General features: G+C 38.1%; 1 protein-coding gene across 1 annotated transcript; it reads right to left on the bottom strand.

The window, feature by feature from the left end:
- Positions 1-29,387: 29,387 nt before the first annotated feature.
- On the bottom strand, positions 29,388-115,650 carry grik3 (glutamate ionotropic receptor kainate type subunit 3). Its single transcript, XM_068323942.1, has 16 exons — positions 115,536-115,650; positions 67,738-67,911; positions 67,324-67,581; positions 67,035-67,216; positions 63,220-63,273; positions 60,524-60,694; positions 58,131-58,274; positions 56,016-56,123; positions 53,808-53,921; positions 50,721-50,924; positions 42,912-43,135; positions 37,837-37,955; positions 33,630-33,847; positions 31,287-31,512; positions 30,798-31,048; positions 29,388-29,727 (listed from the first exon to the last, which is right to left on the bottom strand). Exons 1-16 carry the CDS (start codon positions 115,648-115,650, stop codon positions 29,533-29,535), a joined length of 2,757 nt encoding a protein of 918 aa, XP_068180043.1. The 3' UTR covers positions 29,388-29,532.
- Positions 115,651-144,179: the final 28,529 nt, after the last annotated feature.

Here is a 144,179-nt window from a genome sequence, read left to right as displayed (position 1 = left end):
AAGTCAAAATTTCATGAATAACATATAATTTGATTGACCAATATATTATTTAAAAAAACATAATATTCTACCTGAAAAGAGTTTGATTGAAATAAATTCCAAAAATGACAGTGTCTGTGTTTGCTTCTCGGTGGTTGATTGGCTAAGCTGTCTGTCTCTGGATGTGATTTGCTCGGAGGTGGTGACCATATTCAAACAACTTTACCTTGGTGCTACACAGATTATTATTATGAAACAGTCCATTAGTTTAAGAAGCTCATTGCTTATCTTGGCTCTGAACACTGTTTACTGAAGGACTTGAGTTATCCACGAGACACGACTGTTACTTTGGGTTACCATTGTCATTCTCTACCCATGTTTGACAGTTGGTCCTGGACAATTTGTGCTTGGCATCCTTGAATATGTTTCTCCTAATGAGGTTGATAGAATGACCATTCATCCACAGGGGGGCCTCTTGATGCACTGCAGTTTGAATGTTAATCACCCCAGTTATTTTGGCAAATTGACAGAGCTCCATTCACTGCTTGCTCTGTGAATGTTTTCCCTCTAAAAGCCAGGCTTGTGTGTCCTAGCTCTTCTTGTGGGACCAGACAGAGGGAGTCCCCAGTGACCCTGTTTTACAGTCCTCAGCTTACCTCGCCCCCAATTTTTTTTAAACGCACAGAGCACCGTCACCCTCATCCGCTCTGCCGCTGCTCCGGGGGATGGTGCTGTGGCCCGCTGACAAGGTCCCATCTGGACTCCTTCCATCATCGTGTCAACGTTCACTGAGAGTTCAGTCTTCTGAATAAAAACGTCTTGTTTATACTTACGACTCAGTGGTCACCACTCAGACTTGTATATTTACAAACCATTTAGTTAGTTTAGTTAACCACACAGGCTCATTTGAGCTATGGGCCAAAATATGAAAATTCTTACCTTACTTTTTTAAATGACATTTCTTGGAAGAGTAGCGGTGTCATATTATCAACATAGATACTGTAGTTTTACTTAATCTACATACTAATATGAAAAATGGCTACAAAAACAGAATTATATATCAAATAAAACCTTGTGAATTAGTTACATTAAACAAACTAATTTCTAGGTCCAAAAAAATCTACAGATGTTCCAGCAGGAAGATTTATTCTCATAGTATTCTGTTTGACACCTCTACCATGTACTTAGTCCCAAGCCTATTACAATATTGACTGTCTTTTTGGATTGAAATACATTACAGGTAGACCTCACCCTACGTTGTTATTTGGTTCCAGGAAACATGACGTAAGTCAAAAAACTTAAGTCGTTCCCTTAGCTAACCTGAAAATAACCATTCCCAGTTCTGTACTGTACCATTTTTATGAATTAATTTTCAGTAATGTATGAATAATGTAAGCTTATAACAATCTATTTTATTTTTTAATTAAGTTCAGAAAAAAAATCTAAATTCACAAATACATTTTGGCAACATTTACCACAGTTACTTTGTTCATGAATGAATGAATGATAAAATTAAAACCTTTTTTAGAGCAACAAAACTTACAGGAATTTTATTTGCAAGTCAAGTAAAATAACGGAAATTTCATTTTTATTTTTCCATGTACTTTTTAAAAAAAAAACCAATATATAGTAGAGAACAACGTAACTCAACGTGATGCAACTTGAGGTATAAATGTACTCATAAAACACAAACCCAAGACAGAAGTCAACAAGTACAATTCAACAGCTGTAGAATACTGAATGTTCACACTCTGGTGAACTCCGTCCAAATCCCAAGACATGGTCATGGATTTTGACCCAGTGAGCAGTGAAAAATCTGGACAAAAAATTATATATTACTTGAATAGTAGGGCATTTAAATGACCCAGTACTGACCAGCCCAGAAGTTCAAGGCATTCTGGGCATTCATCACAGAGCACACAACCTGCTTATTCAGATCCACACCATTAGTTTACAACTACAAGTCATTGCTCAGCTGTGGTTAAACTCTCAGTGGTCCTAATGGCCGGCAGCAGAGCACCCTTGAAACGTGATGAATTGCAGCAAGTGTAACATTCCCAGTTGGGCATCTGGTAGTTAATGGCTTCCTTTCTTGTCAGAGGCATTTCTGTGACTCCAAATTGAGCCACATACCAGGGGGACATTGGTTGTGTTTGGAAGTGATACACTATCTTCTGGAGAAACACATATCACTGGGTTGATATTCTTTACAGATTAAACCAATGAAGTATTTTTCCCTCGCTTCACGTGAATCTGTTGTAATGGGCATCTTCTGCAGCACATCAGTGTAACAGGAGGGGGATTGTGGCATCTGCCGTTGACAGTGATGAAACAACCGTTTAACACGAGGTGACAACCAACACGTGTAGAATCATCACTTTCTGAAGGTGTGGAAGTGGCACTGTCATATTCTTAATCATAATATCAACCCCGCTCTGCGGCCAGATTAAATAGCCCATTAAACTGACTCTCATGAAAGTGCAGGCAGACACCTTCATAGGTAGATGTCGTTCTAAAGATATCCCTGTAGTATTCAAATGAAATCCTTCATAAGTGTAATTTCATTTGTCAAAGTGTGTAGCTTTCCCAATTCCCAAGTCCGTGGCGATGCAGAAGCTAATGTTAAAAGATAGATACTGAACTATTGGTTTTACCTAATATCTTATGCTAATTCACACTAATTTACACTCATTTTAAATCATTAAACTCTAATTTAAAAGCTAATTTAAATCAATCAAATTTAAACCTGATGCCAAATCTACCCAATGTCTGCTAAGCGTTGTCATCCTCTTAGGTCATTAATGATTGACAGAAAATACTTAATTTATCATATACTTAGTTACTTATTGGTACATTGTGTTTCTTGTACAGTTTTTTGTCTGTATTTTATGCTTGGATACAGCTGTGAAATAAAAATAAATAAATAAACATGTTGCTGCTGTATAATGTGATTTAAAAGGACCCGTTTTGACAGAAAGGTTAATGATACATTCACAAACACTGATGTTAACAACTGAGATGTTACTCTCCCCACACAGTGGAAGGCAGCATGCTGACTGTAAACAGGGTTAGACCTTGGGAAATGACCAAGATTTATTGCCTGACAGTATGTGTCTTCTTAACCCAGCCTGAGATATACAAGTGTCAAAAGGCAGGGTAGATAACATGCTTTAATCACTGCTGTTTACACTCCATCCCACCTCACCAGGAATGTTATACCGCTGACATAACAGAGGAGGTTATCAACCAAATTATAAGAGTTCATTCAGTACCTTACGTGGGTGGAATATCCATGGATATCCACATTGCACAAGTCAATATGAGGCTTGGAGAAAATAAATTTTGGTTGTGTAATACACAATGTTTCCCAAGTTAAAATAAATTGAAAAATAATTTTTGTAGCATACAATTACAGGTATATGGATATGATATAGTAATACTCCATCACAGTGTTCCCCAACCCCTGGACCTGGTCTGTGGGTCAGTTGGTACCGGGCCACACAGAAAGAATACATAACTTACATTATTTCCATTGTATTTATTATTTGATTCTGAACAATGTTTTTCTTTGGAAAATGACCGTCACAACTGTTTCTGCGTCACTCTCAACGCAACACGCTTGCCTCGATCACATGGCTACCTAAAGGGGTCACTTCGGCAATCGAAACTCTCCATCTAGAAAAACGAACAAAAAATAAACATTGACATGACGTTACAAGGACACTGCTGATATAGCTGCATACACATTGGACTTCCGTTTATTATTACATTTAGAAAAAAGTTTTTATGCTAGTCATTACATTTTTTCTGCCAAAACTTTAGGGCGAGTCCGTGAAATTATTGTCTGATGTACGTGGCACAAAAAAAAGATTGGGACCACTGCTCTGTCACACATTTTGTATTAATCCAAAATATAAGGAAACATAAACTGCAAATTACCTATTCACTTAATTCTTGACAAAGACAAGGATTTCGCTATGCTAAATGGTGCCATATTATAGTTTTAGCATGAAAAAAAGCGTCTTAGTTTTTAAGCATTTATTACCCCAAAAATAAAAGGAAGAATTTTAATCCCAAACCAGCCCTTCAGGCAGTAGTGATTCCTGGTTAATTTATTGCATCATATTTTTTAAGCGTACAGATCCCCCCCCAATACACTAATCTGTATTCAGCGGTCTGAAAACATAGACTCTGATTCCAGCTATGGAGGTAATTTTCTCCTACTGCAAACATGCTTTCATGTGTCCATCACAACACGTTCCTGCTGTCTGCGCAACATTCTCACTGTGCTGTGTCCAGGATAATTTATTGAATATTTAACTGCATTCAAATCCCTTGCAAATGCCAAACTAATTTATGTCTTCCTTGGAGGATCTTTTTAAGTAGCAAAAGGAAATAAGATATCAAAATGAAAACAAAGCAACAGACTATGTTTTGTATATTTACTATGCACATAACCCAGGGAGCTTAATCACTGTGTGTCCAGTTGTGTCATTTGGATATATTTTGATCATTTCGAGCAATAATCTTATTTAAATTCTGCCAGTCAAATAATACTTAATCTTTCTTTTAACTTCATTCAACTTTACTGTTAATTGTAATTTTTGTTTCTTTTGATACATCAGGAAACAAAATTATGGAAGCTTTGCAACGTTTTAATTGAATTGTAAATAAGAAAATACAACTGTTCACTCCACCTGAGAAGTGTGTGAAATCAAAACTAAATATAGACAATTTCCTTGATTGAGTTCTGTATTTTTTTAATTTTATTTATTTATTTATTTATTGCTAAATGTTTTGTTTCAAAATTTCTGGTTTTTGTTTTTTTTTTACAGTGCAAATCATCAGAAAATGTTTTACACCGCACACAAGTTTTTATAGGTTTGCCTTGCAGTTACAAGCAGTGTGGAGAAAGTGGAAAGTTTCTGCTGAGGTACCACAATCAGCCCCTGGGTATCTTTTCAAAAAAGCAGTTAAGAGCAGCAAAAAACAAACAAACAGAGAAACTGAAAGAATGAGGCTCAAACAGTAAAGTTGTGAAATTAGCTGAGAACAGTCAAAAGGTTCATTTGGAATCATCTAATCGCCAAAAAGTGCAGTTTCTTTGTTGTGTCATGGTCAAGTGTGTTTCACCCTTATTTGGTAAGATAACTGCTTTACATGTGTGTGCCAGCCAAATGTTATTTTAACATTATGCTGCGGTTATTTTCATGTAAATTACAATCCAAACGTTTTATTGTAGGTTATGAATGTCAGAAATTGATAGAGGCATTGTTGATACTTAAAGTTTGTCACTATTTTTTCCATGTTACCAAGGAAACCAGAATGTGTAATACTGATTCCTGCATCAGTGTGATTTTGGTGCAGCTCATTAGCTGATGGAAGTGGTGTTCAAAATGAAAATGAGTCTAAAGAGAAAATAAATAATTGATTTAATTGTTCTGGTTTTACAGTGTAAGTTGGTTTTGCCCTGCAGTAATGAACAACTTAGAGAAGGACGAAAGTTTCAGCTGAGGGGGTCACATTCAATCTCATTTCCTCTTGTATGGTGAGAAAATACAGAGAAAGGGTGAACTAAGCTCTAGCAGCAAAATAAACATCTTGTAGTTTGATCATTACCAGTGTGCATACTGGTTTTTTACCCCAGGAGTGGGTTATATTGGCTGCAGAACCCGGTAGGATGTCACACACCATGTGTATCAAAATAAGATTAAAAAAAAAAAAAGATCTGGTAATGGACAAAAAAAGTAAGCAAACAATAAGATTGATAAGTGTCAGAGTCTCCTTCCAGAGCTCTCATTTTGCAGACTGACACCCAAAGTAATATGAAGGAATTACCCAGCAAGTCGGTGGACTTTTCTCTTGCACAAACAACACAATTCATGAAAATGTAGGTCTTTGAATAATATCACATTTGCCTTGTACTTTTTAGATAACACCCCTGTTTTGAGGCTTAGTCTTCTGCTTTCCCAACTTTGGGCGTTGCTACATATTATGATGTGAAACCCCCACCTGTAGATCATTGATAATACTGTTTATTGTATCATACATGTGCAATTAGTGTATCAAGAATCTTGGGCTGGGAGGTCCAAAACTCCAATTGTAAATTTGAAAAGCAACTAATTCCACAGTTTTTCTGAAACCTTTATTGCTAAGCCTTTTTTTTTCTCTGTAGGTCAAGTAAAAAAAACAAACTTGAACCTAAAATATGATTCAAGACCCATGACCCAATCATGTCTTGCACATTAAATACTTGTAAATGATCTTGAATCCGGTATTATTAAGTGATGCTCACTTTTAGGAAAGATTCACTGAACAGCACATACAGTAGGTAAAGCTGAAGAAATGAAGGGTAAAATCTTTTTCTGTGTACGCGTTCCCACTCGGGCACTGAGACCTTTAAGGCAAGTCTGCCAGTGGGAGGAGAGACAGGCTATGCTCTTCATGCTAGAGCTCACCTGGGAGACTGACAAGACCTTGCTTTATGGGTCTGCAGTTCCCTTCATGTACAACATTTGAGTTAATAGAAGTCTTCATCCCTGACCAACCTCATCAGGAGCTTACTGCCAAGGAAGTTATTGGGCTAAAAATGGCCGTACAGCTGCAGGAGGGTGACTAGGAGGAGGAGGAGGGCTGAGGCAAGGGGAGGGAATATCACCATAAGGGTAGATGAGATACGGATATCGCAAACTTATAATCAGAGCTCAGTTCCCATGCAGCGCATAGCGGGGGTGTGACTGTCTGGACTTGCATGTTGCAGATGACAAAATTACCCACAAAATGAGGCTGTTTTCCATCTTTGTAAAAGAAGGACCTTGTCTGACTGCCTACTCAGTGCATGGTGATGTTTGTGCCTTTCTGTAACACTATACGGGGAAATTTACATTAGAAGGGATTTGATGACATCAGTGGGCAATCTGATCCGAGGGGGACCCAGACAAATATCAAAAATCCTAATTTGAATTTGTTAAATTGGCCTGTAGGTGGTGCACTGTACAGTAAAGTAAGGTTACGCAAGTAAGGTTAAATTGAGTTTATAGTTGCAAAATATGTCAGTAGGTTGGATATTTGAGGTTGCGCCTTTCCCACGTTTTTCATTGTCACTGAACAGAAATCTCCCCTCAAAAAATTAAACCGTAATCTTTATAGAAGATCATCTGGGTCATATACGACAGATCAAGTGAAATGCCTGATTTGAGGTTAGAACAATGTGTTTTTAAAGCACAAAAAAAAAAAAAATTCCAAACAAGAATTATGCATCACCCTAACCAAAAATAAAAGCCCCCATCCTATATTGTACGTGTTGTCTAGGACACGATTGCTTAAATGAGCTTTCAGATTGATGCATTATGAGAAGGACAAGAGTGGCGCCAAAACCGTGCCGTCAGTGCCACTTAGAAGGGGGAATGCTCCAGATAAACATATGGTGCATTCAATCATGATAAGCCTTGGGGGACAGCAATGAGTGATACAGTGAGGCGTTCCATTAAGGAACGGCTGCTTGTATTTGTACTTAATTATTGCAAATAGATGCTGTCCTATTCTAGTCCATTGTTTCACAAGTGCTCTCTCTCTCTCTCTCCACTGATGTCCATTTGACAAAACAATAGTTAGCACTTTTTAATTGGATTAATTTGCTCTCTTTCTTTTCTGTTTCTTTTCTTTGAGTGGAAAGTGTGTGTACCACTCGATTACGATGTATATGTGGGGTGATCCAGTACATCATGCTTTTCTGTGTTTCAGAGACACTCATGAGACAGGCAGACATTTTATACAAAAATACGGTAATGTCTTTCCCCACAAATCTCTCAAATCAAAAATCAGAATTTGAGACTTGGTGTAACATCTAAGAGTAATCATTCTTTTGTCGGCAGGGACAGATGACTTATTTTTGTCAAGTGTGCCTGAAGCAGCATTCAGTAGTTTTTTTTGTTTTTTTGTTGTTATTTTGTTTTTGTTTTTTTCTGTCTGCTGGGTTTCAAACTGTTTTGAACCGAAGACACGTGCCCAGAGTTTTGATGTACGATACAGTTGTTCACCCATGCTGCAGACCACACTCTTTACCAAGTTAATGTTCCAACCCTCAATAAAACTGGTTCACAGAGAAGGTAAACATTTTTACATTCACCCTGACCGGAAAGAATTGACATAAGGAATAGTGATATTGAGATTGTGCATCAAATTTTTGGCACTCTGCTAAAATGGCTGGAGAAAACATTTAATTCTCCTCATGTTAAAAGTATTCTTCCATAGAGCCAGTTGCAATTTATCAGCGCGTAATAAATGACACCTGCCATGTTTTGCACAAAATAGGAAGTGATAACCTTTAACCATTCCAATAGTCACCCTTCTCCAGCGGTGTTTATGAGAAACCTTGTCAAGAAATTGTTTGATTGACAATGAAAACATGGCTTGGCTGTGTCACAGCTTTTGATTGGAGGAAAGAAAACAGAGTGAGTATAATCAGAGAGAGACACAAAACAAAACAGCAACCCTGTAAATCATTTGTAGTGACATCCAAAATACTTGGCACACACGTAAGCTGAAGACAGTGCTGGCCGTAAGCGGTGTCATTTTTAGCTGCTTTGGGAATCAGCTTGGCAAGCTTGACATATTGCCATTCCTCGGTATGTATAACACTCTCTCCAGCCAAATGAAATGTTCTCTCGAAATTGAGGTCATTTCTATTCAAATATTTGTTGTCATGACAATCCAGCAGGAGGTAGAAGTATTACCGGAATAACTGGGATGACAATGGGAGAATTCAGCCTAATGGTAACATTAGGATTCCCTCCCATGCATTCCATCCCATTTCCATAACTGATGACCCACTGGAAGTGTGTATCTACAGCACAGAAACTTATAGTGCAGTGGAGTAAGCTGTGGAAAGGATGAACAGTGCACTTTAGCTGCATTCATAGAAAATGCAGAGGGTGTTTCCAGCTGTGTGGGTATGCAGCTGTGCTTAGGAAACAATAAGGAAATAATGTTGTATTATTCTGCTACATTGCTTTATTCTGGTAAGTGTAAATTCAGTTTCCCCTCTTCCTTCTCTCTCTGTCTCCTGACCACTGATTAGGTCAGAGGTGCCTACTTTAAATGGGATTTACATCAACATCAACCAAAAGATGAAAATTATGCAGACAATTTGTGTCAAGTACTTTACAGCTGTAAATTTTACATGTACTAAGAATTTTACTTCCTTATACAGTGTAGTTTAATCGACCAACATTTCCCTCCTCATAGATGATAGATTAAATTGTTTGGTTATGGCAATTAAAATGACACTATATGGTAATTATTCTAATACTTTATACAAACAACTTTACACAATCAACAGCCGTCTGTCTGTAATCCACATTAAATCTGTATGTATTTGTACATGATGTGGCTAATTTATAGATAAGGATGGAATGGACAAAATGAGGTAATACCACTGAAAAGTGTAGGTGGTGGCAGTATGTATTATGCAATCAAGGGCTCCACAAATGTGAAGTGAAAAGGTGAAAAATTATCTGTCATATGTCAGGATGCATTTAATCACATTACAGACCATAGTGATGTGATGACCATGCACGTACTTAGAACCTATCAATTTTGGTTTACTAGGTGCATCAACATCGATGCAATGTATAAAACCAATATATGTACAGTATGCATATTTTAGGCATTGACGGATACGCTATTTGAAATAGATAAAAATTATTGTTGTACATATAGAGTGTGTATTTGTTTATCTCAACAATATGTATTGATGCTGATTGTGACAATAGCAACCCGTTTTCCAGGGTATTTCAATATTTAAGTTATCTTGTGAAAATAGAATGTCACTCCCTAATAAGTAAATCCTTAGGCTTGCAGGAAATATTCAACATCACAAAATATGCCAAATGCATGCAGTAGGAGTATCAAAGATTTCAGTACCTGCAACTATTATCAATTGTGGTCCAAGAAACATAATATATTCCTGTGAAGAAGTCAAGTCTACATTATGCTTGAGTAAATATACCTTTCTACCACCGTGACATTTGTATTAAACACAATGTCATTGAGCAGGTCAAGTCTCAAATATGAATCCAAAACTACAGATGAAGGCATTTTTGCTTCCAGCCCACAGATCAGTGAGATTCTGTAGAGAAATATGTTTACACATGAATGAAAAGCCCTGTGATTTGGAGGATTTGTAATGCAACATAATTTGGCTGAGAATCAGCCTCAGTGTTTTATTTGCTTAATCAAACTGCAAGAAAGGGTAATGCACACTACTAATTGGGTTGTGTCATTTAATTCAATAATAAACACAAGAGAAGGAAATAAACAAATTAGATTTCCTACTCATTTATGCAATTCATTCCAAATCATATTGTAAGTCCCAGCACATGGGAGGTTAGTGATATTACAGGCTTGCTCTTAAAATGCATGTAACAGCACACAGTACAGTAAACTAATATTATATGACATTATTTCTGAATAAATTTTAGCACAATTCAAAATGGCACCTTCAGGAATCAAATAGCTGACAGATTTTTTAAGATAATGTCTACAATTATAATATACTTCTCAAATTTATTTTCAAGCTGTTGAATAGAAGAGTTCATAGCAAAAGGCAAAATACAATCTCACACTTGTTGAACTTGTGCCATTTAATTTATTACAACACTTCTGCTCTGTTTTTGCTTTTCCAAGGGGTGAATGCAATTGGTGACTGATAAATAACCACCCTTATTTAAGGTTGCTCCTCATGATCCTATATCATTAGCATGAAGAAGGTCTAGTATCAAAAGTTGTGATTAAAGTTTTATAATTATGATACCACATAAATGTTACTCTTCCTATCGTCTATTGTCTACAATTTTAACACAACTTGAGAGTCGTGGTTTGAAAATGCACCAGTCAAGACGTCAAAGCCCAATATATTGCAGCTTGGTTCTCAAAAAGATGCTTTCATAAGAAATAGCAGAAACTTTGTCCAGTAACTGTGGGTTTTTATTTAGGTATAACAGTGCCTCATCCCGATCCATCTTTGTGGCACAACATATAGCTGTCAGGCGTGGTGTGTTTGAAACTGATGGCAGGAAAATGGGATTTGGGCAGCCGGGCACGTAGTCCCCAGAGAAACCCAGCGACATATGGCTGTTGCAATGAGCAGACTTGTTATTCTGCAGTAAAGGAGTCCCACTAGATCAGTTTAATAGTAACAACAGTATGGAATGAATCGACAGGAGTCATATTTCCACAGGTGCTGCATTTAAGGCCCACTAATGATTTTTGCAGCAATTTTAATTTCTCTATGTTTTGGGTGAGGTGACGACACACATGAAGAACTCCAGGGGAGCAGTTCACATTCATAGCTTAATTACACACAAAAATTCCGACAACAGGTTTCAGGTGAACAGGCCAACAGGCAATCCAAATAACATACAAACTCCAGCAAATAAGGAAGTAGTTGGAACCTAATTAGAGGCAGGAAGCAGGTGGCTGTAGCGACACAGGTGACTGGAAAGAGTGGATTGAGTGGGAGCAAACCCAGGATACAGAGGAGAGGAGGGAAAACTGTAACTGGGACCATGACACTCCATTGGTAAGTGCAATTCCTTCAAATTCCTTCTTGTGGCAGTTTAGGTCCTGAGGTCCTGTTGAGGTCTTCATGAAGTAGCTATAATGGTGCTAGAGGGTTAGTGCTTACCTTCCCAAGGCTAATAAGACTTTGATCACATTTAGTACATCCTGATCTGGCAGGTCAACAAGCGTGTAAAAACCAGTGTTCTCATTACAGCATGGAACATTGATTAAGATTAAAATTAAAATGCGCAACGGCAGAGTGAAGCCTAAGGACCATGCATAAGAACATCAGCAATGTTTCATGCACCACAGCCTGTGTTTGCTCCATGAAACTTTAGGTTCTGCTTTGCCAGATCACAAAGTTGTAATTCTCATTATTGGACAGAAATATAGAAAAAGAAAAATGTCCTGTACTTTCACTGTGCATCACACAGCGCACAAGGGTAAACTGTATGTTTATGCATCATCATCATGCTCAATAATAAATGCAATTTCAGCCATAAGCATATCAAAATTATGTCACTGAAACATTTGGGCAATTTAGAGAAAATGGTTGTTCAGACGTAACCAGAATGGACATGGAAAGTGAACAGGGTGCCGCAGAGAGAACAGTAAATGGCTTCTCGACTGTCTTGCGTCCACTGATAATGATCAGCCAGCATCAAGCAGCTCCCAGCAGATATCAGCACATAATCTCAGGTTTAGTACAGCCTCTTAATCACACCAGGCACAAAAATCCATTAGTCTCTGTCACTTTCTTCCAAACTCAGGAACCTAGATTCTAATCTGCCATTTGAATGTTATGCCGCTTCTCCTTCTGCTTTCGCCCTGGATTTTAAAAAAAAAAAAATTATTCCATCCCACAAGACCTCTCCAGAAACCACCCTACCATTCCCTTTGCTACATTTGTTGCATGGAGCGAATTTTCATCTGTGGCAGGGTAGCAATCTTACTGTACATCATTGCCCTGTTCTATCAGCTTTGTTCCTCCACAAAAACATATTTCCTCCTCATGCACGTGTCAAGAAGATAGAAGTGTAAAAGGTGATTGTGCACTTGGGGAAGTGACACCGTTTCCGCTTTTGTGACTTCAGCACACGAGATGATGATGATGAGACAGCCAGACTACATTGTGCTTGGATGTGTTGTAGCCTTACAGAGGAATTACATAGTGACAGTGTACCAAATCTGCCAAAAACATTTAAATATTGATCTAAAAAATGCATTTGGACATAAAAAATATTTTTTGTTTATGCTTCTGTGCATATTATTTTTGCTTATAGAAAAATCAATACAGCTTGAGTTATCAAAAGCAACATGTGTTGGAAGATTGTGCCAAAGGGGAAAGCGAGTGGCAGTGAAATCGATCCTGAGATATTGCCTTATTTAACAGGTGCCATAAATAGCAGCATTATGATGTTCACTATTGCCAAAGTTACAGACAGGACAAGGACGGTTCAGACTGCATGTTACTTTCACTTTTGTGCTGACTCCAGCTCCTCATCAAATCATCAATCTTACATGACTTCAGTTTCAGACGGGCACATTTGTGCTTTGTTGGTGTTTTTTTCAAATTTCTGCAAAGTTTGTTACACAAGGAACTAGTGCCAAAACTTGCCTAACTTTAAATGAGATTTTATTAGCAAAGCTGGGGTTCGTTGTCTGGTAACCCAAATCCAATGATATTGAAAAATGTATGTGCAAATAATTAAAAAAGGGAGACATTGTGAAAAGATTGTGAAACTTAATGTGTACAATGAGGGTGAATATAAGCATTGTACATATATCAGTCCATCCCTTGTAAAAGAGTGATGCATCATTTTGAAGAAGACTGGCATTGCTAAATAGATTAAATTGGGTAGATAAATACATAATCAAAGTGATTGATTTATGGATGCGGTGAAACGATAAAGGCATCACGGTAAATTGTGGAGGATAGATGATATGGGAGTCTGAATGATCGAACATAATAGCATGTTCTTAAATATTTTGTGGCACTAGTAGTATTGAATGGACGGACAATATGAAAAGATTGTGTGCATTTATTTTGAAATCCCATTTAATTCATCAGTATGCATCAGATTTATATTAGTACTGCTATTTTTTTCCAAACATAATTATCATATCTGTGATTGTGAGGCCATGCTCCAGCTGCATCTACTTTATCTATATTGCTACCCTCTGTGTACTGAAAGCGAGCCTCAGATGTAACCCCTTTCTAATCTGTCCACCACCTCCCTACTTGACTCTGCATGTGACCCAACTTGGCAGATCTACAGAGAAAACAGGGCTTAAAAGAAATGTTTTTCATGTTGTCCAATGTCACAGTAAGGTGCAACATTGAAGGAATAGTGAATTTTAATCGAAGAAACCTCTTTATTTTCTCTCTGGTATAGATGGAAATTTCCACAAAATATAAATATATACTAATAATAATATCGTAATACAATGACATCACTAATGGGTGCAATCTAATCAACGGTCTGGTGTGAACAGATTTATTGTGACTATAGTCGGTGTTTTTGTGTTCAAAGGTGTCACAGAAACTTGGTGGGAGTTGTCAGTGGGCGTGATGGGAGTTAGCATTAGTCACAGCAAATTGAATATCGCCTCTTTCCTCTAAAAGCACCTCACTGTCTGCTACACTGCACAAACAGCCTCATAATGGCAGATAGCGGTGAAGACCTGCTTCTGTACAAATGAAACTTCTTATCCTAGAAGCTGCAGAGTTGCAAGGTGCAAATATATGATACTGCAAAATCTACCTAGAAATCATGAAATGTAACTTCAGTGGCAAATGTTTTCTGTCTCAAGGCAAACTGCATTTCCGAGGAACAAGAATGCCTTCTCTATGCAGAATTCCATTTTGTACTTTTTGTATCACACAAAGCTGGACAGTGTGAGATTTTCCATCCACAGTTTATTGTCAGCATTTTATTACTCACACTATGACATATTTAACAGTGACAACTTTGACATCAAAATGCTGTACTTATACCAAATTGAAACAACTAAAGTAGACAATTTTTAATTTTATGTTAGTTATGTAGTAATATATGTATTTCCTTTTAATGTTTAGTTTGGAAATAAAATCAGCAGTAGCAATTTATTTGCTACTGCTGATATGTGTACCTACAGAAACCCTGCCCTCTGTGCAGGAAGGTAAAGGTGATTGGATTGAAGTGTGGAGGAAGATGGGGGTACAAAAGTCTTTGATTCTGTGCCTAAATTCTGCCAGAAAAGTAGTGGGGAGCCATCGACACAGACCTGATCCATCTGCTAGAAGGCTTGAAAGGCAGTGTCCAAAGGAAACTGGCGTGGATGTGAGAGAACATGTACACCTATGGAGTAGAGAGATTCGGGGGTTAAAAGCAAGAAGAAGCTAGATATTGCACTTTTGGTGAAAGAAAGAAGATGCCTCAGAAAACAGTGGAAGAAGGTCACAGAAACCAAGAGGAAAAGATTGGAGGCATTACAAGGTGGTACTAAGCAACACCTTGCAACAGTATAGAGAGCTGAATAACTGAGCAAACAATGCAAGAAGAGAGCGTGACTGAGGACTGCATTCTACAGAAATCCCCACAAGTTCATGAAAGATCTCTTTACCAGTGTTGTGGCCCAAAGGCCAAAACGTTGAAGGATACTTTGTTGACAACTCAGTGCAGAAGGCAGGGATGGATGGCTTCTCAGGACGTCTGGAAAACGCCAACATCATCTGGCACCAGATACAAAGAAACAAACAGCAAAGAAGGAGAACAAACATTGGCCACATCTTTTTAGATGTGGTCAATGTCTTTAAGTCAGTCCCTCATGAGGTGTTGTGGGCAGTTTTTGACTTCTTCCAAGTCCCAGAAAACATCAAAAGGCTGTTCAAAACCTGTTTCCAGGATTTTCATCAATGTCATGCCAAGAAGCAGTCACTGGCTGTGGCTAAGGTGAAAATCGACTTTTTGGGGGCTGCTAAATTGCCACGTGGTGCCTCCAGTGCGACACAAACCCAGGTCTGATCAAGCTGCGGTGGGCCAGCCTCGGATGAGGGTGTCTTGTGATAAAAGACTAAAACACCCAATGAGTTTGGTGTACACAACTGATGATGGGTCGACCTGGCGACACCAGGTGGTCACCCCCCCCCCACTTTTTTTTTTCCCAACCAGCCCCACCAAGAGAACATTAATAACAAGATGACTGAGTTGACCATCATGGGATAGTAACAGCAAGTCCCATTAAGAATTCCAATGAATGAATGAAGTTTATTTATTTTGGTTGTTCATATTCAAAAAAGAAAACAAAAACAAAAACATATTTCAAAAAACAAAAACAAAACATATTTCAATTGTATCAATAGTAATCAAAAAAGAACTGGGCTGGAGCAAAATGCTTATATAAGCCCACCCTGGTTAACACAACTTAATCACAACAGCAAAATCAACATTCTTTTGGTTTTTAACAACACTCGCATAAATTGAATAATTCACCACTAAACACTGACTTCACCTCAGAAAATTTACAAACATTTGTAACTATCAATTAAATAATATGTAATTTTTTTCTTGAATTTAGATAGAATTTTTATCAATTTAATTTCAACTTCCAAATTATTCAATGTGTATCTGCTTGCACAGATACGTATCTTTGCTGACATTTGTTCTTGCTTTCACAGATTCAAATTGTAGTAGACCTCGGAGGTTATATGTGCTTTTCCTTAGTTTGTAAAAGGATTGAATGGTTATAGGAATGTCTTTATTTACAATATGAAATACAATTTTTAACATATTTAACTTTATAATATCTACAAATTTCAACAATATACATATAAAAAAAAACCACATACAAAGTCACAGCATTTATAGGCCTACTTCTAGCAACCACATTAATTACACAGGATGAAATCCAACACAGATATCACACATAAAACTGGGACAGCATTCCTTTTGAAGACTTCATAATTAGGCCGAGAGACATTTTTCACTGGCAAGGAGTTTTATACCTGTTTTCTGACTTACCGTTACTTTATTCAAGCACGAATGAACCGTGGGCTAAATCCACAACAGGGAGGGAAAAAGGCCTTGTTGTCTTTGCTCATGATAGTCTGACACCTACAGAGATGTAAGAAGACTTCTCTAGGTTACAGGTACCATGCTGAAAATGTCAGACAAATAAATGAGCTTGTGTCTACTCCGACGGTTTGAAGGAGAGGGGGTCATCCATGCGATGATGATAAGAAACCGATAGCATGCAATATGGTGAGACTGGTGTAAGCTTGACAGTGACATGTTTCAGGGGATGTAAACTTCAGATCACAAGACATTTATACAAATTTTGCTCCAACATGAAAACCTGAAGGTCACTGTAACCTTTTATTGTAGCTAGCAAAATAACATCAGATTCCAGCTGAGTCTTTCCATTCTTGTAGACTGGTTATTTTTCCTGTGATTAATTGTCATCAAGGGTGTGGACTGGCCCTCATTTATCCTTCATCTGTCTGTCTGTATCCATCCATTAGTGTTGTGGCAGGAAATTATATAAAAATATCATTGAAATTGATGAATCACTGTTACATTATCTTGAAAATCTCAATTGCGGCATTTTAACCTTTTAAGTTATCCAGCATAATGCAGGTGACAGATTGACAACTTATAAAAATTCAGTGTGCCACGCATTGTCTCAGTCATAGCATCTTGGTCAATGGTGTTGATGAAATTTGATATGGGTGGCAGAGTGGGTAGCACTGTTGCCTCACACCAAGAATGCATCCTCCCACCACCAAAAACGTGCAGCTTAGGTGAACTAGTTGTTCAAATTGCCCATAGGTGTGAGTGTCAACCTGAGTGGTTGCCTTTTATGTGGTCCAAAGATAAGCTGGATACTTATTTGGGGTGTACCCTGCCTTCTGCCTGTAATTCTCTGGGATAGGATCCAGTAGACCAGTGAGAAGCGGCTGAAGTCGAGACACTTATGATCATCTTGTCTCCATGAAAATGGATGGATGGGTGGGTGAAATGGGATTTTGGGGTCTTGTGAAATCTGCGTGCGTAGGTTTAAGATAAGATCATACTGTTGGTCAAAGTATGTAATTAAAAGACGTTTATTTCATAAATAATGTATCTTATACACATATTACTTGCTTGACACCATGTAAGCTCAAAACAGAACACTTGCACCTTTTTTTCACATGGAGGTTTTACACCATGACGGCCCACTACAAAGGGTTTGTTTTTGAGCCCCCGACCATCTATACCACTTCTACTACATCTACTTAAGAAGGGCGCTTCTAGAGCTGATGCTACATGGCAGCTACCACATCATACTGAATATGGAGGTGAAGGGCCAATCCGTAATTGAAGCATTTGGAGTGAGAAGGAGCTGGATATGCTTGTCTGACTTTGATGTCTAAAGAAAAACACTAAGACCCATACATGCTGGCCTTAATGCACTTGTTCTCATGAATATAAAGGATTGGGGGAGGGGGTAATCGAGCTGAAAATATGCTGTATTTGATGTGTGGAATCTCTCACATGGCGCCGCTGTAGTAAAATGAATTAATTTCAGTGAAAACGAGAATGTATTTTTATACATCAAGTAATAAAAATTTTGTTTGATACAGCTTATCAGATATTTGGGATTAAAGTACCTTTACTTTAGACTCACAATTTTAAAGTTGCACTTTACAAGTGAGGACGGGAAGTTATTTATGACTTGCACATAGTGTGCTGGAACCTCAGAGACTTTTCACGCACTGTTTACATATTTATCCTGTGTGTGTGTGTGTGTGTGTGTGTGTGTGTGTGTGTGTGTGTGTGTGTGTGTGTGTGTGTGTGTGTGTGTGTGTGTGTGTGTGTGTGTGTGTGTGTGTGTGTGCGTCTCATTACTGTCTGTATATACTTAAAATGAATAAAAGAAAATAGTTACAGAAAAAAGCTTTTTTTTTAATTTCATTTTTTAAATTATATTTACTTGCATTTTAGCTTTGTTTTTCTTATGTCTGATTTGGCCAGATTTGCAGATGGCAAAATATTGCCTGTCCTATTTTTAGAGCCTTGTTATAAAAACTATGAATTCCGACTAAGTGATGACTCATGACTGATTTACTTGCAGAATTCTCCTTAACTGTTGCTGTTACTTTTAAAATCTACTACAGGTTCACCAATTAACGGCTGATAGTAACGTAATGCTGCATGTTCCATGGAATGCCTCTCATTATTTTGGAGTGGTTTGTTCAGTTACTGCAGAGTCACTGGTGGATAGAGCTTAACAGATGAGGTCTCTCTCTATGAGCAGCTGTTGCAGGTTATTGATGACCTCATTAGAATGCTGCCTGCGGCACAATGGCTGACTTTGAAGGACTTCCCATATGCAACGGAACAAACTGCCAATGAAACACGTGCCATTCACTTTGTGCCAAACAACAGTTCCTAACGGTTTTTTAGTAGAGGAGTCATTTTTGGGGTCCAAAATCCTCTCCTAGAACTGGCCTTTTATTTCAAGCTTTCACTTAAGCAATTGGAAAGGCTCCAGTAAGCTCCAGGAAGTCTACCTCATCATTTCACAAGTCTAAAATTATTTTTAATTTTAACTTGATCAATTTAAATTGAAGATGTCTCCAAGTCCATTGGTATGAATTGAATTATTCTTTTATCCACAACACTAAAGAAGGTAAACACACCTAATATAGAATTCAAGTTTCAGATTACTTATGCTCCGCTACAGGTGCTGTCTCTTTAGCTTTTCTGTCTTAGACACCGGATTTTATTAACTCAGGCCCATTAAACAATAATGCTCTGTAATTAAATATGACATTACTTTTGGCCGGACTCGTAAAAACAGGCAGGATGAGCCACAAATACAACACAATGAGGAGCTTACGTTGTTATTCTGACAATATTTTTGTTTGGAAACTAAAGAGGGTACATCCCAACATAAGTCGCCTGCCATAAAAACTGAATGGAAAGCACATGTTTTAATGATGTATTTTGCTGCAATGAATCTCTTTGTTCTGAAATGTATGTTGTCATGTGGCAAAGAATGATGTCAACATACCCACAGAAACAAGGAAATCCCCGTTAAGGTCTGGTCCTCCTTTTAATTATGTCCTGTGTGCTTTTTTTATTCTTTGAAATCGTGCTGTTTTGTGATCAGGACTTGCTGGAAGAAGAGATCTTGTATTTCAGTGGGAAAGTCCTGGCAAAACAAAATACAATTGGAAATTAAAATAAATAAATATAACACATCTTTTCTAGAGACTTAAAATCAACTGTGAATAGATGGATCCGAATATCATTTAAAAACTAATCATGCATAAATGAATAATAGTAAAGAAATCAAATTCATTGTCATCGAGTCTGTTAAATATTCAGGGTGACAGATGTTGCTTTTATCTGTTGTTGAAATAGGACCTTGATTTATTTATAAAAAAGTGTCAGTTTAAATACAGCAACACATGAAAAAAACAAGTATCTTGTTTTTCATAATCATTATGAGTTTTTTTTCAGGGCATATAAAAAAAAACTTTTCAAAATAGGATACCTTCACCCATTCATTTGCCCCTGTTTAGTCTCATATATACATAAATGCATGTGCAAAAAGACAGATGTAGGGTGTCTGTCAATGAATTTGAAGTGAATTAGCTTCAGAGCTTCAAAGCTACAGAAAGTCGTTTTGATAGGAAGGTGAGCAATCAAGACAGGCTCTTTGTCCCTCACCGTGAAACATGGGAGGTGGATTTACAGTTTCTGCATCTTGTGATAGCAACCTGGTGCAATGTGGACATTAACGCAATGAACCATGAGAAAAATATAACAAAACATTTCTGGTTGAAGCGGAAATAAAGTACACCATTCAATGATGATGACATGATGACGATGATAATGCACTAGCACCCAAGGTCTAATCCAACCCTATAGAAAAAGTATTTGTGCATAACGAGACTAAGCAGAGAATTTAGAGAAGACAGTTGAGAGATGAATTCATGCATACAGTCATTTGACAAATTGTTACATTTTTTTGCTGAATTTGTTAAAAAAGGATTGGGTTTGGGTTGAAAGAGAATTGTAAAAAAAGTACATAAGTATTTTCTTGCTGTAAAATGTACATGTGGTATCACGTTTTTTCCGCATTATCTCCCATTCAGCCACAACTCAGTCTTAAGAGTCCACAACAGATGTTATTCAACATAACCACCTCATAGTGGAGTCAACAAAACCCCCAGCCATCACTTGTTATGCTGCATGACTTACCAAGAGTCCATGCCAAGACCCTCCAACTGTCACTTCCTTGTTTAATATTAATGAGGAGTTTACGATCCACAAATCCAAGTCAGTAGCACTGAATAGGATGTTCTCTTTGTTGATGATAGTGGCTTCCTTCATTTGGTGAACGATGGATGGAAGAAGGTGACATAGTGGTTGTGGACTCCATCCGTAGTTTGTTTAAATTGGCCTTCACGGCCCATAAACTCTGCCCTACTCAGCCAGACACCCGCTACCATCTTCCCTGTGGACAGGACATATACTGTCCTCTTATAGAAGAGAAACATGATAGAGTCTGGCACTGTCTGGCTTTTTTTTTTTTTTATTGCGAAGCATTTTCGATTCTAAGGAGAAAAATAATTTATTTAGTTTCTGGTTTAATTACTTTCTTTTTGTAAAAGTGGAAGAAAAAGTGTATTCCTTCTAAATGAAATCCTTCACTGAATTTATCACTATGATCAAATCATCATACTGAATATGCCAAGCCAGGGCATCCGCTGCTATCCAATTCTGAAAATACTTTCAGACCACAATTGACAAGGCTGGGCAGACAAACCTGCTTGTGCCCATTCACCCGTAACATTCACGGAAAAGACAAATCATTAAATGTAAAAATTGCCTTTGTGTAATCTTTATTCATTGCCACTCTTTGTATGTTGTACAGATATTTTACATTTTACATGCTGTGTGCATTGGCAGCTTCCCAAGCTGCTGAAGAATGGAAATGTAGAATTTGATAGAGAATAGCAAATCATCTGCTGGTGAACTTCATCCCCCTCTGGAAATGAATGAAGCCTGGTCCTGGGCCAACATCAAAAGGCCTTGCTGTAGGCTGCATGACACCTTGGGATAAAACACTGACAGTACATCCTCAGGTACTGCGAGGAAAGCAGTTTGGAGTTTCTGTTTGATCATGAGAATCTCGCACAACAAATGCAAACCTTCAAAAAAAAAAAGAAAACATATACTCAGGAACCATTGTGTTTTACATTCAGCCATTCAGGATCATGTAGGCAGGGCTTTCAGAGCAGTACAGTCAATGCTGAAAGTTCACAAGGAAAGTGCAGTTGGCTAACTCAATTGTTACATTGCATTAAATGAAGCTTTGTTACGCTTAAATTACATAAATGTATCAGGGTGATTTAAGAAGAGAACAATGTTACCACCACTGCTGATGATGTTAAGCTAGGCAAAGCAACACCACTTGTAGCTTCACCACTGAAAGTAGCAGCAGCTCTTTTACCTCCAATGCCCCTCACTCTGAGCTTTGACAGCTGTGAAATTGGATGAAGCAACCTTTTAAGACAAGTTTCATCCAGTTGTAATCCATCATTTCCATTAAGGCAACAGCATCAATGACAATGACTCAAAGCTGATCCTGTTTAATCAAGAAACTGCATGGACGCAATAAGACGTTAGATGCTTTCAAAAGGATTCTCGGCTTTAGATGACTGGATAACATTTAGCAGTAATTTTTGAAGTAAATTCACTAAAACATTTATGCTGCTAACTTTGCATCCAGCTCAACACAATACTGTCACGGTTTGGTATTTGTGTCATGTTGCTCTGCTGTGCTGGAGACCTGGAGTGTGGCAGGAGGCGGGACCAAACTGGTGGGCGGAGCCTCATCTCCACTTTTGTTCCTCATCTCCAAACCTGTGTCTGATCAAGCCGATTAGCCTGAGGCTTCTTAAGCCAGCTTCTCTGTTGCACACAATAAGTTTTCAGATGTTGGCAAAAAAACAACAACCCTTTTGTTCATTTTAAAAGTCAACAACATGAAATCATTGCCTCATGCAGCCCAATTGTGTGAGTAAGATTCACAGTGCGCTTATATTTTATTCACACGTGACTTACTCTCTGAAGGAGTAATTGATTTCCATAGATGGACCTAATGGAATGGTCACTGAGCACACAATGCAGTATTAAAGTGCAAAGGCATAGTGCCTTCTTGAAAAACTTGATTCCACATTAAATGTTCGAGAGACTTTTTTTTATGCACATGGGAGAAAATTACCTTTCATCCAATTCTATATTTATATTCATGAAAAACCTCTATTTCAGTCATTATCAGGGTCAGAGACAGTGAACAGAAAGTACAAGTCACCAAGGTACTCCACCTTTCATGCTTTTTCACCTGAAGCCAAATAGATAATTCAACATGATGAAGATAAAGCACTGATACTGATGGCGTCAGTGATTTGCAAATAAAGGGGGGTCTTGAATAAACAACAGTTATCTCTGATTCCAACTTCTGACCCTATAGTGTCTCTGTGTACAAATATGACACACAGACTGCTGCTGAGCTCCAAATGGCAGGTATTATATGTATGAGTGTTCCCACGGAGGTACCACTTCATGAGACCATTAATGCTGGGTTATTATGTTTGATTATATTTACTGATATTTGGAATGGGCAGTGCTGTGGATTTTCTGTTAGTGTAATTTTAAATATGTTATTAAATTATTATTATTATATGAAATATTATATGAATGAATATTACAGAATGCACAAAAATATGAAATAAAAAATGTCATAGTGTAGATACCAATATGGTTTTAGTTTACTTTAGATTTTCATGTTATGTGATCACATTCACTTGTTTGCCTGTTTATCTGTTGGTGCAGAGAAAAAAAAAATAGCACCAGATTTGAGTTTAAGTGGATCTCGGGCCAAGAAATATTTTAGAATTTGAGGCAGATGAGTTGAATCAATTGGACTGCATGTAATCAACTGATTTAAGTGTGTGCACTGCCTACATTCAGCACCACCATTCTCCTGCATTCATATGTACGACTGCAGTGAGGGTGATATGATAGAAACAGAGCTATAGTGTAGCTGGAAGGTGTGTTACATTTTTACCCGTCAACCAGTTGTGTACGTAAAGGCAATCTGAATTCAATGCAGGCATTCAGATTGACTCCACATAACAATTAAAGCTGCTGTATGGAAAAAGAAATTATAAAAAAATACAATTAGTGACTCAAGTTAGAAAAAATAGTGACAATACAAAATGTAATGTGAAAAATGGAATTTAAGTAACTTTTAACAAAGTTATTCAGTGTTTTCATGAAATAGGATAAAGCCTCTTCTATTCCCACTTTGAAATCTGCCTGTCTTTTATTTTGCATCCTTAGTTGATTGGTAAAAACAGTGAGTTTGCTGATAGTCGGATTGTTCTACTTGTTGTTTACAGAATGCTAACTTCTACTTACTTAAGCTAGATTTAACTAAATAGAGCCCAAAATCTACCAGCGGAGTTTTCTAATGCCTCCCGATTTTGTGACTGTAACATAAAAGTAAACTATCCTCCACTATCCTCTGCTGTTTTTTTCAAAGGTGGTCTGCCTTCACTCCTCCAGAACACATTTTTACACTGCTATATACTTCACAGCAATATATCCTGGAGGGAATTCAGTTTTCTGAGATGATGACAATGCTTATAATAAGGTTCAGCGCACCTTGGCCCTATGATCAGTCCAAATCTTGCTGCTGAGATGGGTGTCTCACCTAGAATATCCAAAGAGATGGGCATAGGATGGCCTGAGCTTCCATTCACTCCCTGATGGGTCAATGATGCACAACCATTGTGCTGCAGCATATCACCCCGGAATGTCAAGCAGAACATCACCCACTGACGGCTTTGTCAAGGTCATGAGCACAAGTCTGGACATGGAATGTCAGAGTACAAATACCCGGCACAACCTTACCTGAGAAGCAAATCAAAGCAGCCTCCATAATGACAAAGACACCAGAGGCCAGTGCCTTTTTGTACTTTCTCCATATAGTACATGACGCAGTACATTAAAGTATTTCAGAATACATTTAAGGACATGAGATTGGAGTGTAATGGCATTGCGAAGACCAATTGTTACTCATTGGGCCTGCTATTTTCAACAAAAGGAATGCAATGCTCTAGATAAATGGTTCTACATTAGTCTGCAGCCACTAGCATTAAACCACTATAGACCCTCCATCATGTAAAAAGGAAGCGCCCCCTTTCTTCAAATCCACTCTAACATAATTGAGTGCAATATACAACTGCCTTTTAAATGGAATGATTTTTTTCCATTAAAATTCATTTAGAAATGCTGTTGTTTATTTTCAAAAGGGCTCGTTTCTTAAAATACTTATACTCATTGTACTCATTGATACTCATACTCAAGTACTCATTGACCTACTGTCTGAGATTGTTATCAAACATTATTGCACTATTATCATGTTTAGTTTTCAAAGTGAGCATATGCCCAATCTCTTAAAGCATGTCTACAAAGAAGATCATGGTGTTGTATCTGTTCTCCAAATTCTGTTTTATCTTCCCCTGAATTTTCTTGCGGACATCTTCTCTCCTCTTTGTTTCACTATGTTATTCTCTTCTGGATTTCTATGTGATCTGATTTCTGCATCATCTCCAAGCAAGTACACCCTTTTCTTTCTTCTTATCAATAACCTGTTGTCCATGCTCTGTGGAGCTCTCCCCTCTCTTGGGGGTATCATTTCCAAATTTTGCCTTAGTCTCTTTGGCTTTTTCTCACCTTTTTTTTAAATTTTTTATTTCACCTCACTGCCCGTGCTCCTTCCATTTCTGTTGTACTTTCACATCTCCTTCTTTTCATTTGGCTGCCTCCCATCGTCCCTCTGCTTCCCCCTTTTTCTCTCTCTTTTACATACTTCTGATGGGCTGCTGCTGGCTCTGGTCTGTCCGAAGGGATTAATTGATAGTGAGAGATAATAAATCTTCCCATTAGCACAAGGCCCCTGCCCATCTCTCATTATGCATGCGTGACTCCTCAACGCCATGGCCCGGGGTTTCCCCCGCTATTTTAACACGCAAGTCTGCCAGCCCAGTGCGTCCAAGGTCAGTCACTGACTGTCACATATGACTGGCTATCTGGTGTCATGACACATATATGAACACCATTTAATGCACATGTGCTTCTCTATGCGGTTTTTACACTTCTGTGTGTTTTACACAATCAACTTCAGCAGCCTAACCACGCAGCAGGTGTTGCATGCAAATGCTTTTGAATATGTGGCTAGACCAACATAAAAATTATAGTGTGCATCATCCCTTTTTCTTATCTGGTATAAAACAGCACATGGGGGGAGGGGGGGAGCCCAATCCATAGTTAGATTTAATGGTGCCACATAGTTCCTGTTATTGTGAAGTACTTCTTAGTAATTCTCAGATGCTCAGTCATCAAAGGTTTCTCCGTGAGTTGTCTCGGCACACAGAGCTGCCACATGCATTAGCCGGTTACCGATCTGTACCCTGCTGAATATCTTGTCAGCTGTTTTCTCATATATCTCCTATCTTTACAATTTCCCTTTGAGAAGTACAAAATAATGTTGTTGGCTTTGTATAACAATTGTAACGTTTTAATCATGCTTTATGTTGTACGATGTTTATGATACATACATAATACATAATCCCTAAATTGAAAATTCTGAAATGGTGCACAATCTTGGGTGAATTTAATCAGGAAATGTATACACATGCCTGAAAATGTCTGCACTATGCAACAGCTCCCCAATGTAATATGTTAAAATAGAATTATAATGATTGTGTGCAATATTTTCTCATTGTTTTAAATTATTTGTCAGCATGTTTTCCAACCTTAAATATTCACATTATCAATCAATCACCCAAACAATCACTAGCTCAAGAGGAGATAGAAATACTTTGTATTTTTTATTTAAAACTTCTTATAACCCATACAGCAAACTGTACAATTGAATTATTCACAACGTGTTAAAAAGAAAATAATTCAATAGCTTTTCTATAATATTTTGTTGAATATCCCCTTGTTTTACTCAGATGTCAGTAATTCTAATATTCTCTTAACACATACAGCTACTAGGAAAAGAAAATCTTTTTTTTTTACTTATTTTTTACAAAACCTTACAAAAGCTATATTCATAGAAATTCTGCATGTCCACAAAGAAAACCCTGGTTGGCACCAACATATTTTTCATATTGTTTGAACGCTTTTCTGCCAAATGATAGAAGCTGTGCAACTTAAAAGAAAGTTATTCATAAAAAGTCATACTGTTGTGACTGCTGGAAAATCAAAACTCAAATCACATATCGCTAATGGAACACAGGTTATGTAGCTTATATTTTGTATTACTTTTCTTTCGCATTTTATAAGTTTGTGGAAAATGTCATTATTATTCACATTAATTTATAAAAAAGATGTGTATATCCAGTAACCAAACTAACAGAATCGGCCAAATCAGTATAGAAATTCCAACTAATTTCAATTATGACTAAATTTTCATTATTATTTCCAAGGTGATAGGCAAGCAGACTTGAGTCCTGGAATCACCTATCTGGAAAGCTACAGTACACATGAGGCTTACAGTATTATAGTATGACCACGAACCGGTCACACTGTAGATCCTAGGTTCTAATCCAGATTTCAAGCACAGCAAAGGTCCATTTAAAGGAGATAAACTTGATCTTCGGGATTTTTCCCGCAATGGTTTGGGAAGCTCAACATTTCCACTTCATGTTCACTTTTAGAAAAATACTAGCAATCATTACAGAAGATTAACATATTTTTTCCCATCTTCATGAACGTAATCCAATATACCATAGTATAATTCATTTCTATTAAATTAATGAACAGGGTGTGGGGCTGTAGAACTGTGTGAAGAAGTGGATTAAAGAGACTTCGCTAATGAAATAAATAACATCTTTCTCTAACATATTTGACTGTCAACATAAATCATTTATAACCATAGAAATTTAGCAAAATACATTTTCTCCTGCTGATCTTATCTACATATTGTACTTTGCAGAAGGGAATCAATAAACAACGATACAGTGAATCTCTATTACGCAATGATAACTTTTACAGATTGGAATTTCTTTGAATCACATAGTTACTTTTTTGTGTCAACATATCAATAATGTAAACCTCACAGAGGTTTGCTGTTTGTTCAGGTTTGATGTTCGTTCAGATCCCAGGTAAGAGCGCCACATAGACTCCTTGAATCTTCTGCCAGCATGACGCTTACTGAGGATATAAACTTATTCCTTACGCATAAAGTCAAAAACAAAATCATCTCTGGTCTGTCCACCATATTTTCTTTCAACATGTTCACACAAGTACAGATTTGCTCTGTCCACATTACACCAAAAGCCCAGTTTCCAGGATACTCAGAAATCAAAACAATTGATTTTCCACAAAAAGCATCTCGATTGCATCGGCAAAATTAAATAATTGTTCAGAAATGTGAGCAGAAATAAATGGGACATTCAATGGTCCTCTAACCAGACAACGTCCAGTATGTGTTTGATGGGTAAAATTGAACACGCACAAAAACTGCACTGAATCCTTAGGACCACAGACTTACCTTTTGTATTTGAGACACTTAGTTTATTAAACTAGGATGTATGGAGATATACACCATCATCTTTCTAGCTCAGTCTGTACATGTATTTTCTGTATGTATCAGGTTTGCACAAACTTTTGAAAATGATCATACAATTGCTCAATATTTCTGTGATTTTCCTTTTGGGTTCTAAACAGGAGCAAGATTGTGTTTTATAAACATTTTATTAAGAAAAAAATGTTACTTTCTTTCATTCTGTTAATTCAATGACTTTTTTGTATTAAAATTTTGCTAATATTTTGAGGTAAAAAGTTCTGCAAATCCAGGAACTACAATGCCTTGAGTGTGCCAAATAAAATTCACTTTGGATGCAGATTACCCTGCATCGTTTGAAAATATTACATAGCAAGGTATGCTCAGAGTGCCATTCAAAACATCATCATTGACTTTGAACACAAAACAAGCGCTCTTTAAAAAGCTGAGTAAGCAGGAAGTGGCTCATACTACACTGTATGTAGTTTTGTTCAATGGCTGGATCTTTGGCAGTTTATCTGATTAAAATTCAATTATGTAGGAAATGTTGACATATAGCGTACTTCTGTGCCAATAAATCTAATCCCATAATAACATGATGGAATGGTCCACATTACGGCTTTGTTTGAATCAATGATTAATTGCTTCTGTATAACAATGGAGTGAATTTCACATAACAACTTTAACAAACATATATTTACTGTTGAAAACTTTTTGTCTCGCTATGGGTTTCCATCAAGAACAACACTGCAGACACAGAATGAATATTCTTACAGGTTATCATATTTGTCCCTGTGAACCATGCTTCCAAAAGATCCTGCGACTCAAAGATGGCCACTCAAGCCTAGACAATGCATTTGAGGTAACAGTTTTTTTCTGCTTTCAAAGGCCATTCTGAAGTTTGTGTAAATCAACAGGATAAATGTAAGATATCATTTAATCTGTGTTAAAACTGATCCCCAAAGCAATTCAGTTTCTTTGCTGTATATCTGTCATTTATTGCCATTCTTTCTTCGGTCCGTATTGTCCAATATAATTCTCTGTTTTTACATTGATTGAGGATTCCTTAAACAACATGTTCTCTTATGTTTTTCTGCTGCACACGTAAACATCAGACGTGAAACTGATTATTTAGGTATACCATTTTCCTAGAACTTCCCCCGACATAATTCTTGTGGTTTGGAGCATGGTAGTGTAGTTATACCTGTGTGGCCGATGCTGCCATTTTGAGTTGACCATGTTTAGTTAGTGTCCCCATATCGCTGTGATTAAATGTATATCTTGTGACTGCATCTATGCCATTGTCTCTAGTCTCTGGCACCACCCCCGACACGCTGCTCAAGAGGCTCTTGCCCTGGGGAGAACACATTGTCATGGGAACACGGGAGTCATCCCAGTGCTGCAGCTCATGTTGTCCTTTCCCGGGAGTCGTCGGTCGTTGTAGGCGTGCATGTTGATCACTGCATCCGTCTTCACCATGACTTGAGGCTGGGGTTTGTGCTTCACCCGCCTCTCGCAGGTGAACGACAGTCTGATCTCGTCCACCATGGCACTGCACAAAGACCTCTGGGCAAAAAGGGAGAATGCGGAGAGGGGAGCGAGAAGAAGAATTGGGGGAAGGGATGGGGGGTAAATGCCTTAGCATTAAATTGTTCTGACAGTGTAGAGTGTCGACAGTCTAAAGAGCACAGGATGCGTTTGAAATTAATATTCATGCTGTGTTACTGCTAGTGCGTGTACGTGTGCACATGCATTCATGGCTTTCAGCAATGTCAAATCACGCCACTGCTAACATGTAGCACACAGTTCAATATTGCTGCTGTGTCAGAACGAGTAAAGAAGTACAGTGCATGAGCATGTATGCAGCTACTCACTTAGCATGACTCATATTAGTGAATTAAAACAGTAATGTGTTCATGCTATTCTGACAAATCCAATGACAAATAATGAATTAATTCTCTTTGCTCTAGTTTGCAATTATGTCTAGTAAAATAAGCAACTGTTGTGGCATTACGGTCAGCACAGCTTTGGCTTAATACACTGTACATTTTCTTGCTAAAAAGGTAAATAAACTGAACACTTGAAGCATCAATAAAAGTAATTAAATTAAATTAAGGCTTATTTACACTACTTTCCATTATTTAAAAAGCTGCATAAAGATCAAATAAAACCTCCAGTGGGCAGGAGTTGGTGCTATCTGCTGGCAAGGTTGCAGATTGCTACCAACTACACTGCTGTACAAAGTGTCGTAACTGCATTTTGTACAATATTAACAATATTATTTTTTGTCCCTTTTGAAAGTGCTATATCCTTGCTTCCACGGTAGAGCTTCACAAATTGTACAGTATTGTTCTTTTGCTAGAGATTTTGAGGGTTTTATCCATGTCTTTTCAATCTTATATTTGTTGTAAGTGACAGAGGGCAAATTAGAATTTATGTAGATAATGCATTTTGCCTTTATAGGGCAATATACATGAAACCCAAAAGACCCTCTTCAGACAGTATTAGGTTTGTCACTGCAGATCTCCATCAATGAAAACATGATTTTAAATATTGGATTCCATTATTACCACCTAAATCCTACACAATAGGTCCTCTAAGAAAGTGTTTTATGAGTGTTCTATGAGTACAAGTACCTGCTCACGTTCGGCAGTCTTCCTTAGCTTGTAGATGAATTCGGCAATTGCCACAAAAACAGACAGCACTAGGCCAGATGCCAGCACAATGAATATACCACCCAGGTTCTGGATACCCATGGGGCCTGTCTCGCGACGCTCTTCATCCAAGCAGATGCTTCCACTCCACCACTTCTCCTTCAGCATGTGTAGGTGCCCATCCTCCACGATGCTCAGGATTGCTATGGTGATTTTGTCCCTGTATGGGGAGCCTGGAAGCAACATAAGGCCTCATTTGCTTTGGAAGAAACACCAGCTGGATTCTGTGATAATAAGGCTTAAAAACATGTTGGAAGTATTCTGTCTGACTGGTAGCTAAAAAACATGTCTCTGCTTTGTCTAAAAAGCCATCCCTAACCCTTATTCTTCAAAGGCAGAACATAAAAGAGGTTGCATTTTTTTAATGCTTCATAGTCTAAAACTTGCCCTGCGGTCATTCACACGGCTTACCTAGAGGAGTGCCGATGCCATAGCCTTTGCTGTCGATGAGCCCTCCCACCTGTGTCAGGTTACAGTTCCTCCTAGTGATGTAATCGATAGTTGTAGACTCCATAATTAGGGCATAGTCAGACTTCATCACCCTCTGGACCCCATCTTCTACGGACTTCACCAAAGATGTGCTCGGCTTGCTGCTCATAAAGGCCCACATTTTCTCAAAAGTAGACACTTTAGATTTCTGCAGGGATAGGGAGAGACTGGGTTTGTAAATCTGATCCTCATTTGAACATCTGTTTTGCTGCAGGTGAGGAAAAAGTATCACGATAATATGGTCTTTTCTCAATTGTAAAAGTTGAGCTTACAGCTAAACTACAAAATCCTTCCTGTCCTTCCCCATCTCTGATGATCAGATTAACATTAGAACTGTGGGGATCATTTAGAATCACATGTGTGGTATTTAGGAAAACATATCATTTAGTCAATCACCTAATAGATTAATGTGATTGCTCCCACAGATCTCCACTGTTACGCAATTAAAGGACAGCGAATCGAAGCTTTGTGGGCATCTATTCTCATAAGTGCTACTGAAGCAGCAATAATAGAATTCCTCTCCATTAGTCCTGCAACAGGCTATGTGGTATTTCACGTAATTTTGTATGAAGTTGCTGCTATGCCATATCTAATCCTAGATAATTACTGTCTAAAGACTATAAGCCATTTCAAATTGTCAAAGACACTATTATAAGAAGTCCTCCATTATGTGTAACTACAGAAGAACAGTCCTAATTGCTCAAATTTTAGATACAGTCTATTATTGGAATTTGAGTTGTCAAGGTCAGAGGAAAAATGGGCCATTTATCTTGAGAGCAATTAATGCTGGCCTCATGATAGAAAAATGTTCTAAACAGAAATGTACATAGGTGTGTACATGTGTGGTCAAAATAAATGATGTGCAGCTTTTATTAGGAGAAGAAGAACTGTGCACAGCTTTTTCATGTCACAATTTTAATTATGTTGTGACTTGAAACATATTGTATTAGATGGAACATATTATATTTGTTTTCCCTGAGATGCCAGTCACTCATTTATGTGTGGCCTTCAATGTTTTCTATATAATAAACACCAGCTGAAGGTGATGCAACAACAGTGACTACAGACCCCTGATAATGTTTCAACATGTTGGTTCAAACTGTGGCACGAGTACTAAAATTCATGCATCTCAGTTAAAAAAGTTACTGTATTTCTAAAAGAAATGAGGAAGCAAGGACCACAGTATAGCTCAAAACTTGCTCAGGTAAATTCGAGAGCAAAATCGTGGACAGTTCATTATGTCACGTAAGGATTATGACCAAATCCTCCATTTACATACATCTGCAAAGCAGTACCCACCACCACCCCCACCCCCAGTCTCCTCAGTATTTATCATGCTTCTCTGCCTCATTGAGTCGACATCATTAGGCCTTTCTGTGTGAGCCAGAGGGAGCAGAGGGCACTTGAGCTATGCCACTCTGATAAGGTAATTAAGCACCTGTGTCTCCTTCTATTCATGATCCTAGAAACACAACTTCGATTTATCAAAGTACACAGAATGATCTACAATAACGCTCATTTACACAGCTATTGAGCAAGCTGAAGGTTGATTTTCCTTTCAAAGCGTCCAAAGTGGAGTCGAATCCAGACTCACTAATTTTCATCACAGGACATTTCGTATTCAAAAGATGAAACACAAAATAGGAAGGATCTTAACGGAATTGTGTTTAGAGACCAAGAACCCATTGAAACACAATATGATACAGTACAAAAACACTTCTGCTTTAAATATACATAATCTAAACAAAATCCCTGAACCTGACATAATAATAATAATTAGTATTATATTATTACTATTAAATATTATTATTATAGTTGTTATTGTTATTATTATAATCTCATTATTACAATTATTATTGTTATTATTATTATTATTATTATTATTATTTGTGGTATAATAACCATTGAATGGATGGATTAAAATATGCAGAAACTGTAACTGTTACATGTTTTATTCAGCAGCAGCATCTAAAGTCAATCTTAAAATAATCAAATAAAGTTGAAACACCCTGCAGACAAAGTCTGAATACTGGGAGTAAAAACTTATTATGAAAAAACACATCAAACAGTGTACAGAAGAGTAAAATATGAAAAATTTTCCTTTGCTGAGGGAATTAGGATCTAGGTGTAACATGAATCATTATATATATATATATATATATATATATATATATATATAATTACATTCTATTATATGTACAGCCCCACTAAATGTAAAAATATTTTTAGAAAGCCAGTTCCCACCCAACAGTAAGTCTATTATACCTTGAAGAAAGTCATGGTTGCACCATCTTTGACCACGCCATACTCAGTTTTCGTCTGCTTGGCGATATCATCGGCTGAGTCCACAGGTGAGTCCATCCTCTCCACAGTGAGAAAAGCCGCCAGATTTGCCGTATAGGATGATATGATGATGAGCGTGAAGAACCACCAGATCCCGCCAATGATCCTGGTGGAGAGGGCTTTGGGCATCAGCTCTGAGCCTGCGTGCAACACAAATAGGACATACTACTTAGCAGTCAACTAGATAAAATTGTACCTGCCAGCACTGAGTGAATTAAACAGATTTTTTGTGGATTAGCCTGCAAGTGTTTTTGGCAGTACTACTTGTGCTGATCAAGGTCCTGTCAGTGACGAAAGAGAAAATGAAACCAATTTTACTCTGGAAAGGAAATTATATGTTCTGCAACCTTTTGCATCAGATACAGAAACCTCTAATTTAAGCCTTCCGAGTTGACAATGTTAACTTTTCACTCACACCCCATGAATTTATTGAACAGGCCTATAATTTTGCAGTTGTTTTGAGCTCGAACTTACATTACTAACATAATTTAATTTACTGTATAAGAGCATTCAACTCTCCGATGGGACAATTTTTACAATTTAATTCAGCGATTCAGTGTTTGTTCTCTATATCTTTGAAGGATGAGATTCAGCTTTATACTCCGCAATTAGCAAATGTTCACCACTACAATAACACTTAACAGCTTTCTACTACCGAGGCACTTCTGGCATTAAGATAACAATTTGGATTTATCACGTGACAAATCATAGCATTTGCCTGGCAACAGAGTACATACGCCAGATGTGAGATCTAATGAAGAAGAAACAAATGTTAATGAAGTAATGCCACATAGTATACAACGTATCTCATCAGATCTACTGAAAGTAGGCATTGGTGCATTTTGCACACAAACAGACAAACAGTCTGTTTCAGAAAAACAGAAATCAGCATATTCTGGAATACCAAGTAAAATTTGCTATACCTCTGCATCAGCCCTGACTTTGAGTGGTCCTCTGCTGAGTAATACTATGTTTACAATGGCTCACTGACTGGTGTTAAAGTTACTTTATATCTCATCTCTGACAACCTTTAAAATACCCTTGTGCTTTGTGCACTCTGTTACTTTACTGAGAAGATTTATGAGGGTAATTCTAAAGAGTAACAAGCCCACGTAAGGGGGGCAGAGTGGTCAGCTCTTTAACCTCTTCTGCAAAATTTGATTGGATTTGTCCTTTGTGGTTTGACAAAGACATGGTTGCAAACAAGGGAAGACAATAGCATCCTTTAATTCACCATGACTTCAGAGGGGGAGAGATCCAGATTCATTTTCTGGTTGCACTAAAAATGGAGTGAAGCAACGAGTAACTCAATTGAATTCCACACTATAAAGTGCTGTTGTCAGCAGGGAACGGTATATGGCACTGCATCAGAACTCTAATAAATACAAAAAGCAGATCAGTCATATGGTACCAGGGAAATAAAACGGTGTCAATATGCTATACATTTCCTTGAGGAAGGAGTCCTATCTTATAAAGCAAGAATATATAAATGTTCTTTCAGCGAGTACAACACTGATACTATTTCTGTAACCAAACATTATATCTAGTTCCCTGAGTTCTGCATCGCTCACTCACATGAATGTGGTAAAAGCTGTCTAACACTGTAAAGTACACACAACCACAAAGACACCAAATTTCAGCATTTTGTGTGATTTATATGATTGAAAAACATTGTAATTTTGCAAAGCAGGACTGAAATTTTGCACATTTAAGGAAAAAAAACCCATAGTCTGTGTAATTGGAACTACGTCTGATTTAAAATGAACAGGCAAAACACAAACTGACAGGAAAAACTGTGACTTAACTCACAATTAAATAATTTAGCTCAAACCAGAGCAGCAAGAGGAAAGAACCAGACTCTCGTGGGAGATGCATGGGTTACAGAGCTGCAACAGTGACAGTGACTTTTGGCAGACAGAAAATAAAACATGAACTGAAAAAAAGAGTACAAAGCATTGACATGTATGAGATTTCCATTGGTAATGTGATAGTAATGTAACAACGCATGCTGAGAAATATGTTTAAACTAATGATGATACTAGGAGATGAAACAAGAAGAAGCAGAGTAAGAAGACAGACAGACAGAACTTGCACCTCTCCACTGTCAGTTCACACTCCAAACTTTTTGGAATATACGTGGGTCTTGAACTGGCACAAAATTGAATGTGTTTTTTGTAAATGTCAGTTGGGAGAAAGAAAGAAAAAAAAAAGCTGAACCATGCTAAACATGATAACCCCATTTTCTGGAGTGTTTCCTCCCACTGCAAAAATGTCACCATGAATTATTCTTGCAGGAAGAAGCAAATAAAAAAATTGCAATAATTTAGGTTTTAAACCGAGCGTCTGGGTAGCATTTACTGTAGAAGCCAACTTTATAAAATCAAGGAAACATGTCAGAAGAGAATGAGAGTGCTGGGAATAAACACACAAAAGCAAACCACAAATCAAACACACCTGCAAAGTGATTTTATATGAGGGAATCAGTTTATGGGAACAGATCAGGCATATGTTTGTTGTAAGAAAACCCTATTGAGACCCCCTCTTCTGAAGTACACAGAGCATTTGCTTTTGCGCATCGTCACATTTTGTGTTCTTTGTGTTGTCAATGACACCTCCCTCCCACAGACAGGCTGCTAGATTTTTATTTATTTATTTATTTTTTTGGATCTCCTCAAACACGTCCATTTGCATTTTAAACATGTCAAGGAAATGGCTTCTGTCTCAGCTGCTGTCACTGTGTTTGGCAGACAAGCAGAGGATGTCTGTTTATGTGACAGAGACAAAATATGTGTAGCTGCAGATATCACCACACAGCATGTGTTACAAGGTACTGTACTCTACAAATAGGTGTCATGGAAAGCCAGAAATGCTCCGTGTTATTTTGAAACAATTCCATTTTATTATCACTCCTTTTTTTTTCTTTTTTTTTTTTGGGGGGGGGGGGTACCTGCTTGTGGTAACATCATATATTTATATACAGATATGGATAAACTTATAAAGATATAAAACACAAATTAGCAGCAACATCCCGATGTGAAATATTTCATTCCGGTGCAATGAACAAAAAAAAAAAAAACAGCAAAGGCTACCGTCAATTTGAGGAACGGCGCAGCGTAAGCATAGACAGACAACAATGTGAGTCACGGAGGAAACTATAATGACAGATTCTCCACATTTTAGTTTAATAATGGAGACAACTAACTAGTTTGTTCTGATTCTTTCTCCTCTCCCTTCTGGCACACTGGCGCTTCCCTCGTAACCCTCTGCCTTCACCGGCAAATTGGCAGAGCAGCTAGGCTGTTTCACAAGAGTGCTGAGCTCCTAATGAATGGCTGAATACATTGCCATCCTTACAGGCGAAGATCGTCTGCCGTATCTCACCAAGACTTCTTGATTAGTCTTGTTATAGTGAGGTTAAACATTTTATTACTCAGTTATTCCTGGGTTTCCTGGGTTTTATTGTGCCTCCTTTTCCATACCAAACCCTACAAATTGGCAGCTTGTGCATCTAGACTGATTCCAAGCTTTTACATTTTTTGGGGGGGGGTAGAAGGAATCTGCAGTTATGACTTCAGTAAAGCGAATTGGGTTCTTGCACTTCAATAAGAAATGACAGGTTTCAACACTTGGCATTAGCATTGAAATGGTGGTAGCATGATTTAATTGGTAGGCCAATTGCATGTGAGACAGGAATGGACTTTCTACAGCTGGCCACTCAATCGAAGTCACACAACACTGGAAAAAAACCACAGCAGCGATTTTTTTAGGATGGTGGTCGTTGCTCACTCCTTTTTGTCTCGACATTCAGAAAGGTCTTGAGCGAGGCCGTTGGCAGTGTTATATTGAAATAAATGCAGCAATGGCTTCCATTCTTAGCTCACAATTTCTGACAAGTGTCTGGCACCAGCTCTTCCCTTTTTAAACAGTGACAACATGTTTCCTTTGTCATGTAAGACTGAGGTCTGCCGTCGTTCCTGACAGGTAAATATCTTATGAAACAGTTCAGGAATGGAAATCACGGAGCTTGTCAGTTAAGGAGGCTGAAAGTGGGAGCTAGTGGTGCCTTGACAAAAAGGAGAGGTGTGATGGTATTGTTTTGACAGGTGAGAAGAGGCACGGGCCACCATACCTTGTTGCATTAAGGAGCCAACTCCAAACCAGAAGCTGTTGAGGAGGGTGAAGTTGTTCTCCACCACATCCGATCCAGGGTTACAGGGATGGGCGTCGTACCACTCATATGGGCTGAATCTGGGGATGAGACAGAAATCTAAGTTGTGGTTTTTAAAAAAAATAATTTTAATAACTAGTTGAATTAGACACAACCACTGGTATACAATAGCAAAGTAGCTACAAAGCAATATTTAACCAGATTTAAGTTTTTTTGGGGGGGACAGCAGAACAAGCTGTAAACTTGACCTGGATAAATTAGATTAAGTCACAGCCAAACCTGCAAATTAGCAGGTCCAAAGCAATACAAGCACTCATTTGGAGCTGTATTTAGTTAAGGGTTTCAAGCAAGTCCTCTCCTGCAGTGGGTTTATTTGAGCCGTTACACTAAAAAGAAAAGGACTGATGAGAGCAGTAAGAGCGAACCAAACCTTAAATTTGCAAGCCATAAAAACCAAACCAATGAGCTGAAAGACTTTAAAAAGCCCTATAAAGCTGAGGGGAAGTGCAGAGTCGGGTATTCTGTCAGCTCATCACTATGAGCTCTCAAATGAAATAGTTTGATCCATTGTTTAATTAAACTGCTTGGACTATTTTAGAGTGTGTGGTCTTAGTATGTTTAGGATGATACAACCGCTTTCGCATACATTCAAAGATGCTTTGTATTACGGTTTTATTAATGTAAAAAGTTTGTCACATCACATTAAATACTTCAATCAAACAGTTATTGTTCAGTTTCATCATCAAATACACTCTCTCACCTTTTTCATGCATGATTTACACTCAAAAAGTGACATCTGCTGCAAAAAGGTGGACGCCCATATGGCACAAGTCAATGTCAGAGGCAGATGTGATTTAACTTGTAAAATTTTACAAGAAAGTATGTGATGTTAATCCTGGGTTTTATGCAGATTGGAACTAAATTCTGGTAGTCCATATAGAATAGTCTCAAAATGAGGCACAACTGTTGCGTCATAATATATACTGTATTTTAGAATATGAAGTGATGTTGCAGAAAAAAACACTAAATGACTGACCACATCATTGGAATCCACAGTGGTGAATCTCTAAGTGCATATTTTTAGTTCTGAAGGATCCTAATAAGAACAACACAGAGTTATTCAATTGACTGGATTTTTATATTGTTTAAGAGATAGACATGCTTCAATCTAATTACATGGTGCAGAAATATTTTCTGTTGGCAATCTATTTTAATCAAACCCTGAAAAGGACTGCTGATTAATCATGAAGTGGCTCCAGAATGGAGTCTGTTCCAACCATTACTGAAATATCAAATATGATTTAAAGTTGTGCAAAAAAAAAAAAAGTTAATCCTTCTTAAAAAAATTAATCATATTAACTAATGAGCTTCTTTGACACAAGAGTTCCAGCTTTGGTTTGGAGCAACACAAACGCACACACCCGTAGTTAAACTAGTACAAGTTGTAATATCCTGTAAATTTAGGTGTTCAGAGCTATGCAAGCATTCATTTGGAGACGAGTCCTATATACTCAATTTGTTTCTCTCACATAAATTAATGCACTATATGTATATAAGTCAGCCCATTAGAATCTTTGTACCCCAAATATACTTTGGACCAAGCGTGCCTATGCTTTATGAGACGGCTGGGAGAAATCATGAGGGGAACATGAAAAAAAATGTGGGTGAACTCTTAAACTCAAGTTTTCATTTATACACTTACATTTTTTAGGAAAGATTAACTTAAATCTTTTTTTCTATTTCTTTGCTGCTAATGTAACACAATTCTGGTCTGCAAAGCACATTGGAAAAATTATTATCTTTATAGACTAAAAAATTAGCACTTTTTTGTGCTTCATTATAATCACTAAAACAAAAATACCATTCTAGTAGTTGACAGAGGCTTACAGAGTACAGAGGCATTGTATAGCCCCACCTGTGTGTAATTGTACCACATTGTAACCACTGTTTCATTAATGCTGGCGAACACAAAATTGTCTTTCTATTATGGTCTGATTGATGGGTGAATAGTGGAGCAGGTACATGTATTAATAGCTACAATGTTATTAAAGTGTGTTTTTAGATTCATTAATGCACAATTGTGGGAGGGGGCGGAGCTTGTGTATAGGCTTCTCTTGGTGCTGAAACAAGTTTGAATTTGTCTTTGAATATACGCAAAGATTTAACTCTTTGGTTGCACGTCCTTCCCGTCTCTGTCTCTCTGTCTTGCCAACCTGTATAGATCAGTCTCTCCCTCCTTACTGTCCAACCTAGCATACAAGTCATCATAAGCTTCTTGTTTGGCCTTTGCTACCTCTACCTTCACCTTACGCTGCATCTCCCTGTACTCCTGTCTACTCTCCTCAGTCCTCTCAGTGTCCCACTTCTTCTTAGCTAACCTCTTTCTCTGTATACACTCCTGTACCTCCTCATTCCACCACCAGGTCTCCTTATCTACTTTCCATCCAGATCACACACCAAGTACTCTCCTACCTGTCTCCCTGATCACATTAGCTGTAGTTGTCCAGTCATCTGGAAGCACCTTCTGACCACCCAGAGCCGGTCTTAACCCCTTCCTTTTGTTCATTTTTCATTGAAATGACTGTTTTCAAAAATGTTCACTTCTTGTTGCTAACTTGTGTGGCTATCATATTTGCCAACACCAGAGAGGCCTCAGGCACTATTTGTACAAACGTGGTATGCCCTAGCATTTCATTTAATTCCCCCAGTTTTATTTTGCTCTTCTTTAATATTGAATTGAAAGCCACAGTCAAATAATAAGCGATAGCAAAAAAAAAAAAAACAGGCACAATAGGAGAGGCTTTATGCCCATCCAAACTACATGTGAACTGAACTGAAATAAAAAGAGCAACCCCTTTCTTTCACTGTGCTCAGTGAAATTACAACACAGTGTCAGACAATGTGACAAAGCTGATTTATTCGCCTGCTAATTTCTAAAAAGGTTGACCTGGCAAGGAGCGATATAAGCTCGCTCCAAAGCATGTGCTGAACAGTCCTGTACAGAACAGCCTATTAAATAGCACTCTTAAATGTTGCCAAAGAGCACAGCCTACACGCGGTTTAAGGTTGGTCTGAAAACAGCTGAGTCAAAAACCAGGCAAAACATCACATTAAATATTTTCTGTTCCTCTTTTATAATATTAGACTATAATGTGTCTCTGGCTGCGTAGTAACGCCGTTGTGATTCATATTCTGCCATTGAGGCTTAATTTTGCAGTTTGGTCTGACTTTGGTGAGCAGTGCGTTTTCAGATGTGTTTTATTGTTTAAGGAAAGAAATATGCACACATTTGTTTTGCTCTGGTGTGATAGCTAGTGACAGCAAAAATCATAGATTCAACTTTAAACAAAATTTATGAACATTGAGCCATTCACAATTTAGGTCTCAATGGTGTACTTTTCAGCGTCCTTATGAATTGTTAGAAATGTAGCTATTTTGCATCAATGGTTTATGTTCAGTGGCAAGACTTTATTACTAAATACGAGAGACACTCTCCAAAACACATTTTGCCCCAAAATAAACAGATGCATTGAAAAGGCTGCAATTAGCAATACACACTATTTACATCCATTCACTCATCCTCTATGTTGAAGCTATTTGAAAAGAAACGCTTCTAACTCCATAGTCATCATCATTGCTTCTTCATAACCTAAATTGTGCACGAAAGCAATAACAACTAGCCTTTAATGTGTATTGGATTTACAAGTTTGACAATATGTTAGCACTATGAATACATTGTAACCCATAATTTCAGATATCCGGTACACTAACAATATTGTTCAAAATTAGCACATTCAGGTGTTTGTGAAAAAGAATACATAAATAAAAATCTTATAATCATATGCTCTATATTTTTTTCATGTATTTCTCCAGGTTTTGAGTTTTAAGTCAAATATATTATTTACTTAAATCACTTCAGGTTTTAAGGTATGGGTTGTTTTATATGAAAATAAAAAGCTTTTGATTTCAAAGGCATATAAGCATTATAATATAACATATTTCTGCAACTTACTAAAATGTGTCTTTAACAAAAAAGTACTGTATATGAAGTAGCTTGCCACATAATTATGTTGACCCAAAGGAATGAATTCTGGCCAGATATTGTTGTAAATGCCTTGAAAGCTCTGTCCAGTATTTAAAGTTATACCCTCTTATGCTGAAGTAACCCTCTTAGTGTGTGCACCAGTGTCTGTTTTATGCTTGCGTGACGCACTTCTGGGAATACAGCTTTTTCAGCTGTCTAGGCCAGCTTCCAAAAAAAAAAAACTGATGCAACAGTTTAAGATGATTTTGCTCTTATGTGAAGCCACTCCAGAATTTATTTGGTCTCACAAATGAGGATAGAGGAGTGCAGCTGTTGGCTCTCAAGACCCAGAACTCGTCTGAAAGCTTGCTTTTCTAGAACTTCCTCAAGCACCACTTTGCATTAGAAGCTACAGGAAATAACGACAATGATGATAACAGGATATTCATCACATTCACGATTAAAACAGACATACAAGTGAGAACAAGTAGTGAAAACGAGCGAGATGCTTTGCAACCAATCAAATAGATAATCCCCAACCATAAAAATTGTGACTTATCGCTGCCTGCAATTTCATTTTCAATGTAAATGCTTATGTTCAGCTATAAATGGTATCACTTCAGGTATGTATGTTTTTCTTTTTACACCGCTATTAGAAACGTTAGCTTTTCCTCTTTTTTTTTTGCCTCAGCAAGTACTTTTTTAATGACATATTGTTTAATGAGGCCTTGCCAATTCCAAAGACATCACACAGGAAACAAGAAATTGCACCCTGGATGAGACTTTGCAACTCAACCGAGAGCTTTATTCTCTTCCTCCTCCCACTGCTGGGCTGTCGAAAGCCCAGGCAGACATAGCTGTGTTGATTACTAACCAGGACCAAGCACAGTATGAAAAAACGGCTTTTCAACTCAGTCTGCAACAATAATAGAGTAAATTACTACGTGTATTTTGAGAGCCCTGGGGAAAAGTGTGAGGCACTGATGGGACAAATTATAACTTGCAAACTTACCTTGCAATGACAAAAAGGACACAGCTAACTCCCAGGTAGGCCAAGAGAATGTAGACCCAGATGTCTGGAGTCATGGGGTTCAGAAAGGAGAAGAAGCCATTTTTGGTGACATTGGGTTTGCGATATAGGATGCTGATTCCCATGCTCATGAAGGGCTTGGTGAAATCGATGACCTTTTCACGTGTGTAGGTAATGGTGAGAGGAGCTACCGCCAAGTCTGCTCTCTGTAAGAAAAACAAGTATCACTTTATAAACTATTAGTAGCATTTTGGATTTTTATTTTGTTTTAGCTGAGATAGAAGTTTGGCGACAAGACAGTTAACATCCATTTGTTGATGTGCCGCCACGAGGCTCAAACTTGTGTAAGTAAAATGTCTAAACAAGTACTTAAATTGGCACGAATTGTATAGAAATTCAAGTTTCCCTCAGTATAAATCTCTAAGATTCTTTAACATTTTATGTCACACTGTCACATGACTGACTCTCCTTATCATCATCATTATCATTATCAACACCCTGACTAAGAAAACCTACCCCAACAGCAGAGAATAAAACTGGTATTCTTAGTTTGATATCTTTTCAAGAGAATAACTTTTTTGATTTTTTTTTGTGTGATCTTATTAAGTGACTATTGAAAAACCATCAAATGTTGATTGATATCTGATCTTAGTTGCACGTCTCTAACAATTTTTTTTTAAATTATTATCCCACAGGACTTTCTGTGAAACCTATAAATAGAAGCTTTCAGGATTACCAGATACGGAATATAACTTTGGTCCTGATCATACTTTGGTGCACGGCAGACTTTTGCCCAAGCATTACAGGCAATAGACATCAATTTATAATCAACAATGTATAACTATCCCTTTAATACATAACCACCAGTCTAAAATGGAACGTTGCTGCATTAATCCTGCTTTCCACAAAAATGAGTTCATACCTTTTTGAGTAATTATATAGACAAGTAGACTAACAACTAGGTACTGCTCTCTGTCATTCTTGCTACTTAGCATCCTAACATCCTCTCATAATATTTTGAAGATTGTCAGTGCTATCATCCAGTACTACAGTACTCAGAACATTAACATTAAGCCCAACACAGGTGACTCCAACTATAGTCCCAACTACTATGGCTGTACACTATTTTTATAGTACCATGAACTTTCAACAGGGCTCTATAACATCTCCATGTTATATAAAGTTTAGAGCTGCATGATGACACATGGCCGTGACAGTTTAAGTAAAATTTTATGTGTAGGTGAATTTGATCATGTGCATGTGAAATATGTTTCTGTCTATGGTGCCTTTTGAAAATATTTGATGTCACTGCAATACATCACATGCAGTTCCTTCCATAAAGCCATTATGTAGTGTCACCAGAATGACATATAACATCATATAACTTTATGCAATGGACACGGCTGAGCATGACGAATAAGTTGCAGTCACCTACTATATGTGTATGAATGTATCTCCTGAAGGTTACCATTTAGATTGGTGGCCTCCACAACTCCCTTGCACCATGGTTGGACAGGAGGTTAATGAAACCAGCTGCTTGTTTCACACTTGGATACACTTTTTCCTCTAAGAAACTACCCAACTCTCAATGGGAGGCTGTCTTTCCTAGCTACATACAGAACAAGGCCAGTTGCTACAACAGTTTGCCAATGAAAACCAATATTCTGTGAGACTTTACATAAAAAAGCCGTAAGAAATGAACTGCAGATGAAGTGAATGTGCTGCTTCTCAACCATAAATAGATCAAAAGAAAACAATATACTGGTGATGAAATACTTTTGGAAAATATTTCATCAATTTCTTTATATTTTTGTATTGAGCCATGTCTGCTTGTATGTTGTTGTTTTTTTTAATTTATCATACATTTATAATACAGTCAGAACATTAGAGGGGCAATATAATAACCTTAGGGATACATTTCCACTATAGTCTGACCTCATAATTGGGACTACAAGTCCACTACCCAGAGAATGGTGGGGAAAAAAATAAGAAAGAAAAAAAAAAGTTCAGTTACAAACACAATTTCTGCAGATAGCCTTCAACTACTAATGATCACGAGGATGAAAGTTGATGGTGATACAATCATATTTTCCTCATTAATTTAATATATTGGTTACATATCGACATATCGTAGAGGGGCAAATTATTTGTTAATTTACTAAAATAGACAATAGAGAATAGATAGAATGGATTTTTCTGTATTTTTCCATAATTTTTCAGAAATTCATCCATAAATCAGGATATCAGAAAAGTTGCTCATAATTACAGTGTCACTATCTATTCATGTGAATAGAGTGACACTGATACTGATTATAATCTGCAACTTTTTCAGGTATGGCCCTTGAATCTATCATTTAACAGGTACACTTATACAAGGTAAAAAAAAAAAATGTTACATTGTCTTTATGCCTAGTATTTTATGACATTGTAAATGTCTTATGTATTCAGACCATTTCCTTATTCTATTATTTTTCTATTATAAGAGTCAGATGGACACGCGTCAGATTGTTTAGCCTTGGCAGAGGTATGTGCTGTCTGTGCTTGAATGATTTCCATTCTTATTTGTTTTTTTTAACACATTCATTTCTTTTTTTTAAATGTATGCTTAGTTTCCTACACCCTCGGGCTATTCTTGATGGGAATTCAACTTTCTCTGTGGCTTGGAGAATACCTCCCTCGGATTCTTGTGATAGCAACCGCATAGTAAAAAAGAAAAAGTCAGAAAGAAAACATTTCCACTTTGAGTGCAGCGCTGCAGATTACATACTCCTGTGGTCAGCACCATGGTGGCTAAATACACGGTGACCTCAGAGGAAATGGAAAGATGTGAAAACCTGCGCTCCCTGCAGCTCATCTGCTGTCTCTTAAACTATTCAAATTTGTACATATCATACTGCTCCCTCTGTTCTCTGCTGCCAACTGCAGCTTTGAACCAACCTGCCACTCAGCTGGAAGATGAACCGGCATGCTATTCCAGACATCCCCGCAGTGGGCTAATATACATGCTGTATGTCCTTGTTCTGCTTCCTGCTTAGGCACACAAACTGGGCACAAGCAAGATAACCTGATAGTGCCCTGCTGAGTGCCACATGGCTCAGTGTTATCTGGGTTTGCAGATGGTGGGCTTAGCAGTGTTCTCCCTCCAGACCTCCTCACCTGATGACAGCCTGGAGGTTTCATGAACTTGCAACCATCACGATCCATGCATATCAAACATAGCGATTGTACACGTTGAACAAACTTAGCCTGAACACAGAGAAGCAGCTTCATTCTTCTGTGCTTCTTTATGAAAAGACAACATCGAACTGTAGCTCCAAACACTCATTAATTCAACCCAATATACAGCCAAGGCCTTTATCCACCAACGAGCATCAAACACTATGCTGCACTATGCATATGCATTTTACAGCTTGCAATTTAAATCCAATGTAAGGATTTTACAGAACATTCACTCAGTGTGTGTGTATGTGTCTGTGTCTGTGTGTGTGTGTGTGTGTGTGTGTGTGTACTTATGTGCAACTTACTTGCTTCTTTAGACAAATATTTAAAATAGATACAACAGCAGTGAAATATGTTGCAACTGCAGAAACATGTTTTACTGAACCATGCAATAGTTACTAAAAGACAGCAATTTCTGCTACAGGGATGTTGTGGGAATATATAAATGTTTGATTGGCCACTTATTCACGCATATACAAAATCAATAGCACATAATGGATGCTAAGTGTGACACTTCTATGCACAACAGCATAGATGCCTGAATCCTCAAACAAAATGTAATCTGGAATTAAAATATACAAATGGCTAATGAAGAAGCATACACAATGTAATCAGGGAATTCTGGTTTTGCATAAGCAGTGTGGTAACATTGTGGTGAAACTGCAACTTATTGAAAAGGACTATGATAGGCAAGACAGACATGTTTGCTGTTGAAGCAGTTGAACCTTTGGCCCTGCAACAATGGGTCAGTTATTCTCACTGCTGGGTCATCCTGCTGTCATAAACAAAAATGAAATTCATCTTCATCCTCTTACATGTGTTTCTAATATCCAACAAAAATAAAGTGAGCATAAAAATATAAGACATGGGTTTTATCTGAAGACAAAGTTGTGTAGCTCATTTTTTGCCTTAATCTATTTGATAATGGGAATCTGTGTGCACACAAAGGATTAGGGCTGGCTATGACCCGTCTATACGTCAAAAGCAGATATTAATTGCCATGACAGAAACAAACGATGTGCTAAACATGCTTTTAACATTTGCATCAAATCATAATTAAAAAGATAATCTACTGTGACTAAATCAAGTTTAACAAGGCCTGTTGCATCATTTAGCACCTTACAAACAATGCCCTTTGGCACAGAGTTACTACACAGAGGAAAATAATGGGCTGTATTTCCACAATGCTAAATTGTTACACTTGGCAGCACTTGAGCTTCTCATACAGAAGCATTGTTTAAGTTGTGTTGCTGCAGCACCTCCTCCATGTGACAAAAATCAGTGGCCTGCAGAGATGACTACAGCTCACACCTAATTTATATGAGAGTCAATCTGAAGACGACACCCCCCACTAATGTCCCCCAAACACTGCACAACAGATTCATAGAATATGACATGTCCTCCATTCCTTTGGGGAGACTCAAGTAGTGAATACTGGATACATACTATGGAGAAGATTAGAGTTAGAATCACCTTAAAATGAACTCTGTGAAAAACCCTCAAAACAATGTAGTATAAGATTCAAAATATGGAACAACTATGCAAGTCATTTTGGCCACTTGCATCTCCAATCTTGTTCTTCCTGTCATCATTCGGAGCTTTTTACCAGAGGTGGGTTTTTTGAGCGTAGACCAAGATTTCTTTTTGCCATAATGGACAAAAACAGCACCTATTTGAACTACTGCTGAAACCACAAGAAATCAAAAATAGATTGGAGATCTATTTTGTTTTAAAATGTGCCAATTGAGATGGTTTGGGTATCTGATTATGATGCCTTAAGGGCACCTCCCCTTTGAAGTTTTCTTGGTACATTCAAGTATGAGGAGGAGAAGTAGGAGGTTTAAAAAGAGCACCTGGGTGGAATTACATATCCCATCACATGGAATGTCCTGATCCACCGGGATAAACTGGAAGGTGTTGCTAAAGAGAGGGATGTCTTAAAATAAAGCATAGTTCACCACATATGCACCACACAAAATTACCTCAATTTAGAATCACCCTGGAAATAATGGAAATTCAAGAGACTTCTTCACTGAAGAAGTCTCTTGGATGAGAGACAAAACATCTTCAAGAACTTTCTTAATGTCCAGTGGATCGACTCAACAGCTTTTGGATAACCATGACCTGGATGACTGAGAACCTACACAGACAACAATGGAAATTATTTGGGCAAAAGTTCAAAATGTTGCCGATATAAATATTTTTCATGGTTGGCATATGTCCATAGTTTGGTGATAAAAAAAGGCAGATATACTGATAAATATCATCCTGTCATTTTTATAGGGAGTATAAAACTGAAATCTTGTACTCTCAAAGTGACTATTAATCCCAAAACCAAAACTATTTCTGAAGTTTGAAGTCATAATATCTTATCTCAAATGTGATATAACCACATGTCAAATTCTTTGATGATCAAGGAACCTAAAAACGAAACATTCTAAAAATCCACAGCGATGAAAATATGACCCAGTTACTGTAAACAGTACACAGACCTTGAAATTTCATGTACCACGTATTTTGTTTCAATATCACTGCACTGAAGAGAGTGTGCATCTATTAAATGATAAGAGATATTAAACCCAGGCAACTAAGCTACCCAACTGGAATTTGTATTATAATAATTTCTTTGCCTTTTGATGCATAATATTCATGATGATATCTCCAAAAACACGACAACATACTCCAAAATATCCCGTGAAATGTAAACCACACTGAGATGAGTGTGGAATGTATCTTTAAAATGATACCCTTTATGTAATTCTGTGATGCAACTATGATTTATGAGGCTGTGATATGATAGCATAAATGCATGAGATTTGTGTTTCAAATCTGGTTTATCACTTAAAACCAACTGTTTTCTCCTGTTTTCGACTTCCAACATTATCTTTGTGGACCTTTTTTTCATGAGAATGTACAGATATCCAAGCAATTGTTATATATCTTATCTATCTGTATTACAATGAAAGAGCAATGGGTTTTTAAGAGGTTAATGGAGAGTAGTTATGAATACAAATTGAACCGATAAAAGCTGTGACAGTGGCCATTTTCTTTTTCCCTCACTATCTCTTTCTATATGGTGTACACAATGAATGCAATTTATGCATGAAATATGTGTTAGAAATTACATTTTCTTTGGAACCAATGTGTTAAAAATTGTATTTTCAGTAACATGTAACTTGTTGTGAGTTGTGACAAAATACAACCCAAAATGCAGGCAGTTTAAGGTGCTGCCTGTCTGACGTTTATATCAGTCCAGGCTCAGATCTGTTGAGTTTGCCATAAAGTTTATGTCTCAGGTCTGCTGAGTCACGATCAGTTTATCCACACCGACAGGGATAAGGAAATCACTGGACCGCAAAACAGAGCTGACTGAAAAATCTAAAAAATCCACCAAAAAAAAAAAAGAAAAAACCCCAGGCGTTCTTGGCCATGCGATAAGAGACGATAACTAGCAGTATAGATTCTAATCTGCTCTTCTGCAGCTATTCACAAAGGCAATAGAGCTGGCAAGAAGATAAAACACATACCCACTTTGAAAATCCATTCTTATTATATCTCTTTAAATGTGTTCATCAAAATTTAAATTACTCTTTGCATTTATATTAATTTAATTACCAGATTAAAATTCAAAAACCCATCAACAACACAAGTTTTACCCTATAGACTGTGATATAAAGAACAGACCCTCTCTGGGCACCTATGTACTGTTTAATGCTGGAACCATACATGTCCATACGGTGCCAGATTGCCAGCATCCTCTACCTTTAGCAATCAATTTGTCCCCCTCAAGGTTATTGTTATTAACATGGATCTAGCAAAAAGCTTAGGTGGAGAAATAAAGTGCTGCAATGGGAGCCCACCTTTCCCAACCCTTTCAGCACTATGCCATTGACTCTTGCCATATACGATTCCCTGCACTAAATGCCACTTAAGCTATTACAAGTTTTCAGCTGAGTACAGTGCTGACCCAATGAGGCTGAGGACAAAGAGAGAGCACTGACAGGGACACTTATGAAATGCCAGGAGAGAATTGCCACCATCACTTCAATGTTAGACTGTTTCATGGCCACTAAGGCTTTGGGACACATCACACCCCAGCACACTGATTACTGGCATGTTCTCTTGCATCCTTAGACTAAATGCTTTACCTCTGAATATCTGGCTGAAAGAAGCGTTTTGTGTCCCAGATTGGGCTTCAACACACTTGTAACTTTTAGGCAACCTTGACATAATTATGCTATAAACAAACTGACAGCTATGCAGGCTTTCCCTGACTTGTACTCAATCATAACTATATCACTGCCTACTCAAAGGACATATCCCATAGTCATTTTGATGGCATGCTTCTGTTTTTGTGACGATGTGGAAGACATATAGTTTGGAGCTGCAAAATCATAGAGTTACAGCAGATAATGAAGTTCTCATTCACAAAGTGGAGCAGCCAGTGACTGACCAACAGTGACAAAATAATCAAAAATCAAACATGTTTTCCAAAATATTAAATGATTCTTTAAAGTAAACCTAGATAATAGATAGAATGATAATGAAAGAGATAAAAAGAAGACTACTCACATGCTCTATAAGTTCCCTGATCATGCCATTCCACTGGCCCTTCTCATCCTGGGAGCCATATTTTCCATCGGGCACAAGACGGATCTCATACGTGAAACCCAGAATGTTGGCCAGCTCTTTGAGCAAGTCGATGCAAAATCCTTCAAAACGGTCGTTCCCAACCAGCGCCTTGTCAGACTTCTTAAGCATGACATATGGCTCCTCCTGCACAGACCCAAAAGATCAAATGAAAAGCAATGGCGAGGTCAGCTTTTTCAATTTGTTTCAGGACACGCATCTAATTGAAGCAAAGTGATCTGAGCTGATGAGTCGCTGTTGCGTTTAACAGGCAGTGACAGCGGATTTAAGTTCAGGGTGTGGGTACATGGAGTGTTCGAATATGAAAGGAGGCGGAGGTTTTTCTCACATTGATGTATTTGCACAAAAAAAAGACCTAAGCTTGTACTGCATGTGAATGTATTTATAGTGCAGATAGAAGGTGACTGAACCGCATGCAGAAAGAACAGCTATATTATCAATGTTCCTGTCACGTTGAGCCTTTTGTCTCCCGTACATGCTGCGTGCTGACCTATATATAGCAAGTACACAGGTCGGTTCATTTAATGGTCAGATGGCTGACACCCTTTACTGGCCTGTAATGTCCTGCCTGGCTGCTCATAATTTAGGGTATATAAAAGCTTGATTAGGAACAGAATGTAGCAGTGAAATGGATCATGTGCACAGTGTCGACTCCCTCAATTGACATCAACCACCAAGGGAAACCAACAGAGCTGATCCCTGGAGTGACAATGACTAATACAGAACAGCTCATAAATGAATCCTTTATTTAGTGCCTGTTACCATTTTCCAGCCAGATAGACTTGCATATCCCGCTGTGCATTTCAAAACATGTTAGTCCATTTATTCAAAAGCTATAATAGAATTTATTGCCTCCAACAGCCCCATGTATAATTTACAAACTGAGCTCAGAAGCAGCGTAATTGATTCTCTTATGAAGGTGACCCCTAGCTTTGTCTTTTTTTTTTTACTGTGTGTGGCCACAAGTAAGCAGATGAATTTATTGAGTAGGAAAATGGCAGTCACACTATTTATTTTCACAAGATTATGTTTATTGTGGGGCAAGTAGAGGTAAAGGCAAAAAAAAAAAAGGCATTATGTACTGGAGGCATGTGAACACTTCCTTAGTTTGTGGTTAAAATATAATGAATAGTGTGAATCAAATGTACTGTAAGCAAACAATGATTCATTTATTTATCTGAAAATATATAGTAAATGATAAATGCCTTTAATTGCTTGCTATCAAAAAAATAGAGACTTTGACATTACAATTAAGATGGCATTTTGAATAAATAATAAGTTATGAATACTTGATGACAACACATTTAGGGAGCAAGTGCACAGCCCCAAACTTTGCACAAGTTGTCCAATTAATTTGATCAAAAAGTTTTCATAGTAAGGGAAAAAGTCATTACCATCTGTTTCTAGCCTTCCAATTCTTGCTATTCCCCAAGGTTTGGACTCAAATCAAAGTGTTTATACCAGTTCTACCCTCACAGTCGCAGCATGGGCGTGCATAACAGAAAGAGGAGGGAGGTGGGCCTGCGCGGAGAAATCGCATGCAATGGAGTGCAAACAATTAATGTAAGTGGGAAAACACATTAAGTGTCTTAATCTCTTCTGCAAAGTTATCACTATAAAGCTGTCAGACGTCTCGTTCATGCATCACTGGAATCAGTTTGATGCAATGTCATTATACTAAGAGGGGCAAATGATATTAAAGTTGAAACTGTCTTCAGCAATTTGAAAGTAGACATCTTTAACTAATGATTCACAACAAAACAGGAAATCAGGAAACTTGTCATAAATATTCAAATGTACTATCAGGAAAAAAAAAATTATGAAGCTGAAATGCTTGAAACACTTAGTGAGGGAAATTATATTATTATAATTCTACGTGCAATATCAAGTAAGCAAATACAGTCCTTTCAATTCCTGTTGCAGTGGTTCCATATTACAATAATCCTCATTCTATTTATTGTCTGGAAGGCAGAATTAACAAAGACAGCACATGATAGTCATTAATTAAGTATACCTTGACCTCACCTGTCATAATTACAGCACTGTGCTCCAATGTAAGCATAATGATAGTGTTTATCAGTGTGGCTTGTACATCTGTCCTGAAATAGTGCACAGGGGGGCATCAGTGTCATCTTTCCCCTGATAAATTCACAAAGATATTCAGCATCCAGTGACATTCTTAAAAATGAGATCAGCAAATGAATGTGGAGTTGGAAGAGGGATCACCTTGTTATATCTTCACATGTAATTAAAGCATCCTTGAGAATTGTACATTGTACTCCTCTGTTCCTACATTAGTTATTTTTTGCTCCAGGCGGTTCCCAGTATGTATGATCACAATGTAACGTTAAAACTGGGACAATTAATGATGACCTTTTACTAACCCCTTGACCTCTTAGAATTATTCCCTCTTCTTACACGTAGGACCCTTATAAAATTCTGGTATTGATTGTTTCACATAGATTCTTGCTAGTATGTGTTTATTGTTCACATTATTAAACATGTTACAAGGAAAGGGGGCTTTGAGGATGAAGAGTTAAAGCCATTCCTTGTTAAGACATGTGCACTTGTACCTTTCACGAATACAATAAAAAGGACAGAGCCACTAATATTGCCTATTAATTCTAATGCAGTTTCTTCAAGTGGGGAAATAAGCAGGCTAGCTTGAGACATAATCTAATTTTTGTATCTTATATTAGCATGAATTCACTCCTTACACTTTTCCTTGAATGTCAGGTATCACCACTTTAACATCCGGAGAAATCTGGTAGGGGCTCCATGGTTTTTGTGTGTTTGATACTTGAAGTAATTATTTCTATTGATGAAATATAGAATGATGAATAAATATAAACTGATCAATCCACATTCTGCACGAAATATGGCTGGTGCTTTCTGGGTAGTGTCAAGCACTACTAAGGTAACAATTTTGTATTGTAAAAATTGAAATATCTGGAAGGAAACATAAAGGCGAAGGATGTTGTTTTCCCCCAGCCTACGCTGGTGACCTACCAGGATAGTGGAGATGACCAGGGAACGGTTGGCAAGGGAATCTGTGATGTTCATCCCTTTTCGCTTTGGCACTTCTGTGATGTTAAGACCTCCTGATGCACTCCACTTCCCCACCTATAGAAGATGAAAATCATGTAGATGTTTTGTGTCTGTTATTGGGTTGTGACCTCAGTAAGTTCACAGCCAACCAGTCACCCTTATATCAGAAGGCTACAGCCTTTCAGAACACAGGAGATAGGTAGACATTTTGAAGAAAATCATAATGGATAAACAGGGAAACTGGAAGGATTTGGTTATTTCTATGTTTTTAGGGGTGCACTTTAAGTCTAATGCTCAAAAATGGATAAACAAAAACAAGCTGATTACATCACATCACTGCACAAGAAGCAACCCCACAAAAAGAGAAATTTTCAAAATAAAGTTTTTATGTAATCCATGGATAGATAGATGGATAGATAGATCTTTTGGATCATTAATTTCAAATATCAGTAATAATGTATAGTATTAATAACAATCAAAAAGTATGTTATTCATGAAGTTACACTACAAATTACTAAATGCTGATCGAAAAGAGAAATACAACTATGGGCCTCAAATAAACGTAACATTAGTTTGAAAATATAATCAAATTAAGTTGCAGCAGGGATTTGGTAGTTAAAAATATTGTGATAACAATTTAGCTCTGCAAAAAGACAAACCAAGAGTTTGGACAGTTATATTGTTCATGTGACAAGCTTTCCAGCACAAAGCTCTGCTCGCTGTAGAGAACAAGTCAGGAACATATCATTAGCACAAATAGTCTTTTGGCTGTCGTTGAAAATCTCTGTTTGCAGGTCGGGGCCTTCTCGTAACCCTACCCATAACTCTCCCACTTCCCTTATTACAACAGACACAGCTGTTAATAGTCACTGGGGTTTGAGCTTGAGGTGGATCAATTTAAAGACACGCAGCCCCCACAGAAAAATCAGGAAACACTGCAGTTAATGTCCCCCTCACCCCTATCTAATCCAAAAACGGGCATATGCTCTAATTTGAAAAGTACATTAGTCACAGTTTGTCACACACAACCAAAGAGAACTCCATGAGAGAGATTTATAAATATCTCTCAATAGTTAATGCTTTGCAAAATTCTTTCTAATTGTGCCCAATTACAATTAGCTCAATTCATTAAACATGATTAGCAAAGAGCTTGATTCAAAAGTTATTTACTCGTGCAACAACACGAAGAGCATCACGTGCATTTCACCCATCCGAGCCCTCCAACGTTGAATGAAAGCAGCACTCTAAGAACCTGTTCGTAATACCGCACAAGCTCCAACTTGGGCTAATATTCAATTACACTGGATTAGTTGAGAAACATCCACATGTTAACCGGCTCAAACAGTTAAAGCCGATTCCACGGATACAGAAGAAAAAAAAAAATCCAGCAATCCGGATAAACGTTAAACATGCTCGAGCGTAGGATTTGTCGGAGACACAGTGAGAAGATGATAATATGGTATCAAATAGTTTTCACACGATCGCCATGCTGCACTTAATTGACCAGATGCGGGGCACGATGCCAGTGAAATGGAAAAGATGTATCATTTGAAACCAGCAGTATTACAAGCTCCATTTTTGAACAGAAGGGTTACAAGCTGAAAAGCCCCTGCTATTATAAAGTGTAGTGTTGAGCCTGTGGGGAGTATTTGAGGAAGTCATTATGGGACTTATCCCTATTTGATGTATTCATAATGTATGAAAGCCCTCCAGTAGAGAAAAGCTCTTATAGCCCAGAGGGGACTTTGCCTTCCAGTATTATAAAATAAGTTCTACACTACCAATCTTTTACTCCATTTTTTTTCTTTTTTTTTTGTAAAGCATGTTTATACAGCTCATTACCACCAAACAGCATTTTGGGCATCACCTCAAATTATCATTAAGAGAGGCTCCAATTAACACCCTAATGTGTACCCTAATCCAATTTGCTTTATGATCCACTAACTCATGCTTATGTTCAAACAGCCAATTTGCCTCTTGTTAGGAGGTAAATGATACTGTCAAATTTGCATTATCTGTTCTGCATTAAAAGGGGAATCAGAATCTTCCATCTGAAATCAATATTTCATTACAATTTTATACATATATAGATCAAGAAGTTCCATTCTCAGTTTAGAAGTATGTACTTTTCTTTTTTCTGCAAAGAAAGCACTGAAAACAATGGGTTACCTTCTCGAGTCCATCTTCCTTCAGACTAATGATGTCCAGGTCAAAGTCTGTACGTAGACCAGTAGTCTTGTTGAATGACAGTCTCCCAGTTAAACCATCCCAGTGGGACTGAAAGATAAATTTCCAAAGTATTTATACTCATTTAAATATATCATCTTCTTAAAATTGAAAATACTATTAAAATCTAAAGCCTCATCCAATCATGACAAAAATCATGAATGAAAAACTCTCTTTTTTGCAGTAGATCACACTCAATAATTGTGCAGATTATAAGTGACTTTTGATTTTATTGTGCATCCAATAATTGGTCACACCTGTTGTGATCTATGCAGAAAAATGTTTTGGTAAAATTCCAACTGCAATAATATTGATAATAATAACAGATTCAAACGAATTGATAGCAGCAAACAGTTAACAATACTTATATAAACACTTACCATATAATATTTTTTTTTAATTGAGAGAAAATTTACACCCACCCGCGCACACATGCACACCAAAAGGACACAAACACAAACCGTACAAGATGAATTTCTTTCTTTTTAATTACATTTTATATCTCATCGCCTCCAACGCATTTTCCCTCTAGCCTGCGGAGTTAATTAACAACCGTCTCCTTTCGCTTGATTCCCCATGAGCAGGAAAACACATACAACTGCCCCCTATTAGGATTCCATGATACCAGCAGAAAAACATCAGCCTCTCCCACAGTCCTGTTGTTCTCCTTTTAATGGGGGCAGAGATCTTTTAGCACTTGTGATGCTAACTCCTATACGTGTTGACACCTGTTTTAGTTAACTCTCAGACTGTTTGCATTACCGCATGTTCAGAAATTCATCTGAACTGCTTCATTTTTTCTTCATAAAAAGAGATTCTCAGTCATATTTCTGTGTCCTTTGCAGATTTTTCTTGGTACGATGGAGGAAAAGGAGAAATGTGTGGACCTCTTTTTCAACCTCCATTCCCAACCATACCTTATTTCATTTGGCCTCTCACCTCCACAGTGGGCGGCATGTTCAAATAGCTGTAACTCCAGAATAACAGCTCTAACTTACTGTCAGCGCCTCAGTCACATCACAGCTGAAGGGACAATTGGACCTTCAGAACATGTCAAAACTCCGTCTGATACAGCATGTAAATCAGGCTAGGGTAAATATTTTTCTAACTGGAACTCTGCAGAATTGTTGTTGAGGACAATCACATATACTCTTGGCTTTTAGTCATAATCGTAACACGTGATTAATATAGTAACTAATGAAGCTGCTTATTCAATGCAACACTTATGGTTTAAACTGATTATAAGTTGCCAAACATAAACAGGGGACCAACTGAACCTTAGGATGAATCGCCTGTTAACTGGAGCTTCACAAACATGATGATCTTCCACTGAAGAGAAGTTAGCATCTAGTTTACTTTTACTAATGAAAAGTAGAAGCGGGAAAAGATTTGGCCCTGCAGTTGCAAGCTATTTGCTCTGTGAGTAAATTCTTCCAAAAGTTACAAGAGATGAAGAATCAGGGTTAGAAGGTGAGGCCTGGATAACATATAACAAATGTAGATGGTCAATGGTTTAATTGCGCAATTACTGATATATACTGATATATATACTGATAATTCATGCTTTTTAAACATCTTTAAACCACAACAAAAATCAATACAAATGATTTTATCATTTGAAAAAAATCAAGGTGCAATATAGTTGTATCTCAGTACACCCATAATCTGCCACGTAATGCACTGTTACAACTTTCACAGGCTTGTTTGTGTATTCTGAGCCTCTGTCTTTCATGTTAGATTAAATAAGAGCCGATTAGACTAGTTCTGTTTTCAAAAGGTTACCGTACGTGTTTTCTGGAAAATAGGTTATGAATACATGGAATTTAAAAAGCTGACAACAATGCTACTTTGATGTGTCTATCAAACCTTGGTTTGCTTTGTATGTGGATATGATTGATTTTCTAGGCAAATATCCCAAAGCCCACATGACAACACCTCCACCCCCCACCCCCCCGGTCCCCTTACCACACTCCTCGTGTGACAGATACCGCTCAGCAAATATCCTATAATATCAATATTGTTGGTTCAAATAGCAAAATGCCAAAGGTGTCCTGTCACCTCTTTGATGAAACTCATAAAACGGCCTCCAAATCTCCAGGGTTTGTGGCGGTGACATTGCAGTGAGTTTACAGTCATCTGTGGGGCGTGCTGGTACGACACGGACACAATGTGGACTGCATCATAGGTCAGAGCTGCATCTGTCTGGAATAAGGGGTGAACATTATTTCAGCTAATGCCTGTGAAAAGACAAAAACACGTTCTTCTCCATCACTCTTATCTGTTACGGACTCATATGGAAATGTCCATACGGCTTTCCAACATTCCTTTAAAAACTGATTCATTTAATATGATTTTCTCATTTTGTAGCTCTTTTACTGCAATAATTATACCACATAAGTGGAAGGATTTTTAAGAAACAATAGCATATGTATGTGTTTCTGAAATGATATATTAGCTCTATCTTTTTAAATAACGGTCACATGCTGTACATGTGCTCTAGGTCTACATAACTGTAATCTTGCAACACATAGAAACTCTTTCCATAAAAAGTTGTACAGGTACATGTAACGATTAAATGGTAACAGCAGGTTGCAATCTTTGACTTTGACGGGTAGATAATAGACCCATATTTAACAATAATGAACTCAAAAATTAAATAAAAATAAAGTTGTCAAATGAAATTTGTGTGACTGGCACATGAAAGGAAAACCAACATTAGTGAAATGTACAATATAAAACAAGTCATGTTTTAAAAATATAAGCACTTCTGGCAAGTCTGATAGCCTGACGGAATTAATTCAACAACTGGAAACCTTCCATTCAAAGATATTCCAGTCTTGGTGACAACGTTCTTTGGGAATAACTTCCTTTCTTTCCATTAGCATCTCATCCCAAACAGTGTTTGATATCTGGACTGTGAATATTTGTCTTTTTTATTGCACTAAATACACACTAATGGAATAGTACAATGCTACTAAGCTACTTGGAAAAGGCTGGCTGTAAAGTGATACACCTGGTCTGAAGCAGTGTTTCTGGAGACTGCCGTGTTCAAGGATAATTGGTGCAAAAGGGCTTAATGAATGTTGTCTAAGCCATTATATCAACCCTGTCTGGACTGTTGAAAGCATAAAACATAACCCTGTGGATTTGTGCTTTTGTTGCCAATATCTGACTCTGCTATCAACTTGCCAGAACAAGAGGCAGGAATTTTTCTGATGGGGTGTTTTTGTTTTTTTTAATCTTCATTCATCGTTTCACGGATCTTGGCTCATGCTGTACATTCAGCTTTTGCTTGAATAATACTTAAATGATTTTCTCACTTACGTTATTATTATATCACCATTAGATTTTTTGAACACCTTCATGTTCAACCTGTGATGATCCATCAATCTGTACTGATATATCAATTAAATGATCAATGAAACCAATATCATCAATTATAGCAAACACAAGTCTGTGCTACTGTTTTAATCTGAGCATTCTCTTCCTGGACATTGAAGCGGGATTGGTGCCAAGCCTGTAATGGCCAACAGCCAACAATAGGACAATGAGGACATTTTTACGCTGCTCTCTAAAATCAACCTGATTTAAAAAAACCAACAAAAAAAACCCTTGTGGACATTAGAGGAAGCATGATGAACGTGGCATCTACTGTACATATAATCTGTTAGACTATATCTATAGGACAGTTTGTTAACTGTACTAAAGGATTAAGTCAGTATTAGGAAGTAGCAAAAACAAATATATGCATATATGTGTGAGCTCTGGAAGCTATTATAATATGAAAATTTCTACTTTTATGTGCTAGAGGAGTCACTTTCAAGCCAGATTTATTGCATGTAATTTTAATTAATGACAATGACTTATGTGTGTATGTTACGCTAATAGGTAGAAAGTAAAGGTGTGCAGTTATTATTGTGTTCTAGTATGGAAAAAAGGCCCATGAATTGAATCAAATTGAAAACATCATTAAATTTTGTATCGCAGGGTAACTGGTGATTTCCTTTGTGTGTGCTTGAATCACTTAACAAGAACAAGAGATGCTGTACTGCACTAAAATAATAGAATACTATTTTTTATGAGAAGCTGTGACCACTTGGTGTCATTGCTTATACCACCTTTCAAATCAACAACTTTCCTTTCAAAATTTAGCATAACTGTGGCTGAACTTGTGGAATTATACAGTATTATGTTGAGTCACAGCCTTAAAGTGTCACCTGTTTATATAAATCAGAATGCGATATAAGTGGTTCCTGTACACTTTACTGAGACCAGCAACTGCTGAGGTAAGGGTTTTTTTTTTATTGTGGGGATACTGTTTAGGGTTAAAACATTTCCCTGCCATGGGCAAAAGCCATGATTAATAGATAAGAGAGATAAACGTAGTTCCCTTACATCGACATTTTGATGACTGTCTTCAAAAGGAACAACACAAAAGTAGTAAAACATACCGTCATGATGCCCTCCAGCAGGCCTGAGTCAGGTTTAGGTGGTAACTGCCTTTCCATCGACCATTTCTCTACAATAGATGCAACCTGGGGATTATCCACATTCAGGATGCGGAAGCCAGTCATGTTGACGCCACAGAAGCGGTACGGCTCGAGGTCGATGGCCATCAGGTCCTTTTGAGAAACAAAAATAATGATTTACTCTGTCAGCCTTGAATATCTTCATTTTAAGCATTTGTCCTGGATACTTCTCTGCTCACATGAAAAGAAAATGGTGCAGAGGTTGATTGAAGAGGAGCTATATTAAGACCAAAGAGTGTGGAACAAAGGAAAAAGTACAGTATTTTTTTAAATTTAAATGTAGATATTAAAGCAGAGTCGGGAACAGTATCGGCTGCAGCAACATATGTGTATATATATATATATATATAATATATATAATATACAGTATATAAAAAGAATCCAGTGAAGACCTTTTTCTGCTTGCAAATCCTTTTAGAATTGACAAATTACTTTTGTTTTTGTACGGCAGTTATGTTGCACAAATTAAAAGCTCAGGATATATTTTGTCTTTGCTAATCATGTCTATGTGAAAAAAGGTGCAGATTTCTTATTTGGGAATATTTTAATTATTGTTTATAGCTTAGAAATAATAAGAGAAAAACAACAATGATGTTAGATGGTATTAATAATTCAACACTTGTGTTCCCAGGGCAACTTCTAGGCAAAGAAAAAAGCAATTCAATGTGAACTGCTGTAATTTCTGGGACAGCCATTGTAGCTGAAGTGTGAAGTCACGTGTTGACACATGTCGTGTCAGGATGGGCCAGGGGGTTTGGAAAATACATTTCAATGAACATAGATATTTCATTAGCACCCTGTGGGGTTAGTGCTAGGGGAACAAGAGCATGTAAGACACTTACTAAGAAGTCGCCGCCAGTCACTGAAGACATTATTTATTTACTTTTTTTTCTTTTATTTCATGGAAGAAAGCAGCACAATCCTCTTCTATGAATTTTGAATCAAAACAAATCAATATTGTTCTATAATATATTTTTAAAAATGCATGTTGCAATTTTCTTACAATGTGGAAGCAAACTAACTGGGAAAGAATTATTCGGACAAACCAAAAATTAAAAAAATATAATAATAATAATAATAATAATAATAATAATATAATAACATTAGCATTGTTTATGACATTATCATTTCTAAAAGGATATTTTGGGATATCGGAAAAACAACTCATTCCAATCATTAGTTCAGTTTTTTGTTTTTGTTTTTGTAGTGCTGTCTTAAATGTGCATCTATACCATAATCCTACAACAGCATTACACAGAAATCTTAACTTCAGAATGTGCTGCACATATCTGAATGTGTAGCTTTGGTCTCAGAGGCATCTATGGAGAAGCAGGAGCTATGACAGACTCATTTCAAAAGACAAGGAAGTTATTACTCCATACCACTCTGCTGTTGCCTTTTCACACTCTAATAAGCTGGCATTTCCTCCACCTCAGAAGAGACAACACAGACATCAGTGGATTCCTTCAAGAAGAAATTGTATTTCCATGTATGCCATGGCCATATTCATCATTTTGCATCAAATCTAGCCACCAGGTAGAAACGTAATAGCGTGTCTATCAATATGACAGCACATTGCAGCTTTAGCTAGCGCACTCTGATTGTAAAAAGATGTACGTTGCTGCAGAAAATCAGATCAAATATAGGTTTTTAAGGTAATCCTTTGTGGTTTCTTTGTTCCGTCTATACATTTGTAATCAAGAAGCATTGAATTTACCTGACAGCAATAGACATGACACATTAACACAACACATGGCAGACCATCGCCATTGCCATGCTGTCAAGCATGAAATATGACACACATCATGCCCGGACCTCAGTGTCATGTCGCATTATCACAACAGGCCGGCTGACTTCAGACAGACAAGAAGTGTGTGTTCATGGGGGGGCAGAAACAGAGACAATAACAGGGAGTGAAAGGAACAGCACAGATCATGCTGGTATTCATTCCCGTTCAGTCTGTTTGTCACCAGACCAGTGAAGAGCTGCAACGGCTCCCTGCTGGGTCTGCTTGTTTTAGTCAGACAGTATTATTTCATCAGGGAGGGGGGGGGGATTCAACAAACCCAGATTACATGTACAAATATATCACTAATCCAATTGTGGATCGAGAATAAAATTAACCTTATGTCTGGGCTGTACTGGCTCCACACTCTGTCAGTTGCCAGTTTATAGGATATACGCCTGCTATAAAGTTAAAGTAAAATCCATTTCACTGAACTGAAAAGTGATATTAGATATTTGTTTTTTCATTCTGCAGGTGGGACAAATGCACTTATATTTCGACAGGATTTGCTGTCAAACACAGAATGTACGCAGTGTTTAATTATATATTACAAAGTTGGAAGTTGCAGGCAGTGGTAGAACTCAAGCTGTTGTTTGTTTTTTTCTTTATGCTGCCATCTAAAACTCTTAGACTTCTGTTGATTTTACTATAAAGCAGAGTGTTTACTACAGCGCACCGAAGACTCCATTATGCCTCCAGCTTGTCAAACAAAATTGATATTATGGACCGGATCCAGCCCTCATTGGCAATTAGCCGCTATTCATCAAAAACTCAAGCGGGGAGTAGATGAGGACGAAGGACGGAATTTGCATGAACAAGTACAGTACATTACCAGAGTGGTGAAGATATAGTGGTAATACTCTGTCATCATCCCCATGGTCTGGGCCTGAAGGGACAAAGGCAGAAGATGGGATACAAAAGCATGAATGAAGAGAGGCGGGCTGAAAAAGAAGGTCACTGTGTCATGTCAGAGTATTTTAGAATCAACAAAATAATTTGTGGACCCAATTCTGAAGCAAATGCTACATCATAAAATAAAATGAATGAGCACATTTTAATGATCATAAATCAATTATATGCAATTTTTTTTGTGTGACTTTCCCGTCTCATATGCTGGAACTTCTGAGCCATATGTGGTCGAAAGAATTACACAATTGAAAGAGTACTCGATGTATTTCTATGTATTTCAATGGTGTGCAATGGCTCAGGGCATCTGACATTATCCCACATTGAAAGGAGAGGCTTCAATCAAAAGAGCTCAGTAATCTTTGTCACACATCCAAACACTCCATCACCACCACTTGCTTTGCTCAATCGACATTCAAAGGCACCGTATTCTCATGGCGACTGTGCTTTCCATTTAATTGTACCATCTGTTGTGGAAAAAAAGCCAAGGTTATGTGAATAAGATGCTTTGCCTATGTGGAGGCATATTTACGTCTGCAACTCTAGACATCAAGCCAAGTACATGACATTGAAACTTTGTGTGATATTTTTCTTGTGTGATTGGGAGTTTTGATTGATCGAAGTATTTTTCCACTGTTGCAGAATGAATTACAAGTTCTTGTACTTTCCTTCCTGTTCATCATCAACCTCTTATTTTAGAAAACCATCACATGTCCCTGTTTCCTCTGAAACAGGAGGGTCATGACAGAGATTTAAAACAATAGGGTATGCTGACTTCTTTATACCCAAGAGAGATGCATAGTGCAATCTGCAGGCAAATAATACCTGTTGAAATGTTGAATGTAGTGAGCTTGTAGGAGCGACTACAGATGTTACTTTTACTTTTGAGAATCATGACGTGGTAACTTAAATATTCCATTGGCAAAGTGTATCTCTGTGTTGATATGAAAACCCTTCTAAAATAGTCACCTCTGATACTCTTTATACACGCGCACCTGCTGCAGCATTCAAATCACACTACACATAAATTCCTATTTATACTTATTGTGTCTTGGATAGAGCTAACCTTTTTCGTAAATCTCTAAATGGAGTAGTCTGCAAATCTCGCTAGTAAATTTTGTTGCTGCTGGCTGCAAATATGAAACGTTCGTGATATTCATTCCAAGTTTGCTTTTAGTAAGGGAGTCATTTTAGGTGACTTTCACAGTGGGCTTTATTGCGAGATCATGTTAGTGTGCTGAGAGACACCACAGTCCATTAAGTGATGACTACACATTGTTAGAATCTACTGTCATATAGTTTAGTGATCAAATTATAGCATAGTATTTTTGCATATCTATCTTTAACAAAAAAATATCTTCAATGTTTTATTTTAAGCCTCTAATAATAATTATATTTTTCTTGGTAGCGTAAATCAATACACCCAATATTTTGAGCTGTTTATGATGCTATTTTTGATAGACCAGTAATATGACCTGGTTGTGCCAAGTGACCTAATAAAAAAGAAAAAAAGCTTCTCTGGAAGGTGTCACAGCAAACTGCTATATAAAAAGAAAAGTACAAGTTCAATGTCTAGTATTGTAAAGCATAGTCTCTAACCAAGCGTAGTGGTTGTGGTATTTTTGACATCGGTCTGAACCAATTACTCGTCTTCCTGTCTTTTAAAACCTGTGGCCTGTGCTGTAGCATTCTGAGAGGTCCTGGAAGGAAACTGTCAAAAGCATTTTTGTCTCAAACCCTTTTCTCGCTTCTTCTCAAGAGGACAATGATTCCTCGGTGCAAGATGTGCAGACTGGCCTCGAGCTCAAAGATGTCTCCTTACATCTCAATAACTTGGGAAGACTGACTTATTCAAATAACGGGAGGAAACGGTGTTCTCTACTCTGTACATCATGCTGACAGCTCTTTGCTAACTCACATGGGCTTTTTCTGGATCTTACTCATCCTTGTTTAAGAACTGACTACAAATTATTTTCTCTTACAATATTTCCAAAGTAAATAATAGACTCATCATATAATGCAAGTTCATTACAAATTTACGTTCTGTAGTAACATACCTGCCAGAAAAGTGCCAAAATTAGTGTGGATTCTTATAATGTTTTGGGACTGCTTAATGTTTCATGTACAAATAGATCCTAATTATTGTTTCAAGGTAGTCATATATCTTATGCTTAGGTAGGTGTACACTGCCAAGTTAGAATGACTGAAAAATTAGCAAACATTGTCAGTGTGCAAATAGACATCACCAGCCGCACCATCCATTAGAATGTCATTAGAACTAGCTGTAAAACGTGAAACAAACTCAGCGACAATCACATTTTGGTCAAAATGCCAGTTGACATCTTTGGACAAACCATTTCTCAGGATATGAATAATATGAAATGCTTCAGGAGCCACCATGTGTACTCTAAAGCAGCGATCCCCAACCTTTTTTGCACCATGGACCGGTTTCATCTAAGACAATATTTCACGGACCAGTCTTCATTTGCTCGATAATTGTTAATGATGCCAGGACAGCTGTAGTCTAATAATAAATCGTCCGCAGTGGTTTTATGCAAAATGTAGACATCAACAGACAAACAAACTTTTTTTCATAAATTGATAATCAACATCTCTATTTCGTCTCTGTAAACGAAATAATTATAAGAAATAATTACATTAAAAACTCGATTCAAGTGACTGCACTGATGAGGTTTATTTTGAAATTTTGCAACTTACAATCAGTTCATTCAACGCAAGAGAAATATTGATCATTTCCAATAGAAAGATGAACAAGTCAATCAAATAATAGTAATTACAATAATGAGAATTAGTGGATGAGGACCGCTGATCTAGGGGTAACGGGAGACAATGAAACCTGAAGTGTGTACCATATGTCTGGTCTACTCCGCAGTTTGGTTTGGTTTTCGGTCACAGCAGAAAATCGCTTCACAAAGACAGGAGGTTGGAAATGGAAACAGGGTTTTCGATACTTTTTGGGCGATCTCAGGATAATCTGCCTTGACTTTATTCCAGAACACTGGTGCGTTTATGGGCGCTTCATTGTGTGTGTGTTGATAACCTGTCACGTGACCGAGACATGAATTTGTCAGTGCGTCATTCCACACAGACGTCACTTTTCAAATTTAACGTCTTTCAGACTCCAAAATAAATAAAACGGAAGTAATGTAAATAAGTTCTTCTTTCTGAGAGGCCCGGTACCAAATGTCCCATGGACTGGTACCGGTCCGCGGCCCGGGGGTTGGGGACCACTTTTCTAAAGGAAGGTACAAAACATTTGTGCAAAGAAACATCACTAAGACCATTTAGAGTAATTAGAAGAAATTCTAGGCACAAACAGGCTTTACAGGAATGACCACACGCTTCACTTACTCACATCCACATTTATACAAATCTGTCCTTCCAGATTTTTATCCCATTATAAAAGATGAATATCAGCCTTGATGATGTTCTCTGAGTAATCCCTTCAACTGATCAGACAAAAGGACCAACTTGGATGGAAGTTGGTTTAATTAAACAATAATAATAATAACTACTTTAGCTACAGAATCATTATTAGCCTGTTTGCTTTATTCCTCTTCAGCTTCTCCTGCCACTTAGCTGCTCTTTTTTGACGATTCAAAATCTACATGTTTGCATTTAAACATGAAAAAAATCATTTGGGAAGTGTGAGAGCTGTGTGGATGAGGACCTGGTACTTTACCCAACAGATCTGGCATTACATGCCACATGTTCACTGACCTGTTTGAGAATCTGTGCTGCCATTTGGTGACTGCAGTCAAAGATGATACGGAACTCCCGGCTTCTCTTCATTTCTTTGAGGAGGGGTCTCGTGTCCTGTGTGTCAAGAGGGAGCTGACGGATCTTTAGCCTGATGTTATATCTGGATGGCGCCATTATCAACTCCTGTAGTCTTATAAGACCTTTGGGAGGGGAAACACTATGGGTAACAGGCTCACATAAAAAAATACAGAGGCAATGAGGTGGTGAAGATTCACTTATCTCTAAATCTAAATGATCTAATTCTCACCTGTGCTGTCATCATACACGACAGTGGCTGTTTTCCATTTGAGAAACTGTACCAGGTCCAGGATAGCATAGCTTAGCGAAGAATAATCCGGATATAGATTAGCATAGAAGCTATCCCTGTTGTCCATGGGATGGTGTTTCCATCGTACTTGGATGTGCGGCACTTCCAATGCATTGCAGATAGACTGCACAGCATTCGACGATGAGCTATGTGAGGGCCCAAAAATCGCAACCACACCTAAAGACAGCTGGTCACAAGCTGGAGAAGAGCAAGAAGAAAGATAGAAGCTTGAGAAAAAGAATTTAAAGTTCTTATTTATGCGAAAACATCATCGAGATGGACATTTTATCAACCAACCATTCTTGATTTCCTTCACACTACAATCCATTAACAAACACAGAACGAGCCACTCACCTTTCCTGGAAGCCTCAAAACTGTCGTAGATATTAATCCTCTGTATGTCGTATGTTAGTGTTGTGTTTGGCAACAAAGTCCTGTTTCTGTTTATGTTATTGACAGCAAATTTGAAGGCAAGCTCCTCGGCGCTAACAAGTGAAACAGGTCCATCTGTTTGCTCAAAAATCCCACCTGAAATAAAAAAAAAGAAAGAGACATAAAGCCTATTACAATCAGTCAAAAACATAACCATAAGCAAAAGGACAAACACTGACAGAAATGAAAGGCATTCACACCTGGGGAGTGTCACATAGTGCATGGACATTAGTTTTCTGAGGCAAACTTGGAGAGGCCCTCTCCATATCTGCTTTGAAGTCCAACACCATAATGGATTTAAAGAGTGTGAGAGTCTGTTACATCAGGGCAGCAAAAAGAAAAAAATATCTTGTCTCTTCATTAAGATTTCCTTTTATTTCACCAGAATATCACAACGGTGGGTCTGATAGAGATGATACTCTTCCTCAACATAAAATTCGAGGCATTTTTTTCAGTCTTTTAAAAGGGATGAACTCCTTAGAACTTGCAAAATGTGTATATGCACATCAAAGTGTTGCTGAAGACGTGTGTATCCGAGCATCATAACCAAACATCCTGTAGTATAGAGGAAAATGGCTGTTTTTTTTTCCACATTTCAATAGGTGAAATAGGGTTTTTCATGACAAACTGTGCCTACAGGACAGACAATAACACTCAAATATCCCAAGTTAAGCATTGAAAACTCTATTAAGGTGACTTAAAGGGGAATACTCCATACTCATACATCAGTTTATTTGTCATGGAAAGCACTTCTCAGCCTGTGAAAACAGATGTATAATGTCTTCTATATCTCTTGATGCAGCTTAAAGTCTCATAAAATATCCCCAATGATGTCATAGTGATTGTAGCTTGAAGAAGTCAAATTTTCAGTAAACACGTCTGGCATGGAACTTTGAAAATGTGATATTCAAATACAAGGGGTTAAAAGAAATGCTGTTACAGGTCATGTGGCTTTGGACCTAGTTAATGTAACAGGGTAGAAGTCAGGATACATTAGCCCAATTTTCTTCACTTTTGACTATTCCAATGATATATTATCAGATCAGTGCAGAATCACTGTATTTGATTAATCTGTGACAGGTATACTGTAACTACTGATGATAAGCATATTTGAAAATTTAGGTGTCAACAAATTCAGCATTATAACTGAGCATTAGGCAGAGCCCTCCTAACATCACCATAGTGTATGCTCTGAGCTGAGCTGTGTTTTTCCTGTTTCACCATGCAGATTGTTGCCTGTTCTGGGAACTATTTTTTGTTGTCGAGTTGTTTTTTGTAGTTGCTCTCTTAGTGCTATTTTAATTAAAATGATTATTTCTAAACAAACTACAAGGTTGTGCTGCTCACATGATCTAACATTTGCTTCGAGAAGTCGAATGATATTGACAGTTTATTGGGGTAGGACAGAGAAGGTTTAATGAAATATTGGTTTCAGCTTAAAATGAACATTTCTGCCAAAATGTGCAGTAAGATGATACTTTTTGTAAATGAAATACATTTTTACTAGGTAGCTTTTGTTATTTCATTATTTTAATGTTCAATAACATTTGTAAAGGAATCATAAGGCAATATAAGTAATATTTGTTTTTAATATTTAGGATTCAGAAAACTTTGCAGCATTTAACTGTCATGTTAAACATTAAAACAGTACACTGTGTATAATTGGTGAAGTGACAAACAAAACATGTACTGTCAAATGTAAGATAACAAACCCCTCTGTGCCTCAGCTGCAGCCTTTAAGAAGACAGTTAAGACAGCTTCTTAAAAGACGCCCGTAGGAATATCAGCTTATGGAGAAACTTCCGCCTCCACTCTCATCACATTATCCATTTCAATAAGAAAGCAAAATGTCTCAGTCAATTTTGAAAGAAGGAAAAAGTTCAGTAATATCAAAAGTTGCCAATGTCTTTGCATAACTTAAGCTTTTATGGACATCATTCAAGCTACAATAGCAACCTTTAAAATCCTGTTTGGACTGAGATAAAGCATTTTAGAATACTAAATGTCTATAGGAGATGACTGTTTTATGTAAGTCAAAATTCTGTTAATGTGCCTAGTTATTATTATTTTTATTTCATGTACTGTATTTATTTTTTCACCATTTGCAATTTGTAGTATTTATTAGTATATTGATTGAATACTTCTATTTGAGCTTTTTTATTTAACATGTATGTCTTATCTGAATTTATAATTTGCAATGAATCAGACGCATCACTCCTAATGTCAGTGTGTTCTATTTTCCAATAAAGTTAATCTCATTTCTAACAGACTAACAGATTAATTTCATCATCAGTAAATCTGTTGAATATTTAGGCCTTTTTTTTGCCTGATTATATAAAATCCCATTACAAATGACTGTTTTTTACATTAAGGTCATGTTTAGATAAAAAAGGGCTCAGAAAAGGCTTTTATTTAAAGCATTCCAGTGGCATTTTAGGAGTAAAGTGATATTAGTATTAGTTCCATTTGTTGTGTGTGTTTTTTAATACTATTTTTATTTTTGTGTTTTACACTCATAACCTGTGGCTCACAAAAGCTACCAAGAAGTCTGGTAGGATTATTTCTCTAATCCTAGAGGGAGCTGGCATCACAAATAACATTATTGACCTGATAATGCCCCTGAAACCCCCCCCCCCCTGGCGCGTGGATCACAGAATCAAACATCGATTATTTCTGTGGTACGATGGAGATTCTTGAATTCATCTTACTATTTATGACTTGGAGTCCCACTGCGTTGTAAAGAGGACGTGATGCATAAACCGCCCAGTGGAATGTGTCACATTAAAATAAATGAATCCTACCATTTTGTGGGGAAATCTCATTAGAGTACATTAAGTAATTGCTGGAGTATATAGTAATTTGACTTTTAAGAGGATAAAAAGGTGCATTGCTCAGAAGCACTTTAACAAATTTAATAAGTGAAGAAAACTGCTCCTTGGGAAGAAAATCCTGCAGATAATTTGCTTTGCCGATTCTAGAATTCTGCCATGAGCACAGGATCAAGCACATATTGTACAAGCTCTAAAAACCGTATAGAAAAGGAAGGAATAAGCAAGCTTTTTTGGTCCAGTGCTATTTAAAATGTACTCTAATGATGTAGAGATTGTAATATTAGGGAAAACCTTTACAAGCTTCCATTTAAACGACCACACTGAATGTTCATTATTGCAGTAAATTGAAGAGCATGAATTTCAGACTTGTTCTGGTGAGTGTCAGTCAAAGGCTTCAAATTAGCATGCCTTCGATGCACAGGAACACAAAGGCCTTTAATTAGTCTATAAGTTCTCTTCCACAATATATAAATCACACACTAATGACAGCTGTTTCAATAATGTGTCCTTTGAGGGCTTTGTGGATCTGCCGTATTCAGAAGCCACAGACTGATATGTGTTAGAAGAGAATGGTCCAAATTCAACTCTAAAACTGCAGAAATTGGATCATGCAAATGAAAAAAGGAAAATGAATAGAGACAAAACGGCATCCATTGGTGGTAAAATGTGATGAAACTTGAATAGTGTGCTATGCTACAGAGGAAATTATTTCCCGATTTGTCACTTTTCCAGGCGCTAGCTATGCTAAATCAATTGACCGTTGCCAACTGTATTCAAAACATTTAAAAGCAGTGCAAATTTTTTGTACAATTTATTAAAGTATATGTTTTTAACATTTGATTTTTTGCAATATAAACAAAAACTTTTGATATTGGTGGGAAGGCAGGTCTTTGACTGCTGAGAGGAAGCCCTACGAGACAGACGGGGCAGGCTGCAAAGGAAAATTCGTGTTGCAGCATGAAAGACCAACATGTGTAGCTGCAAACAAGATGGGCAAGAGCACAAGCATAAACCAACCCTCTGCTGTGACTGTAGATAGTAGCAAACTGACTGTGAGGCAGCTTAGTTTGTTCACTTGAAATCATCAGGGTACCATAGAAAATGTTCATTTTTACATCTGCATTTACAGACGTCAGACTTCAGGGAGTGAAAGATCGAAAGCCCAAACAACATAACTTCAGAGTACTACGGGGGTTTGGCTTGCCAGTTTTGCATTTTTTTTTTTTGTATTTGACAATATTTTTCATTTTGATTTGCATAACAGAGCAGAATGTGTTGTAGTTTAAGTAGTTCAGTAGGAGCTAGATAATTTTTCCATCATTGGTTGACATCCAAATGTTTGATCTTACATCGAAGACTCAAGAAGTACTGTCTGCAACAGGATGTGAAAAAAGAATAACCCACTGACGTTTATACGAGTGCATTCGTCCCTGTCCTAACAACAATCGCACAACTGTTTGTTTTTAAGGTGAAAAAAACGTCACCACTCTCCAAGGTCCTTTTTGTGTAGTTGCTGTCTTCAATGCTGGGACAAAAACTGTGACATTATTGCCCTTTGGAAAAAGAAATTTGTACAGAAGACAGGATAAGATCGATGACCTTTCTGTTAAATTTTGCCAAGCAAGAATTTGACCTTAGCTTCAGGTGCAACCAGCATCACAACAACAATGAATATGACTTCATTACTTTACCATTTATTTTGTATATTGTGTGTGTGTGTGTGTGTGTGTGTGTGGGTGTGTGTGTGTGTGTGCGTGTGTGTATACACACACATACTCTCTCTTTATAGAAAGAACAGATAGGGGTTGAATATGTACTTAATTGTCAACTATGGTGTGATACATTGAGGTTTCTTGCTGCCACATAAACCATTTTAGAGGCCCAAACAATGAAAGCAGCTCATTATACTCTTGGATACATGTATTCTGGCCCACTGCATTTCAGACTATTGCTCTTTTGTACTTTCTTTTCACTAGTGGGATTCCCAATCTCCTTGTGAATAGCTTCTTGTTTCCCTGGATGTGGAACTGCACTCAGTTTGACAATGATGGCAGCAAACAATGACCTGCACAAGGCACGCGCACGCACGCACACACACACACACACACACACACACACACACACACACACACACACACACACACACACACACACACACACACACACACACACACACACACACACACACACACACACACACACACACACCACTATGAACATTGGAGAATGCAGGCAATTTCAGGATGAATGTGTTCCTCTATTATCATGGGTAAATACACAACACTTGTAGACTAAATGCTATGCAATACAAATACCAGAAAGAAGACTGGACAATAAAAAAGCATTTTGTATCACATTCACTAAAAAAGGAAGAAGAAAAAAGCTTGCCAGGAATCTGTTATATCCAATCATCTGATAAATATCATGAGAGGAAATGAACTTATTATTTAACGGTGGTCTACTTCACTAGAAGGCCCCGGGTTTGATCAGTCTTGTCGTGTTCTCTTTCGCTGTTTGTTTTTCTCAGTTCAAACACACTCAAGTCAAGTAAAAATAAGATGTGACAACTCCCTGTAGGTCACGTCATGAATGCGTTTGTCTACATTCACAACATTTATATATTTGTGTGACATGTGATCCCTGACCAGGAAAAAAGAGCCGATATTTGTGGTTGATTAACTAATCTGGTGAATCATCTTTGGTCCATTCTAATGTGAGCACATTATTGCTTGAAACTCAAATTGAGAAGACAAAAAATGTTATTAAAATTCTGGGTTTGTTTCTTTTCTTTCATTGACAAAGGAATATTTAATAAATCTATCCTCTAAACCAGGTGCACAGGAAATAGAGGAGGGGAACCTGTGAGATTATTTCCTGCACACCAATAAACAGGAAGAATCAACTCATCATGGAAAAAGCTGATGAGGATCTAAATTATACCTACATTTTTGACTTGCACTCGCAATAATTAAAATAAATTGTACAGCCCCTGCCATGGAGAAGAAGCCAACCTGCAGTGCAAAACAAACATTGATTTAAGATGTTGAATAAAGAATCTGATTTCTCAACAACTTTATCTTTAACTTCAGCTCAAGTGTTTGGATCAAAGGGGGTTTCCTCATGCAGTTGTTAGTCTTGAAGTCCTGATTTAGCTGATAGATTTCTATGCCCAGCTTGAAAAAATTTATCTTTGTCTTCATGTTGTTTATTGGAGAAATATATACAAATATTACTTCTGTTGCTATCACCTGCGTTTCAGTACAATGATTATGTCGACGGCCAAAATAACAGGTTGTGTTTATGAACAGAATCGACCAGAGTTGAAAATGTAGCATGGTTTGTAAGGACAGACATACCTGTACCAACACCTAATTTAAACAAAACACCACAACTAAATATTAACAGTTAAAGGGTATTAAAAAAGATTACATTTGAATTATAGAACTGTTATCTTAAGCTTTGTTTGTCTGTGCAGTCTTATCGTATTGCTGCTATAAGCAGGCCAGACTGTGACAATACCAAACTGGCAATTAAAGTCACACAGTGCTCAAATTATTTATTTAAAAACATTTCATTAACTTGTTCATCTTATTTGCAGATATGAAATTATATTGATTTGTTCCTTAAGAGGACATGGACATATTTGTACATTTTGTGATGATTATGACACATAAAAAAGATATTTTATATTAACAGGGATAGGAAAATAAGGAGCACCTTTTATCCATCCATCCGTCCGTCCGCCCGTGAGCTGACAGTGGGAGATGTCAGCTCAGATCCGGAGCACTGCTGAGGCGCCCCTTAGCAAAGCTCCATGCCCCTTGTTACTCATTTGGGCGCACCAGGCAGGGGATGCCGGCCACTCTACCTCCACTTGCATGCGTACAGGCCCCCTGTGTGTGCTTATTTGTTCAGGGCCTGTACACTAATATATATAAATGCATGAAAATTACTAACACTAGAGCGTGCCACTAATTTCCCCCGGGGATTATTCGCGTATATAATTTTTTTTTTAAAATTAAAAACAATAATTATTCTTTCCATAACACTTCAAACCAGCATCATCTCTGTATTTTTGAAACTGCTAATATTTAAATTTATAAAGCACCGATGATTAATAATTATCTGGGAAGTCTGCTCTGCCAGCAACATTCAAATATCACCAGAGGAAACATAGTGTGTTTCTCTGTGTCATACTCTTAGATCCTGCTCATACATTAATTTTTTAAAATAATACTCAATGACATTTCTATCTGGTTGTTTTTTTATTTTTTTGCAGTTACATTATGATCATATTTTTAATAAACATTTTCAAACAGAAATGTCTGAGCTAATATTTTGGCTAACAGTCAGCTTCTAACTTTGACAGATTTTTATAGTCAAACTGCTTTATCAGTGTTTTTACTTGTTTTTAGTAATCAGGAACGTTTGAGAGGAAATATATCTCTTTAGATAATTTGGCCTCCAGTAAAAGCTTCTTTGAACAATGAGGCGACAGGGAAAGAAACACAGAAATGATGGTTGCATAACAATGACAGTTGTTTAGCAACTCCCAAGATCCCATGCTACATCAATATCATCAATCCACTGCTATGACTTAAATCACATACTTCAATACTTAACCACCCACTTTGAGTTGATCAGTATCACCTAGAATTCAGCATCAGAATTTGAGCAACAAAAGGACAATTTTGCTGCGGCCACGACAGGTTGAGCACTCTCTTTTACTGCTTTTTGACTATTTTGGAACATAAAACCATGAAAAATTAACATTTTATGATTCAAATTATGAAGTTGTAAACACTTTACAGCTGCTTTATACAAATATGAATACAAACCAAATTATCCTTCCCTTTGTGACAAAATGTAGCATCTGGTCTAAATTTAAGAGTTTTTGTTGTTATATAAGAAAACTTCAATGCGATAAAAAAAAACTTAAATCTAATAAAACCAAATGCAATATTCAACACTTGAAAACAACTGTTGTAAAGACATTAAAAGACATTTAAAGTGCCTTACTATATTTCATTATTGATGGGTTTTATTGTCTTATATATATCCAATATAGCTATTATTATCTGCTTGAAATCTCAAGCAACGGACCCCAGGACAAATATTTCCCCATAGATTTATCACCTCAGGGAATAACACCCTATATTTATTTTATTCCTAGTGCAATACATTTGTGCACACACCGTCTCTCTCACACACAAACACACACAAACGCTCACACACATTGTTTCTTTGTGGAGCTTAGTACAGATAAGGTTTGCTTCACTGCGTTGTCCCTCACACACCATCTAGCTGCTAAGCTGACTGGTATTAGAGTTTCCATTCTTCATTCAAATTCATTCATTGTTCTCTTACAAATGTAGTTACTCATTATTTCTACCATCAATAGCATGGCAAAGGACTGTTTACTCAATGCTTTGTCTCACAGTAATCAATTATCAAAAATTATCAATATTTGTCACAGATTAAGGATATATATTTTCTTATAGTTGCAGGATCTCTTCGCAAGCACACTAAAAAAAATTTTTGAATTGATTTTTTTTTTTTAATAACAAATATGATCTTTTCATTATATTTAAGTAATATCATGCTACATCTATAGTATTAATTTAGAATTAGCAGTTCGCAGATATTGCATGTATTCGAACTGCAGGAAGTCGACACTGCATCTGGAAGGAACCTGGGGAATGAGGACAACGTGCAAACTCGACACAGAACTTTCTTGCTGTGATGTGACCTCCTCCCCACCAAGCCATCAAGCTTCCAACCAAGACAGTAAAAAAGAAATAAGTGGTGTTATGTGTCTGCACATGTGCAGACAGGGCAGTCTATGGGCAGTCAAAATGATTTTAGTTGAGTGAAATTAAAGAGGGTATGTTAGTTAATTAAAGAGATAAGTAGGATTTAATAACACACAAAAATATACTCAAGCAAACCAAATTAAAACATGCCACATTTCCAAGGGGTCAGAATCTTGTTTTGTGTGTGTGTGTGTGTGTGTGTGTGTGTGTGTGTGTGTGTGTGTGTGTGTGTGTGTGTGTGTGTGTGTGTGTGTGTGTGTGTGTGTGTGTGTGGTAAATTTCCCTAAATATACTGTGGATGTAAACTTTCTCATTTGGATTGAGCTGAAATTTTACTGTACTACTCTTATTACAGTGATGATAAACTGAAAATGAAGAATATAAATGTCACATTAAAAATGTCTATATATTCTAAAAAATATTTTTTTAATGGAAAATCAGTAGCCATTGATTTTAAGTGTCACAGCATTTGGAAAAAATGTGTCATAATGTGTACCGCTTTTACATCACACCATATATTATCATATAAATTGAATTTGGGCCCCTAATGTTTGAGTACATAATGAGAAAGGCCATTTTAATTATGTTATTTCACCCTCTAACTTACTGTCCACATTGAATCACCATCCAGATCCATCACAGCTGAGAGGCATTCTTATTTATTTGATACGATTAGTAGTACTCATGCAGCCCTATAATGTTGTGATATCTCCTCTGTCAGAAGACTGTCAGGTAACAACACATTTGTAAAATCTAATTTTATGCTCAAGTGGTTCTGCTTCTGCAATTTATCGCAGCTATCGCTCACCCTCTCCTCTGCTCGTTCTCTCTCTCACTCCCTCTCCCTCTACAATCTCCACCCTCTCTTTCCAGCTTAGTGAGGTGTTTTGATCTCATTATCATTCCCAAACATTCACGACGAATAATCTGTCAGGACGCAAGGCTGTGCTCTGCACCGTACAGGGCACCCTGGTCATGATTAGGGGGTGTTAGGGCGTGCTTGCAATGAAAATGCCTTCTTTTCCCTCTTGAGCCAATCTAGAAATAATAGGTATATCGTTCTCACTGTGTGCTATAAGAACTGTGTCAATTAGATCCCTTTGAGTGTAAACTGCCTCATACTGTCTGAGGACAATGGCGGGACAGCCCGGTGAGGACACAGAATTGATTAGACAAACCGAGCGGCGGGATTCAGATGCCCTTTTACAAACCACATATCCCTTTCCAGAAACCTCGCACAATGTTTTATGAGCCTCCATTAGACAATCCTGTCCTACAATACACATTACAAACACCTACCTCCCCTGTTTGCAGACCATTGTTATAACAGAGGTAAAACCCACCCTATGCCAAATCCTCACCTCGCCACCAGTTCAATCAAAAACTGTGCCAGGAAAACAGCAACAGAACAATGGCGAATAATGCCAAGTAGATGGGAGCTCTACTCTGTGCCAAGCTACCTGTGTCCGTCAGCACACCCCCACCCCATGTATCTGCTCACCCACTGGCACCTTTCTTTGTCCACATACAGTGATGGAAAATGTGCAGACTTGCAGCCTTGGTACTCATTGTGGGACCACAGTGTAGCCAAGAGCAGAAAAAGGCTCCAGACTGTGAATTACCATAAGCTTTTGAAGGTGCATCTTCAATAATGTGCATGTGTGTGTTTGGAAATGGATTTAAATAAAAAATGAAGGCACAATGATGTTAAATATTGTATCCTTGGCAACATTTGTCATTAACCAGTCTGATCTCTCCAAACAGGCTTGCTCACAAGCTGTGTTGTTACCGCTTCCTCTTTCATAGTAAAAAAGATTTTCACTTCTCTGCAACCTGACATTGTGTTTTTTCATGCATACCGGCTTTGAAGACTAGCAGTACATCACAATTGGTGTGTGACAATTATAAAACCCCAAAAACAAACTATCAAACTAATATTTTAGGAAATTGTATTTGATTTTCCTGGTAAGAAAATTGCAGTATGTCCCTTAACTTGACGGCTGCTTCTAGAAGAAGAGTGAGGCCATGTTCATACAGACAGCATCATTGCCTGAAAACATCAGCGCCTTTATTTACTCCAGTGACATCACTGAGTTTGACACCAGTGTTCTCACAACAGGCCTTCACCAAAGTCTATTTCCAATCTGGTAACTGCTCCTTAAAAAGACACACTTTCCAAATATCCCTTCTTTTTTTAAATTATTCTCAGTGTCCTCAGAAGTCGAATTTCTTTTTAACTTGCTATCACTTGATAATGAAAGTGTGAAGTTACTGAAAAAAAAGTGTTTCATTCTTTCATTACTGTCTCTTACATTTTATGCTGCTATCAATATATTGTGATGAGTGTCAGTGAAACAGTGGCACTGAATGCTGAGCGTAATAGCCTCCCTTGAAGGTTTCGATGTAGAGTTTTATGTTTATATCCTTTGTGATGGGTCACTTGAGGGCTCTGGGGCTTCATTTTCATTAGTGGCACTTCGGAAAAATCTCTTAATTTTACTGTCACAAACCTGTTGCAGGCTAAATGACTTATCCGTGGGCTTAAAGCACCACAGTTGGATGTTCCATCTCTGAAGTGAAAGGTTAGTCAACTATTCTGGATCACACACACACAAATAAGGGAAAAACGTGTGCCGTAATTGACATTGATTTTACAACTAAAGGTGCAATTATTATAATGGCTTGTGTTTAGCCCCGCGAGCTGCCTCAAAGTCCATACAAAAATGGAAAGACATTGTTTAATTTAGGTCAGCGCATTACCGTGCAGTTTTGACAACCACTTAGTTGCTTTAATGCTTAACATAATTAGAACAAGAGTTTGGCTACATATAAAACTCTTTGACACCGCTATTAACATCCCCACCCACAGGAATGAGTGTTTTTGCTGGGGGCAAAATTAAAATAGGAACTTAAGCATCTATGATCCCTTGTCTTAATTTTTGTATAAGGCAGTAAACATCTCAACCAGGCATTTATTGCACTTTCATCTCCAAGACAGAAGCACCAGGAGGCAAACGTATCAGTATTTCGTTATAAATTCGGTTAATGTTAAATATTAAACAGACGAACAGGAGCCCTGTGCGGAGGTCGATAAGGGGTCTGAGGACATGAGTCACTCTGTTTCTCAAAGTCAGCGCAAGTGCAGCTATATATAAATCTGCCCCACTTATTATCGGACGGACAACACATGCAATGTAAATGTAGACAAACGAGGGGAAGGTGCAGGTCAGATCATTTGGGACACCTCTTGCTAGTTTCTGGGACAGGAAGCACTCAAATGGAAATTCACTGTGTCTGCAAGAATGTTCACATCCTCTGGAAGAACACCAATCTTAACACATCTGAATTGAAGCCCTCGGCAGTCATTTTTTATCCACGTTCTCTAACTTTCCCGGTATGAGAAGGGAGATTACTCCCCTCGGGGCACGTCGAAGGGCTATGTACTCCTGAGGATTAGCATAGAGCATGGAGCAATGAATGTGAGGGACCAGTCAACCAAGGGACATTAGCTGATACCCTCTGAAGGAAATACGACATTCATAGAATCTGAATTTAAGTTACTACAGAAGCCTTTTTTTTTAGTTTCAACTCAATGCTGTAAAAATCTGTCATATTAAAAGCCACTGCAAAAGAAGCCTTAGTTTTGTTTTTTTTTCCTTAGTATTCAACTTCACACCACATTACCTCACAGCTGTATGTAAATAAACCTGTATGACTGCATTAATGTGACTGACGACCTATGTGAAACTTCTATTGTAACTCAAAAACTCAACTGGAGAGCAGATAAGGAAGGTCTATATCTGAATTGCACATGAAGAGATTTTTTTTCTGATCTCTACTTCAAAACAAATTGTTAAATAAGCACATCAATCTACAGCTTCTAGACAGATCAGGGTTGTTCCCTGGATGATGAGACAAAACAGAATGATAAGAAAAAAGCCATTGTGTAACAAAACCCTTACAGAAATACTTTATCCTGAGTGAGAGCCATTTATTCTCAGTGCAGTTAACAAAATGCACACTATTTATATTTTACTTATTTCCCAAACATTGCTTGTCTATTGCAGGGTTATAATAAAAAAGGGTCCGTTTTATCACAGAACTATTCCTGAGCACTTTGCACCGTCTTTTCAAAGCTGATTAGAGCACGGAGAAGGAGGCCAGCTCATCCTGGCGAAGGCTGGATATTTACATTTCAATGCAATGTGCAGGGAATTTTAATTCTGCTCCAACAATTTTGCTTGAGGGTCTTTCCTCATTGCCTGATCTGGTCAACTCTGACAGGTGTGACGAGTCTCATCACTCATCTTTGCTCATAATGCCAAGATCTTTCACACCATTGATCACAGCAGAATGTAAATCTACTGACTTCTTTTATTTGTAACATTTATCTGTAGTTAATTTACAATATCACTTCATGTTCTCTTATCACTCTGTTCTTCTGCAGACATTTCTAATAAGAATAGTATAAATATTCCTGATGCCTAATCACCTACCTTTTAAAACAGTAAAATTTGCAAGATTACATGAGAATAGAATTTGTTGCATGGGTCCCAAATATATAGCAGAGACCTTTTTGTCCTCTTCTTTCAAATGAACCGGGTCAATGTCCTCACACACATACCCAGCAGGAGGAAGCTGTCCATGTAACACATGTTTTCACCTATTGGAAATAATCAGATTTTCTTTTGGTTTGCCAAAGGTGGACCTCAGTGGAACATGAAATAGGAGAATTTAGCTGTAATGATGGCTGTTTGTTTGTTTTTGTTTTTGGTTGTATTTGCAGAACCAACAAAAGAATGGACAGAAAAGGAAACGTCTGGTGACTTTTCTCCACAATGACCCACAGATGAGCTAAAATGAGTATTACACAGACACTGTTGGAGTGATGACCATTAAAACTCTAAAACTCAATTTGATAAAAACTGTCCATTTGCATTCACAAATTCAGCTCCTCCAGGTAATGTCGTCCTGAAAATTTCAAAGGAGATACGTGCATCCGTGAAAGGGCAGTTCCCTCAATAAAGCCAAGTTTGTCAAATTTCTGCACAATTCTACTTTTAGATACCATCATCCATTTTGAGATGTTACTATTTACAGCCATAAAGTATGCCACGTATTGGAACGTTGTTGAAGGAAGCACATCTTCCCAAAACAATAATTCAAATGCATCCAAGCATATCTTTGTAAGCTGACAGTCTCATATGACATATTTCAAAAGGTCAAATTGCTTAAAAAGCCTGTCTTTGCTTTAAATAGCTGAATTATAAAACCAGTGTCCCCATTTTCTTTCTATTTCTGCTCATCAAGCAAAAGTTTATTATTATTATTATCATTTAAAAAAAAATAGTCCTCAAGATACGAACATTCAAGTTACAAACATTCGTAGAAAAAATTGTGCGCTGCCAAATCTGACTACTCTAATTATAATTTCTGCCGCAAAGCAACATTAACACCCCATAGATTAAGATTTCACATGTCAAAATAACTCAGATTACAGTAAGTGAACAGTTTGCTCTGATATCAAACTTTATGTGACCTTTTAAGTTTTCCTGTTGGTGTGTCATCTGCAGCATTTCTTTTATCCACATCTTTACAAACTTCTGTGCAGAGAACGAACCCACAATGTATTTATGTGCATGCGACGTTCGCAAACATCAAGACTAATGACAATTTAGGTCAGGCTGAAAGTTGGGGCCAGCAACAAAGACTATAGACTATCTGTAAGAAAACTGTCACAACCTGTCAGTAATTTCTTTTCTTTCTTTTTTTAAACTATTGACAGGGTTGTCTTCCATCTTCTTCTTCAAAGATGGTTTCCACTATCACATGTCACAGGGATTGCTGGTGCCTATTCCAGCACACTTATGGGTGAGAGGCAGGTGGTTGTCCCCCTGTTGGAGTTAAGTTATGGACGAACCAATGTTGACCGGGTTAGGTTTCTGTCAGGAAGCATTATTAACTACGATAACACTGAACGCTTAACTCACATAAGTGGAATCAAACTTGGCTCAGTCTCTATCCCTCCCCCCTCCCCCCAGCCCCCAGGATAAAATTAATCTGGCCTAGGTTGAGATGTAAAAGTTACATTAGGCTACAACAGCATTCTATTTTGTTTTCTGTTGTTTCCATTATTGTTTTCTATTATTGTTTCTAATAAGTTTCAGGGAATATTACTTTCATATTTAGAACAGTAATAGCATTTAAATGACCTCAAACAGTGATTAGAAATTGAAATTTAGTAAGTAATGACTTACGAACAATTCAGCTCATGAACAGCCTCTAGGAACCAATGGTGTTCATAGATTGAGGACTACCTATATTGCAGCAGTACTGCCCTTGGCAGCATCTTCTGACCGCCGTAATAACTAGTTTCTCACATTATATACTCCCCCCCTTTGCCCTCCAAGTGATCGTCACACACGCTGCACAGCATAAATTGTCTTCAGTGTTCACTTTGATCCCTGACATGGACATGGCACCCTGCTAAAGCAGCTCCATGTGGAGTACTGACAATCACCCAACACTTTGTTGTCGAAAGAAGAAACATGTGTGCACCTTGTGAGCGGCCTACATAACAGGCTCACATCATGTTGAGCCACTCACCTGGAAAACACATCGGAAATACTGACTTGCCTGAAGTGGAAAAACGATTTTCAATCGAACTTAAAGACAACTTTGAGGGTAGAAATTGTTGAACAGACTCTGCACTTTATCTGGATTGTGGGATATGAATTTAGAACTTCTAAATTTATTGTTTACAGGACATTCAGATGTTACTGAATAATTGAAACCTTTGTCAAACTAAGCAAGGTCAAGTAAAGCAATCCATTATGTCAAGCAGCCACAGAGGCCATTTTTTTCGAATGAGTGATGAAAACTTTTAGTAAAGCTGGCTGTCTGATTTTTATTTTGAAATGAGTTCTGACATTATTACATTTTTGACCTTGTTTAAGTGCTCGCTCAGGGCCGGCCATAGTCATTTCTGTTAGTAATGCTGTCTTCACTCACCATGTGAGCCACAGGTTTATAAAACCCAGCCACTGAACATTTAGACTGGACTCACTTCATAAGGAGGGAAAGCGATGCGATACACCTAATAATTATTCAAATTATTTAATTTTGGCTAATTATACTCTTGATGACTCAATTATTCATTTTACCAATAGAAACATAAAATAGTCAAAAAAACTTACATAATTCATTTTTCAAATTTTCCCATTTCATGTCCAGCCAACAGTTCAAGCCCAAGCATATTAATGTTGAAATGATATAATGATGATGATGATATGCATTTAAAAAGTTAATTACACAACCTAGTGATCATCGGAATGAAAAAAGATGGGAAATCTAAAATGAAGATGAAAAGGACTGAGTCTAATCCATACCTCACGCTAACTTCACCTCCTTGTGCAGTCAAGTCTCAGCGCTTTATCTGGCAGGCCTAATACTATTGATGGGCTTTTGAAAAAAAAAAAAGGAACAGAAAATCCTCTTGCTACAACGGCATTTTGGCTGCTTAGCATTTGTGGGAATTCACAGTAGGAGCATTGTGGGAGCAGATTATTTATGTTGAATGAGAGGCAATTCGATAACTGGGTTCCAACGGGGAAAGCAAAAATGTGTTCCAGGAGCAAAATAAGCGACCAAGCAGGGACTTGAGAAATCAGTTGGGGTAGAAGAGCACACAAGGTGCTGAATTGAATAATAACCCAAAAAAAAAAAAAAATACAAAGCCAACAAACTCTAACCCTTAGAGTTGACAAGTTCATTACAGGCTGAAACCACCTGCCTAGCAGCTTTTCTTATGAGACTTACTAATAAAAGGTTTCTAAAATAAGTGCAAATACTGCAGTTTCTGTGTGTCCACCACAATGATTTTGGCTTGGTGTCGAATCAAGGTCACGTTTTTAATCACACTCTTGTTCTCTCTGAGATTTTCTATAGCTGCTGTTAACAAACCAGGTTTGTTTTAGCTCCATCCTATAACTGCAGTGTTTGATGCAGCTGCTGCTGCTGCTGTTGCCTTCTCGTCTGACTCGAGCGAAATGCGTTTTGATGAATACAAATGAGGTTTGAACCATGATATATTTTAATGATGAGAAAGATTAGACAGAAATTGAAGTATCAAAGATCTTAAGTGGAAGGATGAAGTTGCAGAAATATGTACGTAAATTTAAGACACGTCAAAAGTGGAAAACACATTGAGCATACGCCACAGTAACATCTCTGCATGAAACACACCAGTCAACCTGGATAACAGGAGGTGTTTTATTAGAGGTGTATGACAACAGCATCAACATACTGATTAAAGCATCTACAAACATTAAATACAATAAATTCTCTCCCCCTGAAATATTGTTCTCTCCACTTGTATATCAATACTTACAAGTGTGAAGTCATCATCTTCACTTCATTTGTTTATTTCTGCTTGTCACTGGCAAGAAATGTCAAACCTCTTGCATCAGGATATATTTAGGATGTGAATCATGCTTCTAGCATCCTCAAATGGGTGCATTTTTGTCGTAATATGCAAGTATGATATAACTGAAATGGGGACCTACTCGTAAAGATGAAACAACTGTTTAAAACCAGCACAGGGTACAGGGGACTTTAAACAACATGCATAAACTTTGCTACATCATTCAATCAGTGTCAAAGCTCTTTCGTCAAAATACCACACATTATTAATTCTAGGTGACGAAGCTGTACTGAGGGAAGTGGTTATTGCTTTTATTTTTTGCTGACATCCTGCAACCTTGATAAGACCCTGTCCTACAGCCTCCAACACACAGTGGAAAGTGTAATTGCTTTCTTATTTCGATCTAATGCAGTATAATAAAGGCCATATGCCAGAAGGCAACAACTAAATCCATCTGGCCAATTTCAAGGGTGCTTGTGGGATCAAGAGACCAAAGCAAGCATAACACCTGTCCTAAAGTGTGGCAAGAAGAGGGGCTAGCACACAGAGAAACAACCGTGATACACTTAGTTCTCTAAGGACTTTCACGCAGCACTAGTTTAGCAACAGTCACTCCAGCGGCAGTACTTGAAATGTGAAAGCAGAGATATTGTAAAGCCAGTTAGCGGATGGAGTCAAGGAGCTATTTTGCCATTCAAATCAAAGGCAGCCCCAAGCACCAAGACGTTTGAAGTAACTTAAATATGAACTGCTCTACCTTGTTCGCAATATCTTGCTACAGTGTGCTGAGAAGGGCACAGCAGACCGCAGAAAATCAACTTGCTTGACCGTCGTGCATCGCTGAGCCCAGGTTCCAAACGTAGAGAGAGCTCTTCGACTTTTAAAGGACGCCATTCTAAATCACTTCAGGTGTCTGGAGTCATCTTGAAGGAACAGTTTATGAGTCATTACATGTGACGCATGTTTCAGGCAATGTTGATTTGCGTTAACAGACTTAATTAAAGAGTCGAGCGACTGCACAATTCTCGACTGGAGGAGCGCCACGCCGTTTGTTTGTTTGTATAACCTCGATTTAAATGGGGACAGTCAGTCGAAATCAAGTCATCATTTGGTAATGCCCCTATGAATGAGCAGTGCGCCACCAGTGACTCATGAAATATGTTACTCTGATCACAGGTTACATCCACATCATCAATCCTCAAGATTAATTTAGCTAGGGAGATGAGTTACTCAATAATTCATTGTGTAATATTTGCCTGCAAATTAATCCTTATTCAATATGACAGGGAGAATTAAATGATTGCTTACAAGGTAATTTGGACATAATTATTCTTCTTTCAAGCTGCGGTCTAGTGTGTAGAATCTATAGGGTTTATCTCACAACTGCCAGGTGTTGTGGTTACGACAAAAAAAAAAAAAGTCTGTTTGCTTTTCCCAAAAGATGAAGCTAAGTTTAGACTGGAGCATAAGAGAATGATGCATCTGCTCTAGATGTTGGTCATCTCACTGGGGGAGATTTATGATTGGTATGTTACACAGGATGCTTAAATGGAATTCCTAAGCCATGTGTCCAGATGAGGTCTAGCATTGCCTCATTTTCTTATATCTTTTTCCTATAAGACAAAAAAACCTAACAATTAAGCTTACTCAGCAGCCCACCTCCCCTCGCCTTCTGGTGACCCACATTTACTCTTAATTTCTGTTTTGAACTTACTGTATGAAATCTGACAGTAGCAGCAGATTTTATTTGCCTTTGAGAGCATTAGCGTAAAACAAAATTAAGATGGAAAAATGTTTGGGTCAGCATTTTTTTCACAGTAAAGGAAAACAAATATTTATTCCATGGTTGTACAGATTGGAGTAAAATCATTATTGCACAGCAGTTGACAGATAGTCCCATGAAAACACACATTACACTCTGCAATCAGACAATAAACTACTGTATACGTAATTCAACACAATTCGAAAGTTGACTTAATTTAATTTAAAAAAAAGTTTGTGCTGCTGTTAACTGTGACCTCTTCTTATGGGTCTTTGTTTAAAAAATACAACTGACTGAGAGCTATTTCAACGTGTTTCTGCAATTACTGTGACATTTTAAAAGTGCAACTTGAAATCCACAAAGCCTTACACCAGAGCAGATATATTAGAAACACTTGAAATAATGCAGGCTCCTTTGCTCGAGAGAAATATCCTTTTTACTCACACATGCTGTCTACCTGTCAAAAGCCTTCACTGTGTTGCTACTCCCCTCCTTCACTAACAGCCCCACAACCACCAGCCCACCCTCACCAGTCAAGCCTATTCACAACTGCAGACCCCTTATTGTAGTCTGTCAGATGGAAGCCCCAGTCATTGTGCACCAGTAGGAAGGAGTCTCCAGAGCTAACTCTCACTTATTTTTCTTTGACTCTCATCGGGAGAAGGAGCTTAAAAGCACCATAACACAGTAGGGAAGAAAAGATATGAGTGAGGCTGTCAGCTTGTGCTAAAAATCATTAAGGCATACACATGTCGGGGGGCATGTAACATTAGGAATGTCAGTAATATTGCGGCAGTATTTGCTAAGGGAGAATTTCAAGAGTTCTTTCTGGGTGTGTCTATCTGTATGGGAGTGATTCAGTATTTTAAAAAAATAATCTGGTTATGCCATTAATTTTGCTGATATTAAATGATTAATTTCACCAACAGATCACATTACTAGGACATGACTCGACTGTGAAATATGAGAACTATCAAGAGGTTCTACTTGGGTTTAAACTCCAGCTCCTATGACCTTCACGCTCATCCTTCCTATCAACCCTGTTTTCAGCCAGAATGAGCAGGAAAATCACTGTTTTCCATCAAGCAAGACTTTCTGACACTGAACACCACATAGAGAAACCTAGTGACAAGCTTGTAAACGATGGAGTTACATTCATTGGGCGACCAGAAACATGATTCCAATTTCTGTTTGCTACATCTGCTCTATAAGCTGTGAATGTGAAACACTGTCCTGTTTAAATCTTAAAACAACAATTACAGATGATTAACATGAAGTAGTTGATATGTAAGTGTTACAAAATGAATAAACAGCCATCCAAATACACGTGTGACACACATGGAGAGGATGCTATGATTTAAGCCAATTTTAATTACAATTTAGGGTATGTGCACTGAGGTCATATTTTGTAATATGTTACTTATTATTACATCTTGGTGAGTGCTGATATATTGCAATTGTCAGTGTTCGTGTGTTTGTCCGTCCATCCGTCCGTCCGTCCATCCATCCATCAAATATATCTTCACAACGGTTGCAGATAGAAAGATGAAAGAAAAAGCAAATTACTCTGGCCGCAAAGAGGATGAAAATGAGATGATGACCTTGAGAAAAAAGGTCATGGTTAAATTTCAACTTTTGTACTCATCGCAGATTTTTGGAAGACCATCACGTGATACTGTACGAGCATTCTGTTGGCTGACGGCATCCAGAAGTGCGCTATGTTCCATGAGACACAGAAGTGCTTTAAACAGTCGATAAGAGTGTGGGAAAAGGTAATACAGATAGAAGGAGGTTTAATATCAAATGGGAAGGGTTCATAAATGTTTAAATTACCATAAAATATATGATAGTTTGTTGCTCTGTCATGCAATTCGTTAATTGCGTGTGGCTTGTGGAACGCATTAACTGCAAAGAATGACAACGCACTGTGTACTTTTTTAGGTACACATCTCTGAAACCTGATGAGATATAATCACAAAACAAAAAGCAACAATTTCAGGAAGCCACAGCCACAAAAATGTGTAGGTCAGGGTAAAATGTAAAACCTCTTACATGGACCATTTGACTTGACCATTTGACCATTTTTCATATACATGATATTTTAAAGTACGGTCTGGCTGAGGTAATCTGTTTATGTCCTCAGTGATGTGCAACAAGTCCACTTTTCATTAAGTGACAGAAGCATCCTGAAAGCTGAGCGAAGAGCAGAAATTCTATGGGGACATCAATGGAATCTCCATGGAGACATCCATGGCTGGATGGAGACATCCCATCCAGCCATCACTCACATAAGAGTTATGTTTAAATTCTTCTTACTTCTTACCATGTCTGTAAGAAAACTATTGTTTACAGCTTCCTGCACTCCCATCACTCTAAGAAAAAACAGGAGAGATCAGCCTCCCCGGCCACAAGGTGCCACCGTCTCCTCTCTCCATCTGTCTGCCCACTCTTCCGGGGGCTAATTATCCTAATCCCTTGAATCCAGAATGTAGGATGGTGGCACACGCCTTAGTCCCAGGACACTACAGCATTTTGCCTCCCAGCTAAAATGTGGAAATTAATTACCGCCTGCCCTGCTGCTAGTGGGAGGAGGAAGAGGAGAGGCAACCACAGGAAGGTGTGGGAGGGTGCAAGGGAATTCTGTTGAGACCCTGATGTAGGGGGTTTGACTGCAGCTCTGTTTTTAAAAAAAAACAAACTGTATGGTATCACTGGAGACCCACTAGGGATTTGTGATCCATGTGGGCCACCACACTGGTGACTTCATCAAGTTTCAAAAATTAACTTCAGCAAAAATAAAAAACTATTAAGGAAAGTCTTCTGTTAAAATGAATCAATGAATAAACAAACATGTGTTTATCCCCTTGGTAAATTTGCAAAACTGTTATCAAAAGTTTAATTTACAAAGTTGTGTTAGTGTCATGAGAGCTTGTTTTTTTATTTTTTCCATCACTCTAGTAAGAAAAACTAAATTATTTTTTTGTAATACATGACATGATGGCACAATGGGTAGCCCTGTCGCTGCACAGCAAGGTGGTTTCTGGGTTTGAGTCCCGCTCTGTGTGGAGTTTGTGTGTTCTCCCCCGTGTCTGTGTGGGTTCTCTCTGGGTTTTCCGGATTCCTCCCACCTCCAAAAACATGCACTTCAGGTGCCAGCCCCAAATTGCCCGTAGTGTGTGGGCGTGGTTGTCTGTCAATGTGTCGCGCTCGGAGTTTCCCCCGCCTCACGCCTTTAGTCAGCTGAGATAACCTCCAGCTCCCTGCAACCTGCTACAGCAGATGAAGTGGTAAGAAGATGAATGAATGAATGTCTGTAATGCAGCTAACATTGTCATACACCTTACATTCCCGTGGCCATACAGCTGCAGACTTTGCTTGCCATCCTTTTCTCCTACGTGTGATTTCAGCACACTGCACTAATCCATGTGATGATTTAAATCATGGAGTAATCTGCTGAGAGTACAAAACCACCCACTGCTTTGAGTTCTTATCTGCCACTACTACCACTGGAAACATGAAAGAGATTTCTCACAATATCTGGACCCCATCCTCACAATAATGAGGGACTGACACGGCAGAGAACATGTTCGCGCCACCAATAATGAAAAGCATGCATACATGATACTAGATGCTTCATTTTTACTGTTTTTCTGCATTATACCTTTGTCAGTTAACTGGGTGTGGGTCTGTCATCAAGCATACTGTGTGAAGCATATTGTATGATATACAATCTGGCTTAATGTTTTTGTTTGAAGAATGATGACCAAAGCAACATGGATGCAAAAGAAGCTGAACATAGTAGATAAGTCCTATTCTCTAATAACATGACCCACACATTACAACTGCTTCATTCTGAAGCATGAAGGGCCATTTCTTAATATTTTTTAATGAGAAAAACATAATGGATCTACGGGATGATGGTGAAACCATTATCTCAACACGGTCCACTGAATAAAATAAATAAATAAACTTCTTACTATTAACAGCTTGCGCTCCATTCCAAAACACTTGCCTGGCCAAATGACAGAGTCATACTCAATCATGTTTCTTCTTTGCCAAGGGAAACAAGGTGAAAAATACTACTATTAAAATGATATTCATAGTTGACAAATTACACTTTTTGGCAAGAAAAAAAAAAATCACACTCTTTTTTTCCTCCACGGGGCTTGCTCTCATTAACACAAGTACCGGTGCTGAAAATTATCTGCTCAAATGGTGCCAGTGTCTAGACAAGTGTACTACACATTTGTAAAATAATGTTTTCTTCTCTTTTCAAGATCAGTGTTAATCCAACAGTTATATTCAAGTGAAGATTGGGATAAAATAGGGATTTGTAGTTTATTTCACATTTCCCCTCATTGCAGAATGTTCCTTGGAGGGAGGAAGATGTTTTGAGGTAGTTCTCAATCAATGAGTGGATCCTGGGAATTCTTTGGTAGAGTGCATTAATCTTGGGGTAAACTAGGGATTTGTGAATGCATCATTCAGGTTTAGGCTAATTTGATTCTCTATTTTGATAGACTACTGTATGTGTGTGTTGTGCGGGATTCATTTGACCATGAAAGTACCATACTATTGTTTTATGAGGACATAGTGTCTATCCTGAACAGTGCAGGAAGCTGCTGTTCTGTCCATGTTGAAACAGTCGTACAGATGGTCTCCTTGTTGTTGAGGATGCTCTGCTTCTTTTCTGTGTCCTTGTCTGTGAGATTTTCAGGAAGTACATTTTATTTGGCACAATATGTGCCTGACCTGTGTGCCCAGAAGGTAATGGGGGTCATCATTGAGGGGGTTACTATGGAGATAATACCCAAAGGTGCTGGGAGGGTTTACAGTGTCAGTGGTATCATGCTCTTTCCTGTTCAGAACATGTTCCCTTCTTAAATCCATGCATTGTTTGCACTACTCAATTACTGACTTTAGAATTCTTGTTGGAGTTAATTTGAATATTCATGCTTCAGCCGCTATAAAATCAAAGTTTTAACCTTGCCGCAAACTGTTTGGAAAATTTTCGTCTTGAGCATGGTCGATGTCGGATGTTACTAGCGTCATTTGCTGCTGAGCCGGGAGCACTCAAACAGTGGGAAGACTGGATTGGCTGCTTACCACTGTTGGAAACTGATGTGTTGATTCTGCAGTGAGGTTATACAATAAATGTGCTGTTTGTTGTGGCGGTTGCCTGAGTTACTTGCTTTACTCTTTGGATGGAGCTGCCTAGCTTGGAGCACCTGGGCCACGGCTCGAGTTGCTCCGTATTCTTTGTGGGCATTTTACTTCCATAATTTTCATTCCAGTCAAATATTTGACTTAAGATCAAACCAGTTGAAAAATGGTGAAACTCATGATGTCACATTCCATTTTTTTTATAGCCAGGACAGTTAACATCTTCTGAACATTCATTTCTAACCAGGACGTTCTGGAGCAGCTATGTCAGAACCAGCTACGATTGTCTTCATTGTCTTAAAACCTTTTTTGACAGGCAGAGATAAGCAACCATGTGACAAGGTAGGGCCAAGACTATGCAGGTATTCAATCCAACTGAAAGACTAAGACAGGCAATTTCACTGATTAGCATGCCTTCTAGCTGACACAGGGAACTAATTAGTATAATCACCTGCAGTACAGCTCATGGCTTCTCATTGCTGCTTGAAAGCGAGGCAACTTTGTTTCTCCCTGAAATAGTGCTAGCTAAGTTGATTACAGCATTTAATGACCTTGATAGCGTGATGAGTTGCCTTGTGTGCATTCATGGCTCTTAGCATACCTCTAGAATCTTAACACTGCACTTGACTTCCAGAGATGTGATCCCACCTTCACATATCCTCATTAGGAACTCCTTGCTGATCATTACCACCTTAAGTGCCTTTAATTGATAGTCATCTCTCACAGATGACTTTCCCATTATTTGCTGACTAGATCCTGCCTTACAACTATTACCACACACACACACACACACACACACACACACACACACACACACACACACACACACACACACACGTCCTCCCCACCCACCATCACCACCCCAGCAGATTGCAGGCTGAAACATAGAAACGCTACTCCTTAGAAATCAAACTATACCCAGTCCCATAATGCATGACAGTGATTGGGCAACTTTTATTTTTGGTACACCGTGATCCTTACGATGTATATTATTTTGAAGGTAAGTTAAATTCAAAGATAATTTAGGGATCAGACCCCTCGGCAAAGCATTTCCTGACCACAACCACCTTTCATCACCCATCATCTACATCATCTGTTGCAGTGCTTTCCATCCATCTGCGTAGCAGAGTACTCTACCTTCATTATTTTTTATTAACATTACTTTTACAGCACTCTTTTGAACAGTAATACCGGGGACTTCAGACATAAATGTAAATATATTAATTACTCTGCATTCCTATGAAATCCTAGAGAGATATTGAAAATCTCATATTGGAATTTTCTTCTCTTGTGCCTTATCTGCTCACAAATGAAGAGATATACGTTGAGCCAACTCTTCTTTATCTACAGCAGCAAGAATTTGGCAGCCAGTGACTGACCTCCAGGCACGCTAACAGGCTAACGATACGCTAATGTGTCCCATTACACCCGATTTAAAAGGATAGGATTCTTTTTTGTCGAGCATCATGCTGCTGGTGGATCTCAGATGGGCACTGTATAATGATGCGCGGCTTTTTTCCTGGCTCATAAAAGATACAAGATGTAGTCCTGCTGAGAGTCATTAGGAAGGCCATTTACACTGTGCTTTTCTTATTCACACACTTTTTTTTTTTTTGCGGGTCTTTGAAGAGAGCCATAAGACTACACAGACATCCTGAAAATAAAACGGGAGCCATCATTCAGGCTGAAAGTCCTTCTTCTGAAAATCTACTGAAACAGCTGTTCAGATCTTGTCACTATTATCAAAACCACCCCTTGTAATTGTTCATTTCAAATTAACTTAAAAAAATGAATACATTTTTGAATACTTAACACACTCCACAAGCATTAAATTGTGCACATGGGATAAAGGGGAGAACATTTTTTGTCTGCCTCGCATTTGTAGGTCATGAAACACAAATTATTATGGTGTGATGCAAACGAATAGTGGAAATCACATTACATTTTCTGCCTCTTTTCTGCAGCCATACCATCCCCACTCCTTCAACAAACTGAATCCAAGACTAATTTGCATTGCACTACTATATAGCCTCTTATTTATTCATTAGATTTCTCTTTCCTACATGCAATGAAATGTATTACTTCTTCTTTCACTACCTGGACAGCCATAAACTGGGAACACGTGAGTGATTTCATACATGCACTCAATGAAAAGAAAAATTCAAGTGAAAAGCTGCCTCACAGTTATGAAGTTAACAGTTTTGATGGTTTGCAATCATTTCCTACTCCCACCACTACTACAACATTCACGTTAAGATAACAATACTTCTTTCCCTGATAAGTGGAGCTGAAATGAATACAGCAATTAAATATTCTCACAGTGTGTCACATTACAGGTATAAACAGCGATATAATACGTTTTCTAAGCGATGAAATCCATTAAAAACATGATGATGAAAATCAGGTACATGGTATTTTTTACAGTAGTACTTTTTCATTTATTTGGCGACTAAATAATGAAGTTAACACAATATAAATGTATGACAAAACATTTGGTGGTGGTACACATCATTACAGCAGTTTTGATGCATTTATGAATGATATATAAACACACTCATTGAATCATTTAATTACTCACAAGGTCAGATGCCACTTGGGCTGAACAGTGTTCGCACCATCTGATGCATGAGGAATATTAGGTAGCATAAATCTGCAAATTCAAACGCTTCTGTAATAGATGTTTAGCAGATCAATGAGGACACAACATCGCGTTTCCTCCCTGATTGTGTTGAACCAGAGTGTTGGTGAGCATCCCTCTGCACCACCTCACTGACGGGTAATTACTCCACTACAGTGATACTTCTTAAAATGTGCTCACTGTTTACTCTATGCTTGCCCTCTCACATTGGGCTGTCAACTGTGCTTGACAAGAACATTATGAAAAAGTCTAAGCAAGGCAGCACTGAGGTGTGTGTACTTCTTCTGTGCGTGTAAATTGTTTGTCACTGCAGACACGTATAATGATGAAGTTTGTAATGTTTACCTCAGCCAAGGACGTTAATCTCTTCTTGCATCTGTCTGTTAAAAACTAATAATAATAATCAACCCTTTATTCGTGCCCCATATGGGGAAATTATTTTTCCACTCAACACACACACAGGGGACCTGTAGGCATGCACAGAAGTAGTGTGGGCAGCTCCCTCTTGGGGAGCACCAATGAGTATCTTGTAGGGGATGGCCAGATCACACTTCAAGCTTTTTGGTCCAGGTGGGTCTTGAGCTGGCCACCCTCTGGTCCCCAGCCCAAGACAGAGCGGACTGAACTAATGCCACCCCATAATTAACTCATATTAAAGTAACATCTAGGAGAGAAAAGGTCGGACCCAGCTTTTGTCTTTCAACAAACATTTGTAACTAGAAATAAAAAACAATATGTTAAAGTGTTTTCCATATTTAAAACTTACTATATTTTCTCTTAAAATCCGTACATTGTTTGTTCTTCAAAGAGATAAGTTGCTCTTTTGAGTGCCAGTCTTCTTGAATAAGTCAAAAACACACTTGAAGATGAACTCTGATTGTGAACACTGCTACTACTGACACTCATTTTTCCATTAAACACCATCAAAGACCACGACAACTATGTGGTGATGTGAGCACAAGCGTGAAGCTAACTCCTTTTTTAATTAAAGAGAAACAACATTGAGAGTAGTATCACTTTCCTTTTGAATTAAGCGAACTGATTGCACCTGGAGAAACACTGACGCTGTGTCAGGACTTGAACTGAATGTCATTATCTGACTTCTGTGTTTGGTGGAGACATGACAAAGGAAACAGTACTACCTTGTTGGACTGTTTTTTTTTAATGGAATTGTATTTAATTGATTATTTTTACCTCTTTAGTCCGGCCTCTAACCTTATTTTATATGTTTTATTACTTTTAATTATTGAATTTTCAACCATACAGTCATCTTTTATCTCTGTCGATTGACTTCTCTCTGGTGTTTCCCAACTTCAAAGTGGTTGAGTGTGTAGGATAGCGTTTCCTCTATGTTGTGACCTTCTCAGTGTTTTTGAATTTGTGTGTGTGTGTGTGTGTGTGTGTGTGTGTGTGTGTGTGTGTGTGTGTGTGTGTGTGTGTGTGTGTGTGTGTGTGTGTGTGTGTTTGTGTGTGTGTGTGTGTGTGTGTGTGTGTGTGTGTGCGTGTTGGGGAAGAGGGGGGATATTTCATGTGTAAACTGAAAAGTGCTTTATAAATAACGCATGATTGATTGATTGATTTAAAAATTTATATATTCAAGGATATATTCAATATATAACCAGGATGGTTTAAACCGAAAGTTCTACAAGGAGCAGGTATGGCTTTTTATATTATCTTCACTGGAAAAATCACAATACATGCATGCCAACAAGAAACTGCAGATTCTGATTCCCAGATTCCTTGTAGCAACAGAGAGTTTATTGCATGTACACCAACAATGACCTTTTGCATTGGAAGGGGCAAGACCGTAATGCACAACATGATTATCAGGCACCGTGTTGCTATTCAACATTCATGTCACTTAACACGCAGGGATGAGGGCAGCCAAGTGAGTGTGCAACCATGAGGTTTCTGATGTAGCGTGAATTAGCTCTTATCACTGGGAAAAACACAATAAATGTGTCCTTAGGTACAGAAATGCTGCAATTTGTTCAGTCAAAGCATTTGCATGAGTACATCAAAACCCACAAAGTAGAAATGTATTGCCTATATTGGTTCTTTTATACCACAAAAGCACAATTAATTCGTAGTTCAACTCAGCACAGAGTCAGCTCATTATTCAAAGGTAAGTCAGTCAGAAAAAACAAAGTCTTTTGATTTGAGTCAGTTCCATATAATCCAATGCAGTTTTAAAAATGAAAAATACTCAGCTAGGACTTTCCAGAAACAATTTCGATTCGAGGAACAAAAATATAAACATACCATTATTCCGGGATTTTCTACTAATAATAACACACAAAGGTCAAACAAGCTTGTATCCACTCATGTTCAGTCACAAATAAAATAATTTTAAAAATCCTTGTAAAGTCAGAACACTTTTTCAAGAAGTGAAAGAAAAAAAAAGACATATGAACATCCTTGCCACTGCAGACCGACAGGGCGCTTAGGCGGGATTGTCGCATCCCGACAGATAATGATGGAATCATTTGCCAGATATATCACATCCACAGGGATACTCAAATCTAAGGGCAGCGTGGAATTCAACAGCGCAAAAATGCCTTGTTAGGCTGTCATACTTCTCTCAGCTTCTACGACATACTGACTTGGACAACACTGGAAAAAGGAAAAATAAAACCCTGTGAAATAACTGTCTTCCTCAAGACAGGTAAATCGGAGCAATGCTACAAATTGGTTTGGTGAGAGGGATAGAAAACAAACACATTACAATATTTCTTTTTCAATTATAGCATTAACCGACAGGCCTCAAAGATCTATTATGCGATAAAAGAAAACATTTTTGTGACATTCATGGCAAAAAGCCAAGCTTCCAGAGGCAGTTATTCAAATGATGAACACATTTAAGCCATAAAATCTGAAGGACAAGACAAGCAGGAATAAGTGATTAAAAAAAATGCACTGGCAAGTTTTATGTCGCTCAAGTTTGTTTTTATGTTTAGACAATACTACCTCAGCCACAAATATGACATCACTTGTTGGTTTGGCCAGAGTTTACAAATGCTCTGAGGATGGAAATGCCAACTAAGCCCCTTCTTCCCGTATTCTGCAATATTGGTGTGATTAAAAACTGTCATTGCAGCTTTATCATTATTCAGCATTTAGAACCCAGAGTGAAGAGATCAGAGCTCTCAACACAGACAGGCCTGTCATAATGCTGATGTTTCTGAAAAGATGGATGGATGGACAGATGGATGGATGGATGGATGGATGGATGGGTGGATGGATGGAAGGATGGATGGATGGATGGATGGATGGATGGATGGATGGATGGATGGATGGATGGATGGATGGAATGGTTTATTTTTCTGGGCAGCTTTATATGAAATTCCTTCTAGGTGTGTGTCTGTCTCCAGCAGTGATACATAACCAGAAAAATATGCAGCTTTTCATTTTTAAAAGGTTATTAAGTCCATTAAGGAGGAATGTACTAATGATGGACGATGAGTGGAGTCACATTTTAGATTCTATTGTATTTTACTTACTATACATTCAAAAATACATGCAGTACTGTTTAAAGAATCAGGAACTGAAGCCATAAACTAATCTAAAATGCATTAAATGGACAGACATCTGGACAAACTAAAACATTTTATGACTCAAATCTTGTCAAAATGCCTAACAGACCCCATCAACACATGGGCAACATTTTTACAGAGGAAAAAAACAAACTTGTTTTGACATGTACTCTGCTCAGGGATGTAATAAGGTCTGATGCAGTTAAACATAAGTTAACGCAAACACAAAATATTTCCTGTCACAGCTTTTTGTGGCCTTAGTCGCTGATGTAAGCGACTGCTAACTCTTCTGTTGGTGTAAAACCCACATAAGGGCAATTTACAACAGCAGCACTCACACTGGGCTGATTTGTTGAGGTGAATGTGACAAGTGGGATTTACTGTGGTTTGCAAGAAAGCATTAAACTTCCACCTTTTCCATAATGACGAACTGCCACACTCTACGCCGAATCAAAAAGTGGAACTGAAAAACCATGTTTGTTAATTAATCTCCAGTTCTTTCAAAACTGCGAGCCATTGCTCAACATCCAACATCCATCCATCCATTTAGTATCGTTAATCAAAGAGCTGGTGTTGCTCCAACAGAACACACCTCCACATCCTTTTGCGACCAGAAGTCTAACTTTTCTGACATAGATTTCCATGAAGTTGTCGCAGTGTTTTCTCTTTGGTTAAACTTTCACAATGTTGGGGATAATAACAGTTTACCATAAGAGCAAACAATAATTCAACCTCTCGTGATGCTGACCTCAGCACATTTCTGTCATGTTGAAGGTGCTGCAACTGAATTGGTATTATTGGTTAGCTCTTAACTGTTAATAAAGTGATTTTGTGATAGCAAAACCTATTGATTTTAAAATTTTCTACATCTCTGGACACCAGAAGGACATTTGCGTAGCCATCAGGTAATGTGGTCAGTGATCAGTGATAATAATAATAATATTATTATTAATAATAATAATAATAATAATAATAATAATAAGTTTTACAGCCATTTTGTGGAAAAATCTAAATCATTTACCGTACCTCTTGTTGGTACACACTTACAGATCAATGCAGGCAACCCAGCAGAGTTTTTAGAAAATAACACATTACTTTTTTACCCTATTCACAGCACTCTGTAAGTCTTCGACATGCCAATATTTTTTCTGAAGTTTCCCTTTTGAAAAAACATAAACATGTCGACTCATTTCCAGACTGAAAAAATGCGTAAGTTATGACAAGTCACTCATCTATTACAGTCCTCTGCTTCTTATGTAAGCACGTGGGCTGTGCATGATGGTGGATATACTTTGCAGCACAAATCCTCTACTTGCACAATAAAGGCTGTCACCTTATACTTGGCTGACACTGACTCCATCTTTATTTCAGAGAAGTGACACTAGAATCTCTAGCAAGGAAACATATAGAAATAAAGTCATATTTTATACTTACATGTAGCAGGTTAGATAACTGAAAAAAGCAGTACAATTTTACACCCCAAACACAGGTGATATACTATATATATATATCACTTTAAATGTGCTCAACGTGTGCTGCCTTTGTCTACATTACAAGGAATATCTGCTTGCAGTCAAATAAACAAAGACAGATCATTTCTGGTGTCTTGACTGAGTGAGAAGCAGCTGTTGATTAAGTGACTGGAGGTCATGTCAGCTATCTGGTGAGTGGAAATGACACAGCAGATGTGCTTGTCCTTTGACCAGAGGCAAAAAAATAATATATAGGTTCACTCCAATGTTTTGGACTTTGCCTCTTGTAATATATCCACATTCACATATATTGTGTATTATGAGGTAAAGAGGAGGTCCATCTCCATAAATCATGATTGGTTATGACAAAATACTACAGCTGACAAATGACGAGATGGCATGCATCAACAAAACCATAAAGTTAGTTGAGGGGTTATGGAGGAAGCAGTAGAGTCGTTTTATACACCTCAGAATCAACAGGGTTCTTATAGACAAGGTGAAAATGTGGACATCCACTGTCATGGTGTCAGTTCGTTTTCCCTTCTGTCCGCTGTATCTTGGGTTCGCTCCCCCTCAATCCACTCATTCCGGTCACCTGTGTCGCTACAGCCACCTGCTTCCCGTCTTTAATCAGGCTCCATCTACTTAAGCTCGGCTCGGCTCAGACCTCAGTTTGCAGCCAAATTGTCACCAATCCTTCTTACTCTTCAGATTTCACCTTCTAAGGTAGGTGTTTCTTGTGATTTTGCCAGTTAGGCTGTTCCTTGCCTGTTCATCTGAAACCTATTGTGGGAATTTTTTGTTAAACTATAAATGTGGACTTTTCGTCTGTTCTGCATGTGGGTCCTAACACCGCCCTCGACAATCCACTTCACAGAGAATCTAATGTAGCTTGAAACCTACTAAAACCCATGTCTGATATTGGTGTAGGGCAGCTTAATATTAATCCATTGTCAGTGGAGCTTATTAGATAGTGGAGGTGGGCACTGGGAATATTTGAGTCTAAATATGAGGGTCCTAATCGTCTCAGTCAATACACTCAGTTTGGAAGTTAATTTTCATGTTATCAGTTTTAGTTCAGAGAAAATACAGGTAGTGGTTCACTCAGCCCAGCATACCATCAGGTGTTCACTCAACTCTGTATTTCTGCACCATTTCTCTCCAGCAATAGACAAAAGAATGGTGCACTCTACGGAAAGTGTTCTTACAAGCTGTAAAGATCAGGAACCTTTTCCTCTGATCTTTAGTAGTAGGTTGGCATTGTCTATCCCAGTGTCCTTTGTGATCCCTTCATAATTGTCAATTGTAGAGAGCCACAGAATCTCCATTGGGTGGGGGATGGAAAGTTAAAAGATGATCTGAATTCAATATATTATCACAAAGTTGTTAGGTGAAACTAGTCTAGTTCAACTAAAATCATGAAACCATTGTGTACTTCATGTTACGTCTGTGGAGCAGCTGTGGGATTTGGTTTGGATATGACGCTACAGACCTTTTAAGACTGGCCCAGGGCTGAGATAGCACAGCTGCATAAATATAGATTTAGGTACATTCAAAGTCTCCCTTCCTACTTGTAACTCTTTTTAAGTCCTCTCGAACCTTTCCATTTTTGATTTCACTTATGGTACTCATGGACAAATGTGCAGTAAAAGGAAAAGTATTGAAAAAACAATATATTTGTTAATTATCTCTATAAATGGACTATCAGCAGTTGGAACGCTGATTCAATTGATTTCATTGCTGTAAATCCATGTTTTAGAACCTAGAAAACAATGACAGCTACTGTCTGCCTCTGTTGCCTTGAAAGTAAATATGTCTGTTGAAAAAAGGTTGTAAATTGAGTCAGAGCTATGTTTTTTAAAAGTCAATGTAGCTAACCCAGCTGTTGATCTCTCTCGCATTCAGTTATTCTCTTATACCAAATCAGCTAAATCAATCCAAACTAGATTAAAATATAGGGGTTAAAATAGATCAAATGTATTGTGTACATAAAGAAGACAACAGTGTGTTTTACTGTTGCAAGATTTGAGAGTGTCATATTAATGATTAAAACATAAATGGAGTCTGTGAATCCTCCTGAGCTGTACAAAATACATGTATTAGTCTCAACTTGTGCTCCACCAGCACATAAAAATAATTAACACAATTTAGAACTTGACATATTACACAAATAGCAGTTCATCCACATACATTACAGTACATGAATCAATAAGCCAGGCTAGACACAACAGAGATCTGCCATCTCACTGTTTTTAACTTTCAATGTCTAGCAACTCAATAATTAGAAAAGCAATGGCAATTTATTTTTGTTTGCTTTACAGCAAGTACGTACAATACAAAGTGACATAAATGTTTTTCCACATCTCTGCAGCCACTGGTTCAGGTCGACCTTGCATTTATAGAATTCAAAAAACAACTTTATATTATTTCATTCTTTGTGCAGCTAATAACCATGGTATAATTCAGAGAAATGGCATGTTTGAATAACTGTGCTGTAGGATGAAGAGTATGCACTGATTACCTTAGAAAGCATCACTGTGTCTGCACCTACATTTAAAAAGATCATGACTTTAAGAAAGGGAAAAGTTGAGGAAAAGTTAAGCATTGTGTCGCACATTTTCTGACACATAGATGAGGTAGCAGCAAACCGCACACAAAAGTAAAATAGGAGGGCAATTATGAAGCTCCATGCAATCAAGGGGGGTGCCTTTCAGCCTGAGCGGGGTTCGAGGAGCTACTGTGTCACTCCTGAGCTGCAGGGCTCCACAGCTAATCAACCACCAAGGAGGGGCACAAGGATTGTGATCACTCAAGCCCTACATCACCACAATAGAGGAGAAAGGCAATCACCAGCCCATTTCCATGTGCTGTTATTTCCACCCCGTGCCCCCATGCTCTACTCTCAAATCAAGGTACCAAATCAGATGACCAAGGGAATCACTGGATGCAAAGGAGTGAAAGGTGGTTAGTGGGTGCAATCAAAGGACATGAAAAAACAGAGAAAAGGTGGAAAAAAGGATGAAGAAATTTATTCTGCATGTGTTTCATTCAAACTAATTAATACTTTGAATGGATGGAAACATGACATTGATTAAAGGTCTATTGCACTCTAACCAGCAGCTCATAAAATCCCTATGATTGTGTATGCAAATTGAAATGTAAGTCATCTAACACAGCACATTGTGGACAAAAAAGGGGTACGGGTCAACAAAGGTGAGAGAAGGGAGCTCTTGTTTTACTCTGGAAGGGATTAACGCAATGAGCATATGTCAGCTGATTCAAATCTCATGGCTAGAAAATAGGAAAAGAAATTCAATGAAACTCAAACAAAAGATCATATTTTACCCTCTCAAAAGAACATACTTCAAATAAATGGCTGTTTCTTCTTTTTTCAAGGCTATGATGATGGGTACTCGACGAAGTAGATGAGGAATGGGGAGAGCGGACTCTTTTTTTCTATGACAGATATCAATATGAATCAAAAATGAGTGAATGAGCAGGCAAAAGACTGACAGTACAACATTGTGGTAGCACAAACATGCGCCATAGCATGCCTGTTTCGAACCAATGCCAAATTCCACCAGAAAAGTGGACTTGACGTACATCCTAGGCCTAGTCTGCTTTACACACTGATCGATGAATCATTTCAGCCCTCCTTCAGAAAATGTTCTTCTTTTATTCAGTAAATTGTAGCCTGTGTCCTCCATACAAAAGGAATGGTCAGAACAACATGTGAAGTAATTACCCCTGTGTCACACAAGCAATCCATATGTGAAAAGTTCAGAGGGCGGCTGAGTAAGACATTAACTGAGCATTATTTCAGTGGGGCCGGGGTAACAGCAATAATTTTACATGTGGACAACGTCCTCACGGTCATTCATTTTAACAAACATCAGTCAAGATAACAAAAGCTCTCTAAATAAATGTAGGTGGAAATTACACAGCCTAGAGTATTGAGTGAGGCTCAGCAATTGACAGGATTTTAAACAAATTGCTAATCATTAACTATATGACGTACATAGTGTTTTACTACAATGGGCACCAGTCGGTGAGTGGCAAATATTAGGCAGCAAGTGAACACTGAAAATGTTGAAAGTTGGACAAATGGGCAAGCAAAGGATCTGAGGCTTTCACAAAGCTCAAGCTGTAAGATTTACAGTACAGAATTGGGTCTGAGCATTTCCAAAACTGTCTTTGTGGGTGTTCCCAGAGGTTAGGAGCTATATGTAGTGGTATAAGGCAGACATGGGATGTCGTTTTTTCAATCAGTATGAGTGGATCATGTAATATCTTATATCTTAATATTATTACCTCCTGTCCCCACACAAAAATACAGATTCCACAAGAACTACAAAGAACTGTGGCTTGTGGTTTCAAAACGTGAGCACAGAAGTTCAATGTCCCCAGTAGTAAATTGCCCTAAAGCACCACATCCCTTTTTACTTGCTTGGCTTCTTACTGTAGGACATTACGGTGGCCACTCTAGGTGAGCAACACACGTGCGAGTGGCCATCCACATGTTGTGAGGGAAAATGTGATTAATCAGACTTAATCACCCATTTGTTGCTGTGGCCCTAATGCTGATTCTCACTTGCCCAATGTAGACACTCTTGGTGGTGTACAAGTTGTAGTAGCATGGGTAGCCTCATAGCAACAAGCTCCGATGCACTGTGGGTTCTAACACCTTTGTATTTAATCCATAACTAACATCTTTGACAATTTGTACCACAATAGGTCTTCTGTGGGGTAGTTAACATAGGCCCGCTGTCACTCCGCGCATGCACCGGGTCCTTAAACAACTTTGGGTTGTCTTTGGGTTGTAGAAAGTGCTACAGTCACCCAAAACCTCTGACCATGTCAAGCTACCACAATTTGGCCCAAGTCAAAACTGCTTCCATTTAATGACTATCCCATCCAGTGACAGCTGTCATCGTAAGATCAATAATTTTCACTTCTATTTTCGTGGTTAGAATGTTGCAGCCGCTTGGTGTGTTTTTGATGATAAGAATGTAAGGCAGAGGTGTAATTGCCTCATGAAAGCTAAAATTAAATAATCAACTACTAGAGTTCTGTAGAGAATACATATTGCAGATATCCATGTATCCTGTTGAAGAAGAAGAAGAAGAAGAAGAAGATATACTTTATTAATCCCCTCGGGGAAATTACATTTGTCACTCAGGTGTACATTTGTTACATTTTTGTGTTAGTTTTTCACACAGTATGTATGTACAGGCCCCTGAAACAACCACAGCACACAAGGGGGCCTGTAAGCATGCAGTTAGCACACAATACACACATCAAGCTGTACATCGGGAGGCAGAGTGACGGGCAGCAGCTTCCTGGAGCGCGCCCCAATAGAGCAGCCCGTAGGGGGGACAGCGCCTTGCTCAAGGGCGCCTCGGCAGTGTCTGGGAGGTGAGCTGACACCTCCCACCGTCAGCTCACACTCCTGAAATGTTCTGGCGGGAGCGGGAATCGATGCACCGATGGCTGGGCGATGTGTCTTCAAGACATCTGCTCTACTGCTGAGCCACTGCTGCCCCAAGGCTCTAAACATTCTACATATTGAAAAAATAATGACTGTTTTAAAGACACTTTTGACATTGGGCCTTTATTTTTATGATAATGGTGGCTAAGATGAAAAAGAGGACATGCATTGTTTGCTTTACCAATGAGAAAGCGTAATACACTCCAGATGTCTCACAAATTTGCATACAATTATTGCAGCATTACATGAGTTGATCCTTTTCATCAAACCAGATTTTATTTGCTGAATGCATATTATTTTGGGACAGTCAATTTACAGGGTATTTGAACTCATAGCGAAAAGGAATTAACAGCATAAGTCAGTGTTATTTCAAAATTAGCAATCTTTCACTGAAACTGTTTAATTTCTCTTTATTTACCGCATTTTCCGCACTATAAGGCGCACCTAAAAGCCTAAAATTTTCTCATAATCCCGTAGTGCGCCTTATAATCCGGTGCGTTTTATATATGGATTAATATTCATATTAATATTAGTTAAAAACATGATCGCTGAAAAAAAGCCGGCAGTCTGGCCGCCAGTCATGCCGCACTCCACCACCAGAGGAGCCCCCTCACAAGGCACTCGGGCCTACGCCCCCTAACAACAGAAGTCAAGGGGCGTCACTGAAGTCCCGGCTATGACTGAGCTGCTCTCAGACGGTAGAGCAGACTGTAGGAGCACCGGTGATTACGTAGCAAAACATAAAGAACTTTCAACAGTTCTATTAATAAAGTTTGACTGACTGACTGATCTCAGTATTTCCTAACTATTTGGCGTTGGAAATAACCCACTTTAAACTTAATTGGTATTAAAAATGCCATTGTGCTGGAATCTAGTGACGGTCCATTCTATTAGTCTGTGGAAACACACGGAGAAACTGGCATAAAGGTGAATGAAAGACCCTCAACGCTGAACTTCCAGCCTTTTCTGAAATTTCAAGAGCAGAGTCACTGCTAGACAAAGGTGCCAACGGGTGTGCTGCAATTGATTTACAAATGTAGTTGATATCTCTGGGCGGGCGGCGGAGGGGCGCATTCAGGCTTGTGTATTATGTCTGCAGCGACGTGCTGTGAGATTCACGGCGGTGAGACACCGATGTTAAAGTCAGTTCTAGGAGTAAAACAGCGTCATATTTGACAGTAAATTAGCAGCCTGACATTAAAAACTAGTTAAAACATTGTTTAGGACACACAGCAGCAAATAGCTGCACCTCACCTCCGACTGGACTACCGATCGATCGAAACAATATTAATTAATAAACGAAGACGAACATCAGAGCTTAAATATCTGCTTCGAACTTCAGATCAGGAAATAATCCGCTCTGTTCGCACTGACTGCATTCGTAATGAATTTAACCAGTTTTTAATGTCAGGTTTTTTAATATGCGTGTTGATGGCATGTTGATTTCTAAGATGGCAAAGTGATTAAGGCCCCGTCCACACGATGACGGATTTTTTTAAAACGCAACTTTTTTGTGTTTACGCCTTCCATCCACACGACAACGCAGATATCTGGAACAAAAACGCAACTTTTCGAAAACGCTGGCCGAGGTGGATTTTTTTTAAAAACGCTGGATCTGCGTTGTCGTGTGGACAGTGTATCCGCAACTTTTAAAAAACGCTGACGTCTTGCCTGCGACGAAAACCTCTGTGACGTCATATTTATGGGCCCGTGTTTTGTTGTCACAAAACACGGGCCCATAAATTCCTATTGGATAAAATTTTACTCAATACTGCCACCACATGGTTTGTCATGCTTATAGCCGTCTTCGAAAATGCACTGCTGTGTTTACGTGTGGACGGAGATTTTTTTGAAAATGATGTGTAGACGCGAATGCGTTTTTAAAAAGTGTGGACGGGGCCTAAGTGATCAGGTTTCCTTGATGAGGCTCATAATGGCTTATTGATATAACAATAGGGGCCATTCAAAGGTAGACAGGAAGTCATGAATGCAATCATGACTGCCTGAGCAGCGCGGCTCTATCTAGTGGACGGATTGCACAACTACAGCCGCTACAGTTTATCAAATAAGTTTTATTTATTTTTTATTGTGTGAGCCTTATAATCCAGTGCGCCTTAGACATGAAATAAATTATAAAACAAGCAAATTATTGAGGGTGCGCCTTATAGTCCAGTGCGCCTTATAGTGCAGAAATTACTGTATATGAGCAAATTGTGAGAAAAGAGGATGCAGAAGACAGGGTTAGATGGAGGTAACTGATTCGCTGTGGCGACCCCTGAAGAGAAAAGCCGAAGGGAAAAGACGATTTATATGAACAAATAAACGTAACTCTGTAATTGAATGAGTCAACCTTCACGATTAAAGTTGCATTTCTTTTACCTTTGATTAATCTCACATTTTGGCTTCTGTACTTCAGCCAATGTAGGAATACAAAATAACACAAATAATGGAAATTGGTTGATAGCGTTGAATATCTAAGAAATGTAATCTTGAAATCTTAATAATAATAATTATTATTATTATTATTATTATTATTATATTACAATGTGATAATTATAAATACCAAATACTAAAAGAGGGGGAAAATATTTTTGGAAATTTTAAATGTGTCTAGTGGAATAATGTCACAATGTCAGATACTGCTGCTTGCCTTTGTTGATGGACCACCTTTGAATAGGAAGGTCTACATTACTTAATTAACAATTAAAGTATATATAATCTAATTAATACATATTGTGCACCTTATTTTGTTGCTCTTAAGTATGAGATTTTGTTTCTGAATGAACATTTAGTAACACGTTAAAATCTGATATTCCTCCCAAAAAATGGTAATTGACTATATTTTCTCAGTATGGTTATATAATTTTATTGCATTACAACAGATGTAAAGAAATACAATTTAAGCTCTAAAACAAGCTTGAGGGTAAACTTAAAATACTTTTATTTGCTCCATCACGCAGTTGATATTTAAAGATCATTTGATGCTTGCACAAGAAAGACACATGATCCTGTTTCATGCAGGTTTTTATTATTTACTATTATTCTATCGGAACTTTTGTTGTTTTAATTTTTGTTACATGGTGATTTGCCAGCTATGTGATTTCTAATACTATAACATGACCAGAAAGGGTTTAAACCTGCAGGACACTTCACTACTGCGCTGTCTGCCTTTACATTTCAAGCTCTAATTCATGCAAGCATTACTAATGGCTTTACTAAAATCTGTACTACAAGCCACAAACCACCCACAATATCCTTGCCTTGCTACATATAACTGCAGCTTTCCACAAGCAGACAAGCTGTCGTCAAACATGTCACGGGGGAGCATTTTGCGGTTAACCACGCTTCTCTCCAGGGACAACCTGGACAGTAGATCGGCAGCCGGTAAAACATTCACTGAGGCAGGAGAGACTATCCCTTATTGTCTTCCCTGTACACAGTGCAAGTGCTGAGTGGAATCTTCTGGGTATTGGCTGTGTTAACTAAATTGACATTGGCTTTCAACCTCGAGGCGATCCATCAGTGGAGGAATGAACACATGAGCCAGAGAGGTAACCCCCGAGTCTTATACACATCCTGCGGTCGTATTTGTTATTGCTCCAATGAAAAGGGAAGAGGGCGAAAAAAGATGTGAGAGGTAAAATGTAGAGGAAAAGATCTCTTTTTCTGTCTTGATATTTTTGGTGATCATTTGTAGTGGTTTTGGCCTGCAGAGCTTTGTCTTATCTGTTCCTTCTCTCTCTCTGCGGGGAAAATAAAGGGTGAGTCTTCTCCAGCCTACTCTCTCACAGTTGATTAGTAACTCCTGCTCTACCCCTGTGCTCCAGGGATTCTATGCCAGCTTCCCTTATACATCTCCTTGTCATGCACATATTCACACTTCCTCTTTTTTCCTCTTTCCTAAATAGACATTCAAGCACACACGCTTCCCTACAGTCATGGAACAGCAATGTGAGGGAATCACACAACCAAGACCTGACATTTATAACAATGAGTGCTTGATTAAAAGGGTAGACTGAAACAGTGTCACTTTCCATTCATTGTCCTTAGCCCAAGTTACATAGAATTTAAACATGTGCATGGTGGCTGATACCTCTGCTACCAATTCCTGATTGCTTTAAAGAGAAAAGGTCTTGTTATTGTGATGCATGTGTAATATGTAACTGAGGTGTCTGAGGTGACAAAGTTTACACATAGTGTCTGGGAAGAGATAAGGATTACACCAAGGAGAGGACAGCTATGACTGCTGGCGAATGCCATGGTGTGAGAAAGGTATAGAAATAAAGCTTAGTTTTATCTTACTTTGAGCAACATATTAGGTTTTAGAATGGGGATGAAAAGGTTCAAGGTAATTAACAAGCTAAATAAGAGTCCCTTAGCTTAATCTATGTAACCAACCAGCCTCACTCTCTGTCTGTCTCTTCTGCTGCAGCACTTGCTGTGTCTAATGTGTGTGTGTGTGTGTGTGTGTGTGTGTGTGTGTGTGTGTGTGTGTGTGTGTGTGTGTGTGTGTGCATTCTTCCAACAGTGTGTACGGAAAAGGAAAGACAAAATTATTCCTACTGCAGAAATGTAAAAACATAATCACCAACTTAAGTCCAACTAGCTCATTCTAATTAACTTCCATATTGCTGGCATGACTCAGACAGAAATGCTCCACAAATCTAGCTTTTTTTTCTTGAACTGTTTTGACGTTATTCGACTTAAGAGCCCCAAGGAAAGCTGAGATGGGAGAGTCAAATGGAAAGGACAAGGGCATAATAAAGACAAATGGGTAGAGCATGAAATTTGATTCATTGCCTTGGTATAAAAACATTCACAGGGAAAAAGCCAACATTGACACGCCGTGAATTTCAAACCGCTGTCAAATCCAAAAGCACATGTCCTGCTACGTTGACATTGAGTCCCTCGTGGGTCTACAAGGGGACTCAGGCTGATTGAGAGCTAAATCAATCAGCCTGTTCTACCTGATGGATGTACCTACATCCAACATGTGAAGATATTTAACAGATGTATATCTCGTATCTGTATTTTATTTTTTTTTTATCTTAATAGCGGAGCAGAACTTTACTGGTTGTTTACCTCTGGGTTTTTAATAAGGCTTTTCTCCATTTCCCTCTCTTTGCTATGAAAATATTTCTCAGTGTTTTGTTCATTGTGGTTTTCTTGGGTTTTTTTATTTTTTTATTCACATTGTGTTTTTTAGCTATTTAAATGGATTACAATCTGTCTTTACGATGCACACTCAATATCCAAACACAATGAAAGGAAAGGCATTTGTTCTCAGTGCTCTCAGATTTAAAAACTGATATTGAAAGAAAAAATCAATAGCATTGTCCTTTCAAATAACATTTTCCTGTTTATTCATTATTTCTGTAAACTGTTTTCCTCCAATGAAAAAAAGTTCTTATTTAATGATGGTATATGCCTGGTTGGTGGTAAATCTGAAATTATTTAATGTAACATTTTCAGATTTTAAATTTTCAGTGACCTCTATTGTACAATGGTAGAAGCAGAAATCAAGGCTTTGTCTCCCAACCAAAACTACCAGCATGTGACATGATAGCCCAAACTGCAAATTAAAACACATTTTAAAATTTTAGTGTGGGTAACCAATTAAGCTCCTCCTATCAATCAATGAAATGTTGGCCACAAGTTAACATTCACCACATATTAAACAAATTGATTTCCTTTTCATCCCCTAATGAAAACCAATAGATATCTATAGATATACATATGAAGCCATATGGAATTCTGCACCTTGTTTATTTCAATAGGCACCATGAGCATATGCTTGTAGCAGACCTTTCACTGCAAATCACCCACTTTGTACAATATGAAAACACCATCTGGCGTGTTAGAAGTGGCTAGGCTAAGCTAACAGAGGCTAGATAGGACCCTGCTGTGTCACAGGATTATCTTACTGGTAGGTAGATCCACTCTATTAGCCCCTAGTGGCTTGGATTATTGGATCATCATTATTATGTATGACTGAACGAATTCAAGGACCTTCACTTCCTCTGCACAGGAAGTCTTGTTGGCAACATTAATATATCACATTTATTGCATTTTCTCATGAAGCATAAACAATATCTGTTCTATGCCTTAACCTGGAAACAGTGAATTTGATGGGTCTTAACTAGGGAAACTTAAAAACAGAATCTGAGCATCACAGAATGCAGACTACAGCGGGCCTCGAGCATATATTTGTTAATCGAAGTGGAATTTTCCTTTTGTATAGGGTCTAAACAGGATCAGTGCGGAAACAGCACGTTAAGAGACGGGCCCCTCTGCTCAACAAAACGAACATCTGCCGTTTCTCATCAGCGAGATTGAAGCTAATGACGAGCCGCAAGTGTGCTGACAGAGAGAGCGGAATTGGATTGTGTACAAGAGACCCAGTGAGACCCGACATATGTTTTGGAAAATGTTTTGGATAGAGTTGGCTTTATATAGTGTGTGTGTGTGTGTGTGTGTGTGTGTGTGTGTGTGTGTGTGTGTGTGTGTGTGTGTGTGTGTGTGTGTGTGTGTGTGTGTGTGTGTGTGTGTGTGTGCTAAGATACAGATGCCTTAGTGTGGGAGCGGCAGAAAACAGACCTTTCCGATTCAATGTGCAGTACATTTGTCCATCTACGTTTATACTAGTGGATGAATGGGGGGTGTTAGCACAGGTAAAACAACAGCCATACTCCTACCCCTTCTATCTTTGCTTTTTACTAAGACATAATAGAATTACACATCAAATACATCCCCCCGTATAAGATTCTTCTGTGACCTCTACCAGCCTTTGTTCACATTCACCACGACAACTCCCAGAATCCAAACCTCCAGCAGCAGCCTTCCCTCCTCTTCCTATTTCTGTCTGGGGAGAGATTAAATTTAGATCAAAATGAAATATTCATTTGCACTCAGCAACTGATGGCCGTCTTAATTTGATAGAACTTCGGTGCAACATCTCCACTTGTTTTTCTTTTTCATCACCAAACACTTTTTCTTAAACATGCTCCTCTTTCCTTTATTTTTTTTGCCAGCTATATACTATCCTCCTGTGGGTAATTCGCAATACAAGTGTCCCTTTGGGTTTGACTTTTTTTTAAAGTAAAATTGCAAAGTACCATTACTGCTTTCTTGCACTCTCTTGAAATATGTCTGAGTCATTTCAGATGAGGCATTTGCACAAACCCCAGTGAGAAGTATCTCATGGCGAGTGCACTCTCTACAGCTCCCCAGAAGAGTAAATCACATGAAAAGTCCTCAGTCTCTCTCTGTTGCTGTTGTGGGGATAAAGACAAGCCTCTGAAGTGGCTCTGTGACTTCAACCAAAATGGTGACCACAAATCCCAGTGCATCCGACTGAAGCTTGTGAGTGGTCACACTGTATTCAGCTTTGAGTATTGTACATTTGTCAGCTTACTGGAATAGGCCGAGGCCATTTCACACACAAAAATTTAGTCTGCAGTCATGGGTGCCCAAAGCATTTTAGGAAGCTAACTGAAAGAAAAAAATGCTCATAACTAGGTGTCTTCAGGGCAGAGCAAGGAGCTAAGGAAATGAAATCAACATGAAATCATGAGGGAAATTGATTAACTGGCAGTGATAAAGTGCTTTAAGTATTAGGTAGATAAAGTCATTGATTATTCAATAAATCCCTGTCAGGCAGTGAATAACCTCACTGAGAGAGTGAGCAGACAATGAATGATGAATTATTTTTTATCAATTTCAACATGCAACAGAAAATGGTTAATAACCTGTTATTACTATGAGCTTTGAGGATTAAAAATATACAAATAGACACATTTTCTCATCAAATTGATGAGTGGAAGCAAAATATGTAGGAGAAGTAAAGTGCAAAGCAAACAAAATCGTTTGTAGATTGCTACATGCTATTTCCGTTCTAACAAATAGACAAATTATCAAAAGACTTGCATTTTCTTCTTGAAGAAAATCCACATCCACATCCCCAAGTACAGTACTTTCACTTTCATTATAACAACACTGTATCTACTAAAATGGCTCCTAGATGTGATGAGACATTGAAAAACATGTCAGGGAAAAAAAAATTACGAAAGACGGGTGGTGGGAGACTAAAGGGAGGAACAAAGAGGAGAAAAACAGGGGAAGTGGTCTTTTATTTCCTCCAACAAATGAAAGTGGCAAAATGAGATGGAGCGACCATCTGCTCTCAACTTAGAGCGATGCACTGTAAAAGCACTAAAATCAATGACAACAACTCCACCTTGGATGCCCACCATTACCCAGATGGTGTACTTGGAGAACTGAACAGGCCGCCTAACCAAGACACAGCACAGACAGGAGAGCGCCACACACAAATGCCGGCGCACACCTCCAAGATTCTCCTTGGTTTGTGCTGGAAACCAATGCTGAGGGGTGATGGGAGCCATTGTGTACAAACTATGAGAGAGCCCTCTGTTGGCTTTTAGAAGGGTGGCCAGGACACAGTACACACACACACACACACATCAAGTATCGAATTGTATAAAAAAAAAGAGGGGAAGGGGCAAAATGTTAATCACGCATTTACCCAAATAACCGGTTATCCATAAACGAGTCGTCAGACTATGAATACATACTGCCAACCTCTCAAAAGCTGCAACAGCATGTCTGCAGTGAAATACATACACAGACATCACATATTCCCTGCACACCCTCTCAAGCAGCTCTACTATTAAGAGAAAATTGTGCCAATGCAATCTTATAGAATGTTATCACACAGTTCTTGTTACTTTCACAAGGACTTATTTTCAAGTGGTCAAAGTAAAATGAATACACACACACAAATGCCACTGTACAATAAAGGCTCAGTTTGAAAAGATCACATAAAGACGACATCCTTTTGAATTTTATTTTTCTCTTTTTGGCAGCGAGGCAAATTCTGCAACCTTTTCTTGCATGTCCCTTTTCTCAGCATGTCAAAAAAACAATCTCAGGAACACACACGTACACACACACACACACACAAAACGCAAACTGCACCTGCATTGCAAGCAATGATAGATTCTATTAAAAGAAATAGTGCAACTGGAGCACATTTCAAGGTAAATTTGTCTCAGCACTTTGACATTTTTTAAAAACAAAGCCTGTCAAGTCTATTTCAGGTCTTCATCTGAGCTGCTGCCATGCTTTAAAAAAGAGGGAAAACATGTCCCTTTGACCAAACGATTTTAGTTCATATCAGCGGAAAGAGAGCTTTGAGGATATGTGCTGTTTCTAAGACATCACCAAAGTCTGAACGCAGCAATGTCAGAGAAGTCATGGCACTTCAGAGAGCAGCAGTCAATCACAGGGACACCCTGGGCCTTCCACAAAGCTGCAGATGCTGCCCAGCACCAAACACAGCGTTGTAGTGTTTGGGGTTTTATTCTATGTGATTCTCTTATACACACAAAAAATCATAACTGCATTCACTCATGCATTCAAATATGTCACCCTTTTAAAGTCTAACAACTTTCATTTAGATTGGTAACACTTGACAGAAAATACGCTGACCTATAATGACAGTGAAGGTGTGTTGTTGGTTATTAAAACAACCGGTTGTTGTTGTAGGTTTTTTTTTATTAGACTACTGTGGAATATAAATTGTGCAATTATTATTAGCGTTCACCCACTCTCACCTATCATTTATACCTCAAAGACAAAAAGCTCCATTAAGATGCTTTCGCTCGCTGCCTGTACTCCGCCTGTTGTAGCGGTATGTTAATATGGGCCAATGCCATTTTGAGTAATTGTCTTCCGTGGCGCTTTGCCAAATGTCAGAAACGATTTGCCTGGTGACAAAAAAAAAAAAAAAGCGTATTGATCGTCTTTCTGTTCTATTTTCTTGTCGGTGGGAAAAATATTTCAACGCACGACCAGCTTCCTAATGACAATTCTCACTTTGTCCCTCGGTGAAAGATCGGTGGAAAAGGGCACCCTGCTTTTTTTTTTTTTTTTTTTTTTTTTTTTTTGAGTGACGTGTGAGAAAGATCAGAATGAAGAAAACTGCGGGAGAGTGCCTTTATTTTCTGAGTATGGGTGTCTTTGTTTTGTTTGCAGTGAGAGGATAGGAGAATTTTAGACAAAACTTTCCTCTCCCACTCTGTTGTAAGAGCAACGCTGTTTGAAACTTTCCGATGCGTGTATCATAATTCGATGCCTTTTATTTGTCAGACTTGTCATTCAAATCTAAATAAATTGCCTCCCTAAATCACGACGGTGACCCTGAATGGAGTGAATCAACATGCTGGCGGTAGCAAATGGAATAAATAGTGCAAAAGGGTCACGCAAATCCGCAATATTTAATTGCGCGCACCCTGACTGAAAAAAGACATTTTTGGTTAACAGGGAATCTTGCGCTGCCTCTTAATGGTTCATGGTTTCCCGTGGTTTCTTGTGAAACTGAGAATTCACACAATCTCGAATGAGGTGGGATTGCTCACTTAATGCAACTACCCACGCTGTGAAGTCGCGCTTTATGACCCCTTAACACAAATGAGCCGAATATGGAGCAACTTTCAAGGTTATAATAGAGACGTGCGCGCTCATGCGTGCGTATTTGTAAGTGCGTGTGTATGTGTGCGCAAAGGTAAACGCGAACTTACCTATTCGGATAACATGAGGCATCCCATAACTGTTGTGAATCCAAACGAGACATGCAATCAGCGATGTCCAGTATTCCCAAATCGCGCTCCGAGGAGGAAGCCAAGTATTTCGCATGATGAAAAAGTAGCGGGATCCACTTTTTTTAAAATTCCAAAGACGACTCAGAATGTCTCATCAAAAAACTGAATTCGCGGAGCATGAATGGATTTTGGTGTCTGTGAAAAATAGGCGATCATTGTATTTGAAACATTCTTTTTTTTCTTTTCTTTTTTTTGGTCCCGTTACTCACAAGTCTGAGGGCGGCTGGAGAATGAAGCCCCCTGTCCCTCACAGGCGGATAGGTGATAACACCTGCGAACACAGGCTGCTACAATTAGCCTGCAGGAGCCTCTGTATCGCCTCCTACCGCTGATGCTATCTATCTGACAAGTACCACGGCAACAGCCGAGCCTGACTTCCCGCACGGCTGTGGAGGAGGAGAACTGCGCCTGCGGAACTTTGACCGATTCCGTCGCTCGAAAGACAAACGGTGAAAAGCGTCACAGAATGAGCGCTGAGGACACTCAGAAAAAGCTTATAGCAGTTAAAGCACTCCAGTCCTTCATTCCGGTCGTAAAAACTGTTTAGATGATAGAGATCCACTCTCCGCGACGCTCCTCTCCAGTTGCGCACGGCGATGGTGCGGAGGCTGGTGGCCGAGGAACGTCCAAATCTGTTCAAAAAGGCTCTTTGTCAGACAGTGCTCATTTAAAATCTTCTAGTTTGTTCTGGGTGGAAAGGTAGCGCACAAAACCGTGCAGCTGCGTGCGTCTGACGACCCTCCTTCCTCGGTGCCACGAGAGGGACGCGTCGTTACGCATACTTGTCAACTATGTCCAAGAAGTATTTTGTGGAGGTGAGAGGAATCCCGATGATGACCCGGTTCTGGTACTTTTTTTTTAACAGTTGTTTTACTTTTTACATCTTCATTTAAGCACATTTCATGTCAGATTTCGGATTTTATGTTTTGGTGTTTCATTAACGCTAGAGATGTTTTCCCATTAATTATTTATTACACTGAATTAGAATGTGAATTTTTTTCTTCCCTCAAGGAAGAAAAACAAAAAGTGCACGGCTGCCTACGGTATTGTGAATGGGAGAAATGAATGGGAATGGGAAATATAGGAACTGTCAGCTGAGGATCGGGTCATTGACAAAACAGGCTTCTTATCGCTTATATCTGAGACATTCTAGCTGTTGGAATGAGTATGTAAAGCCCTCCCACCGTAATTGTTTGGTGGCTATCTGTCCATTTTTCATTTTTCTCAAAAGAGCCGACACATACAAGCTGCAGGTTACATTTTCCTTCAATAGACAATCACATAATAGAGACTCATGGCTGCTTAACCACTGCAGTGGATGAAGAAAAGCTGGGCTGAAAGCAAAAAATTCTCAGTTTGTAAGTGAAATGTCAGCTAAATCACAGAACCGAGACTTCAAGAATCACAGAAAAGAAAATAAGTGATAGATAATAAATAACAATAGGTGATATTTTCAAATTTATGTTTAACAAAAAAATCCTTAATTGCATTTTTCCACAATGACTATTAACAATTTTTTGCATATAAAAAATATTGCTACATTTGTGCTTAATAGAACACTTTTGATGAGATAATGCTTTGGCTCATTGGTTTTATTTCTCTGTTTAGAATGGGGAAGAGAAATAAACTGTGCATCAGGGGCATGCAAGCAGCAACAAGCCAGACCGACTGCCACTGCATATTCATGTTTCCTAGAGCAGATTTATCGCCTCTTGGCACAATGTAAGGACTATCAACGTGAGTTATGTGGCCTGGCTCTCGCATTATCGAGATTCATTGACTTGCTGCTCTTTCAAATACAAAATGTACACAGCTCTAGCAAACAAGACGTTGTGAGTCTGTGGGAGCCCTCTATAGAAAGACGGCGGTCTGTGCTCTCAATCACCTAGGCTGAAAAGTGGAGGGAATCAGACCCCAGAGCATAGGAGCTCCCCAATGTGACACAAAGAGAGGAAAGGTGAAGCATAAAATATGGTGTCTCTTAAATATATTCTCAATGGTTGTTAAAGCAACCTGCTTTTCAGTTGTTTGGTATTAATTAAAGCAGTTGGCATTCAGTCTTCACAGTGTGTCTTTTCTCCTTGTCAGTGTCACAACTGCCACATCTTGTAATGTTCAACTCTAATACCCCCCAATTTTAACTATTATCCATCCCAATCCCAACCTGGGCCTTAATCTAAGAATGGAACAGGATTAGGGTTAGGTTTGGAGATACAACTGGGCTGGAATATGGTTAGGGTTGGGATGAAATGGGTTAGGTTTAGTGATATACGGTTGGGATAAAACTGGGTTAGTGTTAGGGTCGGGGTTTGGGTTGTGATGTAATGTAATAGGTTTAAGGGTGCTATGAGGGACAAAGGTGCAGAAGGTTTGGTTATAAAACATGTTCTTAAAATGTTGTTTGTTAAAACCCTTACAGTTTATGTCCTAAAAAAGGCATAAAATGGTTGTGTTGTCTCCCTCTGATGGCAGAAGAGAGCCAGCCCGCAAACATTCCTGTCTGTTTTAAATAGTGGGATTGGGATTTGGGATAGAATAGGGTTGGGGATAGGATTTGTGTTAGGATGGAATAAAGTTAGTTAGTTCTTTACTATCCTAACCGCAACACCAACCCTATTCCATCCCTTACCGTTAGTATTGGGATTATATGGGGACTAGTACAAGAAATATTAACAATGCTTCCTCACAGCAGGAGGAAGTGAAGCATAGAAGATTGCTAGAAAAGACAGCACCAGTGTAAATGACATGTATACATGTTATACTGTACCTCCAGGTTGAAACAATACGTACCAATTCTTCACATTGGTACAAGTATGTATACATTATATTTGGTGACGTGGTGGTATCCCTGCAGTACTGTAAAACTAATCACATTTTGTGATTTTAAATTGTTCAATCAAAATTCTTAACAAAAATTAAAATACAAAAATTGGATAAATTAACCTAAAGCATGACAAGTAAAATGACTCATTCTGTAGAAACATAGACCGCACTGGTGTTGTTGAGTTAAATTATTTTCTATAATATTGGATTATAATGTTATGCTATTTTCGTCACCCAATCCTACAAATTATAAGATTATGCATTTACATTTGTAAAATATGTAATGAACACTACAAAAAACCTATATAATCTTCTCACAAAAAAAGTGAGGTAGCAATTTACACTGTTTGTGTGAGTGGGTTTCATACCATGGTTTCAGCAAACAATGACTGACTGAGACAAGTCAGCAATTCATCAACATGATCAGTCAAACGTTACTTAATCAGGAAAGGACAGTTTTACTATGAAAAAAAAAATTGTCAAATGCAGTCAACAAAAACCATCCAAAGGAAACACGAAAAAAATGTCTTCTACAAATTAAGGCACATGCTGACACCTTGCGTGTTGCATATTTTATGATATTGTAGTTGTTACTGCTAACAAATAGGAAATGTCGATAGATAGATAGATAGATACTTTATTAATCCAGGAGGAAATTGCACATATCCACTCCTCAGGCATACATAATGAATAAATACTGAATAAACACCAGAAGAAAAAGAAACACTGACACCACAGGACATACCACAAGACATACACTACACGAACAGATACATGCAGCACTAACAGGACGTATACTAAAATAAAACAAACGGAACAAAATATAATAAAAAATGAGAGTGAATATAAGTAAAATTCACCCTGTATTATTTATTTCACTTGCTGACTGATCAACAAAATTTTAATCTTCTGTACATTGTCCTTTATAATTGTATATTTAGCCTGTCAAAGTCTTTTTTTACAGTGAACGAAATCTTTCAGATAAATACGGTGGAGTAAATCATGCAGTATTTTTGTAACATAGAAGTCAAATTTAGTATCGAAAGGCAGTACTCAATACGAGTACCTCAAAATGGTGTATGGACTGTCCAATAGTTTAAAGAATTCAGTCAGTCAGTCATCTTCAGATTACCACCGCTATATCCGCCACAGCGGGTCAGGGGGAGCCGGAGCCTATCTCAGCGGCACAGGGCGTGAGGCGGGGGACAGTCTGGGCACAATGCCAGTGCACCGCGGAGTATAAAGAATTGAATACTTTAATTTTGTTCTTAACTGAGCAAACCAATAAAATGCTTTTGTATTTTATTTTAAAAAATATCTAAACATATTTAAACAATGAAATCCTGATGTTTTCCACTTGCAGCATGTCAGCATTTTTTTAAAATTCGTGTAAGAAAAAGAAAGTCCAAATTTATAAAGGTTGTAAGATTGGAGGATATAATACGAATCTTATGTATCATATGAACTATCCATATTTTTAATACGATTATACAAGGCCAAGCGCAAGAGTGATACTTTTCTAGTAGCATCAAACCACTGTTGAAACAACTCAAGCCTACTGTCTGCTCTGAGTGCATTAAAAAGTAATTGAAGCTGACACTTTCTTTAAGCAGGTCACACCTCCACCTCCAGCGCAGTCAGCTCTATTTTTTCCTGTGAAATGATGGCTGTCGCATTTCCAACCGGCCAGCGATCTGATCGATACCTCGTCTGGCAGGTTGGTCATAACTAATAGCTCCAGAAACATCAGGTTTCCATTGTGAAGCTGGAGACCCTGACAAGAGGTGTACTTAGTTGATGGATTGATCAGCGCATTTTTTTTTCTAAAGGAGGAGAAAAGGGACAATCAATTTCCACACTATGCCTTTCAGTGCTTGCTTACAAGCCTGTGATTGGCTAGAGAGGATGGGCAATAGAAGATGCAGATTGTTCATAATAGTTGGAAAAATTGTCACACTTCGATTGAGCCTTAAAAATGACTCACGTGAAACGTTTTCACAGATCGATTTTACTTCTCTCTTCGACAGAAACATGAAAACTCTGCTACCACACCGAACATAATACTGGAGATCGAACATCTCCCTGCAACAATGGATCAGTGGGAACTCTTCTCTAAGTCTAAGACTGTGGTTGTAAATTAGACGCTTTTCGTCAAATCTTTTTTTTTGACTTGATTCCGTCTTGTGATGCGAGGCTTCAGTTTTGTAAAGAGTAAAGTTCAATGCTTCATTGAACTCAATAAAATACTTCATTAACAGGTCAAGGAGTGACATTCTTATACTATGAAGGAGTGGTATTGATATCTTTGAAGGAATATGGAAGATTAATGTTTGGAATAAAAAAGATATTCTATATTTAATGATAATCTGTCATTTACAATCACATTAAAATATTAACTGCATTTGAATGCTCCATGCAGTTTTCTTATTAATCTGTGGTTGCCTTGGCCACATGCCACTGAGCATGTATGCAGAGTAAATTGGTGTACAATAATGTCAGTGACAATAAGACTGGCAAAGTGATACTGGATTTTATAGTGCTGGCTAAGTGGCTGATATCCTACTGCATTGAAACCCTTTGGTGGAATTTTGTTGTAGAAAAAATTCAAGACACTGAGAGAAGTTTTTGCTAACCTCTCCAGAAACCGGTCCACCATACCAGGGCAGGAGAAACAGGAGTGCTCTTGTGGAAAACTGGAGCATCTTCCTTTGAGACATCCTGAGCAGCAGGACAGCAGATGAATTCAGACACCTACTGGATACTGATGAGAGTGAACAACTCTCAGAGCTCCAGAGTTCAGTCAAATCTACACTCCCTTTGTGTGCATTCAGCATCGTGGTGTTAAACCCTTTGATGGGTGTCATTGAGAATTGTCTTAACCCTTATACCATACCATATACCAATCCTTATGCATATATAGTATATTCTTTTTTCTTGTCGGTCAACCAAGGTTGATAGTGTTGTATTTTAACAATTAGCTGGATGTGGTGGTGTGAGAAGAAAACGCACCTCAAACCAACCTAAATATTAGCTGATTTCTGACCTGCATTCTTGTATCTTAGACATCTTCTAGGACTAATGCCAGAGATCCTATTCCTGTCACACAGATCGACTGCAGACACATGGGAAATCCTGGCTATATTTAGGATTAACACAGAGCATTTGTTGATGCTACAGGAACTGACAGTACATTTCTTTGTTGTTGGTTGTTGTATAAGTTGGCAACTTGTCCAACCGGCTCATGAAGCTAAAGGAACTATAGACACTTGGAGATACTGTATATTGTCAGCCAGTCAGATGTTCACAGGCACTCATTTAGTAAGTATGAGTGAAATAAAACACACTTAGATATCTTTTTTTGTTCTTGGTAACTTTTTGTAAAGGCTGCATAGAAGTAAAACAGCTTTTTTAAATACCAATCATCTGTCAGCCAACACCAAACAACCTGCTATGTCGTAGCTGCTGGTTTTACCTGTTGCTGCGATCGCAGTGTTTGCTGACAGCTGCATTTCATGAGGTCTACTATGCCTCTGCAAATTTCGTGGCCAAGAATACAGTGCCTTGTGAAAGTATTGCCCCCCCCTAAAAACTTGTTGACATTTTGCCACATTTCAGGCTTCAAACTTTAAGATTACAAACTGAAAATATTTTTCAAGAATCAACAACATGTGAGACACAATCGTGAAGTGGAACCAAATTTTTTCAACATTTTATATTGTGTTAACAAATAAAAAACTGAAAAGTAGGATGTGCAAATGTGAGACCAAATGACTCAGATGCACTCTGTTTGTCATTGTTAGTCATTTAGGTCAACACTGGATCATTCAGAAGTCATCAGGGAACTTCTGAAGTCGGTTAGCTGAGCTGAGAGAACAGGAGGCCAATACTTTTGCACATCCTACTTTTCAGTTTTTTTTAATTTTTAAACACAATATAAAATGTTGAATAAATTTCGTTCCACTTCACGATTGTGTTTCACATGTTGTTGATTCTTGAAAAATATTTTCCGTTTGCTATCTTAAAGTTTGAAGCCTGAAATGTGGTAAAATGTCAAAAAAGTTTTTTGGGGGGCCAATACTTTCGCAAGGCACTGTATAACATTAAATGTCGATTCACCATCTTCATCTGTACCTGTGGAAACATGGCTGCTTTGCAGATTGATTGAACACTTGCTAAACTCACAGTCTTATTATTCAAGTCAAGGTGCCATGTGCAGACAAGGTTATGAGGAATTGGCCCAATTCTGGCACTGATTGCAACATTTACTGGGGCTCTATGCTGCTCTGACTCGGCGTTAGAGAGCTCAAGATGTATGTGCCTCTGCTGACGTATGTAGTGGCAATGTGTTAGGGAAAGGGTAGACAATCACAACCCTGATCAGTCATCCAGACAGTCTGTGAGATGGGAAATGACTGCTGGCGGGGTTCAGTCACTGGTTATAGATGAGAAAGCCATGGAGTAATAATAGATTCCTGACCAACCTGATTCATCAATTGAATTATTAGAGTTATCAGCCTTACCATCCTCACCATCCATCTTCAATAACTACTGAATGCCAGCTTAAAAGTGTAAATCAATTTGTTCGTATGTGTAAAAGAAAATCCAAGTCGCTGTTTTCCAACCTTTAAATCAACACTTGTGTATGCGTGTGTGTGTTTCTGTTTGCTTCTGTCTGCATTTACATTTGTCCAGACTCATATAATATTGCTAAGAAACAGTAATAAATGTAGTATTTGGTTGAATAGCATTCATCATACTGATGTATGGATGTGGTATAGATGAGTGTAGATACTGTAAGTGTCAGCCTCTCAGTATCTGAACATGTGTGTAATATAGTCAACATAACTTGAATTATGATGTTGAAAATATGTTTTTGTCTTGTGCAAACTGTGATAAATGCCTATTTTTAAGATTACCTTTAGCACATAAAATGTCACTTCATCAATTTTTAGTGGATATTTAAGTAAAATTTGGTCATCTGAATTATGGTTTAAAATATGTTTTTGTTAGGTCAAAGTGATTTTGACCCTTGACCACCATTCTCTTATCTGCTCATCCTTGTCCATGTGGACGTCTGATGGAATGGAATTCCCTCCAGCCGATCCTGAGGCCTGCAATATGATGGAAGAGATGTATGTCCGCATTCACCTTGACCTATGACCACCAGAATATAAATAGGTCATCCAAGTGAGCAAAAGAAAAAACCTTCTCTCAAGGACATCCTGAGATATTGTGTTCATGTGAATATATACAAACCCACATACAGACAACCATCCCAATAGTGGAACAGCTATTGCATGGCTAAAAAAAAATAAAAAAAACCCAAATACAGTATTATAACCTTTAGAGCAGCACAAGTCATGGTTAGAAAAGTGTTGATGTTGTAGTATTGATTTAACCCTCAAATAAAGAGGGAATTTAACCTTCTTGCTGCAACTGAAATCAAAGTCGTTTGGCTCCAAACTGGTCCTTGATTCATAATGATTTCACTTTATATTATTTAAGTTCCTGTTTTTATATTTATGCTTACACTACTTATTGATTGTGCTCTTTTTGTTTCATCCAATAATTGACAGTCTATTAGCAAGTATACAATGATATATGGCGAGAAGAAAATACGTATTCATAAGTTTACAAATATTGCTTAGCAAATTCTCTCTGATGCCTTCCAGTCTAAAGTATAGTAATTCAGGTTTGATCTGATTTTTAAAGTGTCTGAATGTAAGAATGAAAGAAACCTGATCTAACTTCAAGTTCTCGGAACATATAAACAAATGAAAATTGAAAAGGTCCATATGTTATTATGTCTTATAAGTTAGTAATAGAAAGAAATAGCTTTCTTTCTACCCATATGTTTCATCACATTTTCTCATCTTAGGTATTTGATTTCTACATTTTAAGAAAAATATTTTGTTTGGTGGGATTTCCCTTTAATTTACCGAGTGAAAATTAGCAATATGTGAAAAGCGTACACCTCAGCTGAGTTTGTGGCTTATAAATACGAGTCAAAACAATCCATTTAATCCATTTTAGTTAACAAAAGAATTACATTCAAGGTTAAAGAAATGTAGTGGGATACCCCGAAGGTACAAACGAAACAGGCATAACAGTGTATATCTAAGGCTTCAACTATTAATTAATTGTATTTTATATATTGCATATTATTGCATATTGTTTTTAATTACCATTGCATATTATTGATTTCCCTCAGGAGAAATCTCTGTCTTCTGTTATCTGACCAGCAATACTAAAACGCAGACATAAGTTGTGTGTCTGCACATTTGATGAGCTCGAGCTCATTTTCTATTGCTCATTTTAAGCCAGGGCTTTGAACCGGTTCATGGAACGAAAACGAAAACCGGAAACTTTTGGTATTTTGGCAGGAACGAAAATGAAACGGAAAACTTTAAATGTTTTAATGTTCCGGAACAGAATCGGAACAGAAAATAATTGTAAACCGGTTAATAGCGGGGGTTTTTTCGTTCTTGAAAAAAATATTGACCTCATGTTTCACTTCCTGTCAGGATGGGAGCGGAGAGAAGTAGCGGCTAACAGCAGCAGTTAAGAAAAGGGCAGTCTTCCAGTCACAATTTAATCATTACAGGTAAACACTGCAGTATGTCAATCTTAAAAATGTATGATTTAGACATTAACTCATTGGCTGCAGTCATTTTCAGTGGTGTGTTCCCGTACTGCCAGCGCTTTGAAGCAATATTGAGCTACGGGAGAAGCACAATGAAGATCTGTTGTTCAACAATAAATGACGTGGTGGAAGTTATTCTTGTCTTATGTCATGTAGTGTCTAAGTAGGAGGCATAAGCCTTAACTACAGTGAAATAACTGTCATAAAGCAGAGGTGTAGTGCTGTTGTACTGTTTACTGTACGGCACCTACATATTTATATTTACAAGGAACGTTATTAACCGGTTCAGGAACTTTATTTTTTGTTCTAACCGGCTCAGCAAAGTCAGTTTATGGGTGGAACGCAAAACCGGAAACGTTATAATTCCGTTTCTGTTCGGAACGAACCGATTGGCAAATAATTCTGGTTCAAAGCCTTGTTTTAAGCATTCTGAGTCCAGCTTTCTGAGATATGGACCCGTGGCTTTGCTGAACTTGTGTAAAGAAAGTACACACAAGTTTTGCACATTTGCGTAATGTGAATCTGTGTGAATAAAAACATAATTATAGATTTACAGTTGCGGACTACAAGCAGGCCATCAGCGAAGCATCCTTTAAGTATGTTTACTCTCTCCGGAGAGTTCGTTCCGCGCTTCAAAGTGAGGCAGAGTGAGAAGCTGATATTATGACATGCCTTGCAAATACTCCGGCAGTCAATACCCAAAAGGCTTTGTTTCAGAGGTTATCTTCACTCTCCACTCAGTTCACTCGAGTAGCCTATCTATCAGTGACGAAAAGGGAGCAGTGGTGACAGCCACAGTATGATTAGATGCTATGTCAGCTAAAATTGTGCAGGCATTTGAACAAGGCCAGCCTTTGTTGTTGTTTACACAGCATTTGCCCATCGTTAGGCTTGGCAAGCCTGGCTGTCTACTCCCTTTATAGTAATTAAAAATGAATATACAGTAAAGACTGCACGTGGGGCTCTCAGCCAGAATTTTCAAGTAAGACTCAATTAACCCCAGTGACCCTGTCTAACACAAACAATGAGGAATTAATTATATGCAGCATCCAACCCAGATGAGCTTAGTGGCTTCTAAAATGCATTATAAATGGTTTAGAATGCATTCCCACCTTGTTTTCGTTTGCGTCTGCCAAATCAATGGCCCATTAAAAAAAAATCGGCGGCGACACAAAGAGGATATCATGAAAGGACAGATGTTTGCAGTTCACGCAATTTCTTGGGTATGACGCTACCCTTGTGTGCCTTTCACTGATTTAATGCTTGTCAAATATTTTGAGGTAAGAGTGAGCACAATATATTGCCATGCTGTCTCTGGATGCAAACTTTTTTCTCTTTGGCTGGCGAGCTTGTTGTAGTTGTCTGACATGATGGGATAAAAATTTGGTAATATTAGTGAGGGAGGACATAAAGGTCTGAAAGGTCACCTGCACAGTATGCCTCGATCTTTGTGTGTGTGTGTGTGTGTGTGTGTGTGTGTGTGTGTGTGTGTGTGTGTGTGTGTGTGTGTGCATGTATGCACCTGGATGTGGTCCTGACATGCATACAGATAACCTATGCAAAAAAAAAAATGTCTCGCAAATTTGGAACTTGTTTATATTTGCACACAATAATGTAATTCACAGACTTTCATGTTATCACATTGGCAGTTATGAGTAATTGCACCCTGCAGCAGTCCCTACCCCTGGACAACTTTTAATTATGTTACAAAGTGGAAATGCTCTCCTGAATTAATGTCTTCGCTGGAGTCTTGAATGATTACATCCATTCTGGTATTATACAAAGACGAGCTTACTTAAACCATGAAAGCATGTTTATTAATGTTACAAGATAAACCTACACCATAGTATGTCTTGATGTGAGTTAGGGATTATCCTTTGTGTTGTTTATGATAAGAAATTGAAAAGTAATATATGAAGTAAAGCTATGGAGTGCTTGGAGAAGGCAAAAGACAGCAGGGAGGCTAAAGAGAGGTTTTTGGGGGTTTTTTTAGAGAGAAGCGTAGATGGAGAGCTGACATCATGAACAACTGAACCCACTGTAACATAGTCCTCAGGCACCGTGGATCATTTGTCTTGTATGGCCTACGCCTGGAACATTTCTCCCTGTGGAGATTGTGTGTGTGCGTGTGCATGTGCGGGTGCGTGCGTGCTTTCCATCATCTTAGGAGCAGATGAGTGTGAAGGGAAGCACATACCAGCTAGCAGCATGTCATTCACAGTTTCACATCGGGCAGGTCCCTCTGGTCACACATGCAGAAAATGTCAAGACTCAAAAGCTACATAGCCCATTTTTACCAACATGTCAACATTTAAAACAAGAATATGCTGTATTTTATTGTAGGAATAGTGTTATTTCACATTACAAACACAAGCTTATGTTTACAGTAATGTGAATCGGCCTTATTGCATCATTCCCCTCATGTCTTGACACATGGAGACATCAGATTTTGTTCAATTAAAAATGTTGCAAGAGGAACTCAATTATTTCTTGCCTTTATCAGATACTCGGGTGGATAATGCAAAGAATGAAGAAATGTGCAGTGTTTTGTTATCACGGTTCATCCAGTTTCTTCCCTCTAGAATTTCTTAATATCCTGAATGATATTAGACCAATTTTCCAGAGAGGATCAAAAAGACCTCTGGGAAACATCTGTTGAGATAACACAAGTAAACCATGAAGTTCTAGTGAAATTTAAAAATTTGCATCAATCCAACCCTTGTTTGACATTAATTACATATTTAAATGTTGATAATTACAAAGTATTCGCTTATTTTGGTACACCCATTTAATGGCTGGCTGGTTATTAATTATACAGGAAATATGACCACCAACATTTATTAAAGTAATCAGCAGTTTTATTAAAAGAGATTGTAAGGAGAGACAGGGGTCATTCGGAATTCTGCTCTTACAATCAATGTACAGCGCAGTGTGTTGCTTTAATCAAAGATCTTGTACACGGATAATCGCTACAAGTGAACCTCGCCTTCCTGACATTTGCATGTATTGAGTTGCAGGAGTCAGTCGCTCTCTCAGGCTGTAAATAGAGAGCTGCATGTGGTGTTATCTGGACCTGAAAATATCAACACTTTATTCAGATAAATAAAGTGTGATAGTAGATTTTATGTTGATGCTGTTTAATGGAGAGCTGGAATGTAATTCTGAAGAAAAGGTCACCACTTGGATGAAGTCACCCACCTGCAGTGCTTACGGTGCCATCTGCTGACATGCTGCTGATCGATGAAAGCTTGTAACTCAATTAGTTCAAATTGTTTTAATTACTCAATGTTTTATGTACTGTGGATCTGACTCTAATAAAGTTCAATGAAAGGTATTGTCCAAGCCAATATGTACTTGGAGTTTGGCATCTCGGAAAAAAGTAGCAAAATACTGTAAATCAAAGCACAGAAGTAGAAGAAAAAAAATAGCCATTAAAAAAAGCGACTTTGTCGGTTGTGTTACTGCAAAACAATATCAGAGTATGAAAGCAGCAGGTTACTTCATTATTATGACTACAGCGACAGCATAGAATCCTCAGTCTTGACAAAATCACAATATTAACTGTTGCTGATGGTTTAAAGCTATAACACTCTAAGCTGTTAATATTAGACCTGTTGCCTGAATCTAGGCTATTCCAAATAATGATGATAATTATCATGGTCCTCTCAGAGCCTCTTTGGTCCTATTGCAGCAATTAATCTAATGATACTGACACTGAATAAACTTTTCCTTATTGAAGTGTTCCTATACTAAGCATTAAATATGCTTCATTCTCCGCAGACAGAAATGTACAGTCTAGATCTACAACTTTTAGATGGTGTTTTCAGGAATCTTTGTATTTATTCAGTTCTATGCAAGTAATTTTTAATGGAATCTGATTGAAACAGATATACTGTATATTTAATATGGAGGAAGAACATGTGCTTCCACTGATACGCCTGTTGTTAGCCCTCTTATCCAAGTTTTTTCACTACTTTGTAGCTACATAAATCTCTCTGAACAGTCATCATAGACCAGTACAAATAATTAACCTCTATTGTCCGTGGCGACATCCCTTGAACGTCCCGAGGGAAATGGCGTCTCTCTTTTACTTGCATAGTCAATAAGAGGGAGGGAACTAAAAATGTAAATTAGTTTCAGTCAAAATTTCCAAATAAAATTTCTCTATTCCTTGTAAGAAAATTATTGTTTGAGATGGCATTTTATTTTTATCATGATTCGTCACTCTTTCGAACATGCATGCATTTACAATCAATCAATCAATCAGCTGTCATTCCATTTCTTGTCTTTGTACTGTGAATAAACACAAGTAATTACAGTTTAAAATACATTTTCTTAATTGTATTTTTTGGAAGAGTTTAAAAAAAAAAGTGGTATAAAAAAAACTGGATGAATTGGACCAGCATTTGTTAGCATTGTTCCAACCAAACCAAGGTCCTGGGTGTGAATCCCCCTGACGACCTGGGGCTTTTCTGTGTGGAAGTTGAAAGTTCTTCCCATGTTTGTGTGCGCTCCAACTTCCTGCCACCACCAAAACATGCAAATCTTTGTCCTTCTATGTGGCCATGTGATGAACTGAAAACTTGTCTAGGGTGTCCCCTTCCTCCTGCCTAAAGTCAGCTGGGATAGCTTCCATGAGCTCCAAATGGGATATCACTTTGGCTCCAGCATGCTGGAGCATGGCTCCAGCGGTGTTTCTTACTTTGCCAGCCTGTCATATTAAATGAGGTTACCATGGCTAATTTGAGGTTCTGCTCTGCCAGTGTTGCTGAGATGAATGTTAAAAGCTGAATTCATAAGGTCTGCTGAGCATGTGGCTCTGCTGTCCTTACCGGACTGTTCTAAAGAAATATCTACAGTACCCAAAAAAAAGTTACTGGGATTATATTTTGGATAATGTGCATCACAGCCCCAATGAATATCCAAACTGACATTGTGGGGGAAAAAACTCAGGTCAAACTGAATTAATAAATTAATTTGCTTTAAAAAAAAACAAAAAAAAACAAGCTGCATTATTTTTCCAAATTAACCACTGACATGTTAACATGAAGGGCCATAATTTGCTTGCATTTGTCAACTGTCAGAGGAATTGAGCTTGAGGTTCAAATGTACTATTGTACATCCTCCATTTCCTTGAATAAACCACAAAGAAGCAGCTTTAAACACTGGAGCTTCAACTCAAAGAGTAGACATTTAAGTGTTTCACCACTGGGAGGTTTCAGTGGTCTAATTAGCCTCTATGTCTGCTCTGTCAGTGATGGCAGACCTGTACAAGGCCCTTGCTCACCATACTGTAGCTCCATATTACAGTGTCAAGCACAACTGAACTTGTTTCCTCTGTAGTGCCTGGCTCTCCCCACGGGAATCCTTCTAAGGAAAAGAATATAGCAAATATCCATGTAGTGCAAAGCTAAAGGTGGATGGATTCGTACTTACCAGCCAGTGAGTGCTTGATGACAATACAATATGTCAGAATAATGGGGATTAGAGGCAAGGGATTTGTATACTGTATAGTCAGTGGAATTTCAATCAACACCTTAGTGCTAGCTCAGTAAACCGAGGTTGAGGGAGAGGGGTTTGCATGCTGTGGGAAAGGACAAATGAATTAACAGCAGGTTTTCTTATACTCATGAGGTGCATCTTTAATTTTTTTGTCTGTATCATAAAGAAACACAGCAATGGGAGAAAGATTACAGGATACTGCGCATTAAGTTTAGTCCAGTGCAGTTTAATTTATTTCCTTTAGTTTCAGATTCAGTCGTAAAGGTCTCTGTAGCTCCTAAATAATGGAAGAAGAACTTTTTGTTGAGAAAAGTTGTTTAGAAAGGAACAGGAACACATAGAAGCCATGCCAAGAATGAAAAAGAAAAAAAAACTGCTTGATGAATTTCTCCTCCCAATAATCCCAACATGGTACTGGTGGTAATTACTAAGAGCCGATTGCCTGGTGGAGCATCATGACTAGCTCCATTTTTTAGTATTTATATGTAAATAAATTTTGTTTTGCTCTCATGTCATTAGTTATGTTTGAATCTGAAGCAATTTTTCAGGGTGCGATGGCAATTATACAAAAAAGCAATAACACAAAGCACCGAGGTGAAGTGAAAAAACTAGAAGAGAACAGGGGTGTTCAGTTGCTTACAGTCTTCATCCTCATTACATAATACTAGTGATTCTTACAGATTGAACATATAAGGAGCTTACAGTTGTAGGTACAATGAGTCAGAACAGAATAAGTGTGGAAGTTGTCAGTGGATATGAACAGTACATTGCAAATTCATACAAATAAAGCATAATTTCTTCAAATTCAGAGGGTTTTTAATGCAAAGATGATGTGTTCTTATCCTTTCTGAAGTGGTTCTAACATTCTGTTTTAGTCAAACTCAAGTTCCTCTTCAATTTCAGTCTCCTGTGTCAAACTCATCTCTGCAGGGCTCAATGAAAAAGGAGTACAGCATCGGTTATAATGTTTACCCCACAAAAAACAAATTGGAGAGGTGATTGTTTCTTGTGGTAGCTATGGGTTTTCAGTGGATGGATTTTTCTCGGCTTAGCTAACCGGCTTTTAATCCCAAGTAAGAGCAGCACCAACTCCTGAACTGCTTACTCAGTCAAGGTCACTATTGATTCACTGACTTCAGGTTGAGAATTCTGTGTTAAATATGTTTGTTCATAGACGGAACATAGAAGGTTTGTATGAAATAGAATCCCTCAGGCTGGTCATCAATCTGCTTTACTATCACATCTTACAAGGGGTTAGTGCCCACAAAGATTTTTTTTTCACAGGGTGTCGAGGCAACATTAGGTGGCTGGTGTTGGTACAGAGAAGCAGCTGTTTGACTCCAAAGTATTTGCACGGTACTCTTTTCTCTGTCATGGTGAAAGGGCCAGACTTCCCAACAGACACAGTCTCTTCTACTCTTGATCACTGATCACCTTTTTTTGGTCAGTGCTCAACTCTTACCTCCATAGATGACACCCAATGAAGATTATCACTTGTCTTGTGCATTTACATCCTTTGCCTAAGGTGGGGAGGTGTTCTAAGTTTTTACCACTTGCAACTTAAATGATTTGTACAAAGGTTGACTCAGAGTACTACATCAATTGCGACAGCCATGGTCTAACCGTGCATGTAATAGAAACAATCGATTGAAATTTCATAAACACAAATGTGCATAAAGCACAGAACCGGTAAAGTGAGCTTCTGCTTCAGTGATCCAAACTGCATGCCTATCAATCGCTCTGCCCCCCCCCCCGGCTTGTTTATTGTTTTCCCACTGAATGCTAGATAGGGAGGCATTGTGCTGGTCTTCTATCATTTCAAGGAGAGACAGTTTTGCAGCTCTGCATAGGGATTGGATATCTCAATTCAACAGAACAAAAGGTCTTGTCTGGCAGGCTTAAAATATGTGCTCGATCACTAAATTGAAGGTTTCATAGAGAAAACATGGTTTAAGGGTTTGAAATGTCTGAGTGGTGCGATCTTGAGAATCTCAATGCCGAATTGAAGAAGCCACAAGGACTGACAAAGTTTAACTCTTAAGCTTATAATGATAGACAAATGCAGATCTGATTCGCAGCTGATATAATTGGAGAAAAATAATATATGTAAAACTATACACCTATCAATGTTCCATTTATATTTTTATCTGCCTCTCTGTATCTAGTTAGATCTTTAATAACTACCTGTGTCTCTGTATTTATCTATCAATCAATCAGTCAATCCAGCTACACTTATATTCACATTTGTTTTGTGACTGTTCCTTCTTGTAATATTTTCTTGCAAAATCCCCTCCACCCCCCCAGTATTAAATTAGATTGGAACAGGTAATGAGAACATTTTCTGATTTTCTGCCAGAAGCATTAGTAACAATGATAATTAATGTCCATTGTCTTTTGAATCAGGTAAATATTAGGCATCAGGCAGAATTATCTTCCAGTGTGATATCATATTAATCAACATTTGGGGCCACCTGATAACTACGCTAATATGCTCCCCATCCTGAAAATTGCAAAGAGGGCTGCATGAATGCATACTCCTGAAAACAAATGTGATGAGAAGCATTCAAGCTTCATAAGTGTTTTTCTGAGCGGATCAGTCACACAAACAAGGAGATATTTCTACAACAAGAAGAGCAGTGTCAAGAAACAGCGATTTTCCGTTAAAGATGACTGTGTCTAATTTGATATTTTTATACAAGAAATCTATTTACTGTATCAGTGAATTATCTTACGCTGCTGACTCACTTTTCTTGCTTGATTGTGGACAACAGGTCACCCACGAATGTTTGATAGAGTTTGATAGAGGAAAATTACTTCAGATATGTATTGTACACATCAGGCTTTGCTGCTCGACCTGAGTTACAGAGAGCAGCCTTCTCTCTCTGGATGTGCTTTGTCACCTTTATGTTCAGCAATCACTCAAGAAGAAATGTTTTACAGTCAAAGGGCAATATTTTAATGTATTTGGCTCAAATCACCTGAACTAAGGAAAAATCACACTTTAATACTTTGACTCCATTGCTAGAATCTTTTCAACCACTGGATTGAATTAGAAATGTGTGGAAGGGGAAAAAAACTAATTAAATACATAAATTACAGGACAGTGCAAGGGCAACCACAGACAGTGATAAAAAAAGAAAAAAAAGAAGAATAAACAGGTGTGTTCTACTCTTCCAGATGTCCACCTGGGAGGTTTGCCGAATAGCATACGCGTGATGAAAACCCACCTTTTCATGTTTTGTGACTGCGACAGCTCAGTTTGGATACGAGCAGTTGCTCTTCTCCAAGACACTGATTAAAGAAGTCAAATGTCAGCCAGGCAACAGTCAGAGGCGATCTGCAGTGTCTAGATTTGCTGTCTATCTATTTGTGTCAGCATGTTATCAAGAAAAGAGCAGGAAACATGGACATGTATTGTAGATAACAATGTTTGGCCAGAGTGGACTCCTTCCTGCGTATAAAAAGATTACATGTGTAGTTGTGGGTTATTTTTGGGCTATATCAGTTTATGTTGGGGAGTATGGCTAAGGACAGTGTTTGCAGTTGTTATTGGTGATGTGGGAGTAATCATAGAGGATTTGGAAGAACAGCTATTTTATTTTGGAATTATTGATTTTTGACTGCCACTGGCAATGTTAGAAGTGAGGTAGGAATTTCAAACCCCCAGCTGCTCCCTCAGCTGCCACAATGGCACATTCATCCGAAGTCTTGTCGCTGATAAGGCTTTCAGATATTTTAGAGTAAGTTTGGAATTCACTTGTCTTGACTGCCCCATGGCTGTTTTGTCATCAGTTTAATTTGCATGTCATGCATCTGCTGCACAATCTGAGAAGTATAAAATTTTGCATGGATGGGTAAAACCTCAGGCCCCCACTGGAAAGCTATTGCAAGGAGCTCTTCTAATTTCACTTCCTGATCCCATCCCTCCCGGTTTTGGATTGCTTCACACATTCAGTGGTGCATTACAACCAGTGCCCACTCACACTCCCCTGCTACCTTTTTTTTTGGTTTCTGAATTCTGGAATAATCCTAACAAATGCCCCTAAAATATTCTACCACTGCACGATCAAACTCTGATTTCTCTTTTAACTACACACAAATCCAAGTTCACAAGGATTCCACAGAATCTACATTATGCAAAGAGATTTGCATATTTGTTGATGCTCTGTGTCAGTGCCATGTATTCGTCAGCTGATTGCGTATTACTCTAAGTTAAAGGTGAGGTATCCCCTCTTTATCATTCATTCCAATGCTGTGAATTTAGAGATGAAGAAGTCACATCTGTACATTTTACTGGAAGCATTAAAATTTAGCAGAGCAGTGTTTTGTTTTCTGGCTGGTGTTGTATTTAGGGATGGCAATATTGGTCAATTGAGGGGATCTCATAATGTTTCCTGAAGGATAGATTGTAAATTACATTTATGTTTTTACTTCAATTTTATAATTAAATCAAAATTTTCTTTTATTTAATATTTTGGTTCATGTCCACAATGGTGAAATTCCTGTCACACTCAGCTCCAAAATGAACGCACAGTCAAGAAATTATGTTCATCTGTATATTGCTTATCAAAGAGCAGCATTGCAAAGAACCTTTACAACGAACACAAATGTAAAATATAGAGTAATGTGCAAATTATTTAAAAAGGTGGCACAAGAAATAAAAAAGAAATAAAACATTAAACCATAAATGATTTAGTTAGACAGAATTTCTAATGCTAACACACTAAACTGAGGGGAATATGGTCAACAGTTTAACAGCTAAACATCAGCATTGTTACTGCAGGTATGATAACATGCTGACTTTAGCATTTAGCTCAACGGATCAGTATTCCTAATTAAATTCCCAAAGAGCCACTAGCATGGCGGTACCATAGAGGCTTGTGTGAATTGGATCAACCGTAGAATCGTGTTTAAAAAAGTGAATTTTTTAGATAAAACCAGCGATAGCTACTACTTTCAAAGATATATTCCCTGCTTTAAAATATACCCACAGCATGTTAACCTACATCAGTCATTCTACTCCCTCAGACTTAGACATTGGCTAAAAAGGGTGTTATGACAGTGTTTCAAAGTTGACTCGTCAGGTGAATTCACATCTGCCCAAGCTCATCTCACTCACAGACCAGAAATGAGGCTTTGCGGAGGTCATAAACTGTGAAGCGACTGTCTCCTCCATATCAGTAATCATCTTGTTATTACTGTAATGCTTATCAGCCAGTAATCACCTTAAGAACCTGTCAAATTCTCGACAGAGTGGTGTATGAGACACCTTTCTCATCAATGTGACCACACAGCTGACAGAAGTCTTATCCTGTTACAGGATAAGACTTCATCTTCGACATGAATATGCTGACTGAGATATCCATCCTCCAGCTATTTTCCCCCTTCTAATCTCCTCAGCAGAACATTTTCTATTTGAACCCTTTCACAAAAGTTCCTGTGATGACCTCTCAGTCTGATCAGAAAGCCTCGAATAGAAGATTTCTGATTTATATCAAAAGGGGCTACAACTATTGGTTACCAGAGGGATTATTATTTTGGCTGTTGTCCCAAAGGCCAATCAGACAAATTGAAATTAAACCCAGCAGTTAAAATCATACGATATGAAATTGAACCACAGAAAATCCTCCTGTTTGAAAAACTGACCCTGGACAAAGTTTGGCCTTTTCCTTGTATTATATATATATATTTATTTATTTTATTTTATTTTTTTTTCTGATCAACTGCCTGATTGATTGGTCAATATAGCCAGCAGCAATGAAGGCAGCATTACAATAACTGTCACTTCTGCTCAGTGTTAACCGAGGGAAAGGTCTCCCAAGTCTCCTCAGAATGAATTCCCACCAGTTTTAAATAAAAAATGTCTTCAATGTTGCAATGGTGCCAAAAGGGGTGGGTCACATGGGGTAGTTAGATAAGCAGACTGATAAGTCAAGCTTGGGTTGATTGATTTGCCCCAGAGGACTATACCATATAGTAAATAACTGCTCCTTTTCGACATGTCAGCAAAATCATCCTGCTATGCATTCCGTTATTCTTTGCAAACATGTTATCTCTTTATTCCAGAGCTGGTGCTCTGGAGGTAAACAGTTGTCCTACTGCTTATTAAAACGGTTGTGACCATAATACACTGACAAAGTATATTTACTCCTATTTCGCAGGGGATATTAAGTAAAATTGTAGTATCTAAAGTTTTAAATACTTTATTCAAATTGTGGCTCCCCTGAATATTAAACTTGGTCATTTGAAAAATGCCTGCATCCTTGTTTCATTTTGGTGAGAGAACACCTTGTAAGAGTGACTGGTGAGTGTGCAATAGCCCATTATGTTATCCTCTACTATGGCATTGTTCTATAAAATCCCCAGAGAAACAATTAAAATTTTGGAAAATACTGGTGATGACATACTGGATTTTGGGTTTTCCTTCCCTCTAATATTATGACATATTTTGAGAATGTAAAGACGCATTCAGTCGACCGTGCAAGCGCTGGATAATTAGGGTTTATAGACTAGATTTTTTTTCATGGCTGCTCAGAGACAGAATTACAAAAGCATTCAAAAGTGAAACAGTAAATATGGCATTTTGTGCAAGTAAAGGCTTATTTTGAGTCAGCTGTGGCGTGTTGTGCTGTCTGTTCTCCAGCTCTTTTCAAAATTACTCCTCCTTACCTTTTTCTAAGGCCAGTTTTCTACTATTAAGCTGAAAGATTTATTCTTGTGATTTAATTCAATCAATTGGGAGGGCAAATGAGATATATTCCAGCCATCGGACAAAATTCTGCATCATTCGTCTGCTCTCATTTCCACAAAAACAATTATACAAATGACCTTTGGACACATTACCTTATTTATTTCATTAGGTTAAGTGGTTCCTTTGAGCTCGATGGCCAGATGATCTCCACTTGCCTCTGACTTGGCTACTTTTGCACTGTGCCTTATCTGGGTAAAACACAGAATAAAAAGGTCAACAGTCATCTGACATCTTATATCATCGCATGCGTGGCATCCTCCCCAAATGCCTCATATTCATAATTCCAATAGCAACCTTACCTCGATGTCAGCAAGAGCTTTTAGTCACCTTTTTATTGTGAAGCTCTACAGATAGAAGAAGGGAGTGTAGCATTTTGGGGGAAAGTAGTTAGTGGTGAATATAGACTGTCACTGCCGGGAGTGCAAGAGGGAATGAAATGAGAGAAAACAGGTACATCTCCCCCAGGTCTATAATCCTGAGATTACTGTTTGCTCTGGGGCCTGTCTGACTGCACTCCGGGCCGCCTGTGCTTCACTTCTAATCTCCTCGGCCCCAGCTGTCCAAGAATTGATTCGAAGATTCTCTGAATCAATTACTCTCCTTTCCAAGGTCCCATTGCATGAGAGATATACTAACACATGCACATGCAGAGGTGTCCACATGCACACATGAAAAAACAAAGCTGAGAAAAATGTTCACTCACTAAAACACCAACTCATTCATCCCTCCGTGGTGAATACAACTATACAGAGGCTAATTAACCAAGCTCTCGACATACTGGTCCTGAACCAGACAAGTCTCTTTGTGGTACATTATTCAGTTGGCTGGTGGTCATTAACCGGCCTTCAATGAGTTTTGATCTTTTTGTTAGTCCACCTTCACTAATGCAATCATCCCTAATGGCCTAATTTTGTTATGACTGAGAGAATGCAATATATTTTTCTGGTTTTCTTTTGGTAGAAGTGAATATCTAGGCACTATATTGCTGGATCATCTGAAAACATTCGCTTCATAAATTGGATGTTTAAGTAGTTGTAATGATAAGATCAAATATATGAAAACCAAAAGTCAGACAAAGTATCCTGGTTTTAGTCGACCAAGTGTGATACACTTACTTACAATACTTTTTTGTGTGTACAGTTCCTTATCATCAGTTTTGGTTTCCCTCCACATTCCTGCACTCCGAAACATATGAATAATGCATGTGAGCAGGGAATAGGGAGGTTTCTGTGTAAGAGAGAAGAAACCGGAGTATGAATGTCTACCAAGTGCCTTCAATTGAGCTTATTATTTATTCATCTATTTTTTATTGAGTCATGGAAGGCCACATACAAGCCCACAAATGTATTATTATTAAAGCAGGGGAGGCAAAATTGACTCCTTTGGTGGATGGGGACTTTTAAGATGAACTTGCCTACCCCTCAGCAGTAATTATTATCTCTCCTTACAGCCTTGGAGGATTGTGAAGGAGAAATCCAGGGAAGCTTGTGCTGCTGTTTGTTCATTTGTTAGCCCAACACTCCTTTCAATTTGCTGTTTGTATTAAGCTGAAAATGCAGTTTGCAGCTGCAAAAATAATTGGTGTTTATTGCTAATTAAAATAATGAGTTCTGAAACAGCCTCCAGGGTGTTTTCTGACAAAGCTGCATGAAACTGCATTATGTGAAGCCATAGTAATTAATTAATTAAAATTAACAGGACAACTGGGTGATGATTAATGTCAAGGAAAATTGAAGGTCAATTTAGAGGAAACTCCTCAAAAATACAGGCAGGCTTTTCATCCTTTCATGACAGCATCAATGGAAGTAAGTAACCCTAGAAAGAGATGTGCTGCTGTTTGACAGATGTTGTCCCAAGGCGTGGCCTCCAGCTTCTCCCTAAGCAATGCATCATCAATAATGCAGCACGTTTTTGCTCAAACCTGCCTGTTAGATGTGCATAGATGAGCCTGAGTTTGGCCACTTTTCATCCACATTGTCCTTATTTGTAGGAGTCGGTTGTACTACAGTTACGGTTGTACATTTTGTTTTCAGAATGTGGTTAAAATAACGCTAACACGTCAGTTACATCACCCACTCGATGAGCAAGCAGAAACTTGAGTAACAGACATGTTTATGAGAGAAGCTAAAGATAAATTCATTAAATCTGTGAAATTTCTCTAAACATCACAGATGCATATATTTTTGGCCATGTGGATGTCTGTGGATATCGTTAGTCATCTCTGCGATTCTGAGTAATATGGTAATGAAATGAAGTGGTTGAAATCTTTTATGTTTTATGTCTGTTTCTCCATCACTGCCATCAGCTCAGAAGTTGTCCCACAATTTCCATGAAGCCCAAAAAACTATGAAGACCTCTCAGAAAGCAGACACCTGAGCCGAGACCTATTCTCCAAACCAACCATTGTAATGTGTGGATTTGTTTCCAAAAGTGTTGGAATGTTGTCATGTCTGTCATAATTGTCACTGGAGACCAACATGTGTGTGGCATAATCTGCAGAGACGCTCACTGGCTTGTGTGTCTATATTTCTTTTCTTTTTTTTTCATGGGACAGGATAAAACCTGCAATTCCTCCAAAGTCACACATAATCCAGCTTTGTTGCAACTCCAAGAAGGGCTACATGTGTAGGCGTGTTTACTCGTGTTTTATAATGTAACCACCATGAGTCAGCCAGAGAATATTGTTTATTGTTCTGGGTCGCTGGACTGTGGTCACTAAAGCTGCTCCGTCTGTTCATTCATAGTTTCGTTTTCTCAACCGCCACGCAGACAAACAGAAGAAGAAACCATCCAACCGAACCAACAACACAATCTCCTTCCCATCAGTCTCAGTTGATTAATTAGCAAACATTAGCTTGACAAAATGATGCATTAAACCTGTAAGCATAATTAATTTTATACCTGCTTAACAATATGAATCGGTGTGTTAGCATACTGACAGCAGCATTTTGCTCAAAGCACCTTTACGCCTATGTATAGCCTCATTGATTGGCTCCTGTAGCTGTTGACTCCATTTCCTTCACTGGGTTAAACTGCAAGTTTGTCTCCTTTGTTTGGCTTTTATGCTGATAGCATTAACAGTGTACAACACGTGTTACACAGTAATCTGTGTGCTTTAACATGTGTTATTTTATCTCTCTTAGGCTTCTGTTTTGTCTCTCAAATTAATGCAGAGCCCAGTAGCTGAAAATAATTACAAGACCTTTTGTGTAGCTGTGTTCTATCAACACTTTTAAACACTGTTCCCATTAAACATTGAGAACTTCATATCAGCCATTCTGCAATTCACATTAAATCCCGCTGTCGAATAATGCATTATTTATCAATGGCCAGTCAATAGTCAGTTCTTCTATCCTTAGGGCTCCCTATTTTACTTCTTAACCACCACATAATGGAGTCATGGTATCTCAGTATGTGAGATTTCTCTTGTGATTTTAAATTCAAAAAAATGAAAAAAGCACAATTTTTCAGTCCCTCACCGCAGCCTGGAATCATGATCAGCTATACTTAAGTAGGCTAACCCCTTCTAACTCATCAGAGTAACACTGTGATGGGCCTTGGCAGTGATTCATAATGCTAATGAAAATCAAGCATGACTGTTGACATTAGAATCCAGTGCACCGTTAAGAGACAAGATCCGTTCATATTATCTCACCGCGGTCTGCTGTGGCTCTTACTGTAACTGACACAGAGTCAGTTAAAGCAGCTTTGCAGAAGCTTGTGAGACGTCAAGTCAAGCTGTGGGGACGTCAAATGAATTGAGTTTCGCTGTATAAGATAAATGGCATTGACCTGACGTTGGCTGTGTTTACTTGTTGGCTGCTGCAATGAAGAATACCAAAACAAGAACCTGCTGTGTATTCAAACTTCAAGTTCAATTGAATCAACCATTCCATCCATTCAAATTTTTATGCAGCACATTACAAACAATTTAAAGCCAATTCAAAGCAATGTGAAGTGATTGATGAATTTAAAGAAGTTTAAAAACATGTTCACTGACTTTAATAGTAATGAATAATAACAATAATCAATCCTTTATTGATCCCCGTAGGGAAATTAGTCTTTTAGAGATTAAACAAAGAATAATGGTTAGTTCAGATCAGAACAGAGAAGAAAAGATAACACAAGCAAAGAAATAAGAAGAAAGGCTAACAAAACAAATGGATATCACACACGTACCAATAAACTTTATGGCTGTTTAATCTTATACGTAAAGGATACATTAACACTTCAAAGCAAACAGAAAGAGCAAATTCTGCATCTCATTTGTCTCTTTTTCCAGATCGACATTTTTATAATGCTAAAAAAGATGGTGTTACCTTTGCCATCCCACAGATGTGAAAGCCAAGAAGGCACAGCGGCGTGGTGTCCCTCACCAACAGCATCATTGCGGGGCTTCGGTGGCACTGAGGTTATTGAAAACACAGCCTATCCATCTGTCCACGCACGGTGTGTTTCTGGCCTTTTGTCGCTTTGAAGATGCAGGCTGCCAGGCTTTCCACCCTATGAAGTGATAGGAGATAAAACCAAAATCCGATATCAGCATGTCTGTCAACTATCAACAATCCCATCTGTCTTCCCCGATAAGACTCGTTTCACATCACGGCTTCATAGTTATTCAACTGATGGTTTGAAAAAAGGAAACGTGATTAAAAAATAAATAAATTTTTGAACCAATCTCATTAAAGATTAAATGCGGTTAACTTTTTAGTCTAATAGAATTTCAGCTCACATAGCTTTGTAAGAGAATGGAAATATGAGCAGCCACTTCAGTTTGAGTCTGAGTTTATTTTTTGTACATGATCTCTGCTTCCTTAGACAAAAAAAAAAACCCAATCATTAAACACCATGCACATGACGAAAATATGATCGACTGGTGCATTAATGTTTGCTTCACTGAATCACCTTTTATCCCTTCATACTCAGAAAATTTCACATGTTTCAGTCATGAATTCACTTCTAACAGAAACATTTTCTTTATTCTTGTTTTATCAGTTGTTTCCAGAAATTGCCTGATGATAGCAAGAACGGATTTGGGCAGTAAACACATTTCTGGACTGCAACAATGCAACAAATCACTGCTGTTACACAACATTGCAACATATGAAATATCTGAATGCCTGGGCAAATTGTGAATTATTAATATATAAAGGCAAATGAGTGCTGCCATTTTAAAAAGCAGATCATCACATGAGAAAATGGTTAAGTAAAAGCTGCATTAATAATGAATTTTTCCCAAGGTTTTTGTTGTTGTTTTGGTTTCATTTTTTCTTTCTATTTTGTTTTTTGTTTATTGGGTTTTTGTTGTTGTTGTTTTTTTTTGGGGGGGGGGGGGTTGGAGGGGGGGTCTGTTTGCAAATCTGATTTAAGTCGAAACTAAATATTTTGCATTGGGAAAAGTTTTTATTTCATCATCTATTGTGTAATAGTAATTTGTATTGTGTTTATTATTCAATATAATTGAAAATAAACTTTGAATTCCAAATCATAAAAAAGAAAGGAAAGGAGTTTTCTCTTAGGTACAAACATATTTTAATGAAATTTTTAATTGTTCTTCTTGAAGAACTGATATTTTCTGCAAGCTATCATCCATTTTAATTTCCACAGAAATCCAGGGAACCATCCAAAAATAATGTTTCACACTGAACTGCATCTTGAGTTAACATCAGAGAATGTTACTGAGATTGATGTCATGCTGTGACTCTTCAGAGTCTCGAGAGGCTGAACAGTCTGTAAATAAAGTATCATTGAGGATTTACAGCGATCAGCTTCTTTTTAGTGTCACCTTCATGTCAGAGCAAAATAAAAAAGAAATGTATTTTTTAAGACATGTTTCAGTTGGTCCTGCTTCTAGTATCCTGTGTTCTATAGAATTGTGCCACACGATTGCAAAGTGTGTCACAATTCTATACAATATAGAATTGTGTTATAAATTTGGGCTATTATGGGAAGAACCTACCACTTACCACCAACTCCAGCTCCTTCTGTTATTTCTCATCTTGTCTTTCATTTCATTTAGATGCACACACCTAGTTTTACAGTAATCATACACATCTTACTCATGTATCATTTACCTACCACAGAATTAACAAGCATTGAAATAAACAACTTTACTCAAGCTTCCAAACATCATGCACCACATTTAGAAATAATCAGTGTTTGACTTCAACATACGCTTTTCCACCCCCACATCCCATGAGGTAGTGAACACACTAAATCACACCCTCCCTGTAGTCTACGATTACAGACCTCCAATGTTTCTCTCAAAGACGGTAAATGGACCATTATTTTGATGCACAGCTACTACAGCATTTACCACAGATCTGATAAGACAAACAAGCAGAGTTGGCAATAATGGCAGAGACAGTGGCTCAGAATGTGAAAGCCTAGATTTCCAACAACACACCATTGTCATCTTCATTGAGAATCTCTGTTAAATGTTTTACTGTCTATTTTTTCTTTGAAAATCTCAGGGGACCCTTTGTAAATTCAGTCACTTGCTAGAATAACTAGTTAAATTAGCTGTTTAATACTAGATTTGGATATTATGCAAAATAAGATTCAAAAGAAGGGGAATAACCAGTTGAGGGAAAGTCACAAATAAACTTTGAAAGAAAGGAAAGATTGAATGAGAGGTAGCGGGAGTAACGAAACTCAGAAAATGAAGGGAGAGTAAGCGAGGACAGTCACCGCCGGACTAAAAAGTGGGCTTTTATCATTTATTCATTTGAAATGCAAAAGCAGGGAGGCAGATATTTAAACATACCCAAAGAAGCCCTCTTCTCTCTTCCTCTATAATTTGCATTGAAACGACTGCAGGGTTCATGTGAAGGATGAGGCTTAT

This window comes from Antennarius striatus, chromosome 9 (assembly GCF_040054535.1).
Source record: "Antennarius striatus isolate MH-2024 chromosome 9, ASM4005453v1, whole genome shotgun sequence".
Lineage (NCBI taxonomy): Eukaryota > Metazoa > Chordata > Actinopteri > Lophiiformes > Antennariidae > Antennarius > Antennarius striatus.
The sequence above is the reverse complement of the archived record's forward strand: the minus strand, read 5'-3'. Positions and strand labels throughout refer to the sequence as shown.

Bases quoted from the DNA above. Each gene is read 5' to 3' on its own strand.
- grik3 (XM_068323942.1), bottom strand. From the start codon at position 115,650: ATGCGAAATACTTGGCTTCCTCCTCGGAGCGCGATTTGGGAATACTGG. The intron at 58,275-60,523 runs GTATGTTTTACT...CCCTTATTCCAG, and splicing joins TGCTGGAGGGCATCATGACG to ACAGATGCAGCTCTGACCTA. The intron at 56,124-58,130 runs GTGACAGGACAC...TTTATCTTTCAG, and splicing joins TTATGAGTTTCATCAAAGAG to TCCCACTGGGATGGTTTAAC.